Source organism: Pinus tabuliformis, chromosome 8 (assembly GCF_031772625.1).
Source record: "Pinus tabuliformis cultivar Carrire ecotype Pingquan chromosome 8, CPIR1, whole genome shotgun sequence".
Lineage (NCBI taxonomy): Eukaryota > Viridiplantae > Streptophyta > Pinopsida > Pinales > Pinaceae > Pinus > Pinus tabuliformis.
Genome location: NC_142294.1, coordinates 1290222266 through 1290366444, shown reverse-complemented (window position 1 = coordinate 1290366444; position 144179 = coordinate 1290222266). Strand labels below are relative to the sequence as shown.

At 38.6% G+C, this 144179-nt stretch overlaps 1 protein-coding gene across 1 annotated transcript; it reads right to left on the bottom strand.

Moving 5' to 3' along the window:
• Positions 1-37130: 37130 nt before the first annotated feature.
• Positions 37131-123375, bottom strand: LOC149240176 (G-type lectin S-receptor-like serine/threonine-protein kinase At2g19130). The gene is made up of 4 exons (XM_089370092.1): positions 123348-123375; positions 122943-123051; positions 82101-82255; positions 37131-39637 (listed from the first exon to the last, which is right to left on the bottom strand). Exons 1-4 carry the CDS (start codon positions 123373-123375, stop codon positions 37131-37133), a joined length of 2799 nt encoding a protein of 932 aa, XP_089226218.1.
• Between the last annotated feature and the right edge of the window lie 20804 nt (positions 123376-144179).

Sequence of the window (144179 nt, the reverse complement as noted above, 5' to 3'; positions counted from 1 at the left end):
CTCAAAAAATATTATTTTTTCCACATACTTATCACAGGATAGTTACTAATATTCATGTTTTTCACATTTCTCCTAACTAATATTACATCATGTTCGCAATGATAAAGACATTTCTACTTTAAATAATTTAGTTATAAATACATTAAAAAATAGATATTTATTTCACATAATGTAAATAGGAAACAAAAGTACATCACCATGTCTATTTGAAAGTCAAACAAATGCCTCTTAATCACCATCAAAAATTCAGTGTGCTTGATATGTCCCTCTCACACTGACATGATCATATTTATCAAATGCACCGCACAATTAATATTTAAACATATAGTTTTAGCTCGGTGTGTTTGATAACGTTGTTAAAAAGTTATACGTGTGCACTGATGCATAAGTGTGATGCACTGCTATGAAAATTTAAATTTGTGAGCTAACAATGGTGCGTCAAAGGTATTTGTACACCAATTCTGGTGAAGTTGTGTTTTAAAATGCACCGGATCCAGTGCATGACTGTGTTTTGGGTGCAACGATGATTCTTTTTTTCTTTTTTAAATTGAAACTTATGTTTCCATATTAATAAATACATTTTTCATTTAATAAAAAAAATTGTGAATCTTACCAATTATATTATAAAATGCCAACAAGACAAATAAAAAAACAATAATATTAGCAAAATGATGACAACAATAGCATAAATCATGAAATAACACAAGTACATATCACTCTCCATTGTCATCACCCTAATTATCTTCCTCGCTTGGCTTGATAACACTGCTTTTCTAAAAAATATGTTTTGATCTAGGGTCATGTCTTAATATGAACCATTAATCCCTATTCAACACATTTGGGTAAAAAACTCTTGGTTGCAGTGTTTTGGGAAAAAATAATGCTCCCTAGCTTCATGCCACATATTTTTAGGGTTGATAGATATTAGCCCACTATCGCAATCTTCCTTTACATTATTCTGATAAAAAATGTCCCACCACTTTCACCTAAAAATAACACATTGGAATGAAGAGAAGTCCACTTGAATGATCTCTTGTATCTTTCCAACGTAACCTAATGTCCCTTGCATTAGGTTATGATGGTTGTGGCTAGCATTACTAGATTAGTCAAACTCAACTTCCACTCCACAGTCTTGTGTCATACATCCATCATCGACATCTTCTGTGCGAAAATGATGTCGATATGCCTCTGGTTTTTCTCCAAGTATTGTGTGTCCTTCATTAGACAACTAGAGGGTAGAGGCAGTTGGCCTCTAGAACTCCCTATGCATTGGAGCATTGTTGAGAAGATAGTGGGTGGAGGAAGATGAACCTCTGGAGTCCTTGTTTCAACTAGTATATTGGTGTTTATTTACTTGAGCAAGACCACCTCAGACCCTTGGAATCTAGCTCAGCAGTGACAACTGCAAGGAGCTTGGTTGCAGCTTGTCTAGGGTTGGGTGAAGAGTTGAAGTCCAAAACTGAGTTTCCCATCTTCATTATAAATCCAAGATAAGTTCTTTTGTGTGGTTTGCATGTTGAAATGTGAATGATTGATATGTTGATGGTTGCATGACAAGTTTTCTCACTTGTGTTTATCTACTGCATGGTTGGTTAGGATGTGTGAACAAATATAAGTGTTTCATGTCCTTAATGGCCAGACATAAGTATTCATATTGTTTTGTGAGTTGATGCTAACCCTGTTTGAACCTTGCGTGGAGTTTCACTGCTTACATAGGCTAACTGATATATGTCACTTGGTATCGTTGAAGAGTCATTGTAATCCAGCAATGAAGTTATGATTCATGAGCTGACACCATTTATGATGTTTAACATAAGCTTCTTGCAAATAATATGTGCGTGTAAATCACTTCCTTGATAGTAAGTAACATGGAGACCCTTTCATGTTACATTGGCATAATTCTTGTTGTTGTAGGTCTTACATCCATTAACATTGTACAAGGGATTGATTCACAAGCGCGAATGACTTAGTTTATGATTCCTGGATATAGTCTAACAATGCATCTTTGTTAAGAACATGAAAAGCCCATATCTCTAATAGATAAACGTTGACTGCATTTTCCCCTTAAACTCCTATATGGTATAAGATTCAATGTCGAAAAATTAGGTTACAATTTTGGGATAGAATGGTGTGCTAAGTAAGTCATGAACGTACTTTGTTGTGACTATATATATATATATATATATATATATATATATATATATATATATATATATATATATATATATATATATATATATATATATATATATATAGATATAGATATAGATATAGATATATCTATATATATATATATATATATATATATATATATATATATATCTGTGTGTGTGTGTGTGTGTGTGTGTGTGTGTGTGTGTGTGTGTGTGTGAAACAAATATAAGTGTTTCATGTCCTTAATGGACAGACATAAGTATTCATATTGTTTTGTGAGTTGATGCTAACCCTATTTGAACCTTGCATGGAGTTTCACTGCTTACATAGGCTAACTGATATATGTCACTTGGTATCGTTGAAGAGTCATTGTAATCCAGCAATGAAGTTATGATTCATGAGCTGACACCATTTATGATGTTTAACATAAGCTTCTTGCAAATAATATGTGCGTGTAAATCACTTCCTTGATAGTAAGTAACATGGAGACCCTTTCATGTTACATTGGCATAATTCTTGTTGTTGTAGGTCTTACATCCACTAACATTGTACAAGGGATTGATTCACAAGCACGAATGACTTAGTCTATGATTCCTGGATATAGTCTAACAATGCATCTTTGTTAAGAACATGAAAAGCCCATATCTCTAATAGATAAACGTTGACTACATTTTCCCCTTAAACTCCTATATGATATATGATTCAATGTCTACACTCAATAAGAAAAATTAGGTTACATTTTTGGGATAGAATGGTGTTCTAAGTAAGTCATGAACGTACTTTGTTGTGACTATATATATATATATATATATATATATATATATATATATATATATATATATATATATATATATATATATATATATATATATATATATATATATATAGATATAGATATAGATATAGATATAGATATCTATATCTATATCTATATCTATATCTATATATATATATATATATATATATATATATATAGTAAAGACTTAAAGGCACAAAGAAAAGGATCTACAAATATTTGAACCAATAATATGACAAATATTACCATAAGAACCAATTTTATTAATGAATAATGGTTAGATAGAGGATGTATGTTGACATGGTTTACATCTGTAGAGGTTATGCACATATACAACTTATATTAAATGCTAGATTATGCACCAACATGTTAGCTATGTGTTGATGTTGAGGGAAATTCCCCCTTGCGACCATATAGACTCTTAGTCATGCATAAGAGGTGTCTCAGCCTTGCATTTTCAGTAGTATCCATTCTTTCCTCAAGGGCCCTCATGATGAGCGTTGCAATCCCATGCCAATAGCCAAATGCCCTGGAAACCCTTGACAAGTGTTATAGAGTTGATTTTAGGCTTGATTTGGAGCATGGAACCCCTGGTGTGTGGCTGGAGAAGTGAAATCCCTTCAGTAGTTCGCTTCATGTCCTTAAAAAAGGGTGGTCGAAAGGTTTCCAATGCCATCATGTGTTGAATTTCCTATCCTTAATCGAGGAATATCTTAAGGTTGGGAACTCGTTGGAGTGGAATTCACCCAAGCTCATGAGGGGTAACATCATGGGATGATTTAGATTGACATTGGTAGAGTGTCAATGAATTAAAGCAGCTCTAGAGGTCTATCAGACCTTTAAGACACAGCCGTAGTCGAGAAGACTAGCTTGAGGAAGCTTGTGCAATGATGGAGCTCATCTCCAGGGAGATTACAGAGATATTTGTCCAAGACATTTCATGAGGGAGAGTCAAAGCTCCTTGACCGAGCTATAAGAGGAAGCTAAGGAAAAAGGAGTCATCATGATGCAAAGGAGAGAAGCCCAAACCTTATGGAAAAGGTTGGATGACCTTATTCCCTTCGTTGATCAGAACCATAGGTGGGGAAGGATTCTTATTGGAGGGGGCAAATTCTCCTTTCATGTGATTGGTCAAGAGAAGAAAAATGTGGCTGGAGAAGTATCGGGCGGGTTGAATCCCAGAAACTTAATTTAACTAAATCACTAGGAATCTTGTCATTTGATAGACCTGGGACTGTCATTAGATAGATCTCGTAACAGAAATGTGATACTAGTAGCCCAGATGTTAAAACCCTGGAATATTGTAACCTATTGTAAAGAGGAGACCCAGGACTTAAAGAGTAGGGATGATGCAGAAGATGATGTGTGCCTAGCGATGTTTCTATTAGTGGGTGGGTTTGCCCACAACTCACATAAGCCTAGGTGCATAGCCCATAACATATCTAAACACACAGGATTTGGGCTTCGGGGAACCAAGATGATGCCATCCCAGTGGTAGAACCCTGACGGGTACACTTGGTGGTTTCAAATGGGGCACAAGTTGTGTGCATCTGGAAGGAACAAAACGGTGGAGCCCACCTAGCTATGATAGCCCAGAGGTAATCATTCGCGTGATTAAAAGGGCCACACTAAGTGTTAGGATGTAAGTTACCATGCTACAAAAGAAAGCACGTGTTAATGAAAACACACCGATCAGACCCCACACGACACATCAACCTTCAAGATTCACCCTCGAGGATTGAAAAAGGAAAGTAAATCGAGAGCGTCGGAAGATGGGCACCAGGACATGGGGCGGCATTATGGTGGGCCTTAATATGGTAACCTTATTAGGCCGTGGGGACCTGGAAGCAATTTCTCACACTGTTGATTGTGCAAATCGATGGTAGAGATCTACTCTGGGGGAACACCAACAAAACCTCTAACCGCTCAAGAGTGGTGTCGAATCGGTTGCTTTGATTAACAAAAGGTAATTGATGCAAAATTAAGGGGTTGAAGGACTTTTCTCTCTCTCCCAGCAGGATACATGGTAGTGTTTGCTTAGCTCCTAGGAGATGATAATGGTAGGTAACATTAACATGACCTCATCCCATTGGCCTGAGCCCATAATAGATCGACACTACTCTAGAAGGAGTTGTCGAGTGGACTAAGCATCTGATGATATGGGATACCATTGGCTTGGCCCTGAAAGAATACCCTGATGGAGGTAAGTAGGAACAATTAAGGTATGCGTTGAGAGATGAAGCACCAAAACACAAAGGACTAATAGTCAGCCTTGTGACAAAGTTGTAGCCAATGAAGGTAAGGTCGGGTGGTCCCCACGGGACACATCGACCCGACGGTATGGACTCGACGGGTGTGAATGAGGCCTAAGCTTATTGCGTAGAGATAGAGGGATATGGGATAAGTTCTATCCCTCGGTCACTTCATGTAGGAGTAAACCAGGGGTGCAAGGGAGTAAGAAGCGGATCGGTAACTTGGTGTTTAGGATCCAACCTTTGGTCACTTCGAGGAGAAACAAGGCCAGTGATTTTGAACCCGTCATGAGGGGAACTCAACCCTTGAAGGGCTTAAACAGGCTAATCTCTACAGGATCATCCAATGGTCACTCAGTGATCAAGAGGAACTACTGGGATTGATCTTGATGGTGGAAGGAGGTATCAATTCGAAGGCAGTTGCAAAAGGAGGAGGGAATATTTTTGTTTACCTTATTCCTTTACCTAGAAGAAAGGGTTGGGTATGTTACAAGTATTTTCTACATGGGGAAAACAAAACCATTTCATAAGTAGCCCATTCCCTCGTCATCAATTTCCTAAAATGGTTTCTTAATTGGAAGCTTTCTATATTAGCAAGTAGTAGGTGTTGGTAAATTCTACATGACTGAATCTTGTGCTCTTCAATTCCATGTATTTTTCGATTTAAATTTCCCTTGTAATTTTTAGTTGGATTTTCCATGATTTTTTAACCATGTCATCCCATCCAAAATTATATTTTCCTAATTTTATTTTTCAAATGAAATGAGTAAAATCCACTTCCGCTTAGAATAACGAAATTTTCAACTCACACCAGTTTCTGGCACGTGTTATATTTGGTCATGTTTACTCCTTTAAAGGTTGGAAGGACTTCAAAAAGCTTCCTTGCCTGGCTTTTTGCGGGAGAAAAAAACTTTCCATATCGCCATATCTAGAACAATTGTGTGCTTCCTATCTGGTTTACATTTATTAAAAAAAGAGTATTTGTGCCCTCTTATATAAATGTGTCTTTTGAATACCAACGGATCACCTCACAAGTACAATGGAAAGATTCAAAAAAAACCTGCATCACGATTTGGCATAAACAAGATATATGTTTTGAAAAAAACCCTTGAAGTCTTTCAACTTGGATGAGGTTAGATGTTGTTCAGCTTCAATGTTATCAAATTTACCTGTTGAAACAACGATAGGTAATAACGTGCCCCTCTTCAGTATATATTAGCACCTGGAATTCCACCCAACACGTTGAATGCAACAGGAAAAATTGAATGAATATATTGAATGAAGTCCTTACCTTCATGCTTATTCAATGCAAAAACAAGCAACCTGGGCATACATGAAGTAAAAATTTATTGTGTGGAGACTATGGAAGTCCACCCAATGCACTGAACCCAGCAGGGAAAATTGAATGAAGACATTGAAGGAAGCCCTTGCCTCCATGCCAATTCAATGCAATTCAATGCAGAAACAGACGGGAAACCTAGGCATACATGAAGTGAAAATTTATTATGGGGAGGCTATGAGGTACAGGGAATGTTGATAGTCTAGGTGGCAGTCCTAGATGGCAATTTCTAATTGGTGCGAGGACGACGAAAATATAGCTCTCAGATTGGCTCGCGTGAATAGTGTTTTCCCATCTCAATCTCGTAAAGAAAACACCCATTAACATACATATAGTTATAAAGTTTATTTTTTATATTATATATAGGTGTAGCCTAACTTACAGATGAAATAGACTTCTTCAACGGAATCAGGTAAAACAATTTCAAGAAAGAATGTGATTTTTTTGCTTAAAATGTATTTTTGAATGCATAAATGGATTGATGATCCTATAAACCCATTGGGGAACTTGAGTTTTAAATATTAAACAACTTAAACTCAATTTCTTAAAAATATTTACCACATTTTAGTTTAAATTAACTAGAAAAAATGTTGTGAAAATGGTCATTTCGTTTACAAGTTAGACTATATATATGTGAAAATGGTCATGTATGTGAAAATGGTCATGTATGTGAAAATGGTCGTTTCGTCTATATATATAAACCCATTGGGAACTTGAGTTTTAAATATTAAACAACTTAAACTCAATTTCTTAAAAATATTTACCACATTTTAGTTTAAATTAACTAGAAAAAATGTTGTGAAAATGGTCATTTCGTTTACAAGTTATACTATATATATGTGAAAATGGTCATGTATGTGAAAATGGTCATGTATGTGAAAATGGTCGTTTCGTCTATATATATATATATATATATGCATACATACATGTATATATATATTGTTTATATATATATTTATAAACAATGTTATATTATTTTGCTATATATATATATATATATATATATATATATATATATATATAGATATGTATATATATACATATATATATATATATATATATATATATATATATATATATACATGTATATATATATATATATATACATGTATATATATATATACATATATATATATACATATATATACATATATATATATATATATAGATATAGCAAAATAATATAACATTGTTTATAAATAAAATTCATTTAATTATGCTGAAGTAGTTTTCTCTATGGGATTTCTATGTCTAAAAATTGTTCATGCAAGCCAATACGAGCGACCCATTTTTGTCCTCCTTCGACAAGTAAAAGATGTACACGTGGAAAGGGTTTTGCAATGGTCATCATTTGGTTGATTGTGGATGGCGAGAAGTTCCATGGTTCATCATATTCATTGTCAGTCTCATGGACCTCGCACTCCTTGGGCTATATGTGATCCTACTCTTTCACTATGGTTTCTTGCACTTTAGTAGTATTGGCTTGAGGACAAGAAATATGAAGGGAAGGTCAAGGGTGAGTAGATGTTGGTTGTCTTGATGGGTACTTAGGCGGATGAAAGTGTTTTCAAAGGCATGGCACTCAAATGCAACAATGGTGCACTTCATGTCAAGGTACAACAAGTGAACCATGTGCGACTCCATGATGCAGATCGATGAACGTTGGTATCTTAGAGGAAAATAGGAATAGATTTTGTAGTAACAGTGCCCAACAACCAATTTCTAGGGATAGGGTAGTCAAAATCCACTACAGCTAGTTGGGTGAACATGAATGTGGCAACCTACCTTATAGACACCAACTTCAAAGGAATACGTGTGGGCAGCGAGGTTCTTACTGCTATTCAAAACGCCGCCTTAGTTTTGGTGTCTACCATGAAGTTCTTGCATTATGGTCTAGTGGCATCCAATCTGGTGGGGGAGGCCAAGGTTTCCATTCCTCATTATTCTAACATCATCTTGGATTCCTTCCCACCCTCTCAGGCCTTCTTCAATGGGAGATTTAAGTCGATTCTTATGCCCATGTTGTATTTTCTATAGAAAACTAATTATTTTCTCATGCTCAATGTCTATCCCTATTACATGTACATCCAAAGAAATGGAGTGGTGGGATTCGACTATGCCCTCTTTTGGCCCCTCCCTACTAACAAAGAGGTAGTGGATTCCATGCAATGATACATTACACCAATGTTTTTTAATGCCATGATTAATGTTGCATACTTCACCATGGCTGACTTGAATTTCACAAGCATTCCAGTGGTGGTGTTTGAGATAGGATGGGCCTCAAAGTGTGTCCAGAGTGAACCTGTTGCCATAGATTACAATGTTGACACTTACAAAAATAATAAAGTTAGGCATGTCCTCAACAACATAGGAACTTCCAGGCATCCTAACATTCTAGTCAATGCATAAATTTATGAATTATTCAATGAGGATCTAAGATCAAGTCCTATTTTTGAGCAGAATTAGGGAATCTATATGCTGATAAATATCTAATGTACACACTACATTTGATAGATCTTGGTACAATTATTGCTAATGACATTGCCATTTAGACTTATTGCATATAAGTGGAAAAGGCTAACCCTAAACTTCTCCAAGTTTCTTTGGATTGGGCATGTGGTCCTGTCCAACTTGACTTCTCTTCCTTGTTGTAGGTTCAACCCTACTATGATCTTGATAATTTTCAACAAGATGCATCCTATGCCTTTGATAGATACTACCATAAGACAAGCATGTCAGTCAGACCTTGTGACTTTAACGTTGTGGCTACCATTACCACTACTGACCTAAGTAAGTTGCCTTTTCCAATCTGTTGATGGTGTTGGACCCGCCAACATTCAAGGGATCTACCTGATATGAAGTCCCAACTAGACCTCAAACAATTTGGAGTAGGAGTCCCAGCAGTGATTGGTAGTGTAATGCCTTGACTACGGTAGACCACATATGTAAGTATGATAACTTTGGGTGATAGAAAATGTGTGACCCCGTGGAGAGTCAAGTGTAATGCATGAAGGTTCTAACACATGGAGGGGAAAAGGAAGTGCACCCCTTAGAAGCCTTTAATAGTACGTAGCTTGAAAGGAACAGATGAGTGGAATGACATCACAAGATAAAATGCAGAATAGTCCAAAAATTAAAGTGATGAGTTAATCCAATAACATACATTCAATAGGATCTGTACAATTGCATACAAAGTATTTCCTAAGAAAATGCATAAGTTAAAAAAAATGCATTGCTAAAGAAACCAGTATAGTCCAACCACATTAACAACATATGCATCAAAGCGTGTTGGCTATGATATAATTATTATAAGTGAATGTTCCATCCATACGTACACCATTCAAGACCAGTAGCCCCAATAGTGGAACAATATAGTCAAGAACACCTGCTCCTCCAAAGAAGTATACTCACTCTACGTTGTGGAGAAGCTAAGGCTCTTCACAATACTCCTAAGTCCTTTCTAAGCCTAAGCCTATCCAAAAGCCCATTCTATGAGTTATGAGGTTCGATTTATAACAAATGGTGGGGTGGCCCTTGGCATTCCCATTTGTGACTCTTTGACTACCCTCATGACTCTTCAACTTCTTTACAAATAACTCATTACATAACATGATGAAATTTCACATTCAATTAATGACAATTGGAATTTCACTTACAACGTATTTACAAATAATATTACATTTTCCACATGTAGCCATGTAAGAAAACAATAGGCTAGAGATAACCTAACAAGACAAAACAATATGATTCTGAAGTTTAGGGAAAGTCCAACTCGTCAACCTCTACTTGGTGCTTCTCAGTCACATATTGATGCCAAGCTTGGTACTGCATGGTTTCCGCAAACTATTTGATGGTGTATTTATGAAAGTGGACTTTTGCCTCCATGGCATCTAGGTATATGGCCTTGGAACCTATATCCAACTCATTCATAAGCATGTGCAACATGGTGTTGACCTTGACAGGACTGTCAATGTACTTCTACATGTTGTGTGTGTTCATCTCCAAGTCTTCCTTGGTGGCCTCTCATCTTAGCTACTCCATGTACTCATCGATCTCTAACCGAACTTGGTTATTAGATCTAGCATCGGTGAAGGAACCGGTTGATGGGATCCTGTGATTTCTCACTATGACATCCAAAATACTATACAACTGCATATATGAGGCCTATATGTTGCTGATGAATGGGATGAGCTTCTCGTAGTTCTGGATCAACATACAGACCTTTTCTTTCTCTAGCTCTACCTGTGCCTTCATTTTCTTAACTAAGTCAAGTAGGGCCCCTTTGTACTGCATTTTCCACTCTTGTACATGGGTGATGGTAGCATGTATGTTCTTAAGAATTTGAAAAAACTCTTTGCTCCACTGTTGTAGGCCATTCACATGGACAAAAAATTTATGCACAGTGACAAATACGTCATAGAGCTTCTGCATGGTACTCTCAAGCACTGATACTACAATGAATATCGCTTTCCTCATATCTCCCATTGTGGAAAATATATTCTGTGTTCATGCTTGAAGTTGTTCTGCCTCTTTCCTGGAAGCCTGTGAGTTCTTCTCCATTTGTTCATTCTCGATCATGAGGTACATAACATTTGAGCTTGTTGCTCCTACATAGGCCAAGATGTCTTCGGCAAGGGAAATTGGATGCTTCCTAGTGTCTAACACTATCACCCTTTCCCTGATGAATGCAGGTGATGTGTGATCATCCGAAAATTTATTCCTCTATGCTTGTAAAATCTTCTTATGCAACTAGTTGAATGATAGATTGTCACACATCCATGACCAAATCATCATCAAGGATAAAAATATCTCCTTCCTCACTCAGGACTAGTTCTTACACTAGGGGTGGGAGAGACTGAGATATGACCTTTGGTGCTCTCAGCATAAGGTTAGTATATTCATTATGTGGCTCTTGTTCCATCTCCATGTCTGTTACTTCAATTAGTTACTTATTCTATTGAGCAAGCTCCTTATCCTACATCTATTCACCCTCTTCTTCAATTGTCAGTTTTTCTGACTCATCAACCTGTATAGGTGTTGTTTTCTCCGTCATGGCACCTTACCTTTTTTCCTCTTCCTACTTACGCTTCTCTTCTCTTTCTCTCTTCCTCAACTCTTGTTCTTCTTTCAACTTCTTCTCCATATCCTGCAGTTTCAATTCTATTTCTTGCAATCTCTGCTTTTCTCTCTTCCTTTGCTCTACTCTCTTTATATGTTGCTACCTCTTTTCTTTTGCTGCTAAAGCTATCTTCTCCAAGAGAGGATCTTCCTTCATCTTTCATCTTTTCTCTCCCTCTATTTCCTCAGAAATCTTCCTCTTCCCCTTGTCCTGCACTGGATTGCTGCCTATTTTTGTTGTTGTTGTTGCTTCTGGAGTTGTTGTTGTCTACAGAGAATCCTTCCAAGCTATTACTCTACTGACTGGCTCATGGAGTTTGGAGGCGTTTTAATAGTACCTCAAAGGGTCCTCCTCTGGCCTATGACATGCCCCATGGATCCATGGAAAATACACACTCACATAATCATCCTTGCAAATACTGTGGGGATCATACACATTAAATTATTTGGTGTCAAACTCAAATTTCACTATCTCCTTAGCCTCAACATCTGCATCCTTCAAGCTCTTAACCTCATATAATCTTATCCGCAAAGAAAGAGTGGGTCATGGCACTTTATTCTTCTTATGTAGTCCTACTGACAACCCTGTAGAGAGGTGATATGCCACTTCTTGCATGATCCACTTGTCAGTGGCATACCTTGGTAGAATATGTGGAGGCTTCTCTCCACCAAACGCTCTGATGAAGGTGCCACTTGGTGAGGCATACTAATCTGCACTGTTTACTATTGCCTCCATTTCTTCTTGGGACATGCAAGGTGAATCCTGGTCAAAGATAAGATTACAACAGGATGATAAAATGATTATTTAGCCTTGTGATCACTCCTTAATAGCTACAGTCATAAAGTAACTTGAAATAGATGTTGATGGGAATCGCTTTTGGTGTCCATGTCCATCTCATGCTAGGGAACTTCTACTGGGCATAGATTTCATCCAATAAGTATGCGGACATGTAAAACCTTGCTTGCTCATTCTTGGGTAGATTCCAAACATTAGTAACAAGGATTTTCATCTGATGAGCCAAAGAATATGACTAGTTGAATGGATTCCCATCACTCACTGGTCCAGTATGACTACCCACTCTTTAGGAAAGGTTTTTGTGTTCTCTTGACCATTTATTATGCAGGAAAAGATGACCAAGAATTGATAAGCCTTCCTGATGGGATTTTTCTTGTAAACATGATTGGGTTTTTGTCTAAACTTTGACGACTCTTTCACCTAGCGCTTTACGATATCTCTATTGTTCACAAATCTATGGGTGGCATAGAAAAATGAGTCCGTGTGCTTCACCAACTGGGGTAAATGATACATCTGCTGAAATTTATCTTCCCTGAAGGTGGCAAGCTCTATCCCACTGGCATTGCTCAATATCATAGTATGTTCATCTATGTGTGGGACAATCCAACTAATAATGTTCGCACATGGGAAGACGGGGTACTTGTATGCAACATTGTATATGCCTGACCACTAGATACTAAAATAAACATGTCAGTCCTTTAAGTATTCCTTGAAGTTCTCTGCAAAAGTATCTTTGATTTGCTGCCATGTCAGTGTTGAACCCTTCTCGATGAACAATTGAGTATTTGCATAAACTAGTAGATCAACTGATATTGTCTCAACTGTTTCACCCGTATTTATTTTGGTGGTTTCCTTTGATGTATATCTCTTAGATGCCATGTTAAATTTAACTGCTATAGAAATGCTTAAAAAGTGTTGTACCTGTGGGATAGAGAGGACAATCATGGCAAGAAAATTTCAGCTTAAAACCAAAGCAACTTCAAGACAAGATCAAGCAACAAGCCAGGCTCATGATGGGAAGGATTGCACAATTTTGGTTGACAGAGGTCACTGGCTGACTGTGGGAACTACACATTTCATAGTACCAACAGTCAGATGGGAAGCTTAATGACTGGAACTGCGAAATGCACAATTTAGTATTGGGCCAAGGCCAGGAGAGACTATGCATTGCATAGTCTCAGTGGCCAAGCTAGCAAGCTAGCTCTTAGAACTACATAGTGCATAGTTAGAGCCAGAGTAGGATAGGCTCTACAAAATTCTAGAAGCCAAGGTAGAGGCCTTGAGCTCGCAGATTACATAGTGCATGCAGTGAAGTGTGAGATCCGGGCAAAGGGACCCAGATCTGCCCAAGGGGAATGTGGAAAACAACCAGATTTGAAGGATGGTGTAATTCTGAGTGCATATCTAACTAATTTTTAATGCATGCATGTGAAACAAGTGTAGGAATGAATTAAACTGAAGGAAAACAAAGCATGTGAAGAGAGTCGCTGCAACGACGACCTTTGGTGAAAAAATGGGAAAACACATATGACACTTGGGAAAGGAAATCTAAAACTTGAAACAACACTTCTACAACCTTAAAAAAGTTAAAATGGAAGCCATCATTCAAAGAAAAAAGTGAAACAACACTCTCACAAGCTAAACAATAAAAAGCGACAAAAAAGGTGGCAAATGACTAGAAAAGCAAAGCTCACCCGGAAAAGGGACGATGATTGCACTGAAGGTTCCTTTATCTTCTTGGGAATGCTAGATCTCCAAGATCAAGTGCGAAAATTATCTCTAGTAGCGTCAATTAAATAGATTTGGTCAAATTATGGTTTATGATGCGTATGCCAAAAATCAAGGAAAAAGCGACACCTGATGGAAGTTTCGAAAATAATTCAAGTGACTCCTTCGAGTTGCTAAAAATAGATCCCTATTTTTTATGGATGTTTTTTTTTTCTTTTTTCTTTTTTCCTTTTCCAAGAAAATCTTCCATGTATTTCCCATAAAGATTGCACAGTTCTAGGAAGAACTAGGCAACTCTCTGGCTTGTGCATTGTGCAGTTTTTTAGCACAATGGGTTCTGTGCAATTTCTGGGCTGAGTGGCTATAGGCTACCTCTCATGTCTATGAAATTTCCCAACTCAAGGTTGGCTTCCATCCAATATTTCACATTTCCTAAGCTCAAGGCTCACTGGCAATCAGGACTGCACAATTCCCAAGAGTAAGGGAAGTTGCCCTCAAGAATTGTGCAATTTTGTAAGGCGGTCGAAACTGTTGAAAGACCAAGTCAAGAGATCTTCTTGTGGGTTATAAAATGAACCAAGTGAGAAAACACAAGACAAGATGAAAGAAATAAATCTCAATCGAAGCGAAGTACATGGATCAATGCAAGATAGGTTTTTGTGGTTTATAAGGGAGGCTCCAAAATCAAAGAATGGGTTAAATTTTGGAGGGTGGTTATAGTCGCTACAACATTGGCGACACACTGGTAGAAATATATCTCTCTATATTGGCCTTGTCTCATGCAAAGCTAGTCTAACTCTTCCAAAAGTATTGTTTAGTTCTTCAATTATCGTAACTTCTTCACTTAGCTTGAGTTAAAGATGTAGTCCCTACCATTCTCTTTATCGACAACACACATACCAAGCCAATTAAAACTAAACTGTTTCGATTGAGGATGAGGGGTATATAAATGCATAAGCAAAATATATTGTCAGAGTTTTAGTTTCATCTCTGGTGTTGCTCCGCTGCCAGCAAGCCTAGATAATACCCTAATGGAGTCACTTCAGGAACACAAGCATTGCTCCGCTGCTAGTGAGCCTAGATAGTACATTGGAAGAGTTACTTGCTTCACCTCTCTATGTAGGAAGCCTTTCTCTTCTTTCACCCTTAATTTCATTTTTTTCTTTTTTCATTTTTCAAATCACTATGCATAGGCACTTATTTATTTCATGAGGTGGAAGAGGGATACCGACTTATTGAGAGAAGAAGAGGTTGTTCCTTCAAAAAAGGATATTTGTATATACATCTGACATACTTGTTAAGGTTTTCCCCCTCTCCTTACTCTACTTGACTAAGTTGAAAAGGGTTAACCAAATATATAAAACCGATTAGACTAGGCGGTACTAGTTAAGAGTGCAAGCATCGTGATTTCACCATGACTCTCTCTGAAATGAACGTCTTTTCCATCAAGGTATCATTTACTAGAAGAAATGCAAGATGCACATAAAGAGATGGAATAGATAGATAACCAAGTGTTGATAGTTGTACAAGTTCCTCTTGGGTTTCACCCTGCTTGTCTAAGAAGCCAAACACGGTTTCATGAAAAAACTAACCTACAGGTGAAAAAACAGACAAGAAAAGGAAAGAAGAAAGAAAAAATAAAAACAAAGTAATCAAATAAGGAAACAAACAAGAAAAGAAAATACTACTCCTACTCTCAACCTAAGCATAACATAGGCCAACTCACATAAAGTTATACTTCCAATGTAGTCATCGCCACATTGGTTGGCCCATGTATGCGAGAGCATGATTGACAAGAAATATATACAATAAAACCAACAGACAAGAAAGATGCAAAAATGCAAACCAATACGTTTGAAACTTGAATGCATCCACGTAAAAGTAAAGGCGGACATCACATGAAAGGCACTTTGCGGATATATCATGGTGTCCTATCACATTATGCATGGAAGACAAGCATGTACACACCTTTGAAGTTGAAAAATGAGCAAACATAAAGAAAGAAGAAAACTTTTGTTTCACAATAGTGCTTGCTATGTACGACTCCAAATATTGAGAAATAGGATCTTGTGATTTTGGTGGAGTATGCGAAAATTGTGAAATAAATTGATTTTTAGTGTAAACAACACAGTGATGAGGAGCCAATAATGGTTCAATAGATTTCTGATTAGAAGTGGAACTAACCTCAAGGCTACGAGAACCTGACATAACCATCAACTCAGGTTGAAGTGCCTCGATATCCTGAGGAGTTTCCAATTCATTGGAAGATGGATCATCAAATATTGGTGGCTTAGAAAGATCAATAGTAGGGAAGTCAGAGTCACGATTAGATGAATGGATGAAAAGATCATTATAGCCATGATCAGAAAAATCAAGATGATGGATAGTGACATCCTAATGATCTGGCGAATCGTACAAAGGGGATGAGGAAAAATGAGAAATTTTACCCTCTATGTTTCCAAAAGGTAAGATAAGAGATTGGGAGGATCAGGGAAGAATATTTTTCCTTTTCGCAACCAAATGGAAAATTCGCATCCCACGTGTTCTGCAAATGATCGGAGATAGAAACATACAGAAATGAATTTTCACAAGATGGAACATAAATGGAAGAATCATGTAAGATGTCAGGATAAAGCGAACAAGGTGCGGACAGAAGGCGGTCATCATTCACCATAGATTCTTGTTGAGACTCCCATACATATAAAAAATGATAGCGTAGGTTGGTCGCTCAATGCCAACTTTGTCCAAAACTTGATTCTCACAAAAATCACGTGTGAGATCCAACATAGGCGAACACAACACACAAAAATACGAAGGATTAATAGGACCAAATGACAGAGGCTAAGGAGATAATACCACATGACAACCATCAAGGTTACAGTCAAAATATGCACAGAAATCCTGAGTAGGTGGGGTAGGAGGAGATGGTGATAGATCAATAGGTTGATTCTAAACTTATCCCACCTCTACCTGTGGAGATAGAGTTGTTTGATGAGAAGGCGACGGAGGGTCACCTGGGACAAGAACCTTGTCCATCTCAAATTTGGAAGCTCTAACATCAATGTATGTTGGTATAGGTTCGAAAGATTCTAACTCATGCGGATTCTCAAAAACGTGAACAAGATATTGAAATCTTTCCTCCATAAATTCCTAGTCAACTTCATCTTTAGGAAATTTGTAACATTAGTGAAGAAAATGATCGTGAAAATCTTGAAGAGATTCGCCAAGTGATTTTTGCAATTTTAAATTTTTTTGATTAAGGGTTTTACAATCATAAATAAAGAAAGCATGACATAATTATCTAAATAATGATAAAAAGAGTGTATAGAGGCTGTAAGCAATGTGTGACACCACTACTTTCCGTGCCCTTCGAACGTGAAAGTGAACAACCAACATGCAATGTCATCCGAAGGGACATCATGCCTGTCATAGAAGCTAGCAAAAGCAGTTGTGTGCCTAAACAAGGTTGTTCCATCCTCGCCATTGAACTTATATATGGAAATGTCATCTATAATTCTCTTTGGCACTTCGAAAAAAACAAAGTCAAAGAAACATGTTGGGGTTATGATTTGGACAAAAGTCATGAAATATGTGTAGAAATTCAAAATAGACTTCAAGGGCTCATCCTATCATCTAGCCCTCCTTCTAAAGCCAAAAATTTTGATGGCGTTGGACCCGCCAACATTCATGGGATATTTCCGATATGAAGTCCCAACTAGACCTCAAACCATTTGGAGTAAGAGTCCCAACTGTGGGTGGTAGTGTAATGCCTTAACCATGATAGTGCGTAGAGATAAGTATGATAACTTTGGGTGAGATCAAGTGTGTGACCTTGTGAGGAGTCCAGTGTGATGCATGAAGGTTCTAACACACAAAGGTGAAAATAAAGTGCACCTCTTAGAATCTTGTAATAGTACGCAGCTTGAAAGGAACACACGAGTGAAATGACATCACAAGTTAAAATGTATAATAGTCCACAAATTAAAGTGATGAGTTAAACCAACGACATGCATTCAACATTATTCGTACAATTGCATACAAATTAGTTCAGAAGCAAATTCTTAAGTTAAACAACATACGCTTCTAAAGTAATCAGAATAGTCCAATACATTGACAACATATGCATGAAAGCATGTTGGCTTTGATATTATTATTATAAGTGAAAGTTCCATCCATACATACAACATTGACGACCACTAGCCCCAATAGTGGAACATTATAGTCAAGAACCTCCTCCTTCAAAGAATTATACTCGCTCTACACTATGGAGAACCCAAGTCTCTTCACAATACTCCCAAGCCTTTTCTAAGCCTAAGCCTAGCCAAAAGCTTGGCTCCCAAAAGGCCCGTTCTTTGAGTTATGAAGTTCTATTTATAAAAAAGGGTGGGGTGACCCTTGCCATTCCCCTTTGTGACTCTTAACTACTCTCATGAATCTTCAACTTCTTTACAAGTAACTCATTACATAACATGATGACCTTTCACATTCCACTAATTACACTTAGAATTTCACTTACAACATATTTACAAATAATATTACATTTTCCACATGTACCCATGTAAGACAAAATAGGATAGAGACATCCTAACAAGACAAAACAATATGATTCTGAAGTTTTTGGAAAGACCAACTCAAAAACCTCCACTTGGTGCTTCTCAGTCACATATTGATGCCAAGCCTAGCACTGTATGATGGTGTCCCCAAACTGTTTGATGGTGTCTTTCTGAAAGCAGACTCTTGCCTCCATGGCATTGGGGTATATGGTCTTGGAACCTATATCCAAATCGTTCTGAAACATGTAAAACATGGTGTTGACCTTGACAGGACCACCGATGTACTTTTGCATGTTGCGTGCATTCAACTTGAGGTCTTCCTTGGTGGCCTTTCGTCTTAGTTGCTCCATGTATTCGTCGATCTCTAGCCGAACTTGGTTCTTGGGTCTAGCATTGGTGAGGGAACCAATCGATGGGATCCTATGCTTTCTCACCATGAAATCGAAACTATTGTACAACCATACATATGAGGCATGTATGCTACTGATGAATGGGGTGAGTTGCTCATAGTTTTGGATCAACATCTAGACCTTTTCTTTCTCTAGCTCTGCATGTGACTTCATCTTCTTAACTAAGTCAAGTGGAGCCCCTTTGTATCACATTTTCCACTCTTGTACATGGGTGATGGAAACATTTATGTTCTTGAGAGTTTGAACAAAATATTTTCTCTGTTGTTGTAAGCCATGCACACAAACAACTGCTTTATGCATGGTGACAAATCCATCATATAACTTCTGCATGGTACCCTCAAGTGTTGATACTTCATCGAGTATCACTTTCCTCCTCTACCACATCGCGAAGATTTCATTCTGTGTTGATGATCGAAGTTATTCTGCCTCTTGTCTGGAGGCCTACAAGTTCTTTTCCAATTGTTCATTCTCTGTTGCCATGTAATTAGCATTTGAGCCCGTTGCTCCTACATAGTCCAAGTTGGCTTCGGAAAGGGCCGTTGGATGCTTCTTGGTGTCTGAAACTATCACCCTTTCCTTGATGAATGCAGGTGATGCGTGATCATGCGGAAAGTGCTTCCTCCATGCATGTACAATATTCTTTTTCAACTTATCAAATGATAGATTTTACACATCCATGACCGGATAATCATCAAGGATAACACTATCTCCTTTCTCGCTCAAGACTAGTTCTTACACTAGAGGTGGCGGAGACTAAGAGATGACATCTGGTGCTCTTAGCATAAATTCAGTATATTCATTATGTGGCTCATGTTCCATCTCCATGTATGTTACTTCAATCATTTTCCCAATTTGTTGAGCAAGCTCCAAATCCCACACCTATTCACCCTTTTCCTCAATTGCTGGTTGTTCCAACTCATCAACCTATATAGGCATTGTTTGATTTGTCATTGCGCCTTGCCTTTTTTCCTCTTCCTGCTTCTACATCCCTTCTCTTTCTATCCTCCTAAACTTATGTTCTTCCTTCAACTTATTCTCAATCTCCTACAGTTTCAGTTCTGCTTCCTATAGCCTCTGCTTTTCAGTCTTCCTTCGCTCTGCTCTCTTTATTCATTGCTCCCTCTTTGCTTCCACTGCCAAAGTTTTCTTCTCCAAGAGAGGACATGAATTCATCTTGCAACTTTGCGCTACCTCTAGGTTCTCAGGAATCTTCCTCTTCCCTTGTCCTACACTGGATTTCTACCTATTGTTTTTGTTGTTGTTGCTTTTGGAGTTGTTTCTTCCTATAGAGAAACCTTCCAAGTTGTTGCTATACTAACTGGTTCATGGATTTTGGAGGCATTGTAACAATACCTCCAAGGGTCCTCCTCTGGCCAATGACATGCCCTATGGATCCATGGAAAATACACCCTCGCACAGTGGTCCTTGCAAATACCATGGGGATCATATAGATTAAAGTCTTTGGTGCCAAACTCGAATTTCACTATCTCCTTAGCCTTGGCATCTGCATCCTTCAAGCTCTTAATATCGTATAATCTGATCTGCAAAGGAAGAGTGGGCCATGACACTTTCTTCTTCCTATGCAGTCTTGTTAACAAACCTGTAGAGAGGTGATATGACACTTCTTGCATGATCAACTTGTCAGTGACATACCTTTGTAGAACATGTGGAGGATTCTCTCCACCAAACACTCTGATGAAGGTGCCACCTAGTGAGGCATACCAATTTCCAATGTTTACTATCGCCACCATTGCTTCTCAGAACATGCAAGGTGCATCCTGCTTAAAGATAAGATTGTATAATAGGATAATAAAATGTTCAGTTAGCCTTTCCATCACTCGTTGGTAGATCCAGTCAGAAAGCAACATGGAATAGATGTTGATGGCAGTCTCTTTTGGTGTCCATGTCCAGCTCATTCCAGGGAACTTTTATTGGGCAAAAATTGCATTCAGTAGTGTGCAGACATGTAAAAACTTGCTTGCTCATTCTTTGGAAGATTCTGAATGTTAGTTACATGGTTATTCAATAGATGAGCTAACAAATATGACCAATTGAATCACTTCCCATCACTCACCGACTTTTCTAGTATGACTACCCACCCTTTACGAAAGGTTTCTGTTTTCTCTTGACCATATATTCTGCAGGAAAAGATGATCAAGAATTGATAAGCCTTCCTAAGGGACTTTGTCTTGTAAACATGATTGGGTGTCTATCTAAACTTTGGCGTCTCTTTCACCCAGCACTTGACGATATCTCTCATGTTCACAAAGCTATGGGTGGCAGAGAAAAATGAGTCCATGTGCTTCACTGGCTGTGGTAAATGATACATCTACTGAAATTTATCTTAACTAAAGGTGGAAAGATCTATCCCATTGGCACTACTCAATATCATAGTATGTTCATCTATGTGTGAGACAATCCAGCTGATAATGTCCACACATGGGAAGGGGGGTATCTGCATGAAACCTTGTATAGACCTGACCACTGGATAATAAGATAAACTACCGGTGTTCTAGGTCTTCCTTGAAGTTCTCTACAAAAGTATCTTTGATTTGATTCCATGTCAGTGTTGAACCCTTCTTGATGAACAACTGAGTAGCTGCATAAACTAGTAGATCAACTAATATTTTCTTAACTACTTCCGGAGTACTTCTCTCAACAGTTTCCTTTGATGAATCTCTCTTGGATTCCATGTTAATTGTACCTACTAGAGAGATTCTCAACAACTGTTGTACCTATGGGACAGAGAGGACACTCATGGAAAGCAAATTTCAACTTAAAACCAAAGCAACTTCAAGAAAATATTAAGCAACAAGTCGAGCTCATGATGGGAAGGATTGCACAATTCTAACTAACAGAGGTCGCTGGCTGACCTTGGGAACTGCACATTGTGTAATCCCAACAGTCAGTCAAGAAGCTTGATGATTGAACTACGCAATGCATAGTTTAGTCTTGGGCCAAGGCTAGTAGAGATTGTGCAGTCTCAGTGGCCACGTTGGGAGGTTGTCTCCTAGAATTGCATAGTCTATAGTTAGAGATAGGCTGGGACAGTCTCTACGCAATTCCATAAGCCAAGGTAGAGGCCTTGAGCTCCTAGATTGTGCAATGCATGTAGTTAAGTGTGAGATCTAGGAAAAGGGACCTAGATCTACCCAAGGGGAGTGTGGACAAGCAGATCTGAAGGATGGTGTGATGATGAGTGCATATTTGAATAAATGTTAATGCATATATGTGAAGCAACTGCATGAATCAATTAAACTGAAGGAAAATGAAGCATGTGAAGAGAGTCGATGCAACGATGACCGTTGGTGCAAAAATGGGAAAACACATACGACACTTAGGAAAGTCAATCTAAAACTTGATACAAAACTTCTACAAGAGAAAACAAGTTAAAACACCAGCATTCTTTCAAAGAAACAAGTGAGACAACACCCTCACAAACTAAACGACAATAAGCGATAGAAAAAGTTACAAAAGACTAGAAAAGCAAAACTCACCCAGAAAAGCGACGACAATCACACCAAAGGTTCCTTGATCTCCTTGGGAATGTTAGAGCTCCAAGATTGAGTGTGAAAATTAGATAAAGTAGCGTCAATTAAATAGATTTGGTCAAGTTAGGGTTTATGACACGCATGCCAAAAATCAAGGAAAAAGCGACACTTGGCTGAAGTTTCCAAAATAACTCAAGTGCCTCCTTCAGGTTGCTAAAAAGAGATCCCTGTTTTTTAGGGATGTTTTTTTTATTTTTTCTTTTTCGGGAAAAACTTCCAAGCATTTCCAAGAAAGGCTGCCCAGTTTTGGGAAGAACCAGGCAATTCTCTGGCTCATGCATTGTGTAGTTTCTAAGCACAGTGGGTTCTACGCAATTTCTGGGTTGAGTGGTTCTAGGCTACATCTCATGTTTGTTAAATTTCCTAGCTCAAGGTTTAATTCCATCTAGTACTACACATTTCCTAAGCTTAAGGCTCACTGGCAGTCAGGACTGCACAATTCCCAAGATCAAGGCTAGTTTCCCTCAAGAATTGTGTAGTTCTCTAAGGCAAGCCTAAAACTATGGAAAGACCAAGTCAAGAGATCGGCTTAAGGGTTAGAAAATGAACCAAGTGACCAAACAAAAACCAAGATGAAAGTAATACAGCTCAATCGAATCACAAGTTGATCAGTTCAAGATGAGCTACTGTGGTTTAGAAGGGAGGCTCCAAAATCAAAGCATAGACAAAATTTTGGAGGGTGGTTGTAGCCGCTACAACATAATCCTTGAAAATATAGTGCAAAACCTATTGTTGTTTTGTAGAGAGACATTCTTGGTTAATTCTGCGAGTCATATGCTCCTCTTTGCAGTGAGAGAAGCTAGGTGCTCTCTCAGTGCAAACAAGACTAATTATATATACAAGACTAACAATAAAAACAGACTGATTAGATACACATATTGGATCTTTTAAGTGCAAAGAGGCCTGTATTGATTTTTTTTATTCCTTGGGTTACTTAATAATGGAAGATAGGAAAAATAAAATTGATAATATATATATATATATATATATATATATATATATATATATATATATATATATATATATATATATATACATATACATATATATACACATTTATGCATGGGAATATTTGTACACAATTATTTAATTTTGTTGGGCATTTAATAAATCAAGGGCAAATATAGGTTTATACTCAATTATTTATTTTGATCCACTTGGACACTTAATAGACCCAGGGTTGCTATGAATCTATGTTAATAATTTCATTAGTTGAACATAGGTAGTTTTTAAGTATGCTATGGAGTTATCCAATGAGTTCATTTCTTTAATTTGTTTAACTTTATGTGTAATCATATATCTGAGTTTTTTTTTTTCCATTGAAGCAAATTTCTTTCCATGAATTGTTTATATTTCTTTGACATGATACATATCAAATAGTTTCAAAACAAAACAAACTACCTCTCTGCAAAGTATTTCTTGTGATCTCTTTTCTTTTTCCAACCAAGCCTTCGAGGCAAAAAATCAAAGATTAATTGATATACTCTGTGTATATGTTTTCTTAGTCATGACTCTTGTATTTATCCTGCAAGGCGTGAACTTTTCTGAGATTAAAGTTTATTGAATGTTTTGGTATTGATAATTTTAGGGTCTTTGTGTATTTGAATTTGTCCAATATGGGACACCTTTACTACTTTCATAGTTTTTGTCTTTCATTTCTTTGGTTTCGTAAAATAAGATCTAACATGAATATTAATATTTATTTTACAATTTTATTTAGAATGAAAACTCAGCTTGTTGTTTAGAAAATTTGTTACAATATCGGTGCAAATGAGACTTTGGCCAACGCCACCAACACCACAATTGGAGCCCCTTCGAATTCAACAACCAGCAGTGGAGCAGTGCAACTTGGCATTTCACAAGATAGCCCTATATTTATTGCCCTTCTTCTTTGGAATAAATTATTTTTCCAGTGAAAGATCAATATTGCAATGGATTGGAATGGTTGTTATCCTTAAGACCGACACGGCTAATGGAATTCAATTAAAACCTTATACAAGTGGGTGCGACGTGGATCCTAACTCCATCAACTTAAGGTGTGACAAAATTTCAACTAATGAGAAACCAACTTAGACGAAGAAATTACCATCGACTTAATGGACGAAATTAATATTGACGACCACAGCTACACCACGGGCAGCAGAAGTGTGGGTCCCAGCTCCGACCTTAGCTCCATCGAAGCCTACAATCCCGCCGCCGACGAGTGGTGTCCTGTTGCCGACACTTCAGGAAGGCTTGATGGTTGGAATTTCATTGGGAGTTGTTTCAGCAGCATCAATTGAAGTGGCAAAATGATCAGGGAACTTAGGGAAATTGATTGCAGTTATTTTTCCAAGTTTTCGTGACCGATATCTGTCAATTGTTTTGTTTCAATCCATATGGGAGGAATGCGAGAAGATGCAAACATAAGCATGAAGTTTCCCAGCAATAATTCTTAAGTGTGTCAAAATGCATTCCTTGGGTTAATTCTTTGTTAGCAATGGTTGCATCTTTATAGCGAAAAAATGAGCTGCAGGAAGGAAAAACATTCTAAGAACAATGAGCATTACTAGGAGTTCAAAATATAAAAATTAGTTGGGAATTCCTTTTTTTTCATTATTTAGGAAGACAGTAATTTCAAGGATACATTATGATAAGTTATTGTGAATCCTCGACATTGGGCATTACATTATGATAAGTTGTAGTGAATTCTCGACATTGAGCATGTGAAAAATTCTTTAACCTGTGGAAAAAAACAAAGTTGGTAGAAAGCATTATCACCCACCGCACCACATTATTAACTACAATTTTGTTGTTTAGAAAATTTTCGGCAAAATCACATAACCAATCTTGTGTCGACCTGTTTCGAACCAACCAGTGTGGTTCATCGTCAGGACAAGTTGAAGACCAATCCGGCTTAGCTTGATTAAATAGATGCCAACGGCTAATTTTGACTTAATAATCTTGGTCAAATTAGTTAATTGATATTCCTAGAAATAGCTAAATTGGGTAAAAAAGAAATTCATTTGTTAATTTAAAAATAAATAGATATATTATTATTTACGAAAATTCTTACCCATATCTAATATTTTAATGATAAAGGTCAATCATATTCATTAAAATAATCTATATTTAATGTTCCAATATTATTTAAATGGTAATAATTCTCTATAGTTACAATAGGTAATCTTGTAATAATTAATTAATGGTCCATTGGTAAGATGGATCATTTTTCTTTATTTAAGTATAATGGTCCATTCGAAATTAAAATGATAAGTTGTATAAAATAATATATGTTTATTAAATAATCTAAATCTACCAATAATTTAAATTTTTAAATCATTATTATTCATAGAATCTAGTTACATTAGGTAAATACCATAATACAGGGTTGATAAAGTATAACTAATATTAATAGTATATTATAATTCATCCTTTAAACCTCATGGTTAAATAATCAATATTAATTCAATATTTATTTATTCCAATAAACCTATTAAAGTTAACTAAGCCAATAGGTAAATATATAGTTACTTATAAGGTAAATACCATAATTTAGGGTATAATAATAGTGTAACTAATATTATTGGTAAATCATAATATTTCTATAAGCTTAATGGCTAAATAATTTATATTTATTAATATTCAATATTATTACATATTTATTAATTCCACTAAAAATCTTAAAGTTAACTATATCATTAGGAAATATTATTTATAAGGTTTAAAGTTACACTAGAAATAATTATAAATGTATAAATAATGAATTATGAAAAAATCAAATCCAATTATAATATGCATAGTAGTATCATAAACAGGTTTATGCTAATACAATAATTAGTCCCAAATTTACTTCATAACTAATAAAGATTCAGACAATCCATAATAATAGGACAAACCTGCCAAACGAAAAATAAGGGAGAGAGAAGACAGAAACTCCAAGAACTAACAAAAAAAAAGGAATGGTTATTTGGATGTTACGGAACTTTTGCCGAAAGCCGGGGCATCCCCAAAATTGTCGACACACAGAATCTGGGCCTTGAGGCCGAGGTCCCACACCCTCAAAATCTCCCAAGATTATATAGGTGATCCCTCTATTACGTATGATTGGTTAATTAATGGCCGATTCTTCAAGTTGTCTCAAGGATATGTTGCCGGAACAATTCTCAAATGTACACAACAACAGGCGGACCTATTAAAAAGATGACGCTTAGCGATTGCAAAGGATCCAATAACCATTGCTTCGTAATTCCAAGTTGTCAGCAACATACTATCATTGTTCCAACCAATGAAAACTACAACATTACTACAGATAAAATTTAGAGAACCTCTGCTTGCTGCCCAGATGCAACCACGTTTTCCACCCGGACTACATTGATATGTGGCTCTTCTCACACATAACATGTCCGATCTACTGAACTGATACGGTGCCCACGGACGACACGAACCCCACAGGCACCGGCTACTGAATCATCGAGCCGCCTATTATTTAAAGTGGTTATTTTTTATGCATGTCATAAAAACTGTAAAGCACTAAAATGGTTTGTGACAGACATATACTAAACACTATTTTATAAATTAATCAATAACTTATTTCTGTGATATGTTTTAGATATAAATTGAAAAATACTAGATTAGTAATTAACTTACAGGATGGTTTAGAAAAACAAAAAAAACTAAAAAAAAGAAAATTAAATAAAAAAAGAAAATTTATTTAATGTAAACTAAAATTAATGTTAATATGAACTTATCACCCAAATTATATAGATATATTAAATCTTCTCCATATCTTTTATAAAAATGTAAAAGCGATAACCTTTATCATATTAAAACTTCTCTATGCATGTGTCCAAAAGAATTTTGAAATATGATTGTGATAATATAAAAATGTTAATATAAATTAATTAATTTTTATAAATTTTTATTTTTATTGAATAATAATATTTATGATATTTAATTTTGAATAATAATTTTTGTAATATCTAATCTTCCATTAAATATAAAATTCAAATTTTATAAAAAAATTCGAATTTCAGAAATAAAATTGACACTAAATAAAATGAAATATCAAAACTATCCCATAAAAACATATTATACAATCTGGTCATTGTTTTCTCCACCTATTTCACATGATCTTCATAATTATCATAAATTCATATAACGGTCATCATAATGATTACCGCACACTATATTATATATTATATAATATAATATAATATAATATTATAAAACAATTCAAATTTCAAAAATAAAATTAACAATAAATAAAATGAAATACCAAAACTATCCCATAAAAATATACTATACAATCTGGTCATTGTTTTCCCCACCTCTTTCATATGGTCTTCATAATTATCATAGATTCATATAACGGTCATCATAATGATTACTACCCACTGTGGCATATCACTTTTATATATATATATATATATATATATTACGTTCGGAATTGCGTTGTGTTTGTATGTAGGTGTATCTCTTCTCTTTTCTGTAATGTTCGCAGTTCGAGCTCGAAGAGCTATGCAGTCATTCTAAATTGATAACTATCAAAGTACTCTGTTTGCATGAGAAAGGAGTAATATCATCAAATTCTCTTCAAATAATGGAGTTTTAATGTGTAAGATATATTATTAAAACATTATATATTATTAAAGTCCAAGAGATAATGGAGTTTCAATATGTATGGTATATTATTGAAGTTTAAAGTCAATTGAATTTTGCTTGATATATAAATTTTGATTTATACAATAGGAAAGTAGTCTTTTAGGTTGATATGTACTTTTTTTTATTGAAAGTGGGTATATTAATTATTTTTTTAATTAGAAATTTTAATTCTAGAATTGAGAATACAAGATGCGGTATATTCTAATTATTTTTAAATCAATTAATAGAATTCTCAATAATAACTTTCTTTCTTGCCTGTTTAAATTTAATGTTTAAATTATATTTATTTAATTCGTTAGAAAATATTAAAAAAATTTGTATGAATTGTCTATCACTACATATGATCATTAGAGAAAATGAAATTAAAAAAAAAAAATTATGAAGGTATATTAAAAAATGTTCTTCTCGACTAAGGTGACTTGGATCAAATAAGAAGAAATGATAAACTATTTTTCTTTAACTTGTGAAACGTGACACCTACATTTATAGTTGCATTCAATCTTTGTAAAACGTGGTGCTTGCACTTATGAGACACTTTATTGTTGTCATTTTCCTCCACTTGTGGAACAAAATAATCCCAATTGACTTCTTAAATTCAATAATTCAAATCAAATCACTTTTTGTAAAATGGATAGGAGCCTATGGAAGTTGGTCTACAATAGATGATTGTTTGTGGTATTAGAGTGGGGTCTCATATGACATGATAAGTTAAAGCCTCAAATTTTTGCATCTCCCTCTTTCGTCAAATGTTTGTAGCAAGTGCTAAGGCTCTGGTCAAGGTCAAATATCATCCTATTCTTGTGTTGGCATATTTAGGGCGAAGACACTTGAGAAAAGTAGGTTTAGTTAGCCTGTATGATGAGACGAAGTGTAATTATACATTTTTTTCTTAACAATCTTTTCAGTGTCTTTGATATTAGTCATGGAACCACATACCTCGATAAGGAATGTTTGGGCAAATCATGTAAGCTAGATAGTAGGTCAAGAGATTTAGTCTCAATGAATGAAAGGTGACAGTGTTAAACCCTTACCACCACACAACATGCAAGAACAAATGGACATGGGTTATGAGTGAGAAATTTTGGTATACGATATGATGGCATGCCTTCTTTGCAATTATATAAGTATGAGAAAAAATTGAGGTGCTAAGAGAAACTTATAGTAACATTCCCAAACTTATTTAGTTTTTACATTTTCTCATGAACACACCTATACAACATGTTGCATCTCCAAAATTTCAAATATGATGATGAAATTTATACCAAAGGTACTTTAGTATTTTATTTCAAAGTGCTATAAATTTCGTAGTATAAAATTTCTCTAAGAAAGGTTATAACAAAAATATCAACATGTCTTATCTAAAATTGATTTTTGAATTAGTTACCAACCCTACCCTACAAAAGGTGGTATCTTTGAAAGTAAAATTAATATGTACTTGAAAATTTCACCACATGTATCTTTATATATCTCCTTAGTTTCACAAAAAAATAGATATTTGAAGTTTTTCAAGAAAAAAATTATAGTAAAATTACCAAGATTATGAATTGGGAAGTGATTTCAAGATTAGTAACAAACCCTAACTTCCTAAGGTATCATTATCCAAATTTTCTTCCTATGGCTAAGAGTTATACTCTATAGATCAACCCAAAATTTGTATAGATAAAAGGATGTACAATTCAATAGATTCCCTACATCTGGACTTTATTAATATTTGATACATTCAAAGAAGAGAGGCGTGACTTGCATACCTTTACCTATAAAGTGTATTATAGATCCTAGTTGATGTAGTTGCTAAGAATCCCACTCCAGTTGATAGATATCTTGTCCTTACTATTCCCAACTATACATTATAGATATTGCAACCAAAGAACTTATATGTACACTACTACCAAATATATATGAAACTAAATCACTAGGTCTAAGTTATATTTTCTCAGGAATCCAAATCCAATAAAATGCATTCAAATGGTAACAAATGTTATGAGACATATACTAAATGTGACATTTTGGAAATTAGAATGCAATACAATGGTTACCTTAGATGAGATCTATCCCCTCTCGTACCTTGGACTTGGATCCTCCTTATGTTATAATTCATAGTTTGGCTAACTTGGACATCCAAAAAGACTCCCTTTAGAATTTCACTAGCATTTGCCTAGATATTTCTCTCTGTGTCCTCTTCTCATTTAGGAATGGTTTCCTCATGCAAGCTTCTCAAGTATAAGGGAGGTTGTATTTGGATACATAGAGCCAAGAGAAGTTAAACTTAGGCATCAATTATGAACATTTATTTTGGACTTCCATGGATCTTTTGTCCACATATGACTCTTGGATTTCAACTTATTTGTCTTTACAATGACTACAACATTACATTATAACTTCCACATCATCACATGATGCAAAAATGACAAGTCACTATCTTTGATCACTGGGACTAATAGTGACTGATGACATGGACTTTCTTCAGTAGTAACATGGCTGCCACCTATGTCTTCATTATTCATGCAACTTTTGATCATTGATGTCTGCACCCTTGAAAGGGTCTTTGATCTTGGAGTCTTTAGGGTGCTTCGATCATCAAAATTTCAAGGTGTTCTTTTTTCTTTAATTATTCCTTTGTCTGTCTTTTTTACCTGATCATCCTCATGCATGCCTACCATGATGTTCCTGAAATACTTGTTTCTGCAATCAGTCCTTACAAGCAACCATCAACCTGAAAATGTCCTATTCTAACATGTTCATGTAGATTTTCGGTTGATGCCTTAACATTGCGCTTTTGAAAGAGAAACGAGAGATTCTTGGCACAAGGGCGCACCTCTAAAGGATGAAAGGCTAAGAGGTAGAGGCTTCAGGGCTTTGACATGCGCTCATTGATTCAAGAGAAAGAGAAAATATAGGCAAAGCACATGACGCGAGTCCAAAGGAAAAAGGGGAAGGAATTGGGCTTCCCAAGTGCGTTTTGCACATAAGGGTGAGAGGGAGGGCATAGGGAGCACTCTTGAAGGCTGAAGGAGGAAGGCTTTGTTCCTTCGAGGTGTGCCCATCCGCTCAAGAGGCACAGGAGGGAGCATGGTGCAAGTCTGAATGATGGAGGGTGGAGTTTTGTGCCTTCATAGTGTGGTCATGCTCTCAAAGGAACATGAGGGTGCATGACACATTGTGGAAGGCTGAAGGGTTGAGCTTAAGGCATTTAGGGAATTCTCATGAGCTCAATGAGGGTGCACTTCTTCAACCCAAAGGAGTGCACTCAAAGAAAGACTAGGTTTCTTGAAGGGTGTAGTTGAGAACAAGGAAGGAGAAAGGGCTTAAGGAGTACTCTTTGTGCTCTTGGAGGGTGCATGGAGCACTTCCCAAAAATGAAGGATTCCTGATCAAGGTTTCAGAGTGTGCTCATGTGATCTTGGCCTCAATGGGTTTTCTTTGAAACCACAAATTTTCTAAGTCTAGAAGATAGGAAAAGGGGTGAACATGATATGTTTTAGACATAAAACCATGTGTGACACATACCAACTCATCAAGAAAACTTAGACAAGCTTGAACAATGATAAGTATACATCAAAATTCCACTTTGCATGCACTCCCCAAGTACAACAGGTGAAGTGTGTGTGACTGTGACCAAACAGTGTCATTTTACAACAACAAATATGTTACGACCCTGAAATGCACATAAGATGTTCTAATTAGTGCGATGACACTTGAGAACATTCAAGAAATGTTCAAACACATAGGAAAACATGAAACAACGCTTGACAATGAAGGAGATGCTTGACACGTCGATAAAGTACACTCCAAAGTTTGAATGTAGTGAAATTTTGGAGGGTGTTGTAGCAACGACAATAGGAGGATACATGAAGCTCTTTGAAGAAATAGACTTTGCAGAAAAGTAGGTTTGGGTGTTGTTTTAATTTTTTTACTAAATATAGATGATTGCGGGTAGAACAATTGTGTTCTTTAAGGCATTGAGTGAGTGTAAATTTTGTTTCTGGATTGGAGGATGTTTGTTTGGGAGGATAGAAATTGAATAAGAATTTAATTTTCCTGTGAAGTTGATTTTGGAAGGATAAAAGTTGCAGATAATGGAGCAGGTTGAAATGCTCTTAAATGGGAGAATATATACGGAGGAATGCATAATGAAAATACGGAGGCGAATTGTAGAGGACTATCAAAAGAATAAGGTCTTGAAGAGAATATTGACAAGTATTTATGATTTATGTTGACCCTGGCCATAAGTATTTGTGTTTGACAGGAACCCAACATCAAGATGAAATTTCTGAAGCAAGGATACTGAAGGAGAAGATAGAAGTGAGCTGATGAAATTGCAGAAGCCTGAAAAATTTGAAAGATGAGTATATGTGCTTTAGGAGAAGAAAAGGTTCTCCTACAGAGAACTAGAAGAGAACAACTTCCAAAAGAAAAGTTTGGGTAGAAGTTTCCAAAGGTAATTCCATAGTGAGTGTGGGTAGAATTGCCAAGAGAAAGAGAAGAGAAGGATACCATGATGAGAACTTGTTACTGTGGCAAGTGGAAAACTTGCTACATGATGGAGAAGGCTTGTTGCAGCTCACAGGTGGACAAAGAGAGTTCATACGAAGGAAAGGTAAATATGACTATTAATGGTCATGTGATAGGTTCACAGGAAAGTCGCAATCAGAGAAGAAAGAATGCTAAAGCGACTGAAATAAAGGAGATGAGTGATGAGGAATTCGAGAAGGGGATGGTTGAATTAAGGGAAGAACTCATTCATGTGAAGCAATTGTGATAGAAATGCCATGAATATCAGAGGTATGGTTGGACAATGAAGCAAAATACTGTGAGATGGCCTCCACTAGAAAAATATTTGAGGTAAGAATATATGAGAAGATGAAGGAAGAACTCATAGCAGTTTAGTATAATTTAATTGGTTATGGACAAGGCTTGTACATTAATGAAGAATAATCCAAAGATGTGGAAGAGAGATTTATTGAGAGTATGATTAACTATTGGATTAGTTGAGATCACCATGAGGGTGTGCTACTAAACACGTTAAATGAGGCTAAGGAGCCTTGTGTTTTTTAAAATAATGATTTTTGTGTGATTACAGGTAATGAAAAACACTCAATTGACATGTGTATACAGATTGATGAAGACATGAAGATGTTGGAGGAGATGGATGAGATTGAGGAATTCATGCTTAAGCATGTGTTTGCAGATGACAACGATGGACAATTATTAGAAGCTACCATGGAAGATGATGATGGTGCTAAATTTATTTAAGAAGATGATGATATGGAAGATAGAGTAAGGAAGAGAAATTTAATGACAAATAAATTAGAGTTTAAGACTAGCATCATAAATGTTAGTGATCTCGTAGAAGACCGTAGAGTTTTAGAGGATTGGTTGGACAATCTAAAACCAAGAGACGAATAAAGTGCAAAAGTGACAAGTTTCGGTAGTTTGAAGAAAAATGAGGTGAAGGTGCAGTAACAACCAATGAGGAATATTAATAGAAAAGTTCACCAAGAAAGCAATAGAGATTTGTAGAGTATGTATCAACCAAAGGACCATCTAAACATAGAGATTGAAGAAATGAGGAAGCTAATGATGAAGGTGTCTTAGAGGAGGCATATTGCAGAAAGAAGGAAGGTTAAAAACATATTGCATTTGGCTAAACAAGTCTACATCAGCAAAGAAGGTGGACACCTACAACATAAGATTCGAAAATCTGGAAGAGGAAATGAGACAACAACAAAAGCATAAAAGTAACAAAAAAGAGCAAAAGACCAGCTGTAACATAAATTTTGGGATCCAAGAGGATTTTTATTAACATATGAAGGCACATGGTCAGGTGGCCATGAAATTTTTTTGCCTTGGGAGAATGATGCAAGATCATCTTACCTCCAAGTAAAAACACATTTTGACTAGAGATAAGGGTCTTTCAATTAGCAAGGAAGTTGATTCCATAGTTAATTATTTTGTTGTATTTTCCTATGTTTTCATGCATATAAGTGATGAATATATTAAACAGGAGAAGTATTGAGAATATTTTAGAGAGTTCGAGAGGTTTGAGGGTAAGTTAGATCTCTTGGTGGATATGTGGATCAAGAGGATCTAGAAATAGGAATAGTTGAGGATTTTATGTATAATTATGTAATCAAAGGATGTAATGTGTAAGTATAAGTGTGGAGAGATTTAGAGTATAGGAGTGAGGAAAAGTAGGGCCACAAGACAGAGAAGGGATGAACTAATGTAAATTAGGCCAAGGAAGGGCCTTTTGTAAATTGTATGTATAATGATATAAGTGAACATTCTGTCGAGTAGTTGGAATCTGTATAAATCGAGCCTTATCTATTATATGCATTGTTATTCCCTATAGTCATCAAGCATTGATTTTGATTACATATTTGGGTGAGATTTAAGCTCTAGGGGAGAGAATTTTGAGAACGGGCATTAGAATTTGTGATGAGGAATGAGATCTTTTTAAATGGGAAAAACCATTCCCTTTAAAATAAGGATGATCACAGTTGTTTATCATTGATTCACAGAATGGTCAATGATCTAGAATCAAAAAAGAATTAAAGAGGAGTGCAAGTCCATGACAAAGATGTGATTGAGACAATAAACCTATGACAAGACCAATTATTGGAAATATTAGAGTGCCACAACAGAAGCAGTGGAATCCAATATCCAGAAGAGGAAGAGATAAGAAGTGTGAGACTTAAGTGGAGCTGGCAGACGAAAGAGTGGGAGTCTGTAGTAGAATCCGAGCGCAAAATGTAATGGAGAGGAGAAAAAGAATTAGTTTTGTTAGGACTTTTTTGAGAGTACTTTAATTAATGAAGGTCGAGGAGACAAAACTGAGTTCTATCAAAAAAATATCGTCAATTGGCGGCACCGAGATGACATGTCCTTAGAGTTCTCCTTCGAAAGATAAAGAGAAGAACATACAAAGAAACAACCAAGCTGACTAGGCATCGAGTCGACGTGTGAAGATTGGCCAATACGAAGAGGACAGAGGTGACGTGGAAACCTTTTGCATGGAACAAGCAAAGTGGGCCACAATTACTGTTGACTCATCCCTGAGGAAAAAGGCGTGCACACATTTAGAAAAGGACTGGGGATGATAGCTCACAAGAGCTGGGATCAATAGTGAAAGGAAATGTTTCCATTTCCCTGAATTTGTCTCACGAAAGAGGAAACCTGTGCACACTTTTAGAGATGACTGAGCTTAAGAGGACTAGGCAAACATGGCGTTTGGGCCAAGTTGAGTATGGGAAGGTGAGAAAAAAGCAAGGGAAGTGGAGTTGGGGCCTATATATCTATTTACATCATATCTTTTCACCAAAGGAATAGTTGAGCACATAGTTGAGGAAGGTCAGGGTGGCATAGATCCGGCTCACGTGGAAAGGCGAAAACAAACGTCCAATGAAAAATAAAGAGAGAAACGACAAGTGGGCCATGGGTATGTGGCATAATTTCTTAACTATCCCAAAAGGTTTAATGTTGTGCATATAAGGAAGCCAGAGAACCGAGGTCATAGACCTTGGTCGCTTATGAGTTAATCGAGGCATCAAAGGTTTGTTTGTTGCGGGAAATCGTTGGGAATAATTCCAAAGGAGCTACAAGAAAGGTAAGGCCTTTAAAGTTGTAATTTTTCCTCATGTGCTTGTTATATTGGAGAGTTTTTTCTATGGTTTTTCTATGGTTTGGGTTGTACATATTATATGGAAAGCTTTGGCTTTGGGGTTATACCCAAAACTCTTGAATTCAATGGTTTTTGTGGAAATCCTCCACCCTTGAGGATCCTCCCACTTAATTTCAAACGAGGATTAAACAGGGATTTATCTTCTTAAATTGGGATTAAGGAAGTGCCTTTTGACCAAAAGATTGACATTGTGGGTTTTAGGCTCACTTAATTGGTACAACATATTTTTAGCTCACCATCATTATTACCCATCAAAATTTATACAACTCCATGCCCCTTAGTTGTAAATTTATTTTTCCATTTCATATATTAAATTGCAAATTTTATGAAAGCATAATTACCACTTAAGTGACATGGACTACTCTTCCATGTAACACTTATTTACATATTAAAAATCTCTAAATACCAATGAATCTCTATGGTTAATAATATTGTTACATATTATTTTAACATAGATATATATTTAACTTATGGATATATATTTAACTTATGAACTAATTATTTTTATCATTAATAATAATTATTATCTTAAGTAAAATTATAATTTAGTTAACTATTATGTTTTTTTAACTTCACATGTAATAAAATATTTTGATACTTACTGTGAATTAATATCAATAGATTTTTTGAATAAAAAACAAATATTATAAATTATAAATATATATATATAATTTTAAATTTCCAAAAATATGGAATGTATTTTTTTTCATTAAAAATATATATACTATTATATTAAAACAATTTTAAAAAGTGCATGATTAAAATATAATATTATTTTCTAATATGCTAGAAATAAATAAATTCAAATCCATAAAAAAATAACTAAAGTATTAATGAAATACAAATTAAATCGCCACAATTATATAGCTTAATCCATAAAATAACTAAATTATTAATGAAATACAAATTAAATCGCCACAATCATATAGCTTTTTGTATCTGCAAATTGTTATGCAACAATGATATACTAACGCAGCGTTGAATTCATTTTATCCAGAAGGTCACTAGGGTTTTCGTGACTCGTCCATCATAAAAGGATCTTTATGGTTGAGAATGATTCTATACTGCAAGTAAACAGACAATACTCTGTGAAGGTTCTACAGCGGATTCTAGGAATTATCGCTGTTGCGTGCATGTACTGCATGTGCAGAAGTATCTTTGTCCCAGAAGAAAAGCACCAGACTGTCGGGTTTTAATGCAAATGTTTGTAGAGAGAGGGGAATCGGTGGGAGAGGGGGCACGTCTACAATACCTTCCAATATTTGCAGCACTTCACTCATCGATGGCCTCGCATGTTCATCGTCCTGGATGCACCATCCCGCAACGATGGCGGCCCTTTTGACCTCCTCTAAGTCTGCATCGTTCATCAATTTCTTGTCCAGCACCTCCATTGCGTTTCCGCCATTGATTTGAGTTGCAGCCCACGCAGGAAAGTACACCTGATCGCTGGATTCTGAATCCACTTCCATGTTTCTTCGGCCTGCAATTATTTCGAGCAATGTCATGCCGAAGCTGTAGACGTCGGCCTTTACGGTGATTGGTAGGCCGGAGAGCCACTCTGGGGCCAAGTACCCTCTGGTTCCTCTAACTGTGGTCAGCACCCTACTATGCTCTCTGCCCAGAAGCTTCGCCAGCCCGAAATCGGCCACCTTGGGGCAGAACATAGAGTCCAGAAGGATGTTTTCCGGCTTGATGTCGCAGTGGATGATGCAGTCCCTGCACTCCTCATGCAAGTACACGATTGCCCGGGCAGTGCCCACGGCAATGCTAAAACGCGTTTTCCAGTCCAGCACCTTCTTCTCAATCTCATCGTCATCGCTCTGGCTTTTCTGGAGTAAGGAGTTGAGGGAGCCATTGGGCATGTATTCATAGACCAACAGTCTTCTGGAGCCCTGGGTGCAAAATCCTCGCAGCCTAACCAAATTTACATGCTGTATAATTCCGATGGTGCTCACCTCCATGCGGAATTGCTTCTCCCCTTGGTTCACACACTCCAACTTCTTAACAGCCACGACAGAACCGTCCGGTAGAGTCCCCTTGAAGACCGAGCCGAAACCTCCACCTCCAATACGCTCAGAAAAATTCTTCGTTGCAATCTGCAGATCTCTGTAAGTGAATGCAGCAAGTGCAGCCGGCGCATATTCTGTTGCAGGCAAACCAGGGCGCCTACAACACCAGAGAAATAGCAGCAGTATGGCTAGAATCGCACCCAGTCCGCCCACCACGCCACCCACTACGCCGGCCAGAGTCACTTTCTTGTCGGCATTATAGAGTCCTGTCAAATCCGAGGCATCTAAGCGTAAAAAGAGAGATATCCCATTGGAGGTATCGTAGATATCTAGCAATTCACCAAACCACATTACACACGTCTGCGAAGTGCCGTTAGCAACGAAGGAGTATGCAGTGCACGAACAATTGCTGAGACAGGCCGCTTGGCACTGCATTTCCCCTCTATATGGAACCCCTTCAGGGGGCGTAGATTTGCCACTCAACTCTACAAATCCATCGGTGATGGTCTCGTTTCTGGCGTGGATGCATCGTAATGGCGTTTTCCGAACACATCCGCTCGACCACTGTTGAGACTCCCAAGCATGACTGTTTTTAGGGACAAAGCCGGTCACGCAGCTGCAGGACTGGAGATTGTAATTGTTACATGAGCCATAAGCGCCGCACAGGGCATACATCTTGCACTGATCCTTGGGCTGTGCCCAGAGCATGCTCCATTTGTTATTTCCCAACATAATGTACACTCGAAGTTGTCCCTCCTCTTCCACGACAAAACGTGTCAGATAGGACGTGAACTTGGGTTTCACAGAAATAGTGAAATATTTGTACGAACCGTTATCGAAAAAGTTGAAATCGTAGATGTAATTATGCGTCATCTCCGGAATTTCGCTGAAGATGTGGCCATTCCAGACACCGCTTTCCCAGCACTTGATTCGATTCTTCCACAACAAAACGTATTGGTCGGATCCTTTTGGATCCATCTGAATGGAGAAGCGCCCAGGTCTCGGATCCCAAGGGCTCCGCCACGACGTCACAGCCTGGCTCATACTAACCTTCATCCCTGGTAACCACGTATTTCCCGGATGGTCGAAGCTCTGCCAGATGATATCAGCGCTATTCTTCGAACTCAGAACAACCAAGTTACCAGAATCCATTATCATAGCAGAAGAAGGTTTTCTCATGTTTCCTTTCGTGGACCACAGGATTGATCCCCCATAAGACAGGAGGAGACTACCGTCCATTGTGAGATTGAAAACAGCTGAGTTGTTCTGCAGTGGTTGCTCGCTGTTGGCCACCCAAACAAGTGTCTGTGGTGAGGCAGTGGCATACCAAATACCCACATACCAATTTTTAACATTGTTGTTGTTGTTGATGAGATTGAAGAATCCCAAAGTAAACTTCCCGCCCTTGGAAACGCGGGTCTCATTGCCCTTCAAAGAGGCCCCTAACACAATGTTGTTTGAAGCGGCGTCACCCTGTTTTATGTGAAGTAGCAAAACGAAGAAGAGAAAAAAACAGGACAGAACCCGCGAGTCTGGGTGTTGCTGTATCATGCAAATTGTAGTAGCCATTATGAAATCAATTAGCTGCTCTGCTGCGACAGCATACACTGAAACAGAACAAGCCACTAGTATTGTGAATCTAATAATCTGTCCAATTTGAACAAATGGATAGGGTGAATGTTAGAGGCTATTCAATTCAAACGAGTCAGTCAATACCGTATATTGGAGTAGGCCTTCAATTGTCAAGTGACCAACTGAAAAAAACAAGCCACTCGTATTGTGCGTTAACTTAATCCCGAACTAGAATCCTGTAATCTGCCCAATTTGAACAAATGGATAGGGTGAATGTTAGAGGCTATTCAATTCGAACGAGTCAATACGGTATATTGGAGTAGGCCTTCAATTGTCAAGTGACGGGTAATTAAATACACTAATACAGTCTATAACTCGCCTAGAATTGTGAAGTGACCGGTAATTAAATGGACTAATAAAGTTAAACGAGTCAATACGTTATAAGAGTCGCCTGCAAAATTTAAACGAGTCAATACGCTATAAGAGTCGCCTGCAAAATTTAAACGAGTCAAATACGCTATAAGAGTCGCCTGCAAAATTTAAACGAGTCAAATACGCTATAAGAGTCCCCTGCAAAATTTAAACGAGTCAAATACGCTATAAGTGTCGCCTGCAATTGTCAGTAACTGATAATTAAATCTACTAAAAAATTTGAACGAGTCTATACGGTATATGCGTCCCCTGCGATTGTCAAGTTATTAATAATTAAATCGACAAATAACTGCCGTAGTTTACCTGTTATATTGAAATGTCTCAGAAAATTTTCAGAATAGCCACCCAAAAAAAAACATTTAAACAAAAATGCTGAAAATACGTTTATATTAGTAAAACTTAATTATTAATTATTTATAGCAATCAAATTAATTATTAATTATTTATAGCAATTAAATTAATTATTATTAATTCCTTATAGAAGTCATGTAGTAATTATTATTTACTTATAGCAGAAATTAAAAAAATCGTATTTTAAATAATAATAAAAACTAATATAATATTAATAATTATTTCGTTCGTAGAAACCCTAGGCGCCCTTTTTAAAAATGACTCTGACCAATTCAAAAAAACAAATTTAAATTTTTGTAAGAAGAACTTAAATTTAAATTAATAATTCCTTAATATTACTTCAGAAATTAATATCAAATCCTTAATACTAATTCTAGAATTAATATGAACTTGTCCCTGCATTAGGAATTTCAACAAGCTTTGATGACGGGAATTGGAGAGTTTTGACGGCATTGCCCCAGGTCGGGCAATTCCTCTGTCAAATTCCATGCCTTCATGGAAGCAATGAGCGCAGAAGAATGAATCAGAAGAAGGAATTTTGCCAACAAAATTTAAACTAAAAACTCCCAAATATATAATATTCAAACAAACGTTATGGGAGGGGAAATAAAATGTTAACCAACCTTTGATGATGTTTGAAGAAGGCAAACAAAATATTGAGCTTATTACACCGAAGGTGTTTTATTATGAGGTTTTACCTCACAACATTGTTCCTAGATTCGTCGTCCGGCACGTCTGATCATAATTGCCTCGTCATCACGACATGTGTGGAAACCACAAATCTGTTTGAATGACTACGCCGCTTTTGACCACGTCTTTAGTGTCACATTGTCGGTGTCATCAGGCCATGTCAGTCTCACTTCGAGTATCCCGATGGTCATTTCTTCCGACGATACCGTCGGATATCACCTTGGCATCCACTCCCCCAAAACAAGCGCTTGTGACCTGTTTCCATCGCGTCCCGTGCTATGCGTTGCCACCGAGAATCTTCGATTCCGCCGCGAGAATTTTACGGAGGCATTGTTTACAGAACAAGGCTGCCTAGTGGAGTCATATGAGCACATTCATCATTTTGTTGAAAAACTATGAAGAAACGGGACAAGAAATGCAAAGAAAACACTATGGTACAGACCTGCAATCCATCATGGCCATCGTAGATGCCAAAAAAGTGCAGCGCAAGAATGCTCTTCGTATTGCTTTCATTTTATTGTGGAATTAAAAGTTGTGATAATTGAAACAACGTCCTCCATTTCTCTTCTGCTTCCAGAAATCGACACAAAAGCATGTTCTAGAAAAATATTATCAACACCTACACTACAACCATGAGTTCTCTTGGTGGCCTCTTCTTTGATTCCTACTGATCTAAGTTCTTCCTTACAGCTTCGCTTCTCTCGTTAACATAAACCTTTTCTTCATTTCGAGATGGTAAGGCTTCATTTGTGGATGGATCCAACCTGAATTTAGCCTTGAACATTTAGCTCTTGATGGCATTCACGCAATCCCTGGAAGAATCACGACCCAAAACCTTAAATTTAAGTCTTTTCTGTGACATTTGAGTGGGCTCATTAAATCAGTTATAGTTTTTTTGATGGTTACCTGGTTGATCCTACCAGTAGTCATATGGTTGTCTCAAAGATTAAGTCATGCATGTCTAAGTATGAACTAATTCACACTGTGAAACTGCGGATGGCTCATTAAATCAGTTATAGTTTTTTTTTTTATGGTTACCTGTGATGAAATTGAATTTTCGATTCTCCCTTTAAACTCAGAAACTGCGCTTTCAAACCAGGCTTGAAAGAAAGGCTCTTTGGAGAAACTAGCGGCCAGACACCAAGGGTTTTATTGTTTATTCAAGAGGAGGCATATGTTGGAAAACATTAATTCCAACCACCATCTATTAGAACATTAATCACAACGGCGCCAACAATGTCACCCACTGTTCCCACATCATCAAGTTTAATGTGAGTCGAGAGGTTTAATGTGAGTCTGAAGGAGTTGGTAAGACATCAGTTCAAGTTGACGAAGATCCTTATTGATTCTCTTGTGTATTTATAAATAACGATATTTAATAATGAAACAATAATCTCTTTTCATAGAGTCTTCAATGTTTTTGTCACAGTATGAGAGCCCAGGGTTTTGGCTGTGGTTGCTGTTTGAGGAAGAGAGAGAGTTGTGGGCTATGAGGTGGTTGTGTGTAAGAATGGAGCTAGCGACAGCCTGAATAGCTAGTTAATCCTTGTGTGCATGCAGTGTGGTTGTCGGAGCCACTACAAATCAAAGTGTGGAGAAAACATGTTGTTGTGCGTAGAGCAGTGTGAGGGAGTTGGCAGTGATCGTAGAGCGCTGAGCCACTCGTGGAGCTGGCCAGAATGCGAGCATACTCTTTGGCGCTCTAATATGTTGGAGAGTTGCAAAGCTGAGCAGATTATTATGCCCGTTATGGCTATTGTGAGTTCGTTGTGCCGTTAATAGACACTGCCAAGTGTCTTAAGGTTGTGAGGAATCAGTTGTGTGAAGAGCTAAGTGCATTGCTATTCTCTGTTGGAATATTAATTCCAACTGCAGGCGTTGTGGACAGCGATGGTAAAACCGTGAAACAGCAGTTAATGCACCCAAAACCGCTCCTCCAAACCACCTGCATTTTGGACCGTTTTTGCGGTGAGAGCAGTTTCCGTACAGTCCGATCCAATTATTCTCAGTCACGTGGTCCTCTGTATACTTCAACAGAACTGACATTTCGGAGCCTAAAGTTCAGCATAAAAATGCCTCCCAAAATCCTCCACCGCCGTCCGATTTGCTTGATCTTCTTACGCCGTCCATCAACCAAAGTAGCATGCGAGCCAGCGTTAAATATCATGCGTGGAGTAAAATCAAACTTCTGTTTTGACAGCCATGCTAAGAATTTAATGACTTCACAGGGGTTGGTAAATGGTTGATGAGGTTTTTAATTTTAATATTTTTTTATATAGCAGAAATATGGGCAGTTTTTGTGCGTTGACCATTTTGTTTTTCACATGTGAATTACAATGAAATGAACGCACATGTTGTGTGTTAAAAAAACAGGGGGCAGCGTAGGTTTATAAATTGTATGTCGTAAAATGCACTGCAGTGTATTGTGTTAAAAAGAAGGGAACGATAAAAAGAAGGGAACGAGAACGAAGACTGAAAAACGATACAAGCAGCATAAAGCACAGCAGTGCGTAGTGTGAAGGAAGGAGGGCAATACGCAGACCATGGAATTTGCAACCATAGCAGAGTGTGGTTGAATATAAATGGAGAGAACCCGGCACCGAATAAAAATAGGTTTTTGCACAGCAGTGCATAAAGGAAGAACAGGGGAGCGCATATGTCTTGTGAATGTTTTATGAGTTGACCATTCTGAAATGAAGCCACTTAGCACACGCACGGGTGAATAAAAAAAGGGAACGAAGATTGAAGTGAAGTTTTGCTGCAGCAAAGAACCTGTGTTGATTTTTGTGAAGAGATTTGAAGTTTGCACAGCAGTGCATAAAGACAAACAAAGGGGAAGCGCATATGTGCGATGGATTTTTTTTGACCAGCGTGAATCAAGGTAAATATTGCACAGCAGTGCATAAGTGAAGAAGCACGGGAGTTTTGTTTGGTGAATGATTTTGTATTTTATAAAACTCACAGCAGTGAACAGAGGTTGAAATGTAATTTTTGTTGGTTGCCCAAATGAAGGGAAAGAAGCAAGAGCGTATGGTGTGAGTAAAGTTTTTTTTGTGAATGTAATGTAAAATTTTCCTGCATATGTAAATTTATTTTACAGCAGTATGTGTAAAAATAGTTTTACACCAGTGAATGTAAAAGGGGTTTTACAACAGTAAATGAAAATGGGTTTTTACACACCAGCAGTGTAAATTCTCAAGAGGAGACAGAGTAAATATTTTGTTGGTTGAATGTATTTTTGGTAAATCCCTCTGAGTAAAAGAGGATGAATATGTATCAGGCATTTATGTTTAATGAATAGAAATCATTTTCTGGGTATGTAATACTCTGTTCTCATACAAATTTTTTAAAGCTTCCCTGTGCAAAAAGGAAAAGAAAAATAACATTGCCTTTTTTTTTGTTTTTGGGATTTTACCAAAAAAATCCCCAACATTCTCGAACTTTATAAATTGAACATTAGTGACTGAGCAATGTTAAAAGGGGAAGTGATGTGATAAGAATAGTAGATCCCCTTGAGTTGGAAGCGCTTGTGACTATTAAGTAGACGTTGTTGTGTGGAAACATAGTCGAAAGTGTGGGAACGTTATGGAGTTGTGTGCTCTCTATGACTTAACACTTGGCGCGAGTGAGCTGCTTGGAGAAGAGCCGAGTGTGGTGTGGAGGAAGTGTTATGTGTTGTTTTGTGAAGTGAGACAGTGTGTCGTGCTGTTGGGCACTGCATTACAAGCTAGGAAGAGGTGTGGAGAAGCAACGATGAGGAGCAGCAAGCATAGGCTTTGAAGTCAGAGAAGCCTTGCGTCGTTTTGCTATCTAGTGGAGCCATTAGAAGAGGCGTAAAGGAGGAGAGGAACTACCTGGAGAAGCAGCCAGCGTAGAGTGTGAGAAGTAGAGTGTTGTTGGTTAAGGGAGTAATGTTGGAGCACTGTTGGAATCATGAGAAGCAAGTTTGTGTGTTTAAGGAGAGGCAAGTGAGCCATATATTGGAGCATCATGTGGTTAGTTGTCACCAAAAAGTGATAAAACGTTTTTCGAACAAGTGAAAGCGTGTGGAACAAGTCATGGGTCAGCAAAGGAGGTTCAAAAAGTCTTGAAGAGCATTGAAAAAAAATCAAATGGAAGAAGCCGCTGGAAAATATGAAATATTTCCAAGAGGAATCCATACTTGAGTATCAAAATGCAATTCTAGATTAGCGAAAAAAGTTTGAAGAGACAGATGTAATATTGAAGCGATTAATGCCAATTTTGCCATCGTTCTCGGGTAAAAAATTTAAGCTTTGGGCAATGATAATGGAAAGATTACTTGGTTAAGTAGATTTATGCCAATTTGTTGAAGAAACATCCATAAATCCCCAAGATAAGTGTAGAAGTGTAGTAGCATTACTTCTCATTATATCAAACTCTAGATGAAAACATTTTGTCTAATATTTTGCATGAATTTGGTGAAATATATAATGCAAAAATATTTTGGGATGTTCTTGAAATGAAGTATAGTATGGATCTGAGTGAGAAAGCTGAAGTTGATGAAGGTGTTGTTGCTAAAGGTGATTATATTGAAAGCATCATAACTAGGATTAAGGATGAAAATATGTTTGTAGATGATAATAGAGTAGCATGTGATATTAAGTAATCTCCCTGCGTGATGCAGAGACTTATGAAGTCAAATTTGATGAGAATAATGTATCTCATGAAGAGTGGTTTAATATGATGCATGAAGAGAATCTTATTGATGAACTGTTGTTTGGTGAGAAGAGTTGCCTACTTCCATAAACAAATCAAATGCAGGACAACATGTTTGCAGCAACAAAATTGACTAAAGAGGTTGAAGACATGAATCAACCAACTATGTCAGCAAAGAAAAATGAAGGAAGCGAAGCTCTCTTCAAAGAGCACGATGACAAGAATCAGTATGGCTCCTTTTATGAATCTAATGTCGTTTTTGAGTGTTCATATATTGACAATCAATAAAAAGCAACAAAACTTGAAGAAATTGCAAGCATTAAGGACAAGTATAAGTCTCAAGAACCTGCAGCGATGTTGAATACAAAGAATGTTATCCCGCAATCAAGAAAGGAGAACCTCCATCACTATCTTATGACAAGAAAGGTGAAGATGAAACTGCACCAGTAAATGAACAAGCATTGACCCTTTAGCAAGAAGGAAAAAATGAAATGTTTTGTTGTAAGCCTAGCTGAGACTTAGACTAGCAGGCAAGTTAAAGTTTAGGTCATCGTGATTAAGGGGAGGTGTTAGAACATTAATCATGATGGCGCCAATGGTGCCACCCACAGTTCCCAGGTCATCAAGTTTAATGTGAGTCGAAAAGTTTAATGTAAGCATGCAGGAGTCAGTAAGACATTAGTTCAAGTTGGCGGAGATCATTATTAATTCTCCTTGTTGGGTGCGGGATCCCCCAAGGGAAGTTTTGGGGCTTAAAACCCATATTTTGACCAAATTTGATGTAAAGACTCCGCATTTTGTGGGCACAGAGTGCGAATATTGTAAATGAGTCATAGGGTTGTTCACCCTCAATTTTGTAATGTAATGTCGACTTTAGAAATCTACTCATGTTCCGCAGACAATGGGATTGTATAAATAGAGCGAGGCTCTAAGTTGCAAGTAAGTTAGATAAAAGAAAGAAATAGATAGAGAATTAAGTATTATCTAAGTGTAGAGTCGAGTATTTGGATCGTAGAGTAGGAGAAGGCTCTACAACTGAGTGTGCAGAGGCCTAGTAGTCCGTAGCTGAGTGTGCGGACCTCTGCAGCTGAGTGCACAGGGCGAGTCGAGTCTGTAACCGTTGGAGAAGTAATAAAAAGAAGTTTTACATCATTTCTCTGTATTTTTGTCCTGTTTTGTGCATTGAATGTATTGGATATAAATTGTATTTCTATTGTTTATATGATGCGCGAACTTATATGAATGTGTTGATAAAGTGAATATAAGATAAAGTATTTGTTTACGCGAAGATAAATAACTGTTATAAGAAGATAAGTAAGATACGTGGTGTAACTTGGGGAAGTAGCGCAGATCGATGCTAGGGTAGCGTGAAATCACCTCAGCCCCTGGTCAAGACTCCGCAAAGACGATTATAATAGATCGCAAAGGTCTCGTAGGTCAGGACAACGTGCGAAGTAACCTGTGCAAGGGTATTCATAGTTGGACTAAACTGACCCCTTAGACATCTCAAGGGTGTGGAAACTTGGTTCTAGCACCCCCCCATACTGCTTCGGGTGAGACCTCAGTCCGAGCTCCATGTGATGTTGCCAAAAGGGCCAGTAGTACAGGGATTTGTTTGGCTAATTAACTCCAAACCTAGGTTAAGCCCCCTCAAGCTAACAAATGGTTCTGTTGCCAGAACCAGAATCTGCATAGAGATGTCTGATGTCATATCATTGAAATCTAACTAAGAAGGAAATTGAAGGTTGGTTGGACAGGAGAATTCACGAGTTCGCAGCGCAGGAGAATAGGAATCCACGACTATCAAAGGAAGAGTGGTTAGACTGCTACCTGTACATAGAGATATACAAAATATTCTTCGCATCTTTCCCTATTGAGTTGTACGAGTGGATCGCAAGTTAGCAGATAGCTAAGGAAGGTGGAAACTCAACAATCGTATTGTGTGGACCCTAGAATTGGTGTGCAAATTGGAAGCATCAGAGGATAAGTTCATGCGCACTATTAATCATTGGCTCGATCGAATTATAGGAGGATTCATTACCGAGTTCACGTAGATACTTCAGTTAGCTATAGCAAGGCAGAGCGATGCTTTCTCAAAGGACCGCGAGGTAAGTATGTAAAGTCTCTGAATACTTGGATTAAAATGTTATTGTGTGAAAAGAGGGTTATGCAATTACCTTGATTTCCGGAGCTACGCGAAGTGGAAAAACCTACAGAAACGAAGGAAGTAAGGGACCAGAGAATAACCCTTTCATTTCACCTCCACGAGGGGACGAGGAAGAGCTCGCAAAGGTCTCGCCACAAAGTGCGATCCATTTGATAAGGCAAAGGATTCCACGCATACCACCCTCACCCACACCACCACTAGTTTCACTGTCTTCACCTCCATCTTCACCTGTACCACCTTTACCACCACCGCAAGTCAATATGGCAAGATGATAAGGTTGCCTGTGTTCAAGGGAGTAGGAAATGAAGATTCGAACCAATTTTGGTTCATGATAAGAGCCATATGGGAAGCCCATGGAGTTACAGATGACAATATAAAGAAAGAGACATAGGTTAGCACCCTGCAGGACCGCACATTGACCTGGTATATTAAGCATTCTAATGACAATTTGAATGCGAGGATCGCGGATATCCAAACTACAGTAAATAAGGAATTTAGCAGGCTGAAGTCAGAAGCACAGTTGATCATGGGATTCAAAGAGATCACAATGCTACCAGGCGAGACTCCTTGGGAGTTGGATCAGAGGCTGAAGTGCATAATTCGCGAAGCTAATATCACTTTAACGGATGGACAACATCGCGAATGGTTTGTAGCATCATTAACGCCACATTTGAGGAACGCGTTATCGCAACAGAGGGTAACAACTCAGGTAGAGGCCTTGGAGATCGCAATGAGGCTGCATGAGACCCTAATACAGGATCCTAACTTGGGAGTTTAGTAGATCCACGCGCAGTTGAAAAACTTATGCCTTGAAATGTAAAGTCTGAAACATGACAGGACAACTTGACTAGAAGTGCGTGAAGAGGTATGGTGCGTTAAATGTAAAGGTTAGGGTCATGACAAGGACCACTACCTGATGTTCATGAATTACCTCACGGGAGGAGGACCGATGCCACTAAGGCTGGAAGCACAAGCGGGACCTAGTGCGACGCCTACTTTGTGGTGCATTATTTGTCAAATAGGAGGGAAACACGCTACAAGCAACTGCCATTTGTTACAAAAGTATACACAAAATTCGCAACAATTTTTCTGTAACTTTTGTAGGTCAGTAGGACACGATGAGCGCACTTGTAGAAGCTATGAGTTAATGATGGATAGAACTCCCACCTACAAAGTTCAGGCTGAATCGCGACCCTTAGACCCGAGTGCAAGGATGACACGAACAAGATTTCAGGGACGCAGACGAAGCCGAGGTGGAGGAGGACCTGGAAGAGGTCGCGGACAGCTAATATGCTACAATTGTAGTGGGTCGGGACATTATGCTCGCAATTGTACGAATCCAAAGCACCCATCATGTCTGTATTGTACTTTGTTTGATCATGAGATGGAGTATTTTTCTACGCTGATAGCTAGGATACGTGACAAGGGAGCGCTACCACCTTCCCCGAATCAGAACCTGCAGATGATGAGATTTGAGCCGCGGGAGGAAGATCCGAATGTGAATATTGTGCTCTGAAGTGGAATTACGATGGGATATGATAAAGGAAAACAACCCGAAGATAGCACCTTGGTTTGCAAAGCTCCGGCAAACGAAGCAGAGTTTGATTTGGAGCGCGCTAAGGAAACCTTCATGGAAGCTAAGAAGAGCTTCGATGATGCCTCTACTTCAGGAAGAAAAGATAGACCAGAGTCAGAAATGGACCCATTTATGCTTATGACATTCCTGGAAACATGCATGAAGCTACTACGTGACAATAAGGCTGTAAAGGGACTACAAGAACTCATTAATAGATTTGTTGGGATTGCGGCAGGAGAAATGCACATAATTCGAAAGATTGGAAAGCATAAGAGAAGGATGGGGAGAGAAATGAGGCTAACCATGCAGATTGGAGAATATGAGATGGACCAAGTAATTCTGGACTTAGGATTAGACATGAACGTTCTTCCGAAGCAAACATGGGAGCGCATGGGGAGACCCACACTACAATGGTCCCCTATTGAACCGTGAATGGTGAACCAACAGAAGGTAATACCCCTGGGGCGATTGTAGGGAATCACCGTGGATATTGAGGGAGTGAGTGCACTAGCAATCTTTGAGGTGATAGAGATTGTTGATGACAACGATCCCTACCCTGCGCTCTTAGGAATTGATTGGGCCACTGACATGAACAGGGTGATTAATCTGAAGAAGCACAAGATGACTTTTGAGAAGAAGTCTCTGCGCATAGTTATACACTTAGACCTTGCTGAGGGATCGCACTACACCGAGCCGGTACGCGAATATGAAAGCGACGATGATTTGGACTGCATCTACAAGATAACTGCGCGAGAGCAAGACTAGGTAAATCCCACTGTGGATGGACGAATATCAGGGGAGTGTGAAAGCTCCTACACTTCAGATTCTGATGAAGAGATAGAACAATGGCAGAATCAGTTACACGAGGTAACCACGCTTAATTGTAACATGATGACAAGGTCAATGCACTGCGTAACAACAGAAGTGAGAGATCTCCCTACTTATGATAGATTAGGTGAGGTAGATACTTTCTTGGACAAATTCGAAAGGAAGGTGTTAGAAAAGCAACGTTTACAGGCCTTGAATTGGGTACTGCGCGCTACGCCTGCAAGGTGGTGGGGTATGCACAGAGGAAGCTTTGAAGACTGGCATGCATGTAGAAAAACGTTGCACACACGGTTTGGGAAACCTATAGTTCGATTGGCAGATAAATACAATGGACGGGATGGTCCACGCGCGCATCTGTCCAGGTGGGTACAGGCATATGGTAAATAACCTACACGGATACACATGAACTGCGCATTGGGAAATATGGTCAATAAGCATGTGTTGGGGGGGAAAATGTGCAAACAATTCCTCAAATTGGAATGATAGGCTGTGGAGAGAACGAGCATGCAGAAGGTTATCCACACGGAAGCATTTAACGAAGTGTGTGAAGCACTGAAAAAGGTATGTAATGCATAGCGAAGTGATTGGGGCCTGTGCGTACCAACAATCTTATGGGCTTATAGGGCAACGTGCAATAAACTGATGGAACAAACGCCTTCTAGGCTGACCTATGGAGTGAACGTTGTAATGCCAATGGAGTATATCATGCCTAGTCCGCGCGTAGCCGCGCCCCCAGATATGACAGTTCGTAGAGCCTTGGAAGAAGGGATCATGCAGTTGGAAGAGCTCGAAGAGGAACGCTTGGGACCTAATGGAGAGATCCAATAGGGTAATCTTAGGAACCAAGAACTCATGAATGAAAGGGTTTGGTTGAGGGAGAAAAGTGTCATGGTGGAAGTAGAAGTCGAGAAGCTTGAGGGAGGAATATAGAAGGACTTTCTTGATAAGAAAATCATGGTGATAAAACAGGAGGCACATGATTCCATTGACAAATTTAGGAGCTACTGCCAAGAGTTGATCAGTGTGATGCCTTGGATCGGGCCGTATGTTACTAAAGGGATCACTGATGGTGGTGCGATGTATATGGTAAAGTGTGCAATGCAGATAGTAGAGTTAAAAGGCAGACTTTTCTCAGGAAAAGTGATTGACGGTCAGTTGAAGCCGTATATAGGTGGCATAGCCACCTGACTAGCCATAGGAAGCACAATCTTATTGCCCCAGGCAATTGAAAGGAGGTACGGGACTATAAACCACTATGCTCGGTACCTACGCGATGTCAGGGCTGTGCACAGGAGCGAAGTGTAACAAGGTCCATGATAGCACAAGGGTAGCTGTGCTATCACACGGGTCGGCTAGAAAGTGACCGTTATAATCACTATTCATAATGTGATGCTTGGTTTGAGACCAAATGGAGCTGGCAGTAGGCATTTAAGGCAGGATTTATGGGTTAGATTTGGGAAAATCTGCTGCCAAGGGAGAATTAATGAACCAGATTTGGGGGGAATGGTCAATTTCGAATTCAAAAGGTGCTATAAATTGCAAAGGGATGCCCAACAAACAAAACTTGGTTATTTGAGAATTGAGCTATTGCACTCCCAGAGATCTATGAACCCATATTTGTTTGATTTTTTGAAGTTGAAGGCGTTGTTTGAGCACTTACCTAAGCCATTGAGAGATTTGTGGAACAATAGTAAGACCACACTAGAGGAAGCCATGGAGAGTGGCGAAATGGCTGTTGAAGAAGCCGTGCAAGCCATGACAATAAGAGATGCCCCTAAGAGCACTGAGATAGTCGCATAAATCCCTAAATCACTGCGCACACCGAGACCCAAGAAATATAAGCAACCCATGGTTTTGGTGTGCGTGTCCCCTAGAAACCCACTGTGAACTAAACTGACCATGGAAGAAAAGGGGAAAACAGTTACTGTGAAAATCAATGAGGAGGAGGAAGACCTTGAGGAAATCCTTGTTGAAGAGGAGGAAGATGAAGACATGGAGGTGGAAACCGAGGGCGCGGACCCTCTAACCAGGTTGCCCGTGTATGTTCCTCCGTGGAAGGGAAAGGCAAGAGTGCCCAAGGACCTAGATGAGAGAAAGAGCTCTTTGTAGACTCCGTTGCTACCTGACAATATTGTTTTTTAAGGAGCGCACTTGGGACAAGTGCCGAGTCTAAAGTTTGAAGACTGGGATCTCGCAGAGCACAAGAAGTTCCCACACTTGGAAACCTCCCAGCTCATGAGGCCAAAGAAAAACATTGCGGCGGGAGTTGTAAAGTTGGAGCTGCATAAGTGGTTGCACAGAATTGAGAAAGTAGGGTTGTTAAACCTACTCTGGGTGCGCATTACGATCGTGCCCTAGTAACTATATTTGTCATCAGACAACTACTCTGCCTGGTGCATGATGGGTGTTTATGGTTGGAGGAGCCCATCCCCATCGTGGACCACCTGATTCATAGAATTACCCGACTCCCTTGTAAGGGGGAGGACCCCGCAGATATTTCGGAGGGTAAGAGCAACGACTTGGCCATCTCGGAGGCCATGAAGGCAAAATTCAAGCTAGAGAAAAAGAAGAGAGGGTACACGATCTCTATTATCAACAACAAGTCAGTTAAAGTTGCCACCCAGATACCGGCTGTCAAGGTTATGTGGAAGTGTTGCACGGATGAGGTGCCCACGCCGGTGATAGCACTTCCCGCGCAATGCATGGATGGGGTCCATTTTAACTGGTCCGAGTACTTGTGCAAGGAGTTCCTTGAGAATTTCCATGAGGCAGAAGAATAGGGGAACACCTTCCACTATGCATGGCTTCTGTTGTCCATAGTGCTGGTGGCTTGGGAATTGCCTAAGGCCAACTAGTTACCCACAATTGCGTGGGATCTTCCGGAGGTAGCAAAGTACGCTTTGCTGTGGACCACTAAAGATGCGCAGAGGATCTAAGACAATAAGATATTTTGGGTGTTCATGGAGATAAACATCAAAACGGGGATTAACCGCAAGCCGTGGTTATCTCTCGCTATCTACAATAGCCTACAAAGCTTTGCGGAGTTCAAGGCAGACTTCCACTACGTGTATGTGTTAAGTTATGGTATGTTCTATGCTTATAACAATTTACTTCTTTTTATTATTATATTCCATCGATTAGCAATCACATGTACATAAAGTAAAGTGCAGATAGAACATTAAACGATCGACAGAAAACAAGCCAAGACAAGAGACACAAGATGTGGCGGCTAGCCAGGGACAAACCCCACAATGTGTGGGGAAACCCTTTGATCAAATCTTCTTTTATCTTCAATAATTCAACAGAGAGAAATAGTACAATAAATCTGATTCATATCAGCAGTAGCAAACCCTAGATCAGTAGCATCAGCATTAGCGGCTTCATTATCAAACTAGGGCAGACCATATCTCACAAACTGACAATCGGATTGACTTCATTCCACCACCAAACGTTTCGGCTTCTAGAGGAGGTTCAGATGAACCTATAGCGCAGTTCAGATGAGGAGATCTTCTAGGCCACGCAAGTCAATCTTTACTTCTGCAGTTGCAGCTTCAGTTTCAGCAGTTTCCGGCTTCAAACTAGGGTAGTCGATATCTTGCAAACCGTTCGTCGGATTGACTTCATTCCACCACCAAAAGTTGCGGCTTTCAAAGGAGGTTCAGATGAACCTACAACGCAGTTCCAAAGAGGAGATCTTCTAGGCCACGAAAGTCAATATTTACTTCTGCAGTTGCAGCTTCAGTTTCAGCAGTTTTCGGCTTCAAACTAGGGCAGTCGATATCTTGCAAACCGTTCGTCAGATTGACTTCATTCCACCACCAAAAGTTGTGGCTTTCAAAGGAGGTTCAGATGAACCTACAACGTAGTTCCAAAGAGGAGATCTTCTAGGCCACACAAGTCAATCTTTACTTCTGCAGTTGCAGCTTCAAATTCAACAACTTTCGGCTTCACATGTGTGAGAGAGAGAGACCCATTTCAGCACAGTAGAGAAGAGACTCATATCTGCGCAGTAGAGAGAGAGAGATGTGATGAGATGAGTGAGTCCAAATGAGGAAAGGTCCTCTTATATTTATACACAACGTTGGTGGGTGAATAGATGCGACTGTCGGGCTTCTGAGCCTACATGAGTTGTAGGTCGGCTTGATAATAACTCCATAATCAAAATAAATTCATATCTCCATGAATACTTATCGGAATTGGATGATATTTATATCAATCCTACACCTCTCGACGAGAGGAATCTAATAAAAATATTATTAGCCATGAATAAGATGAGCCACATGAAGTTTTGCCCTGGTTTCCAATTTTAACACTCCCTCTCAACCATGGAGAACTTCATCTGCAATCTGTCTATCGGTCGTTACTATTCATCCACCAAATGCACTGCCTTGTACAGCCTGACCCTTGCCCTGCACTGATCTGTACTGTTTTGTTCTGTTCTGCTCTGCTCTTGCATTGTTCTGTTCTACTCTGCTTTTGTCCGAATTATGAAGAAGAAGAAATGATCGAGGATGTATCATACTGACTCAAAGTCAGTCTCAGAGTATGTACCACTGGTCCCAGACCAGTCTCAACCAACCGAAAGTCAGCGTCATAGTGAGTACAACTCCAATGGTCCCAGAATAATATCATCCTCCACTGACTCAAAGTTAGTCTCAGAGTATATACCACTGATCCCAGACCAGTCTCAAACGACCCGAAGTCAGCGTCATAGTATGGTACAACTCCTACCACTGGTCCCAGACTAGTATCATTGATTCTAGATCAATGGAGGTCATCCTAGTGTAGGGAGTATGGTAGTTACAACTATGCATCCATCGATACTACTATGGTCCCTAACTTCATTTCCCTGCTCATTGATCAGATGAGAGGTACTTCCCATGAGTCCCAGACTGCATGGGTAGGATGCCTCGACAGGAGAACTAATCAATCCTGTCCTCACAGGAGAACACATCAATCCTGCTACAATTGCCATGGAGAACACATCAATCCAGGCCTCACAGGAGAACACATCAATCCTGCTACAATTGCCATGGAGAACACATCAATCCAAGCCGCCATGGAGAACACATCAATCCAGGCCTCACAGGAGAACACATCAATCCTGCTACAATCGCCATGGAGAACACATCAATCCAGGCCTCACAGGAGAACTAATCATCCTGCTACACAGGAGAGCGAATCATCCTGTTCCACAAGAGAGAGAATCATCTTGTCCCACAAGAGAGCGAATCATCTTGTTCCAGTGTGCACCACCAGGGGAGGGTGAGTCACCCTGTGGTCGTATGTTGCTCCAGTAATAACCGCAAGCCCTCAGAGCTCCCAGAGCTCAATGTATGCAACATGCAAGACCCTTGTACAAGGGTTTCTTATCGACTCCAAGTCGTTTGGGAAAATCACAGATTAGATCTTTCCTCAGGGCTTTGACAAGGTGTATCAACTTGTACATCATCTTAATGTGATGGAGCCTCCTTGCTCATCAACTTACCATATCCAAGATGATGTCTATCTGCTGGAGCAATCGACGAATACGGGATTCCTCAATAATCGAATCTCACCTCTGGTTGCTATAGAGAATCACAGTGGTATCCAATGTAAATCCAAACAGCTCTCTGAAGAGCTTTTGCAACCAGACTACCTCACACGAGGTTATGCTAGCAACAATATATCCTGCTTTGGCGGTGCTCAAAGCCACCGACTTCTTCTTCCTGCTCATCCAGGATATCGAAGCAGATCCCAAGGTGAAACAGCACCCGGAAGTGCTCTTACGGTCCACCACACTGCCTGCCCAATCAACATCAGTATATCCAAGTAGTCTCACATCTCCGGCAGTGTATCTTAATCCATGAGAGATTGTGTCCTGAAGACATCTCAGAAGATTCCTGGCATCAATCCAGTGAGGCTCAACCAAATATGAGCTCACAATGCTAACTGCAAAAAATATGTTCGGACGGAGGTTCACCAAGAACATCAATGCGAATGAGTTTATGAAACTCAGAGGCATTTCCCAAATCTGGTCCGACATCACTACCATATAACTTCTAAAAGTTAAGATCCTCGAGGTAGTCACAGGCTTGCAGTCCATCATACCAAATCTTTCCAATATCTTTACCACATATTTCCCTTGAGATAGGAAAATTTCCCTTGGCTTCTGCCATACTTCAAGTCCTAGGAAGTAGTGCATCAGTCCTAGCTCTTTCATTTCAAATTCGGAGGCCAGCTCCCTCTTACATTTGTGAATGAGAGGGCTGCACCTGTTAGAAAGAGGTCATCCACATACAACACCAGTATGAGAGGCTTGTCATCTTCAACCTTAAAGTAAAGGTTAGGATCGGCTTCACTCCTAGTGAATCCCAGCTTCATCAAGTAGCTATCGATCCTCTCATACCATGCTCGGGGTGCTTGCTTCAGCCCATAGAGAGCTTTCTTCAACCTGCATACATGAGATTTTCGATCATAAATCTCAAATCCTTCGGGTTGCTCCACGTAGACCTCTTCTTTGATCGAGCCATGCAAGAACGCAGTCTTGACATCCATCTGATGTAGGTTCCATCCTTGTGAAGCGGCAAGGGCTATGATCGAGCGGATGGTCGTATATCTGGCAACAGGTGCAAATATCTCATCATAGTCTATACCTTCCTTTTGGGAGAAACCTCGAGCAACAAAACGAGCCTTATACTTTTCCGTGCTTCCATCTGCTGCATGCTTTATCTTGTAAAGCCATTTGGAAGTAACAACAGTCTTGTCCTGGGGCCTGGGAACTACTTCTCAAACATCATTCTTTATGATAGACTCATATTCTTCGGTCATAGCATCCTTCCATACTTGATGCTTGACGACATCTGAGAATGACGAAGTCTCATTTTGTATGATCGTGCTCATGATGGTCAGGTATCCTTGATACCTATTAAGTTTCTTACTTTGATGGAAGGTTCCTCAAGGTGTAGCATGTCCTTCAACATCATCAAGTAACCCCTTAAGTCATGAAGGCCTCTTCCTAGAAGAGGAAGGCTCATATGGAGGAGGATCAATCGGATCCATGGGTTCTTCTACATCAGGCATTGATTCATCATCCTTTTCTTTTGGTTCCCTGGTGTCGGCTTCTTGAGAGCTCCTCAAAGTCGGAAGATTGTTCACCTTGCTGAGAGCCATATCTTCGTCAAAGGTGACATCATGACTAATTATGACTTCCCTTTGACCGGCTACATAGATTCTATAGCCTTTAGTATTTTCACCATAGCCCACGAAAATTCCCTTCTTTCCAGATGCTCCCACTTTATTTCTTTTCTCTTTCGACACATGAAAGTATACAGGGCTTCCAAAAATTTTAAAATGAGAAACATCAGGTTTCTTACCGGTGAATTTTTCTTCAGGAGTCTTGGAACCCAATGCTTGATGTGGGCATCAATTTTGTACATATACGACGGTGATTGTAGTTTCAACCCATAGAAACATCAGAAGTCTTTGATCATGTAGCATGGCCCAGACAGCTTCCATCATCATGCGGTTCTTCCTTCCCACCACACCATTATGCTCAGGAGTATTTGGTGTAGTAGTCTCCCTCTTAATGCCAACCTCAGGTATGCCTGAGTGAACCAATTGTAATATATGAGAGGTCTTGCTTTGGCTTGAGGGGAATGGTCCCCTTTTGAGCTTTCCTTCAGCACATCCTGGACATACACCTTCATTCTCTATTTAGAATTCAGGTATCCCTATCACCATTTGTCTTACACCGAGTATAGCTTTATAATGAAGGTGGGAAAACCTCCGATGCCAAAGTTCGGACTGAAGAGATGTGTCATAAGACATGACACCTAGCAGACTTCCATTGACCTGATATAATGGATCAACACTAAACCCAAGAGTAAAGGCATCTTTAACATTATTTTTCCATATACATACCTTGCCATCGCTGAAGGTTACCTTGAAGCCTTTGTCTTCTGTTCCTGAGATGGACACTAGGTTCTTTTTGAGGTCAAGTGCATTTAATACATCCTGGAATTTCTGGCCTTCTTGAATGCTTGTCCTCTTCCTTGATTCCCAGCTCTCCTCTTACCTTTGCTGTTGAATTTGTCATTCCTTTGATTGCCATCAGAGGGATTTTGATCATCGTCCTAGAGTGAGTCCTTTCTATCAGGGCACTCCCTTGCATAGTGACTTGCTTTATCGCAAATGTAACATCGTCATTTTCTTCTAGCCTTAGGTCCAGACTTTCCTTTTGATTTAGTCTCGGAATTATTTCTTTTCTTTGCATGAAAAGAAAAGGCAGCAGGAGGACCTTTAGGCATGGGCATTTCTTACACTTCTTCCCTTGTTTCTTCTTGAATGCATCTAGCCATTAATTCCTCGAAACCAGGAATTACATTATAGTTCAAAAGAGTAGTCCTGAACACATACCATTCAGATGGTAATCCTTCAAGAGTTGTGGGTGCCATTTCTCTGTCAGTAATAGTTTCCCCAATAGATAGGAGATCGTTCTTGATCTCGGTGATTCTTAAGAAGTATGCTTGCATACTTTCATCTTTACCCTTCTTGATTTCCCTAAGCTTATTTCTAAAAAACAAAACTTGATTTGCATCATTAACTTTAAATAAACTCACCAGTCTGTCGTAGATTTCCTTGGAGGTGTCTAGATCAGAGATGTAGGCCACCAAGCGCTTGTCGATAGAGTCCCGGATGATCTTCTTTGTTTTGACTTCTCCATTTTTCTATTTGTTCCAGGCAACAGCAGATGCATTTGATGAAGGCTCAACAATATTGCCTCTTACATGGTCCAACACTCCTTGATCTTCAAGGGTTAGATCAATAGACATCTTTCATCCGTGATAGTCAGCTTTCTCACGGAGCTTGTCTTCGGCAGGAAAGAGTGTTGAGGACCCCATAGTTCTTTTAGGATAACCTTGGCAATCTTCTCTTCAATGATTGCTCTTACTCTTGCTCGGGCTTTGTCTTCACCTCAGCTCTGATACCATGTTAAGTTATGGTATGTTCTATGCTTATAACATTTTACTTCTTTTTCTTATTATATTCCACCGATTAGCAATCACATGTACATAAAGTAAAGTGCAGATAGAACATTAAACGATCGACAGAAAACAAGCCAAGACAAGAGACACAAGATGTGGCGGCTAGCCAGGGACAAACCCCATAATGTGTGGGGAAATCCTTTGATCAAATCTTCTTTTATCTTCAATAATTCAGTAGAGAGAAATAGTACAATAAATCTGATTCATATCAGCAGTAGCAAACCCTAGATCAGTAGCATCAGCATTAGCGGCTTCATTATCAAACTAGGGCAGACCATATCTCACAAACCGACAGTCGGATTGACTTCATTCCACCAAAAAAAGTTTTGGCTTCCAGAGGAGGTTCAGATGAACCTACAGTGCAGTTCATATGAGGAGATCTTCTAGGCCACGCAAGTCAATCTTTACTTCTGCAGTTGCAGCTTCAGTTTCAGCAGTTTCCAGCTTCAAACTAGGGTAGTCGATATCTTGCAAACCGTTCGTCGGATTGACTTCATTCCACCACCAAAAGTTGCAGCTTTCAAAGGAGGTTCAGATGAACCTATAGCGCAGTTCCAAAGAGGAGATATTCTAGGCCACGCAAGTCAATCTTTACTTCTGCAGTTGCAGCTTCAGTTTCAGCAGTTTTCGGCTTCAAACTAGGGCAGTCGATATCTTGCAAACCGTTCGTCGGATTGACTTCATTCCACCACCAAAAGTTGCGGCTTTCAAAGGAGGTTCAAATGAACCTACAATGCAGTTCCAAAGAGGAGATATTCTAGGCCACACAATTCAATCTTTACTTCTGCAGTTGCAGCTTCAAATTCAACAGCTTCCGGCTTCACATGTGTGAGAGAGAGAGACCCATTTCAATGCAGTAGAGAAAAGACTCATATCTGCGCAGTAGAGAGAGAGAGAGATGTGATGAGATGAGTGAGTCCAAATGAGGAAAATTCCTCTTATATTTATACACAACGTTGGTGGGTGAATAGATGCGACTGTTGGGCTTCTGAGCCTACATGAGTTGTAGGTCGGCTTGATAATAATTCCATAATCAAAATAAATTCATATCTCCATGAATACTTATCGGAATTGGATGATCTTTATATCAATCCTACACCTCTCGACGAGAGGAATCTAATAAAAATATTATTAGCCATGAATAAGATGACCCACATGAAGTTTTGCCCTGGTTGCCAATTTTAACAGTATGTCAAGGCACGCAAGGACCCTGTGAAGAAGTGGAATGAACTCTTGTACAATGTCATATTCTTCGTACTTGAGTTGTGGTCGACATAGTGGCGCGCATCAACCATCTCCGTGTTGGAAACGGAAAATTCTGCTGCACAACGGAAGAAGGAGGAGGCAAAACTGTGGATGGCACAGTTGGCAGAGAAAAGAAGAAAAGAGTCAGCAGCAGCAAAGGTACAGGAGGCGCGGGACGCCGCGAAGGCAGTAGCAAAAAAACAGGAAGCAACAGCCGAGTAGCAATAGGCAGTCGAGAAAGAGCGCGAAGGCCATAAGTCACCCTTGCCTATGGAAGAGCCCGAGATAAGGGAAGGTGACATGGACCCAGAAACAAAATCTACACAGTTGAAGCACTAGCACTTGAGAGAGTAGGTGGGGCCGCGAAAGAAGTCGAAAGATTCTAAGACTTCTTTTGACCCAATCACCCTCACAAAAGGAGATATCCATTATATAGGGGAGACAGTGCATGGTGTCACCATAGAGGCCCTCCAGCAGTTTGCGAAGGAGAATAAGATTGTGTTGGGGGCCCTCTGGGTAGAGATACACGAGTTGCAGGTGTGCACTACTTAGGTTAGTACTCTCTCGACCAGCCTTGCGGTAGGAAAAACCGCGGCTGAGGAAATGCTGTGCGCCCACATGACCAACACCATAGTGCTGCCAGAGGGGGCACTGGTTATAGAGAACGAGGCCAATAGGCCTTCGGTCAGTGCGTTGAAGGGAGTAGAGATCAACATGGTTGTGGTCCCTTCAGAAACACTCTATGTCCTACAGGACGGAGTGACTGGAGAGCTGCGAGCTAGGGAGGGTTGCGCACTATAGGTGTTGAGTGAGCAGAAAATTAATATGGAACAAGTGAGCCTGCAGCGCGACGAGGTAGTGGCACAGAATCGGTAGATGGTGTAGGTGATTGAGGAGGCCTGTCAGATGGTCCCTGAGTTGGTCATCCCAACACGGGCATGCATATAGAGATTAGCAGTAGGGGTGCGCAAAGCACGAGAAGAGATGGCTATGGTTCAACTGGAGCTGAACCTTTAGACATCAGAGCTATGGTTGAAGGAACAACCTTCAACTTCTCCAGAGGTGAGGGAACATCACACCAATGCCATTACATCGAGGATGGAGGAGATCAGTACTGCAGTGAAGGACTGCACCAAAATGTTGGAAGAGTCGTTCGAGGTCCTCACCACTCTACAGAAGGACTCAAACATACAATGCTTAGAAACAGAAGTGTGTGAGTTGCAGCAATAGTATGATGATATAAAAGGGATCGTGCAAATGGTGGCCCTTACACAGAGGCTCACGCAGATGGAACAGGAAAAAGCGCTTAAGGAGAACGTAGATGTGGTGCGACACAAAGAAGCGGTTTTGAAGGTGTGCGTCCAACCTTGGATTGATGAGGCATTCGTCATTACAACTTCGATCGAAGCCAACCTCGCACAGATGCAGGGAACACAGGAGTATATGTAAGGAATAGCTCAGATACCGTAGTCTCTAAATAATGCATGCATGAGGTACAACAGGCAGCTGCTCAATGCGTTGTTGACCTTGCAGCGGTTTGAGCAGAGTTGGGAGGTCTCCGCGCAAAGATCTCTTCATCGACAGAGTGACTCGAGGGCGAGTCACGATGTTTGTGTTGGGAGCCTATTGGGCGTGGGATCCCCCAAGGGAAGTTTTTGGGTTTAAAGCCCATATTTTGACCAAATCCGATGTAAAGACTCCGCGTTTTGTGGGCGCGGAGTGCGAAGATTGTAAATGAGTCATAGGGTTGTCCACCCTCATTTTTGTAATGTAATGTCGGCTTTAGAAACCTACCTATGGTCCGCAAACCATGGGATTGTATAAATAGAGCAAATCTCTAAGTTGTAAATAAGCTAGAGAAAAGAAAGAAATAGATAGAGAATAAGTCTTATCTAAGTGTAGAGTTGAGTCTTTGGGTCGTAGAGTAGGAGAAGGCTCTGTAGCTGAGTGCGTAGAGGCCTAGTAGTCCGCAACTAAATGTGTGGACCCTTGCAGCTGAGCGCGTAGGGCGAGTCGAGTCTACAACCGTTGGAGAAGTAATAAAGAGAATTTTTACATCATTTCTTTGTATCTTTTTCCTATTTTGTGCATTGAATGTATCGGTTATAAATTGCATTTCTATTGTTTATATGATGCGCGAACTTATATGAATGTGTTGATAAAGTGAATATAAGATAAACTATCTGTTTACATGAAGATAACTAACTGTTATAAGAAGATAAGTAAGATATGCGGTGTAACTTGGGGAAGTAGCGCAGATCGCGACTAGGGCTGCATGAAGATGATTATAATAGATCGCGAAGGTCTCACAAGTTAGGACAGTGCACAAAGTAACCTACATGAAGGTATTCACAGTTGGACTAAACCAACCCATTTGCACCCCCAACACAAACATCGTGACTCGCCCTTGAGTCACTCTGTCAGTGCGGGATCCCCCAAGGCAAGTTTTGGGGATTAAAGCCCAAATTTTGACAAAATCCGATGTAAAGACTCCGCGTTTTGTGAGCATGGAGCGCAAGCTTGTAAATGAGTCATAAGGTTGTTTGCCCTCATTTTTGTAATGTAATGTCGGATTTAGAGATCTACCCATGGTCCGCGGACCATGGGATTTTATAAATAGAGTGAGGCTCTAAGTTGTAAAAAAACGTAAGAGAGAAGAAAGCAATAGATGGAGAATTAAGTCTTATCTAAGTGTAGAGTCGAGTCTTTGGATCGTAGAGTAGGAGAAGGCTCTGCAAATGAGTGTGTAGAGGCCTAGTAGTCTACAGCTGAGTGCACGGACCACTGCAGCTGAGTGTGCAGGGTGAGTCAAGTCTGTAACCATTGGAGAAGTAATAAAGAGAAGTTTTACATCATTTCTGTGTATCCTTTTCCTGTTTTGTGCATTGAACGTATCAGATATAAATTGCATTTTTGTTGTTTATATGATGTGTGAACTTATATGAATGTGTTGATAAAGTGAATATAAGATAAAGTATCTGTTTACGTGAAGATAACTAACTGTTATAAGAAGATAAGTAAGATATGTTGTGTAACTTGGGGAAGTAGCGCAAATCGCTGCCCTATCAGCTCAGCCCCTAGTTAGGGCTGCGTCAAGATGATTATAAATGATCGCGAAGGTCTCGCAGGTCAGGATAGCGCACGAAGTAACCTGCGCAAAGGTATTCACAGTTGAACTAAACCAACCCCTTAGACATGTAAAGCGTGCGGAAACTGGTTCCAGCATCTCCCCCATACTGCTCCAGGTGAGACCTCAGTCCGCGCTCCACAGGCTATTACCAAAAGGGCCACTAGTACAGGGATTTGTTTGGCTAATTAACTTCGAACCTGGGTCAGGCCCCTTTAAGTCAACAAGGCCCTGTTGGGCGCGAGATCCAGTAAGGGAAGTTTTGGGGCTTAAAGCCCATATTTTGACCAAATTCGATGTAAAAACTCCGCGTTTTGTGGGCGCGGAGCGTGAAGATCGTAAATGAGTCATAGGGTTGTCCGCCCTCATTTTTGTAATGTAATGTTGGCTTTAGAAATCTACCCATGGTCCGCGGACCATGGGATTGTATAAATAGAGCAAGGCTCTAAGTTGTAAATAAGTCAGAGAAAAGAAAGCAACATATAAAGAATTAAGTCTTATCTAAGTGTAGAGTCGAGTATTTGGGTCGTACAGTAGCAGAAGGCTCTGCAGCTGAGTGCGTAGAGGCCTAGTAGTCCGCAACTGAGTGCGTGGACCCCTGCAGCTGAGTGTGTAAGGCGAGTCGAGTTTGTAACCGTTGGAGAAGTAATAAAGAGAAGTTTTACATCATTTCTGTGTATCTTTTTCCTATTTTGTGCATTAAATGTATCAGATATAAATTGCATTTCTATTGTTTAGATGATGCGTGAACTTATATGAATGTGTTGATAAAGTGAATATAAGATAAAGTATTTGTTTATGCAAAGGTAACTAATTGTTATAAGAAGATAAGTAAGATAAGCGGTGTAACTTGGGGAAGTAGCGCAAATCACTGCTAGGGCAGCTCGGGATCACCACAGCCCCTGGTTAGGGTTGCACGAAGATGATATTATAACAGATCGTGAAGGTCTCGTAGGTCAGGACAACGCACGAGGTAACCTGCGCGAAGGTATTCATAGTTGGACTAAACCAACCCCTCAGACATCTCAAGGGTGCACAAACTTGGTTCCAGCATCCCCCCATACTGCTCCGGGTGAGACCTTATTCCACGCTCCGCATGCTATTGCTGAAAGGGCCAGTAGTACAGGGATTTGTTTGGTTAATTAACTCTCAACCTGGATCAGACCCCTTCAAGCCAATAAGGGCTTGTTAGGCATGAGATCCCCTAAGGGAAGTTTTGGGGCTTAAAGCCCATATTTTGACCAAATTCGATGTAAAGACTCCGCATTTTGTGGGCACAGAGCGCAGAGATTGTAAATGACTCATAGGGTTGTCCACCTTCATTTTTGTAATGTAATGTCAGCTTTAGAAATCTAACCATGGTCCGCGAACCATGGGATTGTATAAATAGAGTGTGGCTCTAAGTTGTAAATAAGTTAGAGAAAAGAAAGCAATAGATAGAGAATTAAGTCTTATCTAAGTGTAGAGTCGAGTCTTTGGGTTGTACAGTAGCAGAAGGCTCTGCAGTTGAGTGCGCAGAGGCCTAGTAGTCTGCAACTGAGTGCGCGGATCCCTGCAACTGAGTGCGCAGAGTGAGTCGAGTCTGTAACCATAGGAGAAGTAATAAAGAGAAGTTTTACATCATTTATGTGTATCTTTTTCTTGTTTTGCGCATTGAATGTATCAGATATAAATTGCATTTCTATTGTTTATATGATGTGTGAACTTATATGAATGTGTTAAAAAGTACATACAATTTAATTTAGAAGCCTTCTAAAACACCATAATTAGAGTATTTAAGGTATAGCTAATTTTGGAGTTATTCATCACCTTTACTCAAAAAAAAAAGTGATATAAAGGCATATAAAAAGGCTATTTCAGAAAGACAAAAAAAGTCTACTTCATTTTTTAAAAGTGAAAAACGTATACAATGTTAAATTAATATAAAACCTCTAAAATACCAAAATTAGAGCATTTAAGGCATAGTAATTTTTTTTTTTTTTTTATTAAAAAAAAAAAAAAAAGTGATATAAAGGCATATAAAAAGGCCATTTAAGAAAGATTGAAAAATGAATACTTCCAGTAAAAAATACCTTGAAACAAAATTTAAGGTGAAGAGCTGGGCTTTTGAGCAGGACATAACTTGAAGAGTTAATAAAATTAAAAACCAGTTTCTGAAGAGCTGGGCTTTTGAGCAGCCCATAACTTGAAACGTTAATAAAATTAAAACCAGTTTCTGAAGAGCTGGGCTTTTGAGCAGGACATAACTTGAAAAGTTAATAAAATTAAAACCAGTTTCTGATGGGCGGGGAAGAAGGGGAAAAGGGCGGGGAAGAAGGGGAAGCAAAGTAAAAAGAAAAGGTCAGTGAAGGTATAAGGAAGGTTGAAGGTCGAAGAGCCGGATAAAGTGAATATAAGATAAAGTATCTATTTTTGCAAAGGTAACTAACTGTTATAAGAATATAAGTAAGATACACGGTGTAACTTGGGGAAGTAGCGCAGATCGTTGCTAGGGCAGCGTGAAATCACCTCAGCCCCTGGTTAGGGCTCCGCGAAGATGATTATAACAGATTACGAAGGTCTTGCAGGTCAGGACAGTGCGTGAAGTAATCCGCACGAAGGTATTCACGGTTTGACTAAACTGACCCCTCAAACATATCAAAGGTGTGGAAACTTGCTTCCAGCATCCCCCCATACTACTTCGGGCGAGACCTCAGTCCACGCTCCGCGGGCTGTTGCTAAAAGGGCCAATAGTACAAGGATTTGTTTGGCTAATTAACTCTGAACTTGGGTCAAGCCCCCTCAAGCCAACACTCCTACGTATGTATCTATAAATAACAATGTTTAGTAATGAAATAATAAGCTCTTTTCATAGAGTCTTCAATGTTTCTGTCAGCATATAGTTAGATAGAGGGTTGAGGCAAATGTCTTTTTCCATTATAGATACATTTATCTTTTGTGTAAAAAGTGGACATGTTGATATTTTGTGTAACAGATGGACGCATTACCATATCATGCGACATATGGATGATTTTTCGGGTTATGTAGTGATAGGGAAACAAAAAGGGATTGAAAAAAAAACACAGAAAACCCCAAAACATTAATTAACAATAAGTCATATTAATTAAACCAATCATTTTATTTAGCATAAGTATACACGTATAGCTCCAATATCCTTAAAGTAATCTATGTGTCTTTTACCATCCTAGATACATTTCTCTTTTATGTAAAAAGTGGACGCGTTGATATTTTTTGAAATAGATGGACACATTGCTATATCATGAGACATATGGATGATTTTTCGGGTATGTAGGGATAGCGAAACAAAACAAAGATTGAAAAAAAAACCAAAAGAACCCAAAATGTTAATTAAAAAACAAAACAAAACAATAAGATATTCTAGGTGTTCATGGAGATAAACATCAGAATGGGGATTAACCACAAGCCGCGGTTATCTCTCACTGTCTACAATAGCCTACAAAGCTTCACAGAGTTCAAGGCAGACTTCCACCACGTGTATGTCAAGGCATGCAAGGACCTCGTGAAGAAGTCGAATGAACTCTTGTACCTGGCCACGGACGATGTCATATTCTCCGTACTTGAGTTCTGGTTGCCATAGTGGCGCGCACCAACCATCTCCGTGTTGGAAACGGAAAATTCTGCTGCACAACGGAAGAAGGACGAGGCAAAAATGTGGATGGCACAGTTGGCAGAGAAAAGAAGAAAAGAGTCAACAGCAACAAAGGCACAGGAGGCGCGAGACGCCACGAAGGCAGTAGCAGAACAACAGAAAGCAACAGCCGAGCAGCAATAGGCAGTAGAGAAGGAGCGCGAAGGCCATAAGTCACCCTCACTTGAGGAAGAGCCCGAGACAAAGGAAGGTGACACAGACCCAAAAAAAACATCTACACAGTTGAAGCGCCAGTTCTTGAGAGAGTAGGTGGGGCTGCGAAAGAAGTTGAAAGATTCTAAGACTTCTTTTGACCCAATCACCCTCACAGAAGGAGATCTCCATGATATAGGGGAGACGATGCATGACGTAACCATAGAGGCCCTCCAGCAGTTTGTGAAGGAGAATCAGATTGTGTTGGGGGCCCTCCGGGCAGAGATACAGGAGTTGTAGGTGTGCACTCCTTACGCTGGTACTCTCTCGACTAGCCTTGCGGTAGGAACAACTGCGGTTGAGGAAATGCTGTGCGCCCGCATGACCAACACCATAGTGTTGCCAGAGGGGGCACTGGTTATAGAGAATGAGGCCAACAGGCCTACGGTCAGTGTGTTGAAGGGAGTAGCGATCACATGGCTGTGGTCCCTTCGGAGACACTCTATGTCCTGCAGGATAGAGTGACTACAAAGTTGCGAGCTATGGAGGGTCACGCACTACAGGTGTTGACTGAGAAGAAAATTAATATGGAACAAGTGAGCCTACAGTGCGACGAGGTAGTCGCACACAACCAGTAGATGGTGCAGGTGATTGAGGAGGCCTGTCAGATGGTCCATGAGTTGGTCATCCCAACAAAGGTGCACATACAAAGGTTAGCAGTAGGGGTGCACGAAGCACGAGAAGAGATGGCTATGCTTCAACTGGAGCTAAACCTTTAGATATCAGAGCTGTGGTTGAAGGCACAACCTTCAACTTCTCCAGAGGTGAGGGAACATCACGCCAAAGCCATTACATCGAGGATGTAGAAGATCAATAGTGCAGTGAAGAACTACACCAAAATGTTGGAAGAGTCGTTCGAGGTCCTCACCACTCTACAGGAGGACCCTAACATACAACACTTAGAAACAGAAGTGCGTGAGTTGCAGCAATAGTATGATGATATAAAAGGGAACATGCAGATGGTGGCCCTTACACAGAGGCTCACGTGAATGGAATAGGAAAAAGTGCTTAAGGAGCAGGTAGATGTGGTGTGACACAAAGAAGAGGTTTTGAAGGTGTGCGGCCAACCTTGGATTGATGAGGCATTCGTCATTACAATTTTGATCGATGCCAAGCTCGCACAGATGCAGGGAACGCAGGAGTAGATGTAAGGAATAACTCATATACCGTAGTCTCTAAATAACGCGTGCATGAGGCTGCTCAGTGCGTTGTTGACCTTGCAGCAGTCTGAGCAGAGTTGGGAGGTTTCTGCGCGAAGATCTCTTCATCAACAGAGTGACTCGAGGGAAAGTCATGATGTTTGTGTTGGGATCCTGTTGGGCATGGGATCCCCCAAGGGAAGTTTTTGGGCTTAAAGCCCATATTTTGACCAAATCCGATGTAAAGACTCCACGTTTTGTGGGTGCGGAGCGCGAAGATTGTAAGTGAGTCATAGGGTTTTCCGCCCTCATTTTTGTAATGTAATGTCAGCTTTAGAAATATACCCATGGTTCGCAGACCATGGGATTGTATAAATAGAGCAAAGCTCTAAGTTGTATATAAGTTAGAGACAAGAAAGCAATAGATAGAGAATTAAGTCTTATCTAAGTGTAGAGTCGAGTCTTTGGGTCGTAGAGTAGGAGAAGGCTCTGCAGCTGAGTGCGTAGAGGCCTAGTAGTTCGCAACTAAATGCGTGGACCCCTGCAGCTGAGTGCGTAGGGCGAGTTGAGTCTATAACCATTGGAGAAGTAATAAAGAGAATTTTTACATCATTTATGTGTATCTTTTTCCTATTTTGTGCATTGAATGTATCAAATATAAATTGCATTTCTATTGTTTATATGATGCACGAACTTATATGAATGTGTTGATAAAGTGAATATAAGATAAAGTATCTGTTTACACGAAGATAACTAATTGTTATAAGAAGATAAATAAGATAAATAAGATATGCGGTGTAACTTGGGGAAGTAGCGCAGATCACGACTAAGGCTGCGTGAAGATGATTATAATAGATTGCGAAGGTCTCGCAGGTTAGGACAGTCCGCAAAGTAACCTGTGTGATGGTATTCACAGTTGGACTAAACCGACCCCTTTGCACCCCCAACACAAACATCGTGACTCACCCTCGAGTCACTCTGTCAGTGCGGGATCCCCCAAGGCAAGTTTTGGGGATTAAAGCCCAGATTTTGACAAAATCCGATGTAAAGACTCTGCGTTTTGTGAGCGTGGAGTGCGAGCTTATAAATGAGTCATAAGGTTGTCCGCCCTCATTTTTGTAATGTAATGTCGGATTTAGAAATCTGCCCATGGTCTGTGGACCATGGGATTGTATAAATAGAGCGAGGCTCTAAGTTTTCAAAAAAACGTAAGAGAGAAGAAAGCAATAGATGGAGAATTAAGTCTTATCTAAGTGTAGAGTCGAGTCTTTGGATCATAGAGTAGGAGAAGGCTCTGCAAGTAAGTGTGCAGAGGCCTAGTAGTCCACAACTGAGTGCACGGACCCCTGCAGCTGAGTGTGTAGGGTGAGTCGAGTCTGTAACTGTTGGAGAAGTAATAAAGAGAAGTTTTACATCATTTCTGTGTATCCTTTTCCTATTTTGTGTATTGAATGTATCAGATATAAATTGAATTTCTGTTGTTTATATGATGCATGAACTTATATGAATATGTTGATAAAGTGAATATAAGATAAAGTATTTGTTTACGTGAAGATAACTAACTGTTATAAGAAGATAAGTAAGATACGTTGTGTAACTTGGGGAAGTAGCGCAAATTTCTGCCCTCACCTCAGCCCCTAGTTAGGGATGCGTGAAGACAATTATAAATGATTGCGAAGGTCTCGTAGGTTAGGACGCATGTGAAGTAACTTGCGCGAAGGTATTCACATTTGAACTAAACCGACCCCTTAGACATCTAAAGCGTGCGGAAACTTGGTTCCAACATCACCCCATACTGCTTCGGGTGAGACCTCAGTCCGCACTCTGCAAACTATTACCGAAAGGGCCACTAGTACAGGGATTTGTTTGGCTAATTAACTTCGAACCTGGGTCAGACCCCTTCAAGTCAACAAGGCCCTGTTGGGCGCAAGAACCCATAAGGGAAGTTTTGGGGCTTAAAGCCCATATTTTGACCAAATTAAATGTAAAGACTCCTCGTTTTGTGGGTGCGGAGCGTGAAGATTGTAAATGAGTCATAGGGTTGTCCGCCCTCATTTTTGTAATGTAATGTTGGCTTTAGAAATCCGCGGACCATGGGATTGTATAAATAGAGTGAGGCTCTAAGTTGTAGATAAGTTAGAGAAAAGAAAGCAATAGATAGAGAATTAAGTCTTATCTAAGTGTAGAGTCAAGTCTTTGGGTTGTACAGTATCAGAAGGCTCTGTAGCTGAGTGCGCAGAGGCCTAGTCGTCCGCAACTGAGTGCGTGGACCCCCGCAGCTGAGTGTGTAGGGCGATTCGAGTTTGTAACTGTTGGAGAAGTAATAAAGAGAAGTCTTACATCATTTCTCTGTATCTTTTTCCTGTTTTGTGCATTGAATGTATCAGATATAAAATTGCATTTCTATTGTTTATATGATGTGCGAACCTACATGAATGTGTTGATAAAGTGAATATAAGATAAAGTATCTATTTATGCAAAGGTAACTAATTGTTATAAGAAGATAAGTAAGATACGCGGTGTAACTTGGGGAAGTAGCGCAGATCGTTGCTAGGGCAGCGCGAAATCATGTCAGCCCCTAGTTAGGGCTCCGCAAAGATGATTATAACAGATCGTGAAGGTTTCGCATGTGAAGGCAGCGCGTGAAGTAACCTGCACGAAGGTATTCACAGTTTGACTAAACCGACCCCTCAGACATCTCAAGAGTGCAGAAACTTGGTTCCAGCATCCCCCCATACTGCTTCGGGCAAGACCTCAGTGCACGCTCTGCAGGCTGTTGCCGAAAGGGACAATAGTATAGGTATTTGTTTGGCTAATTAACTATGAACTTGGGTGAAGCCCCCTCAAGCCAACAATCCTGCGTATGTATCTATAAATAACAATGTTTAGTAATGAAATAATAAGCTCTTTTCATACAGTTTTCTGTTAACATAGAGTTAGATAGAGGGTTGAGGCAGATGTCTTTTTCCATCGTAAATACATTTCTCTTTTATGTAAAAAGTGGACATGTTGATATTTTGTGCAAGAGATGGACACATTACCATATCATGTGACATATGGATGATTTTTCGGGTTATGTAGTGACAGGGAAACAAAAAAAATTGAAAAAAAAAACACAAAAAACCCCAAAACTTTAATTAACAATAAGTCATATTAATTAAACCAATCATTTTATTTAGCATAAGTATACACGTATAGCTCAATATCCTTAAAGTAATCTATGTGTCTTTTACCATCCTAGATACATTTCTCTTTTATGTAAAAGGTGGACGCGTTGATATTTTTGTAACAGATGGACACATTGCTATATCATGAGACATATGGATGATTTTTCGGGTATGTAGGCATAGGGAACAAAGCAAAGATCGAAAAAAAAAAAAAACCAAAATGTTAATTAACAGTAAATCATATTAATTAAATGAGTCGTTTTATTTAGCATAAGTATACACGTGTAGCTCCAATATCCTTAAAGTAATCTATGTCAATCAACTTTTTTTTGATGACCCCAATTTATATTCCTTCAGGAAGTTTCTTGGATTACAAGATTCAACCGAGTTTAATTAGTTTCCCATCGCCAAAGGTTATGACCACAAAAGTTTTTGATATCGAGATATCATAGCATAATTAAGCTGACTAGAAACAACAAAACTGATTATGTGTTGGATAAAACGAAGCAAAGCAAGTCGATGGCGATGATAATCAAATATTACCATATAAAAGGAAACCAACGCATGACTTACATTTGGTGACAATTGTTAGCTCCATTAAGTTTTACACAATTGCTGCCTAAAATTATGGAATTTAAACTGCAGTCTTTCCTTAACTTGTGGAAACCAACTGCAGTAGTTTCCTTAAGTTAAGGAAATCAACTACAGCTAATAAATTTATTGTTAGGAGTTACTAAAGTGGTCCATTACTCCCATCTGGGGTTCTCTGCCTTGATCTGTGGGACATCTGACACATAGCTGTCAGAAGCTTGATGGAAGCTTAGCTATAAATTCATCTGTTTGGTCCCCAAGCTTGCATCTCAATCCCCTTCAGTTTTACACCATCTAGCTGAGATAGCAGAGCTTGGAAGTGCCTTCAGATCATTTGTCTTCTTTCCCTTTTGCTTGTGCAGCTGGAGCGCGGTGTTTCAGAAGGAAATTGCATCAACAGTTTCACCAATGGCTGGAGGTAACTCGTATCCCTGGGCATTAAGATTAAGTGATTCTTTTCAGTTCTTTCCGCATGTAGAATTGCTGTTTAAGTTTTCTAACAACAATTATATGCAATCGACACATGACATGTTCAAACCAATCTTATCTGACTCAAGCGTCATTGTATTTCGGGCCAGATGGATTACGTATTATGTAGAAGGTTCATCAACCATCTGTGTTTAAATCTGAGGGTATTCTATCTTAAGAGAAGGATTCCACGTGCTTTTCTCTGGCTTCTAGGCAAAGGCATCGGCTAACTCCTTTGACCGAGTGATTAGTCGCAACAAAAACAACCATGCTATAAGAGTGGGTCGATTCTTCCAGCAGAGCATGTTGCGCTAAACAAAGCCACTTATTTGTTTCAACATTTTTTTATAACATGAATATTTAGAGTTAACAATATTCCGCATCTTTTCATTTAAATTTTAGTATATTTCCCAAGGTTAAAAAGTCCCTACCTTAGAGATGCAGAATTTCGTGAAGAATATAATTGATGTCCACTATGTCGACGGACATACTGCTCAAAAATCGAAAAATTCATCTGTCCTTATTGTCCTAACATCAATAATAGTTCGGGTTGATGTCATTACTGTGGCATTTGGGGCTCCTGTTTCTTGAAGTGAAAGCAATGACGACCCTCATGGCGGAAAAACATTCTTAATTCAGTAAGGTCACTTTGTAGTCAGACGTGATTTCCCAAACGTTGTTTTTCGTCATTGGATACATACGCTGCCTACGAGAGGGTGACGCTTGATAATTTGATCAATTTGGTAACGAAAGAAACATTTTTATTTAATTCGTAAATGAATTTTAAAAAAGTGTGAATCGCAATCTAATATATATAATAATGTGTTATCAATGGTGAGAATGACAAGTTAATATACATAATGAGTTATCAATATTTGGTTATATTATAATTATAATTATATATATATATATATATATATATATATATATTTATTGGTTACAATTTATTTTTATGTGGCTTATGGTCACTATGTCTACGAAAATAATCATGGGCTAATCTCTGAATGATCACTTTAAATACCGTAGGCTTATTTAACTAGCTTAATCCCAAGAGTGTTGAGGAGAATTGACCCATGACCTTTTATTAGTGAGGTGTTTATAGAATGTGACTGACCATTTCAAGTAACCCATGGGGCTTATTGGTTACAATTTGCTAAGGCTTAATGAATTTTATTATGAATGCTTTTATTCTTAACTTATTAAACCATCAATTGCACCACATGTTGCAAAGGAAATGCCATAAGGAAACAACAAAGAGTAGCATAGAAGAAAAAAGAAAAAATTCTGCAATTTTATGATCTCACAGTTTCTTATCCATTCCACTCTCCTCATCACTATAGACATAAAAATCCTTCATATTGTGAAGGGTCACCTAGCTGCAAGAGATGGCCCAACATCAAATGTCAAGATTTTGGTAAGTCTGTTATGTGAAACATAAGCAATAAAAGCTTCTCTCACTCAGCAATTGCAATTGAAATGCATATAAAGGCATCATAGACTTCTGCAATAGACGAATAAACCCTAAAATCCACACACTACGCGGTAACATACTAACAAATATTGTATAAAAAATATGAGTCATATATGTACACATTGGATTCGCTCAAGAATTCTTTGTACTTCGCTCTATCATATGCATAACTGTTGACTATTATTTGTGTACTTTCAATGCTCTCCACACAAAGCACAACAAAACTAAATCATTGTATGAACTTATGCTACTTCGAACTTCATGAGCTATTAGCTCTCTACACATAAGTTCTATCATTTGAAGCAAACTATGCCTCTGTCTCTATAAAGCATTCCAAATAAAACATGAAATGCAATATAATTTCAATTATGCAATAATTAGTATAAGACAAAACTACCTTTTTATCTTAGCCTTCTAACCAAAGCATGGTGGAAGAAGTTAAGAAAGCCTTATTGGTGAAATATGTAACACATTGAATTCATGATAGAAAGAAAATCCCAACTCAAAACACTCATCATGCTTCCACTAGGCTAGCCCTGCAGTTTATTTTTTTATTACTAAACTAATATTTCAATATTGAAGTCTGAAGTGGCATTATTTGTAATTATAATTCAACATCATTGGAAAAAAAAATTTGCAGACCACAGACATCTCTATTCAGTTGAGCATAGAATGTATTATAAATAAATGATATTAAAACAACTGGATTTGATAATCAATTTATGTTATATGACAAAAAGTTTCAATATCACTCTTCAATTTGACCACCAATTTTTGGTTTAAGATAAAAATAAGGTTTTGTCTTGGGGAATCTGGTCTCTTCTTTTCCATATAGAATGTTGTTTAAGGGCTTTGAAATCTCTTCTTTCTTCTCCTATATCGAAGGTTGCATGCACTACAATTTATGCAGACTTGCAAGTTGCAACAAAGTTCTTCTTGTTTATTGCAATTTAGGTTCCTTTGTCATAGTGGCTACAATCAGTTGTTCGATAACCCCATAACTCCCTTGATATATTTTAGAACAAATACCTTACTCAATGTTTCCTTTTCGTGAAGCTCCCAATCAACATGAGAACCCAACCACTGCTCTGATTTAGATTTAACAGTGGGACAGAAACATTTTGCCATGCTATGGAAGTCTCCATCAACTAAGAAGTCATGAAGAGTATACTATAACACATATCTCTCCATAAGTTGTAAAGTAACTACTAGAATCTAACAACTAGTTTTAATGAGCTCTTCTATAGTGATTGCTTCTCCTAGAAATGGAGAGACTCTAGCTTTCTGTCTCAATTGGTCGTGCCTTGATCTTGTCGTAGGTCCGAGTCTATAAGTTCACAATCTCTCTAGTTCTGATTCTATCTCTACAACTCTTCTCATTTTTGCAGACTAGAGCTCCTCTTTCGTGCATCTAGTCAGTAGTTAGTAGTTCCAAATTCAAAATCTATTCCATGTCCTTAATCTAATAACTCTAGCTCTATCAGTGTTGTAATTCCACTATATATATTTTCTATAAGCATAGAACCTATCTATAGTTTTTACTTTTAGTTCAATTCTCTAACCTTCTGAGTTTCAATATCCCTTTCCCTATCTCTTACTGTAGTGGCAAAACTAGATTCCTCCCATTTATATACGAGCTTGCATGGAGAAGTTTCACTTGTCATTGTAACAAAACAATAAATCTCTATGTTTAGACCAGTCATAGTAGTACCTTTGGTGATTGGTCTTGGATTTTGATTATGCTGTTTAAATATGGGCATATTCTCACTTGAACAATTTTGATGCCTCTTGTCAAGAGATCAATAAGGTATTTCGCATTATAAAAAGGAATCAGTCACTTAATTAGTACAGGAAAGAGTTGCAGAGTGATCAAGCATGTACTAAGAAAAAATTATTGAACCGAAGACATCCTTGTAAATGAGCACCTCTATTTAGTGATTGCAAACATTATGCACATAATAGTAAAATTCATATTTTATCACCTAATAGTATTGATTCTTCACCTACTTATTTCTATCCTCACCAAATGACATTTGAAGAGAATAAAATTAACTTGAATTAAATACCCTTACATAATAGTTTTCCAAAGAGTTGAAAAGATTAATTTTGATTGGTTAAGTTCTTTGGAAAACATTAATTTTGATTGGTTAAGTTCTTCTGGGATGGACTATGAAAAAATGGGTAGTTGGTTGGCCTCATTCAAACCCCATATCGTTATTCTTGCAGCTCAGGCATGCATTGCAGGAATGAATATCATTAGTAGAATTGCTTTGGAAAATGGAATGAACCATTTTGTCTATGTAGGTTACACCAAAGTTGTTGCAACAATGGTGATTTTTCCTTTTGCTTATTTTCTAGAAAGGTATAGTATATGATAGATAGTTTTTAACAATTGGAAAATATTGTCTGAACTGGAACAAAACACACTGATGATTTCTGATCTATTAAAAGTTTGAAATTATTTTTTTTTCATGTTTTTGCAAAAACAAGCATCCTGCAATGACCACCCCAAATATTTCCAGATATTTTTGGTTGCACTTTGTGGGTAAGTGCATAATCAAATGGCATTTTCATTGTCATTTTCTTTTATTTTTTCGGTTGGATTGATCTATAAGAATTGGCTGGCTTGAATTATTGTTTACATAATACTTAGTAACATAGTTATCATCGATTAAACTTAGACTTTCATTATTATTAAACTAATAATTGTAATATTATTAGACTAATGAGGTATTGAATATTTCCAACCATATTATTGTAGGATTATAGTATTTAAGAATTTTTACTTTGGTGGTCTCATAGACACTTCCACCATATTTTCTTATGCAATCTCAAACATACTGAATATTGTTGTAACTACCCAGTAGATCGAATCTGCAACATATTATTGTAATAACAATGGCTGAAGTCGATGATAAATGAAAATCACTTTGAAATAGAATTTGGTATGTTTCATTACACATTTCATAAATAGTAATGCTATTCAACATGAACATGATCCTTCTATTTTTACATTGCAATTTTATAGATACAGAAGGTTCATTATACAATATATTCAAAACATGAACTGACATGAACCAATCAAAGCCAAAAGAAATTTAAGCGTGTAATTCCTTTTATATTTTTGTCCTAAGAGTCGATCTTTAGGTATTGTTGTCCATTCACAATAACTTCTTGTTCATAATTTCCATAGTTTAGCAGATACAACTTGCCTTCCCAATAGTAGCACACCCATGAGACAGAGGCAGAAGGTGTGGTTAGTCCCCACTAATTGAAATGGGAGCCCATATGGGACCCATATGCAACGAATATTTCCTTTTCCCACCAACACTACCATGACCCCCATAATAGTAGTTGTTGTTAATGCAGGTTCATTCTACCATTCCAGGAAAGACTACTCGATTAGTCCCATTGCCTTAGTTCGGCCTATAGCCTTTCTTAGCCCATGCATGAAGAGCTCCATCCATGTCAATAATCCTTTTGACACTATCTGATCTTATCCGTTTAGTTGTTAAGCTTTAGTTCCCCATGGCCTCTAAACAAGGTTGTTTTGTCTTGCCCTTATTTCCTTAGCTGAAGTCTGGTAAGCTTGCATGGAGAAGTTTCACTTGTCATTGTAACAAAACAATAAATCTCTATGTTTAGACTAGTCATAGTAGTACCTTTAGTGATTGGTCTTGGATTATGATTATGTTGTTTAAATATGGGCATATTCTCACTTGAACAATTTTGATGATTTCTGTCGAGAGATCAACAAGGTCCTTCGCATTATAAAAAGGAAGCAATCACATAATTAGTATAGGAAAGAGATGCAAAGTGATCAAGCATGTACTAAGAAAAAATATTGAAATGAAGACATCCTTGTAAGATGAGCACCTCTATTTATAGTGTTGTTATTGCAAACATTATGCACAAAACAACCTAATAGTCTTGATTCTTCACCTACTTATTCTATCCTCACCAAATGACATTTGAAGAGAATGAAATTAACTTTAATTAAATCCCCTTACATAATAGTTTTCCAAAGAGTTGAAAAGGTTAATTTTGATTGGTTAAGTTCTTTGGAAAATGTTAATTTTGATTGGTTAACTTCTTCTGGGCTGGACTACGAAAAAATGGGTAGTTATTTGGCCTCATTCAACCCCATATCGCTATTCTTGCAGCTCAGGCATGCGTTACAGGAATGAATATCATTACAATTTTTTTTTTGGAAAATGGAATGAACCATTTTGTCTATGTATCTTACATAGAAGTTGTTGCAACAATGGTGATCAGTCCTTTTGCTTATTTTCTAGAAAGGTATAGTATATGATAGATAGTTTTTAACAGTTGGAAATTCTGGTCTGAACTGGAACAAAACATGTTAATGATTTCTAGTATATTAAACATTCGAAATTATTCTATTTTCATGTTTTTACAGAAACAAACATCTTGCAATGACCTGCCCCAAATTTTTCTAGATATCTTTGGTTGCACTTTGTGGGTAAGTACATAATCAAATGGAATTTTCATTATCATCTTCTTTTATTTTTCGGTTGGATTGATATATAAGATTTGGCTTGGCTTGAATTATTGTTTACATAATACTTAGTAACACAATTATGATCAATTAAACTTAGAGTTTAATTATTATTAAACTAATCATTGTAATATTATTATAGTAATGAGGTACTCAATATTTCCCAATAGCACTACCATGACCCCCTATAAGAGTAATTGTTGTTAGTGCAAGTTCATTCTACCATTCCAGGAAAGACTACTTCATTAGTCCCATTGCCTTAATTCGGCCTATAGCCTTTCTTAACGCATGCATGAAGATCTCCAGCCATGTCAATAAGCCTTTTGAGACTATCTAATCTTATTAGTTCAATTGTCAAGCTTTAGTTCCCGTTATTGCCTTAGTTGAAGCCTAGTAAGCTTGCATGGAGAAGTTTCACTTGTCAATGTAACAAAACAATAAATCTTAATGTTTAGACCAGTCATAGTAGTACCTTTGGTGATTGGTCTTGGATTGTGATTATGTTGTTTAAATATGGGCATATTATCACTTGAACAGTTTTTTTGCACCATGTCGAGAGATCAACAAGGTATTTCGCATTATAAAAAGGAATTAGTCACATAATTAGTACAGGAAAGAGTTGTAGAGTGATCAAGCATGTACTAAGCAAAATTATTGAACCAAAGACATCCTTGTAAGATAAGCACCTCTATTTACTGTGAAAAAATGGGTAGTTGGTTGGCCTCATTCAAACCCCATATCGCTATTCTTGTAGCCCAGGCATGCATTGCAGGAATGAATATCATTACCATAATTTATCTGGAAAATGGAATGAACCATTTTGTTTATGTAGCTTACATAGAAGCTATTGCAACAATTGTGATCACATGGGGTATGTAGATTACCTAAACCACCCAAGTATTTCTGAAATCCCAAGAAAGAAATATGTTTTCTCATCGATCTAGGGTTTCTGTAATCTAGTAATCTTCTATGTTTTGCAAATCCCATTAAGGCAATCTCTCGAACAAAAATAGTGAAAGGGTTTGACCAGTAATCATATGTCCTTGCTAGAGGAATGACACCAGTTCTGAACTAGGGAAGTGCGGTCTCCTGTGGGATTAGCCCAAGGTTACCTAATATTTTAGGAGAAATGGCTCCAACTAAAATCAGCATTGCGTATCGACCATTCATGATTTCTCCATAAGAGAGCCAACCTGGTTCGACAAAACCTCCAGGTCCTTCAGGATCCATCAAGCCTAACAAATCAAATCCAAAGTCACCAGGAAACCTGTAATTACCCAAATATATTCAAATAATTAGAATAATAGACACCATTCTAAATATATTAATGTCGCATGAATGACCAGCCTAAGGAGATGTTTGCAGTAACAGGTGAGTGTATTCGTCTTTGATATTTTTTTTCCTCACTATAATTTTGGAAAGGAAATCACAGTTTAAGGTAGCATTGGATCTGGAAGAGGCATACCTTTAGATCTTCCACAAGACAGAGGACCTCTATAAATGCAAAGTCTATATCTCCCATTCAGAGAAAGTCTACAACAAGTTTCCAAACATTTTAAAAAACACTACTTTCATGCGTTCTCCTTCTAGAAGTTAAATTTCTCAGTGCTAGTGTCAAAAGTATTTGGTATTCAATTTTTCTTTCATGGATCCAATAGGTCTACTTTTCCATTCTTCCCTGCAAATGCGAGTAGCATCATCCTTTGGGGCTCTCAAAACACTCCTACAGAGGCACTCTTTTCAAATGTTTTCAGTCCAATGCCCCTATCATTATTTGATCTCTTTCCAAGTTCTCTATGTAGGTCGTTGAGTGCCATCCATAATTGACTCAATACTCTCTCCTGGAGAGCGCTCTAACATCTGCCAAAGGGTTCACTATAAAATCGCCAAGCATGCATTTATGCCTTCTATTCTCCATGATATCTTTTGTTCATCCAAAGTTACTCAAAGAAATTTCAAATTGTAATTCCTTCTATATTTTTGGCCTAGGAGTCAATCTTTAGGTACTGTTGTCCATTCATGATAAATTCTTGTTCATAATTACCATAGTTCAGCATATACAACTTGCCTTCCCAATAGTAGCACACCCATGAGACAGAGGTAGAAGGTGTGGTTAGTACCCACTAATTGAAATGGAAACCCATATGGAACCCTATATGCAACGAATATTGCCTTTTCCTAACAACACTACCATGACCCCCTATAATAGGAGTTGTTGTTAGTGTAGGTTCATTCTACCATTCTAGGAAAGACTACTCTTTTAGTCCCATTGCCTTAGTTCAACCTATAGCCTTTCTTAGCGCATGCATGAAGAGCTCCATCCATGTCAATAAGCATTTTGAAACTATCCGATATTATCCGCTCAGTTGTTGAGCTTTAGTTCCTCATGGCATCTAAACATGGTTGTTTTGTCTTGCCCTTATTGCCTTAGCTGAAGTTTAGTAAGCTTGCATGGAGAAGTTTCGCTTGTCATTATAACAAAAAAACGAATCTCTATGTTTAGACCAGTCATAGTAGTACCTTTGGTGATTGGTCTTGGATTGTGATTATGTTGTTTAAATATGGACATATTCTCACTTGAACAATTTTGATGCATCCTATCGAGAGATGTGACAAGGTATTTCGTATTATAGAAAGGAATCAGTCACATAATTAGTACAGGAAAGAGTTGCAAAGTGATCAAGCATGTACTAAGCAAAATTATTGAACCAAAGACATCCTTGTAAGATAAGCACCTATATTTACTGTGAAAAAATGGGTAGTTGGTTCGCCTCATTCAAACCCCATATCGCTATTCTTGCAGCCCAGGCATGCAATGCAAGAATGAATATCATTACCAGAATTTCTCTCGGAAATGGAATGAACCATTTTGTCTATGTAGCTTACACAGAAGCTATTGCAACAATCGTGATCACCTGGGGTATGCAGATTACCTGAACCACCCAAGTATTTCTGAAATCCCAAGAAATAAATATTGTTTTCCCATCGATCTAGTGTTTCTGTAATCTAGTATTCTTCTATGTTTTGAAAATCCCATTAAGGCAATCTCTCGAACAAAAACAGTGAAAGGGTCAGACCAGTAATCATATGCCCCTACTAGAGGAATGACACTAGTTCTGAACCAGGGAAGTGCGGTCTCCTATGGGATTAGCCCAAGGTTACCTAATATTTTGGGAGAAATGGCTCCAAATGCAAGCAGCATTGCGTATCGACCATTCGTGATTTCTCCATAAGTGATCCAACCTGGTTCAACAAAACCTCCAGGTCCTTCAGGATCCTTGAAGCCCAACAAATCAAATCCAAAGTCACCAGGAAGCCTGTAATTACCCAAATATATTCAAATAATTAGAAAAAGAATCACCATTCTAAATATATTAATGTTGCATGAATGACCAGCCTAAGGAGATGTTTACAGTAATAGGTGGGCATATTCGTCTTTGATATTTTTTTCCTCACTAGAATTTTGGAAAGGAAAATATAGGTTAAGGGAGCATTGGCTCTGGAAGAGGCATAACTTTAGATCTTCTGCAGGACAAAGGACCTCTATAAATGCGAAGTCTATATCTCCCATTCAGAGAAAGTCTACAACAAGTTTCCAAACACTTCAGAAAATGCTACTTTCATGCCTTGTCCTTCTAGAAGTTAAATTTCTCAGTGCTAGTGTCGAAAGTATTTGGTCTTCAATTTTTCTTTCATGGATCCAATAGGTCTGTTTTTCCATTCTTCCTTGCAAATGGGAGTAGCATCATCCTTTGAGGCTCTCCAAACACTCCCTGCAGAGGCACTCTTTCCAAACGTTTTCAGTCCAGTGCCCCTATCATTATTTGATCTCTTTCCAAGTTCTCTATATAGGTCGTTGAGTGCCATCCATAATTGACTCAATAATCTCTCCTAGAGAGTGCTCTAACATTTGCCAAAGCATTCACTATAAAACCGCCAGGCATCCCCTAATTTCTTCTATTTTCCATGATAGTTGTTGCTCATACAAATTTACTATACATGAAATATTAGATGTTGCAAGCATAAGAAAGTGGACAGAGGAAGAAGATAAAACCTCAAATAACAACTTCTAAAACACTACTAGAAACAGAAAACACTAATAGACATAGGGCGAAGATAAACCCTCAGATAATGTGTTTTTTTAAAACAACTAGATAGGGGAAGAAGATAAAACCTCCGATAATCGATTCCTGGGAATTTATGCTCAAGAGTTTTGGGTTTGGAATTTATATCCATCGATAATCTACTACTGACATGCGAAGGTGTGGTATTGTCTGACTTTGTAGCCACAACTGAGAGAAAGGAACAAGCGCTTGGACTTGTTGATTTTGTTCTTTGTCACAATGGTGGCGGACTCTACACTGAACAAAGCAAATCCGGAGCTCTTGAAGTCCTTGTTCCACAAAAGAAAACTTAAAGAAAGGAACATGCCCTTGATTTTGTTCTTTGTCGCAAAAATTTAAATTCCTGCAAAATAAACATCCACTAAGCACATATTTAAAAGGATGGAGACCATCAACGACATATTGAAAACCTTACTGACAAAGTAAGAAACCTTAAAGAAAAAGGATTTAACTCACAGACATCATCAATCACAAATAAAACCCAAAACTCTACGTGATGTTATCATTGACTAGTCTTTGCCTCGTAAGGAACCTCGCAATAGGGAGCGTGAGCGCTATGGTTATGGGAACTTGCACGGAAAACAATGCTTTGTTATACAACCAACACCAAGGCTCCTCCACAATTTTAAAATTTAACAGTTTTCAAGCTTCCCTATCATGGGTTTTTTTCTCTCTGCATTACTTCATGAGATGCCCCTGAATATTCACCAGGAACCTCCTTGGAGTGATTGTAATGAACCCAAGCCTACCTTCCAATTACACCTATAACTACCTTAACTACCTTCAGCGTAATACCTATGTTGTGATTCGATGAGGGAAAATACTTTAATCGTCTAACACACAGTATGAACGACGCTTAAAAGTACACAGTGTCACCCAGGAGAGTTGATTTTAGAGGGGAACGCTTTACAATGTAAGGATAGATGGTAGAGATGTTGATTTAATGGTTTATGATGATTTTTATGTATATATTTTTAATTTTATTAATATGGTTTTTCTAAGCTTTATTGTACATAATGTATACCTTTTAAAATCATTGTTGTTTAACATAATTAGCACAATTTTGTATATTGACATAAAAAAAATTAATGATATTCATTGGACTAATGTATATGATGATCAATAATATATAACAAATCTAGATCACTCTTAGCTCTAGAACTACTAAATACTTACAGGGATCACATCGATTGAGGTGCAAACTTCTTTTCCGCTAAAGTAGAAATTTGTTCTTTGTAATAGAATTTTCTCAATTTTTTTTCAAATAACCATTATTTAACATTTATTCTACTAGAAATAATATTTTTTATATTTAATGATTTAGTTTTCTAATATGAGCTTCCCAAATCTTCTATTCTTTGGGTGTATCTTCACATTTTTAAGAATAATCACTAATATAATTTATATTAAATGCATATATAGAATGCATAAAATTGACTAGATTTGTAACAATATTTATTAATATATTACAAAACTGTTTAAATACAATTTAAATAATATATTATAATTAATTATTTTAACTTTTAATTTAAAAAAAATTATTAAACTTTTTTAATGAAAAGAAATTATTAAAGTTGAACTAATTGAAAATATGTTATAAAAGAGTAATAAAATTATAACTTTTCTGAAAATACTCATAAAAATTGCACGGCTTCATTCCTTACATTTCCCAAAGTGGAAAAGCGCGGGAGTAAAGTAAATGTAAATGTTCACTCGCCTCAGAGATTATTGGGTCCACGGAAATAAGGAAATAAGGTGTAAAATTTTATAGCTGTTTAACGAGGCTATAATTTGGCTGGATTCTGAATTTTTAATTGGAATTTGGAGAATTTTATTTACAAAAATTTGATTGCAAGAGTGTTTATATTAAATTTTTTTTATGACAGACAATTATACCAAAATTTCTATTATTTTCCGGACTAAATTATTACCGGAAAACCTTTAAGCTCTTCTATTTTATCATAAAAGATTCGAATATTTTTTTATAAAAAACCAAAGGATTTTTCATCATGATCTCCTGTTTTTGAGATGAAACCACATTCGTAAAAGAAATGAAAACATGTGAAATAACGGAGTCAGGCAAAAGCCTTTGGTGCAATCACATGGCTTTTCAAAGGCATGCAAAAGTCCTATGTAAAGGCAAAGAAGGGAGATGGTCAATTCATAAGCGGATTCTAAAGTTTATCTTACGCCATATGTTGCAGATGGCACAAGGGGAGATTATTAATTCATATGATATTATTTCATAATCGAAATAAACTAATTTCCAATTTTAATTAAGTTGTATTTTTTTCTCGGGTAATTTTTATTAACAGGAAAATTACATGTTGTAAATGCTATAAGTATATGCAGAAGAATGACCGTGGTCATCTGAGAACAGTTGTACTATAAAAACCTATACAAAAAACCCAGTGTAGGGTGTGATGATAGTACCTGATCATATACAATATTATTTACATTCAAAATTTCACCCATGGTGATAACTGTTCTATAGACAAAAATTAATAACAGAAAATAGATAAATTAGGGTTTGTCAACCCTCTGCAGTGCCTGATCCATGTATGGTCTATGATAATATTGATAGATCTGTTTAGGTGTGTCCTCCTTGATCAACCATTCCCCTCTAGGATGATTAGTTTCCGCTTTTGAGAGGTGTCTGTGGGATCATTGCGCTCCCTGTAGTTATGAGCACATGAAACATGATCAAAATGTGTTTTTAATAACAAAATATCATCCAATATGGTTCTAAGTGTATATGCATGACATGTAGAAATGCATTTGAACCAATTAATAACAATCTTGGAGTCCCCATAAACTTGTAAGTGTCTGCAGTTTTTGTTTAAAGCAAAATATAAGAGATGGCGGAGTGTAAGGAGCTCTGCGAAGTTATTTGTGCCATCTACCAACCCCAAACAGATGTGAAAATAATGTGACTTAGATATATGGAGAATAATGCCACCGCCACAACCTTGTTCCTGTGCTGATTTGTCAAAATAGGCCCAAGGGTGCTCTTTGTCTATGACTTCCGGGGAAATGTTCTGAATCTTGACAACCTGTTCATCAATTGGAATTTCCATGTAGCTCTTACAAATCTTGGGAACAATAAGAGGCCAGACTATCAGCTTCCCACGGAATATATTTTTGTTCCGACTCATCCATATATGCCAGCATACCATTAGTGGAAGGTTTCAGGATCTTGGGTCTGGTGCTTCAGCCCACCACCGGTTCTAGGCTTTTAGTATATCCTTGCCAGCCCATGTAAGTGTTATGTTTAGAGTATGTAACACCTGCGTCTAGACCTGTTGTGTTGTAGGACAAGGGAGGAAGAGATGGTGGGCTGATTCCTCCTCCTCACAACATAATACACACCATGTAGGTCCCTGCCAAGCCCATTTTTTGAGGTTTGTTCCAGTCGGGGTTTTGTCCATAATGATGTTCCGTATCAATAGACGAGTACGCGGCGAGACTTTTAGCTTCCATATGCTGCTCCACCAGCTATCCAATGAATCGGGCTTATGGCTAACATGGATAATAGGATATCCATCCTTTGGATTATAGTTTCCCTTCTATGCAAGCCCCCAAATTAGTTCATCATCCTCGTCCCTTAATCTCACATGGGATTCAATTAATGCCACCAAAAAACACCTCCACTCCATATGCCATTGATCTGGTATATCCAAGGCCTCCCCTGATAACCACACTTGCTGATATATAGTGGTGTTGTGTAGGTCCCCGATCTGTGCGATGTTTGCCACTCCATTATGGTTTAGGAAAACAAGCAAGCCAGGAGGGAGATGGTATGAGTTGTCGCAGCCAATCCATGGATCAATCCCAATGCGGACAAGCATACCGTTGCTGATCCGCCAAGTAAGACCCTTTCTTATATTGGGAAGGGTATTTATAATAGCCCTCCAAATCACCAATATTCTTTCTTGTTCCAAGCAGGTAACCTTAACTAGTCCATGACTGAGTGTGGCCAAATGTATTTATAGGTAACCACCTCCGACCAAAGGCTCTTATCCTTCAGAAGCAACCATCCTAATTTGGTCGCTAGTGCTTGTGCAAAGGTAGAGAGGTTTTTGAGGCCCCAACCGCCCCATTTTTTGGGAGTTGCAATTCTACTCCATTTGACCCACGCATAGGGTTTTCCATCCTTGTGACCCTTCCATAAGAAGTGATAGCGGATATGCTGGATCCTTTGTAGAATTCCTTGGGGGATCCAGGCCAGAGACATCCAAAAGACCAATGTTTCTTCTAGAACCGATTTAATGAGCACCAATCTACTAGATCTGGATAGTAGACGATGGCTCCAGATGTTTAATCTTCTTTCCACCTTTGCAATCAACCATGTCCAATCTGCAATTTTGTATCCATTTGCTTTTATCCTGAACCCCAAGTACTTCAATCCCTCCCCTATAATCAGGTTTTGGAAGGGGAAGTGTTGGAGTGTATGATTAGTCTCCTGTTGAGTACAAATTGAGAAAGATATAGCGGATTTGGCCTCATTAATTTCCTTCCTAGTTGCATCACAAAAAAGATTCAGTGCTTCAGAGAATGTGTTGTCATCCTGTATGCCTCCATCTAAGAATATGAGAATGTCGTCCACAAAGAGCAGGTGTGATAGAGTGCATTGTTCCATAATCTTGAGATTCTTGAGTCTCCCAGCTCTTTTTTCTGACGCAATCAGCCTACTTAAGTATTCCATCACAATAAGAAAAAGCAGTGGAGAGAGAGAGGACACCCCTGTGTGATTCCTTGCTTTTCCTGAAAAGAATGGGAGACTGATTCGTTGATTAATATTCCAAATGATACAGATGTAATGCAACACATCATCCATCTGATAAAGACCAGTGGAAAGCCCAAGTGAGTAAGGATCATCCTTAAGAATAACCAGCTAACCCTGTCAAAGGCCTTTGAGAGGTCAATCTTGAGCATTAACCCTTTAATCTTATTTTGTTTGATGGAGTGTAAAGCCTCTTGTGCCGTGCCGATGGCCTCATGGATTTGTCGATTTTGAAGGAAGGCAAACTGCTCTGAGGAGATGTTCTCTGATAGGATCAGCTTGATGTGGTTAGCAATAATCTTCGCAATAATTTTGTATAGACATTTACACAGGGATATAGGCTTGAAGTCATTGAAGGATAGTGGGGAGTCCATCTTGGGAATGAGGGCTATATAGGTGGAATTTTAGGTGAAACATTCTGCCTGATGAACGACATTCATCGATCACATTGAATAGATCCGATCCAATAATGTCAAAGAAATTAAGATAGAATTCCAGAGACCAACCATCCAACCCTGGACTTTTGTCTTTCTTAAACCACTTCAGGGTTCCCTCTAGTTCCCCCGTAATAACAGGTCTGATGAGATCCTCCACAAAGTCAGGTTCCACAAATCTGTGGAAATGCCCAACAATGCGAATGATATCAGCTAGTGGTGTGCCGGTGGGGATTTGAACAACTGCTTGAAGTGAGAGTTACCTAGTCATACTAGCTGGTTATATTTTTTAGCAATCAGTTCCTGTTCCGTGGGCATCTACAAGATAGTGTTGCTGGCTTTCCTTCCATTTGCAAATTTATGCAAGAATTTAGTATTGCCATGCCCTTCTTGTAACCAAATTACCCTGCTTCTGAGTCTCCAAGTTTCTTCCCGGTCCAACAGTATCTTTGATCTCTGGGCTTCCAAACCCACAAGGTGTAGTTGTGCTGCTATAGAGATGAACCCTCTTCCTTGTTCATCCGTTAGAGTGGCCAGTTGATTTTCAATGTCAACAAGGGTATTTTCCTCCCTGACCTTTTTCCTTTTGGCCCAATCTATGGATAATCACTTAAGTTTGAACAGATTACTACAAAATCCTTCGATCTTCCTTTGGACAGTTGTTAAGGGATGGGCCTCCCAAACTTCCAAAACCAACCTGAGATATTCCAGATCCTTTAACCAAGTCGAATTGAACTTAAAAGGAGCCCTAAGTTTGTTGAAGGAGACAACCACTTCCAAGTAAATAGGGGAATGATCTAATATTCCTCTAGTGCCCACCCATTGTCTCTAATTTTTTAGGGAGGTAAGCAGATCTTCATGAATGAGGTACCTGTCATGTCTCCTCCCTAGAGCAGCAACTCCAGTCCTTTTGTTGTGCCAGGTTGGCATCTTCTTCTTCATAGGGACATCAATAAGACCATGTTGCTCCAAGAGGGCTCCCAGTTGTTCTGAGAGTGGATCTAGTTGCGAATGGTGTCCCCAAGACTCTTCATGTCCAATGGAAAAGTTTAGATCTTCCCCTATAATAGTGGATTGATTTATCAGGGGGTTTTCTAGGAGCTGCTGCCAGAAATCCAATCTATTGTGATTGGGAGCATAAATGTTCGCAATACGAATATTTCTACCCAATTCAGCAGAAAAAATATCCATTCCCAGGAAATCCCGACCTCCCCAAGCCGATGTAACTTTATGTATTGAGGATTTATCCCAAGAGCTAGCCCCCTCGGATTTCCTAGCTGTGTCTAAGGCTTGAAAGTGTCACCCTAGCAAGATAGATAGAAGGGTCCTAACAATCTGCTCAGAGCTACCTAAGGTTTCTTGAAGAAAAATAATGTCACAAGGCTCACAGCTCAAGAGCCTCTTAAGGGCTAATTTTTTAGAGGGACTAGCTAAACCCCTACAGTTGTAGGAGAGCCACTTCATTGGGGAACAATGCCAAGGGAGTCCGGTGCTCTAAGTACCCTTTCAATGGTGTTTTGTCTACCCTGGGCAACATCATCCCCAACAATCTTAATGGATTTGGACATCTTGGAAGGCCTCCCCCAGGTGGGTTTATGCTCAACAGTAGAGGGTGTGATACCGAGTCCAAGCAATTCAGGGTTTGCCTGGCGGCGGTAACAAAGATTGTAGGAGTGTGAGCCCGAACCAGATGGGGAAATGGGATGCTAATATTAGGCTAGCTTACAAATATACTCAAAAGTTCACAAGTCTCAAAACTAATATAATAATATTAATAAGCATGAAATCCATTACAATAATATTTATCTAAGAAATTATAGCTCATCATGTTACTAGTAGGGATTTGAACCTGCATGGAGAAGATAACAACCATTCTACCCAAACACCGGACATAACCTCCATAGACATTTTTCAAAGACATATATGAATGAATTAATATTTATTTATTTGATTTAATCACATTGATGTAATGGGTAATTAACAACTTCTTTTCTCATCTCTAATGATTGTGGCTTAAGCACTACTATAGATCAGGGTAGTTTAAGACGAAATTAAATTTTAGTCTTAAAGTTATCTTCATTTAAAGATCATTGTCTTAATTAGAAAAAAAGGAAAAATCAGATGGCGGGATGTTGAATTTTTCTATCGTTGTTAACGGGAAAAGTGTCTATTCAGAATGACCCTATCCCACTGAGGTGTGACAGTGACCTCAGAAACAAACAGGGAAAACTACTCTTGTATTCTCCTTTATGAACTATAAATGAAGAGGAATAGGATGAACCAACCTGTGTCTTGCGCTAGTCCTTTGATCCAATCTCTCTCCTCTTTGACGGCTTCCAGCTACCTGCTCCCTTACTTGCCCAGCTTCACCAAGTTCTTGTAAGATCACAGAAGAGAGAAACTACACAAAGACATGGATTTATGTTCATAAATAGCTTAGGATCAGATTTAAGCTAAACATACAAATATAACAAACATCAATGATATACAAGCATGCAGGAGAAACTCAAATAGTTTTATTGATAAAACAAGAAGATCCAGGAGGAGTTACAACCGATGATTCCTGATCCAGGATCAACCTCCCAGCATAGAATCCCCTCTTCACCTCCAAAAAAGCATAAATCACCCAATACTCTGATATCTATCTCAAAACCAACAACAATTCTCTGCAATGTACAAAATTCCAGCCTCTGGATCTCTTGGTAAGGGATCCATATATAGATGTATGCAAAGAGGATGAGTCAGCTCATGAATTGATTAGTGGCCTCTCTCTGTTAGTTCTTGCTTCCACTTGGAGAGTGAGAGCCTCTTACTCATCACTGGTCGAATTCAGTGAGGCAAGTGTCATTGGAGAAGATCCTGGAAGCTTCCATTGTCTCTCCACCTCGTAGAATGACTATGCCACTTGTCATTTCCCGCTCAACGCACCCTGGTAGTGCACTCAAGTGCGTTGCAACGCACCTAGCCAGTGTATTTGGGTGCTTTGCAACGCAGCTAGCTAGTGGAGCAGCTGAAATGATCCTGATTTGACTAGTTCTGAGCAGTTTCTGGTGGAGAACTTCTGGGAGAAGCTGTAATTTGTTGACCTTGTTTCTTTAGGAGCTGGAACAACACCTTTAGGGACTTAGGATCCCTTGGTTTATGGACATTTCATGCTTAGATCTGTAAGGCACAAAAATGTCTATAACAGTTGCCCCCTAAAGTATGAGGCTGTTTATCGGGTGAAATGCTTTATTAGGAGGATCCGAAGTTCTTTCAATGCTGGGAGGAGACCCGTAATAAGATACAATACAATACATTATCTTCACATTGTTTTCATGATCTAGCTGAGGCGGGCATTCCCATGCTCAGCTTTATAAATTCATTTTCATGTACATAGGACAGACAATCGTCTGATGGTAGACTAATGATTCTGATGAAGTCATCATCCTTTTGGTAGGATGATTATCTGTGCTGTAATGCTGTACATTTCAATGTCTTCATTTTTCCTGAATATATATCGCAACCCGGATGGATAAAACTAGATCCGGGGTCTTCAATCTCATTCGATATTCACTCGAAGTACAAGTCGATCCATGTGAGAAATGTTTTGAATTCGAACATGGAAATACATCGCTTGATTAGCAGTCAATGATGTAAACTGTTAACAAGCGCGAGAGGAATCACCGATAATGATAATGACCCTCAAGGTACTGCAGTACAATTCACGTGGTGTGAATAAAGGACTTGGCGTCGAACACCATTTAAAATCTTTCGGTCGAAGGTCATTGATGTATACCTGCCGCCGGAAGTGAGAAACTTGCCATTGAGGCATGCAAGCTTCAAAGTACTGAAGGGGTTGTTCCTAGATCAACTTCTTGGATAATGAGTTGATGTCGACAAGAAGCGATCCATCAAAGGAGGGCCTTAATGAATCCCACATCAATGACACAGAATGGAGCAAATGATTTTGATGGAGGTGAAAACGATCTGGTGATATATGGTTCAGGGTGGCGGTCATGAAAGAATGAAGTATAATGTATGGTAGTGGATGGGACACGGGTGACTTCTCTGGATGACTTCTCTTGAACATGTCGGCGACACTTATGTGATGGATTGGTAGCATTTACCCCAAATGTGGATGGTATGGCGTGACCATGGTGATGTGACTGGTGAATGAAACAACCCAACCCGACTCAGGCACGGAGTGGAAGTGTCATGTTCAAGAGCGACTTGCTACCAATAAAGTTTCTTTGAGTTTTCTTCCCAATTTTTCCCCAGTCATTGCTGACCAGTACCTCTTTATTTTTGTCAAGCTTGAGGAGGATAACATATTCTTGTTCTATAATCTGCCCTTCGGGAAACCCATCGCTATGTTTTAACGAGCCTAGTGATAGTGAAACTCGTTCTCGCCTAAAGACAAGTTTGTCGCTATTAATCTTTTTAACGAGTCTAACGACAAAGATAACTCGGTCCTTTTCATTTTTAGAGAGTCTGAAAAGGTACGTAAAGGTAACTCCAAAATTCCTTTTTCGTCATCTAATCCCTTAAGTCCGAAAAAGTATAAAACAATACAGAAGGGATGAATTTTTGATCGCTTTAACGAGCCGAACAAAACAAGCGCTCGATCTTTTTGTGCAATAATCCCTCAGGTCCAAAAAGATTAAAATCTAGAGGAGGGATAGCACTTCCCGTCGCTTTAACGAGCTAGAAGGCCAGAACTCGACAATCTTTTCATATTTTACGAGTCAGAAAAGAGCTTAAAGAAGACTCGTCTTTTGAGGAACGAGTGATAAAACGGGTAGCAGCTGATTCCAGGTAAGGTTTGGAATTTTCCAATCACGGCATTGTTACAAGGATGTCTAGTGAAATCACTCTTCGCAGCTGTTCCTCAAAATGGGTAAAAAATCAAATGGAGGTGAATGATCGGCCAATGGAAAAGTGGAGGTGACGGTGCAAACACGACCAAGGCTTTAATGGCTGAAAATGCTTCATTCACGGTGGTTATTTACAGGGGGATAGTTCATTTTTTAACGAGCTTAAACGCGGGCGGAAACATTTGCTCGGTCTTATGTTTATTTTTTAACGAGCTTGAACTATGCACTAAAACTGCTCGATTAATCCAGTCATATGATAAGAATGTCTCATATAAAAGCGGCAATCTTTCGAGTGTTGCCTCACATCCTTTCTTCATGCAAGTTAGGAAACGACTAATCCTACGAGTTTAAAGGGTTAGAGGTCCTATAAATTTAAAAAATAAATAGTCGCTCTTCGCTTGCATTCCAAAAGGTTTGCATGCCCCCAGGTATAAAACAGAGTTTCAAGGTTACCTCTCAATTTGTAGACAAAACATTTGTTCTATCAGGAGAGGCCTACCTCTTACAGGTTACCCAAAGATTGTTCTATTTACGGTGTAAACAAAACACCTCTTCGGCGATTTTGCTCGAAATAAACAAAGGTGAGTGACGATGCCCGCCAACTCACATAACTTTGACAAGAGAATCTTATTCTAGAATAACCCCTCTTTCACTGACGGACGGGGTACAGACTAGTCATATTCTCCCACGGAAACCTACTCTATACCCGAAGTTTTCCTGCCGAAGCAGACCAGGATGCATGCCCCCTGGGTTTCAGTCATATCCCTCCAAATTACTCGCGCTCATCGGGAGGACGGACTGGGGGTTGAGACATTTCTTGCGTGAAGAGACCATTTAGGGACGGTATATGACTATTTGCTATGCGTGATCCGGGAAATGAAAGCTGGTCCACGAGCTTGACCACTCTTCCTTCGTGCGGAAAACACATTACTCTAAAGAGTGAGGAGACAATGGCTCCCATGCAATAAATATAGTCTCGTCCAAGGAGTAGGTTATAATCCAAGGGTCCTTGAACTACCATGACGTTCATGCGAGCTGTCTTCCCTCTCAATGTTATGGGCACATCGAAGGATCCCTAAAGGTCGACTGGTTCCTTTATCAAAGCTTGTCAGATTTCTCATCTCAGGCAAAAGCGATGGCGAACTAAGCGCTTTCCAAGCAGTAGAGGAAAGGATACTCACAGAAGCCCCCTCATCTATGATGGTACCAGCCATGACCATTCTATATATTTGAACGATAATTTGGAATGGTATGCTTGCTGGTAGGCGGGGTCTGCCTAGTTGATTGCAGTCGAAGGAGACAACTAGGTTGCTTGGAGGTGGGACCGAGTAGACGGCCGGGTATGGCTCTGACGAACTTCCTTCCTGCAGTAAAGGAACGGGTAGATTGCCCCCATGTTTGTCGAAGTCTGTGTTGATGAAGAGAATTTGGACGGTGTCATCCTTGTTCTCTTCAGTGACTGTATCATCCGAAGATAGAACCTCTGAAGGCAAGACCGGGTCAACTGCCGCCTCGACCTTTTGAATTTCGTCTGGTATGGATTCAGTTGGTTTATCTTCAATGATAGGCGCTTCAGCCGACCACCTGAGCGAGCCAGATGGGTTCTCAACTAGTGACGGACTCGGCAAGAGTTTTTTATATCCAGGAGGGAGTCGTAACGGTGAAACCGGACGATCATCCAAAACTCTTTTAGCTTCGTCTAAGAAGGGACAATGGTGGAGGGCATGGTTGCCTTCACACAGTTTACAGGGAAATCTAGCTTTCCCTTTTTGTCCTGGGGCTTCACTTTCACTAGTTGACGGTGTGCTTTCAACATGATCACCAGAGGTTGATGACACCGGATTGTGCAAACGAGGAGACCAGTCCCTTAGTATCCGGGGGATGCAAGGACAATCTCTGTGAAAGTGGTCTCCTTTGCAAATGACACATGGCGATTTAGGCCTGGTCGGTGCTGTGTGTGGATTTTCGTTAGACGACACTCGTTTTCCCCCATTCGCCTTTGGCTCCTTCTTCTTTTTCTATTTCTTCTTCTTTTCCTTCTTCTCCTTAGGAACTTGGCTTTTAGCTTTACCAGTCCCGTCAAGCGAAGAGGAAGGAGGAGAGGAAGAATTAGAGGAAGTAGAAGGCTGGTGGGTAACTCTGGACTCGTCTAATTGTTGATTCAATTGTTCAGGAATAGTGGTGTTCTGAACGACATTGGTTGAGAAGAGCCATACTGGCAAGCCAATTGTCAGTCCTGGAAGCGACAATGTGGCCATATGGGGTGCACCAACATCTCCCCAAGAGGAGAAGGGACTAGGATTTCCACCAAGGGGAATTCCTTGGTTGGTAGGCTCCATTTTCTCAACCCAAAGATCAACGTAGGAAAAGGGGATGAATATTTCGCTTAAAATAAATTTTAACACTCTTTGACACAACTTGTTTTTTCAGTTTTAAAGAGTCGAGAAAAAACAAAAGATGACTCTAGTCTCCTTCGATTTTTAATGAGCCTGAAGTGACAAGTGCTCAGATGGACCTTTTCCGTTAAGGAGTCTGAAAAGGAACGAAAGGGACTGCTCTGGAGGTCTAGGTAGAGGGAGTACCAAACCAATCGCAAAACTGCAGAATACTTTTTACGGTACGACAGTCAATCTTCCCGAATGCTGTGTTCGGTGCATTTCGATCAGTAGGGCGGCCGACATGGCTTCCTATGGATAAAGGTTTAATGCCTATAGGGGTCTCCCAATATATACTTGACGGTACGTGGGAGCACAAGTCCGTACTGGCACTTATCGTCTCAAAGTGGAGGAATCACCCAACCATCAGTGAGGACAACAGTTACCAGGCTTTACGACGCCGGAATACGTCTCTAGCCTAGACCTCTAGATGTTGTGCGTTAAGTTACAAAGCATTGTTAAGTTCATTCAATTTATTTTAGGTTGATCTTTCTTATGAAGTTTTCCTTTTGGGTTCACCACGAGATGTAGATGTAATTCCTAAAATGCAATCTAAAGATGATAAGCAAGCTTTTATCTCTTTTCAGCAATGAAAATCCTAGCTACAAGGGGAAAAGAAAGACACAATCTTTTCTCAAAGAGCAAAGAGCACACTGTAAATGCACTTTTCCTAAATCAATCCAAACATACTGTCAATATGAAAATGCACATGTGCATGTATTTTTTTTTCACTTTCTTAATATTGATGCCTAAAAAGAAAGTTGTTGTACAAATTTGAATTCGTTTTCAAGTGAAAAACACAAACAAGCTTCTTTTCGAAATCAAAAGGTAGAGACGATTACGACACTTTATGATTTTGAAGTAAACACTTGTTTTGACACTCGAAATTCACAAATTCAAGCCAAAGGCAAAAGTAAAAGCATAATCAACTGTCAACAGCAAATAAACTTTCTCCTAAGATCAAAATTGACACTTATGACAGATCTAAATCAAAGGACGACAGTATGGCTATTCTACTTTTGCAATGGGAAACTGTAAATGACGCAACAAACACACAGAAACAAATACAGTTTCTTTTATACAACTGAGGCGGAATTAAGGTAAAGAAAAGGGGATTTTAAACAGACACACACACTAATCACAGGCTGCAAAAATCAGAGGCAAAACTGGAAAAAATGAGCAAAGAACCTCAGTTGCACAGGGCTAAGCTGATCAACGCACCTGGTACACAGAGAAACTGGATTGCAACGCAGGTTGCCCTCTCGGGAACTGCGCTGAAATGCAGGAACTCTTCACAGCACCTGCGCTGGGGCAGAAACGAGAATTCTATCCGGGTTCTGGGTCACGGTTTGCAGTTTAATCTATGGTTTTTGGCCGAGTAAAAGCAATCATTAATGCACAATCAGAGGGTTGATTTAAAAGAGGTTTAAGAGCTATCACAAAGGGTAATCAGATCATTTGTGAACCAACTGTTCAAATCATAAACAGATCCAGTGAATGGATTGAAGCATCAGATGTCTACTTTGCATTTGTTAATGGCAAATGCAGTTCGATTCGCTACTTCTAAGTTTATGAAACAAACAACAAGAGAAACACAAACAAACTAACTAGACACGATCCCCAGTATGGTCGCCATTTTGTTAACGGGAAAAGTGTCTATTCAGAACGACCCTATCCCACTGAGGTGTGATAGTGACCTCAGAAACAAACAGGGAAAAATACTCTTGTATTCTCCTTTATGAACTATAAACAAAGAGGAATAGGATGAACCAACCTGTGTCTTGCGCTAGTCCTTTGATCCAATCTCTCTCCTCTTTGACAGCTTCCAGCTACCTGCTCCCTTACTTGCCCAGCTTCACCAAGTTCCTGTAAGATCACATAAGAGAGAAACTACACAAAGACATGGATTTATGTTCATAAATAGCTTAGGATCATATTTAAGCTAAACATACAAATATAACAAACATCAATGATATACAAGCATGTAGGAGAAACTCAAATAGTTTTATTGATAAAACAAGAAGATCCAGGAGGAGTTACAACCGATGATTCCTGATCCAGCATCAACCTCCCAGCATAGAATCCCCTCTTCACCTCCAACAAAGCATAAATCACCCAATACTCTGATATCTATCTGAAAACCAACAACAATTCTCTGCAATGTACAAAATTCCAGCCTCTGGATCTCTTGGTAAGGGATCCATATATAGATGTATGCAAAGAGGATGAGTCAGCTCATGAATTGATTAGTGGCCTCTCTCTGTCAGTTCTTGCTTCCACTTGGAGAGTGAGAGCCTCTTACTCATCACTGGTCGAATTCAGTGAGGCAAGTTTCATTGGAGAAGATCCTGGAAGCTTCCATTGTCTCTCCACCTCGTGGAATGACTCTGCCACTTGTCATTTCCCGCTCAACGCACCCTAGTAGTGCATTCAAGTGCGTTGCAACGCACCTAGCCAGTGTATTTGGGTGCTTTGCAACGCAACTAGCTAGTGGAGCAGCTGAAATGATCCTGATTTGACTAGTTTTGAGCAGTTTTTGGTGGAGAAATTCTGGGAGAAGCTGTAATTTGTTGACCTTGTTTCTTTAGGAGCTGGAACAACACCTTTAGGGACTTAGGATCCCTTGGTTTATGGACATTTCATGCTTAGAGCTGTTAGGCACAAAAATGTCTATAACAACCGTGTTGAAATTTCAGGGCATAAAAGGATTTGTTACACCATGCGTTGCTTGTTTTCCTTCCTTTCACGAGGCTCCATGGTCTCCTTCCTTTCACAAAGCCGTTGGAAATCTTTATCTTCCAAATTGTGACTGATACCCAACAATAAAGACCCTATGGTATCCCTTCCATCTTTGATCCATACCCATACCTAAATCAATAGACAACATCATAGTCTATAGCAGCATGGTAGTAGTAAAGGTAGCTACTAGCAAAGACAGGGGCAACAACAATGACTGGTAGAGATAGGGGTAGTGACGACGACCAATAGAGACAAGGGTAGCCACATCTAGCATACCCAAATAAAGAATACCCATGGGAAAGGAAAAGTCTAGATTGTGGGGAATCCCTCACCCATTTTGGGGCGAGCCCGCTTGCTTATCCCTTTCACTCTTGAAATTATTACTTCAAAGCCCCCTTTTTCACAGGGAATGATGGCTTTTCTGAGTTGTTTGGAAGCTTGAATCTAGTTTAAAAAAACATAATTTGAGGATTTGGCATATTTGGATCTTGTCGACTGGCTCCCTTTGTCATGGGGAATGAAGGGTTTTCTTGAGTTTTTTGGAATCTTGAATATGGTTTAAAAACCCCAATTTTAGGGTTCGGTAGATCTGGATCTCATTGACAGCAGATTTAGGGTTGGAGTGTTGCTCTGTGAAGAGTGGCCAAGTGATCATGAGAACACCCATCCTCATCGTCTCTAGCACAACATTCCATCTATAGTGGGAGAGAAAGTCAACAGTGGCAAGATTTTCCAAAATCCTTAAAGAATGGTTAAGGGTATGTTCAATATGTATTCAGTTCTCTGAGGAAATATTCATTGCTAGGAAAATCTACTTGGTGATTGCATCTATTTGGTTCACTCATATTTCATTGGTATTTGATGGCATATAAGGATATTTTCTTTGTATACCCTCTAGAAGATCCAATGTAGGTATTTTTTTATAATGACGTGAATTATTTGCGTGCTTTCTGTACTATGTGGAAGAATGATGTACATAGACAATTGTTGGCTAAATGTTCTTTGCTGAGAAAGAATTCCAAGTCTTTCCATGAAGGAGCAATGTTTTGATTTTATTTTCAGTTTAGTAGCATTGATAAGGAGGACATAAAATCCATTATTAATGGCCTTCTTCTTTGCTTTTTGATTTGCTGATGAACGTATTTTCTATGTATAATAATTTTTTCAAAAAAAGAAATGTTGAAAACAACTTTCCGAAGAAGACGTGCATAAAATTTACTTGTCAAAGAATAAATTTCTAAGCTCCTTTAGTTAATATGAATAAAGTCAACAATTTACTTCTTCAATTCTAAACATACCTTCACATTAGATAGGGACCCCACACTTCAAATCTAGACTATTATATTTCTTCACAACTAATCATAATATATATGTTAGTTACCTAGTTCTTAATCATTTAATGTGAATTGGGAGAAAGTACAACAATATCTCCCTAGTTTTGACAAGGTGAAGTTGTTCAACTAAAAAAACCAGATATGGAACCCCAACATATTTTAATGAATCTATAATTAAATTTATTTCAAATTTTGATTCTAAAACAAGAGATGATCCTAGAGACTAGGTAGGTTTAAAGGACATTAAAAAGTATATATAAACAAAAATATTATCGAATCTTTTTGCAAAAAAAAAAAAAAAAAATCCATTTCGATAAGCTATGCAAGAGACATTGTAATCCATAATAGTAACATAGAATCCTTGAAATCAAGAGGTTTTGATTTCATATATTGTTATTAGTGGTTAAACAAAAGAGGGATGGAAGCAGGAAAGCAATTATGTTTGATATTGTTAGCTTGAAAGAAAATCAAACTTGATTTCATCTAGTTGAATTTAAAGAAAAAAGACCGAGATTCAAAATGAGGAACACGATGAGTGTGGGAAGTGCAACAAATGAATGTAACTTAATTTTTGAAGGAGACGAGTATTAGGACATGGTTCGGAAAAGAGAAAATTTTACTAATTTGTGTTTCGAAATTGCCTTTCCAACATCTACACTCTTCCAATTCCTTACAAAAATGAGTATTCAATATGGCACAAACTTCATTAATCAAACATCATGTGAAGCTATTAACTTGAGTATTGGAAATTTTACCAGATTTTTCAAAGCCTTCCAAGTGCCCTTTAGCCTTTGATTTGTCAAAGTTTTCCAAGTGCACTTTAGCCATTTCACAATTTGTTATTGGTGCTATGGGGTAGCGTACAAACTTAGGAATAATTGATAAAGCTAATTGGAAAAAGGATTTATAGAATTATGTCTTTCTAACATGTTGTATTATGCCTTGTTATTTCTATAATTCCATTAACCATGGCTAACCTAAATTGTTAAAGCTCATGTTTGACTTTCATTGTCTTTCCCTTAGAAATCTTGATTGTCTAATTGTTGATAAGTGTAGCGTGAATTTGACTTTGCCTTAGTAAAATTGAGAAAATTTGAATTTCCACATCAGCAAACAACTTGGAGGTAGTTAACTGAGGTGACATGGCTCTTGTCACTCAGTTAGCTCAGTCAATTCGAGTTAGAGGGCTTGGATTTCAATTATGCATGTGTGATTTCTAATTTGTAGTAATTCGATTTAGTTATTTCCATTTGTGTTGAGTTAAACTAGTTCTAACTGTTGATAGAACTAACTGGAGGTTAGTTGTGTAGTGGGACAATAGTCTAACTAAGTGATCATCCAGTTAACTGATTAATCAACCAAAAATAGCTAGTGCATGCAAAGAATTTGGGTTCTCCAGTTGTGGTGGAGATTCCAAGGTAGTGTAACATCAGTTGCAGACTAGTCTTGAGTGTACAGGTGTTGCATGTAGTTAGAGATCCCACCTTGGTAATTACACAATCAGTTGGAGGAAAATTCCTAAAAAACAGGGTCCTAATTCCTCATGATTTGGGCAAGGAAATAGGGGCTCAAGATGAGGCAGAAATTGAGTAACTCTGGGTCAACGCTTCTCATTGAGCAGAGAGAAAGGTTATTCACTTGCAGGTTGAGCTCAGAGCGAGAAAGCAATTGTAATACATTCTATTTTCATCAGAATAATGCAAGAAGGCTTAAGGGTTTTTTATTAGTTGGTTTCCCCTAGACAAATATGTGTAATTGTGTATGTGATAGATGCATGTTTGCGAATGTTCTTCTAAATTGTGAATTAATTTTCACATAATAATAGAGTAGAATTGTGTCGTTTGATTTAGACTAAATTTATTGAGTAGTTGAAATTCTATCACCATATTTATACATGGCATTAGAGCATAATTCACATTAGAACAAGAATATCAAAGTTCTTTCTTAGGAGGTTCAAATTTGCAACTTCAGTGTAGTAGGATTTCTTCAGAGTTGGGAGAATGACCATCAATGGACTAAGACTAGAGCATGCCTTGCAAGGCAGCTAAAATTTCATTTCCTGGAAGGATCACATGAAGGCAATGCTTGATGAAAATGGATTGCTAGAATATGTCAAGACCAGCATTCCACAACCAGGATCAACTGATTCCCAGAACCTAGCCCAATGGAAGAAAGATGTAGCAAAGGTGAGGAGAATAAACTTGGAGGGAGTGTGAGGCCACTTTGTCTCAAATGTCCATGGAAAATAAAATCCTTTCACAATGTGGAAGGCGCTGGAAGAGCTATTAGGGACTGGTCGTGACCATAGGAAACTATCCCTCAAAGACAAACTTTGAAACATCAAGATTCAGAAGAATGATACTATTCCGCAATATCTCACCAAGTTTACACAAGTTCAGATTGAGCTTGGAGGGGTTGGTGCCAATGTTGCAGAATATGACCTAGTGAGCCTAACTCTTCTAGGACTTCCCAAAAGCTATCATAACTACCAAGACTCAGTGAATGGGAGGGAGAAATTACTGAATTGGGAACACTTATGGTCTAATTTGGTACAAGAAGAAATCAGGCCAAATACCAGAGATGGAACTTCATCCAAGGGAGAGAATGAAGAAAATTTTGCATTGGTTGGAAAGGGAAATAAGGAAAAAGGGAAGAAATCTCAAACCAGACCATATTCTAGCCAAGGGGGCAAGAAGAAAGACTTTTAAAAAATAAGATGCTTCAATTGTCATGAATTCAGGTATTATGCTACAAATTCTGCACAAAAATTATGGCAGGAAGAACTTAGGTGGAGCAACAGGTGAAGCATTGGCTTCACAGTTTGAACTAGAATTCACCCTTATCTAATGCATGGCGAGCATTGTGATGGGGAGTGTGTGGTAGTTGGACTCAGGTGCCTCATTCCACATGACAGGGTGTAGATATTTTTTCAGTGACGTGGAGGAGAAATATATCTAGATGCATATTGAGCTTTGGGATGACAAAAGGTACAATGCTACCAGGATTGGTACAATAACCTTTAAGAGGGAGTCAAGATCCCCTCTTCGCCTCAAAGATGTCATGTTTGCTCTAGGCCTAAAGAGGAACCCCATCTTTGTAGAAATTTTGGAAGACCGCGACCAGTGAAGCAGATTGGGGTTAATGTGAAGAACTTGTATAAAATTGATGTGGAAGATTATGCTGCATTAATCAGTAAGGCAGAGAAATTGCAAGGTCACGATGTCAGTGAGCTCTGGCACAGGAGATTGGGAAATTTGCATCATCATGCCTTAAAAATTATGCAACAAATAACCACTGGCCTCCGTAAAGGATCACTTGAGCAGCAAGATGTCTGCAAGGGTTTTACCTTGGGAAGTATGTGAAATCCACATTCCATAATCAAGACAAAAAAGCACATGTATTTTTGGAGAGATTCCAATATGATGCTTGTGGACCCTTCTCGATAGACTCCACTGCCAGACATAAGTACTATGTTATTTTTATTGATGATTTCTGAAGTGTTGGATCTTCCTCATGTAGAAGAAGGATGAGAAATTCTCAAAGTTTGTAGAATTCAAGGCAGTAGTTGAGATAGAGACCAACAAGAAGGTGAAGGCTCTCAGGAGCAACAATGGAGGTGAGTGTGTTTCAAATGACTTCAAGAACTTGTGTTCCAAAGAAGGAATTTGAAGAGAACATATAGCTCCCCACAAGCCATAGCAAAATTGGGTAGCTGAGAGGAAGAACCAAAGCATTGTGGGAGTTGCGAGAGCTATGCTACATGACCAAGGCCTGCCATTGCATTTGTGGGTAGAGGCATCTAACACAACAATCTACTTACAGAACCAGAGTCCTCATCGAATTATTGATATGATTACACCAGAGGAGGATTTCTCAGTGAGAAAGTTGGATGTGTTTCATTTCATAATTTTTGGAACCGATGTTTACTTCCATGTCTCTAAAGATTCGAGGAAGAAACTTGAGTTGAAAACTCAATTGTGAGTTTTTGTGGGTTACATTGAAACTCCATACAACTACCGAGTGTACTTACCTTCACTCAGAATGATAGTTGTATGAAAGGATGTAAATTTTGATGAGCAAAAAGCAATTAGATGCTCTCTTGAGAGGGAGCTTCAGATCCAACCAGAAGAGGATCTCTTAGCTCCCAAGGAGGAACCTTAGGAATTTGTGGAACAAATACAAATGGAGGATTAGTGAGAAAGTATAGTGGATACATCCACTCAAGAAGAACCATTCGGAGAAAGTAGAAAATGAACCAATGAAGTAGATAGATTGGTGTAGGATGTGAGGGAGAATGTGGGAGCTCCTTCAAATTTGCACAGGAAAAGGAGGTCACCTGAGAGGTACACTAGCTACATGGATCTAATTACTGAGATTGTAGAGACTGAGCCATCCTATTTTGAGGAATAAGTTGAGCAACTAGTTTGGGTTGATGTAATGGTGGAAGAATATGAATCCATCATGAAGAACAATTTATGGGAAGTGGTCCCAAGAATGACAGATAAATTAGTTGTGGGTTCAAGATGGATCTTCAAGGTTAAGCATGTAGCAAACGAAAGCATAGAGAAGTATAAGGTCAAATTTGTGTCTAAAGTATTCTCTCAAGTTGAGGTAATTGACTATGAGGAAACCTTTGCTCCTGTAGCAAGGTATATGTCCATTAGATCAATTCTTGCACTTGTTGCACATATGGGGTGGAAGATTCACTAGATGGATGTGAAACAACATTTCTCAATGGTGTTATTGAGGAGGAAGTGTACTTAGAGAAACCAAAAGGTTTTGAGACATTTGATTAGGAGTATCATGTGTGTAGACTCTGGTGAGCATTGTACGATCTCAAACAGGAACCTTGAGCTTGGTACACTTGGATCGAAAGTTATCTCACTGGACCTGGCTTCACCAAAAGTGAAGCGGATGTGAACCTCTATCATATTTTAGTAGAAGCTAAATTGTTTATCATTGTTTTATATTTTGATGATTTAATATTGACAGGTGATGCGCAACTGATCATCTCTTGCAAGGAATGTTGAAAATAACAACAAGAAATGTTAAAAATAACATCTAGAAATTCTAATTTAATTTGCTCTAGAATTAAATTGTAATTATTTTCTCATAGAAACTTGTAATAGTTAACTAAGTTAAGTTGACTTAGTTAACTTAGCAATTTCGAGTTGCAAGTCTATCTGAAGTCATGTAAGTGTGATCACTAAGTTTTAGGGGTCCAGATTAAATTTATTTGAGTTGTAATTAGATAACTCATTTTGACTAAGTTATAGACAGTCAAACTAGTTCTAACTATTTGTGGAACTAGTAGAGGTCTAGTAGTGAGTTTGTGCATTGATGCATCCTCGGTGCTACTCGAGGTAACTGGAGATTCACTCAAGAGAAAGTCATGCATGTACGTTCAAAGAAAGACCCAGTTGAGACTACAGTGCAGGGACAATGTACTATCAGTTGTATGATTTTCCGAGTTGTACAAATCATGCATGCAATCAATTATGGACCTAAGTTTGGATTGCGCAGTTTTGGAAGAAGGATTTCCCAATTAAATATGGGTTGATCCTCTTACGAGTTATGCAAAGAAATAGGGGCTTGGAGAGAAGCAGAATATGCTAAGGTTTGGCTTGAGATAGCTTGTGAGCAGAGAGTTGATTATACTTGTGCGGGGATTGTTCTAGTGAGAACAAGCATTATATTTTCATCTTGGATTTCTGATTAAGCAATATAGATAGTCGAGGTTTTTAGCAGTTACTTCTCCCAGAGAAATATTGTGTTATGTGCCATAATGTTCTTCCTCTTGTTGATTATTGTTTTCATCAATCATTGGCTTCCGCTGAAGAGTAGAGTAGATTATTGTCTTGTGTTTTAGTACATTACATGAGCTCTTGAATCTATAGAAAAATCTACATGGTATCGGAGTTGAAGGCAATATAATAGAGGAGTTTTCAAGTTTGGGGTTACAGGTGAAATTCAAATTTACAGTTCACATTTTAGGGACAGAAAATGGCTCTCCATGGTTTGGGACTCGAGTATGCCTTAGATGGCAACTCGAATTACATAGCCCGGAAGGACATGATGGAGGCAGTACTGGAAGATAATGGCCTCAAGGAATTCATTGATCAAGGCATTCCTAAGCCTCCAACATCAGATCCCAAAGATCTGGATGAATGGAAGAAGTGTGTGGCAAGGGCGAGGCAAATTATCCTTGAGGGAGTTGGAGACCACATTTCCTTGAGTCTCCATGGTAAGGAAACTTCGTATTCTATTTGGAAAGCATTAACAGACCTGTCTCAAAACAAAAGTGACCATAGAAAGTTGGCACTGAAGGACAAACTTCGAAAAATCAATATGGAGGTGGGCAACTCAATTCCAAATTTCTTTACCAAGTTCACCCATTCTCGAGATGAGCTTGGAAGTGTTGGAATCACTGTTTTCGAGGATGATATGGTGAGCCTAGTTGTTCTAGGACTTCCCAAGAGTTGACATAGTTATTAGGACTCTCTCAATGGTAGGGAGAAGTTTCTAGTTTGGGAACGAATGTAGTTGGATTTGGTACAAGAGGAGTTTCGATGGAACAACAAAGATGGGACCTCTTCCAAAGAAGTGGAAAGGGACTTTTCCTTAACAAGTAAGGAAAATAAGGCCAAGGGAAAGAAGTGCCAAGGTGAGGTGGGTGAAAAGAAGATGGACAAGTCAAAATTCAAGTGTTTTCACTGTCACAAGCACGAGCACTATGCCACGAATTGCCCACAAAAGAAATCAAGTAAGAAGGAGCCTGCAATAGCTGCAGAGGTGAAGCTCTAGTTTCACAATTCGAACTTGATTTCACTCTCATTTCATGCATGGATAGAACTAGGATGGGAGGCGTGTGGTATCTTGACAACGATGCCTCGTTCCATATGACGGGGAACATAGATATATTGAGTGATTTTAAGCAAAAATACCTCAAGCAGAGCATAGAGTTTGGAGATTACGAGAGGTATAGAGCTATTGGGATTGGTATAGGTACCTTTCATAGGAATTGGAACAGGTACCGAGTGGAGGCATCCACTCATGCAAAGACCTCCAGTAGGGGAATTTCGAGCCAGGTGGGCAAAGGGAGCACATGCAGCCATACCTCTAGGTGAGAGGTGGGGTGATGTGAAGTGATAGTCCAAGAGGGATCAAATTGGGCAAGGTCCATTGAGAGGTTTTATCTAATGAATCATAACTTGCTATGAGAGCCCAAAATACATAGTAGCAGGAGGAATCAATAGCAGTTGATGCAGTGAGAGAACAAAGTGACAAAAGCTAGAGTAGTCAGATACTAAAGAGCATAGGGAAGAGTTGACAACATTGCATAAAGGCAAAGTCAGAAGAAGTGCAGAGTTTTCAGTCGACATAGACAATAAAAATCAGATACTTTGGTGAAAAATGCATCATACTGATTCAGGTTGGATTTTTTTTTAGTTTTAGGAGTTATTGTAGCAACAACACTAGAGATGTCAGTTTTGGAGCTTGATTATCTTCTGTATTCAAAGGTCTCAGCTGGATGTATACCACAGGAAGACTGTACACCCCTCCACGCGGGGGGGGGGGGGGGTGCGGGGGGCCGATCTCCCTAGGCTGGGGGGTCTGGGGGCCAACGGTCCCCCGGCGGGGGTTCGAGGGCAGTGCCCTCGAAGCTAAAAATAGATGTAAAATTTCCTTGTAAAAGTCTAGTAATTTCTAGTCAATCTGGGTCGTTCATTAGGCGGATGATATGATGGTAGAAGTTATGTTTAATCTAGGGTTTTTTGCCCTAGAAGGCAACCCCTCACTATATATGAGGGAATTGTATTGTGTCTATGTAGATCTGTATTCTGAGTGAGGAAGAGAGAGGCGATTGAGAGCGAGGAGCGTGTTACAACGAATTTGCTGTAGGTTGTATCTCTTTAGTTTGTTGGATAATATAAAAAGAAGGAGTGGCTGTTTCTCTATGGATGTAGCCCAAACTGGGTGAACCACGTATATCTGTGTCTCTCTTGTTTTATGCGTTTTCTGTGTTTATATTTCTGCAATATTTTATGTGTTCCATTTCTCTGTAATATATAATTTTCTAACAACTGGTATCAGAGCCGAAGGTCTATTTGGTTGATAAACTCGCAGGAGAGAAGGGTTCTTGGTTCGAGTGGGAGCAATGGCGGAAGATGGTAGGTTTAGGGTCGAAAAATTCAATGGCCAAAACTACTAGCTGTGGAAGATGCAGATGGAAGATTATTTGTATTAGAGAGATTTGTACCTACCATTGAGCGGAAAGAAAAAGAAGCCGATGAGTATGATAGACACAGAATGGGATATTCTCGACAGAAAGGCACTTGGAACAATACGGCTGTGCCTAGCGGCATCGGTAGCGTTTAATATTTCAAAGGAAAGGACAATAGAAAGTTTAATGTCGGCATTGGCCAAACTATATGAAAAACCCTTGACCTCAAATAACGTATTTCTTATGAAGCGTTTATTTAATATGAAGATGTCAGAAGGTGGATCTGTTGCAGACCATTTAAATGATTTTAATATAGTTACAAGTCAGTTAAGTTCTGTAGGGGTAAATTTTGATGATGAAGTTAGGGCCCTGTTATTTCTGTGCTCATTGCTAGAAAGTTTGAATGTCTTAGTTATGGCCATTAGTAACTCTATCTCTGGATCTAGTACTTTAAAGTTTGATGATGTTGTTGGCGCAATCCTTAGCGAGGAAATGTGATGGAAAAGCTCCGGTGAGACATCAGGCAATGCTTTGACTGTAGAGACTAGGGGAAGAAAAATGGAAGGAGGAAAGAGCCCAGGATATCGCAGTAAGTCAAGAAAAGGCAGATCCAAGTCCAGATCAGGGATAGTGTGCTGGAAATGCGGGAAGAAAGGACATCTGAAGAAATATTGCAAGTCTCATAAGGGAAAAGAAGGAGACGCACAACAAGAAACTAACCATGAAGCGAATGTAACAGGTGATGTGTTGCAAGATGCTTTGATTCTTTCATTAGAAAATATTATTGATGCCTGGGTGGTAGATTTAGGGGCCTCATTCCATGCCACACCTGATAAGAAAAATTTTCATGATTATGTTTAAGGAGATTTTGGACAGGTTCAATTGGATGATGATAAACCTTGTAAAATCGTTGGGATGGGTACAATTTTCATAAAACAACAAAATGGAAATCAATGGCTATTGAAGGAGGTAAGGCATGTTCCAAATCTGAAGAAAAATTTGATTTCAATAGGGCAGTTGGTAGGTGAAGGTTGTGTAAGTACTTTCACAGATAAAACCTGGAAGGTCACTAAAGGATCCTTCGTAATAGCGAAAGGAGTAAAGGTTGGTACATTGTATTTATGCAATGGTATTTCTAATTCTGTTAATTCTTTAACCTCTACAAGAGAAGATACGACATTGTGGCATCATAGGCTCGGGAACATGATTCAGAAGGGGATGCAGATTCTTCACTCAAGAAATTTGTTGCCAGGTTTGAAGCATGTTGATTTAAAATCTGTGAAAATTGTGTTTATGGAAAATAGAAGAGAGTCAGATTCCTTAGAGTTGGGAAAGAAAAGAAGAGCAAAAAATTAGAGCTTGTGCATATAGATGTATGGGGACCTGCTCAGGTATCATCTCTTGGTGGCTCTCGTTATTATGTTACTTTTATTGATGATGCAACCAGAAAAACCTGGATTTATTGTATTCGAAATAAATCTGATGTATTTGATACTTTCAAGAAATGGAAAGCCTTGGTTGAAAATGAGATAGGGAAAAGGTTGAAGTGTCTCAGATTAGATAATGGAGGTGAATATTGGAGCAAAGAGTTTGATAGGTACTTTTCAGAGAATGGAATTCGCAGAGAGAAGACAGTTCCAGGAACACCACAAGAAAATGGTGTGTCAAAAAGGATGAACAAGACAATCATGGAGCGTGCAAGGTGCATGAGATTGCATGCAGGATTGCCTTTACAATTTTGGGTGGAAGCTGTAGACACTGATGTTTATCTAATAAATAGAGGGCCTTCAAGTTCCTTGGATGGTGGTATTCCAAAGGATGCATGGACAGGTAAAAAGGTAAACTACTCATTTTTAAAGACTTTTGGTTGTGAAGCCTTTGTCCACATTAATAAAGAAAATAGAACAAAGCTTGAGGAAAAATCAAAGAAATGTACCTTTATTGGATATGGTGTTAACGATTTTGGTTATCGCTTATATGATTATGAAAATCACAAAATCATTAGGAGCAGAGATGTAATATTCAATGAAAAGGTCTTGTATAAGAATCAGTTGTAGGAAAAGAAATAGGAAAAAGAAAACAGAGAATACACAGTGCTTGAAGATATCATAGGAAAAGTGATGGTGCCGGAAAATCATAATGATCAACAGCTAGAACAACAACCACAACAGCAACAAGCACCTCAAACACCTGAAAGTGGTGTTAGAAGATCTACCAGGATAAGTAGACCCCTTGAACGATACTCTCCTTCATTATATTATGTATTGTTGACTAATTCTGGTGATCCAGAATGTTATGAAGAAGCAGTGTAGGTAGAAACTAGGAAGAAGTGGGAGCAAGCCATGAAAGAAGAGATGGACTCCTTAGCACATAACCAGACTTGGGACTTAGTCAGGTTTATTGCAGGTAAAACAACATTGCAAAATAAATGGGTTTACAAGTCGAAGGAAGAAGATGGAGGTAGAAAAAGGTATAAAACTAGACTTGTGGTGAAAGGGTTTGCATAGAAAAACGGTATAGACTTTGATGAGATATTTTCTCCTGTTGTGAAAATGACTTCAATCAGAACTATTCTAAGTCTAGTAGTAGCTGAAGATTTGCATCTTGAGCAATTAGATGTAAAGACAACCTTTCTCCATCGGGATTTGGAGGAATAGATATATATGCAGCAACCACAAGGATATGAGGTAAAAGGGAAGGAGAAACTAGTGTGCAGGTTGAAGAAGAGCTTGTATGGCTTAAAACGCGCTCCAGGGCAGTGGTATCTAAAATTTGACAAGTTTATGTCTGAACAAGGTTATACTAGATGTCACTCTCACCATTGTGTTTATCTCAAAAGGCAAAATGATGGTAGCTATATTATATTATTATTGTATGTAGATAACATGCTTGTTGCAGGTTCTAACATGCAGGAAATAAATGTGCTCAAAAGGAAATTGGCAAACTCATTTGTAATGAAGGATTTGGGTGCTGCAAAACAAATCCTTGGTATGAGAATAACTAGAGATAGGAAGAATCACAAATTAACATTGTCTCAAAGTGAGTACATAGAAAAGTTGTTGAAAAGGTTTAATATGTAGAACACAAAACCAGTTAGTATACCTTTGGCTAGCCATTTCAAATTAAGTAAGGAGGCGTTTCCTAAGACTCATGAAGAAATGGCTCATATGTCTAAAGTTCCATATGCATCAACAATTGGAAGCTTAATGTATGCAATGGTCTACACAAGGCCTAATATTGCACATGCAGTGGGAGTTGTAAGCAGGTACATGAACAATCCAGGAAAAGAACATTGGATGGCGGTGAAGTGGATTCTCAGGTATTTGAGAGGTACCACAAATCAAGCATTATGATTTGGTGGTTCAAACATTGCTCTACAGGGATATGTTGATGAAGATATGGTAGGTGACAGAGATAATAGGAGGAGCACTACAGGATATGTATTTACTGTAGGTGGAATAGCTGTTAGTTGGGTTTCAAAAATCCAAAGTGTTGTTGAACTTTCAACAACAGAAGCAGAGTATGTTGCTGCTACAGAGGCTAGTAAAGAAATGATTTGGTTACAAAGGTTTCTGGATGAATTGGGTAAGAAGCAGGAGTTGGGCAGGTTATACAGTGACAGCCAGAGTGCCATACATCTCGCAAAGAACTCTACATTTCATTCCAAGACTAATCATATACAGCTCAAGTACCATTTCATATGGTCAGCATTGGAAGATGGACAGTTGAAGCTAGAAAAGATACACACTAGCCAGAATCCTGCAGATATGTTAAGAAAAGTTGTAATCAGGGAGAAACTGAGAATCTGATCAGTTTCAATTGGTCTTCAAGTATGATGAAGAAGATGAGAAATAGTTAAGTCCAAAGTGGAGTCATTTTCTAGAAAATGAAGAAGCAGTGGAGTTGCTATAATCAGTCTCCAAGTGGGAGATTGTTGGCTGTGGAGCCTGATTATCTTCTGTATTCAAAGGTCTCAACCGGATGTATACCCTAGGAAGACTGTACACCCCTCCACGCGGGGGGGTGCGGGGGGGACTTGTCCCCCTCGCGGGGGTTCGAGGGGGCTGACCCCCCCCCCCGGCTGGGGGGTCCGAGGGCCAGCGGTCCCCCGAAGCTAAAAATAGATGTAAAGTTGCCTTGTAAAAGTCTAGTAATTTCTAGTCAATTTCGGCCGTTCATTAGGAGGATGATCTGACAGTAGAAGTTATGTTTAACCTAGGTTTTTTTCCCTAGAAGGAAACCCCTCACTATATATGAGGGAGTTGTATTGCATCTATGTAGATCTGTATTCTGAGTGAGGAAGAGAGAGGAGATTGAGAGAGAAGATGGTGTTACAGCGGATCTGTTGTAGGTTGTATCTCTTCAGTTTGCTGGATAATATAAAAAGAAGGACTGGTTGTTTCTCCGTGGACGTAGCCGAAACTGGGTGAACCACATATATCTGTGTCTCTCTTGTTTTAGCATTTTCTGTGTTTATATTTATGCAATATTTTATGTGTTCCATTGCTCTGTAATATATAATTTTCTAACAAGAGAGAAGTATTGCATGCAGAACATTCCAAAGGTTCAGGATCAGGATAGAGTTGAATTCCTTTCTTTTTGAGAGGGGTGTGGAAAATAGCAACAAGAAATGTTAAAAATAACATCTAGAAATTCCAATTTAATTTTTACTTGAATTAAATTGTGAATTAAATTGTAATTCTTTTCTCATAGAAACTTGTAATAGTTAACTAATGTAAGTTGACATAGTTAAATTAGTAATTTTGAGTTGGAAGCCTATCTAAAATAATGTAAGTGTGATCCCTAAATTTTAGGGGTCTAGATTGGGTTTATTTGAGTTGAAATTAAATAACTCAGTTTGATTGAGTTATAAACAGTTAAACTAGTTCTAACTATTTGTGGAACTAGTACAGGTCTACTAGTGAGTTGGTGCATCCTCAATAATACTCCAGCTAAATGGAGATTCACTCAAGAGAAACTCATGAATGTCAGTTTAGAGAAAGACCTAGTTGAGAATAGAGTGCATGGACAATGTACCATCAATTTTATGATTTTCCGAGTTGTACAGATCATGCATGCAATTAGTTATGGACCTAAGTTTGGATTGCGCAATTTTGGAAGAAGGATTTTCAAATTAAATATGGGATGATCCTCTTCGGAATTGTGTAAGGAAATAGGGGCTTGAAGAGCAGCAGAATAGGCTAAGGTTTCACTTCAACTAGCTTGTGAGTAGAGAGTTGATTATACTTGGGCGGGGATTGTTCTAGTGAGAACAAGCATTGTATTTTCATCTTTTATTTATAATTAATGTAATATAGATAATCGGGGTTTTGAGAAATTACTTTCCCCAAAGAAATATTGTGTTATGTGCCATTGATGTTCTTCCTCTTGCTGATTATTGTTTTCATCGATCATTGGCTTTTGCTAAAGAGTAGAGTAGATTCTTGTCTTATGTTTTAGTACATTACATGAGATGTTGAAACTACAAGAAAATATACAAGGAGGACCTAGCAAGGGAGTTTGATATGAAAGACATGGGTCTCATGCACTACTTCCTCAGGCTAGAAGTATGGCAAGGTTACAGGGAATTGTTTGTGTCTCAAGGCAGGTATGCCACTGATATACTACAAAAATTTCACATGGAGAGTTGTAATCCCATGGAGACACCTCTAGCGACAAACTGGAGGAAGGAGAATGCCACTTTAGGTGAAGAGGTTGATGCTAGCATTTATCAAAAACTAGTGGGTTCACTGATTTATCTTGTGAACACACGACTATGAAATCAACTAGCTGAGCCAAGCTATGGTTAGTCCGACCAAATTGTATTGGAAGGCAGCAAAACATGCCTTATGGTACCTCAGAGGCACTACCCAGTATGGATTATGGCACAAACAGGAAAAGGGAGTGAAGTTGTGTGGCTTCATAGGTGTAGATTGGGCAGGGAGTCCATCCGACCAAAAGAGTAAATCAGGTGGAATTCTTAGTGTTGGGTTTGCAACAATTTCCTTGTACAACAGGAAGAAGAGGTTCTTGGTTCTCAACTCAGCAAAAGTTGAATACATGGTTGCAAGTGAAGCAACATGTGAGGTGATCTAGATGAGAAAGATACTTGTGGGACTATTTGTTCAGGAGATGGACCCAACCATGATCTAGGGTGATAATCAGAGTTACATTAAGCTCTTTGAGAATATAGTATTTCACGATTGATCCAAGCATATAGATATCTTGTATCATCATTTAAGGGACTATGTGTAGAGGAGGATAATGTTGCTACAATACATTCTGATAAAGGAAAAAGATGTTGACATCTTGAAAAAGGCTTTGTCAAGAGGGAAGTTTGAATTCCACAGGTGCATGATAGCAGTGGTTGAAAATCATTTTCTTGCTAAGTGGGAGCGTTGAGAAGTGTAGCAAGAAAGTATCAATTTGACTTTGCCTTGGTCAAATTGAGAAAATTCAAAATTCCACATCAACATACAAATTGGAGGTAGTTAACGGAGGTGACATAACTCTTGTCACTCATCTAGCTCAGTAAATTCAAGTTAGAGGGCTTGGAGTTCATTTATGCATGTGTGATTGCTAGTTTGTAGCATATCGGTTTAGTTATTGCTAGTTGTATTCAATTAAACTAGTTCTAACTATTGATAGAACTAGTTGGAGGTTAGTTGTGTAGTGGGACAACAATCTAACTCAGTGATCATCTAGTTAACTAATCAATCAACCAAAAATAACTAGTGCATGTAGAGAATTTGAGTTCCCCAACTATGGTGGAGATTTCAAGGCTATGTAACATCAGTTGTAGACTAGACTTGAGTGTACAGGTGTTGCATGAATTCATAGATCCAACCTTGGGAATTGTGCAATCAATTGACGGAAAAATCCTAAAAAATAGGGGCCTAATTCCTCAAGATTTGAACAAGGAAATAGGAGCTTAAGCTAAGGAAAAAATTTACTAAGTCAAGGTCAGAGCTTCTCATTGAGAAGAGAGAAAGGTTATTCAATTGTAGGTTGAGCTTAGAGAAAGAAATAAATTGTAATACATTATCTATTCATTTGATTAATCTATGTACTTATGTATGTGATTGATGCATGTTTGCAAATGTTCTAAATTGTGAACTAATTTTTGTAGAACAGTAGAGTAGAATTGTGTCTCTTGATTTAGATTAAATTTCTTGAGTAGTTGTAATTCTATCACCATATTTCTACACTAATTAATATATTAACCATGTAATTCATCTTTGTGCACTCAACTAGTTTGGCAATATGTCTTATGTAATGATACATAATTTCTATGAATACTTGTTTTATATGAAATTATTTCCCATTTTCATTTCTATGGTTTTGTTTGTAGCAAAAAATAGCAAAAGTATTAGTAGTGGTGTTAGTAGCAGCCAATGCATTCCTTTTTTTGTGTCTCCACCTTAAAAATCTCAACATTAAGGAGATAGGAATAAGTTCACATTGATAAAGAGGAGTAATTTTGCCAAAGGGGCTGGTGTATTTAGGTAGTTGGAGATTAGGACAAATCAACTAATATCTCAGAGTTATCCTCAATGCCTTACTTGTTGCTAGAGATTTAATTGTAATCCTTAGTGGATATTAAGGGTTGTTAAGGATTTTGTGCAAAATTTAGATTTCCCCTTTTTCATCACTTTCATCAGTTTTCTCTGGTTTGGATTTCTTTCCACTTGGTGTTTTGGAGGGCCTTGTTCTTTATCCCTATCTTTGATACATACACTTTTATCATCTCCATCAAGAAATCTTCCTGTAGCAAAATTTTAGCCTTCGATTAATGTGGAGCCAAATAGGTTTCTTGACTATTACTTGTATACTCCGGTGACGACTTTACGAAGTGTTTGAACCCCAAGTTCTAGTCACGAAACCTCTAGTTGTTGATTGTCTCAAAGTATTGAGACATGGATAATGATATGGAATATTGGGAATAACAATAACACAAATCCATGTAAACCTTTACCCATAGGTAATTTAAATCCATATCAAGGAGTAAGACAGAGAATTGAATAGTATCAATTACCGACCAACATGGGATAAACCAAAACGTATGATTTTTATTTATTTTTATGTTTGTATGTTTGGATCCAAATTAAGAAATTATAGTTATTTAGTCAAATATAAACCCAAACTTATAAGTAATCCTAGTTCAAGGGTTGATTCAATAAAGTTTTCATCAATGTAATGTACAAGGATGGATGAATAAGGAAAGGAAAATTCAAGAACAATCCAACCCATAGTGGTCTAACCTATTTTTCCCTTAGGCATCTTTATCCTTTTCATGATTATGTTTCTTTGGTTGTTGGGCTATTGACTCAGAAATATTTTTGAGTAATAAGAGTTGAATACTTTATGATCAAAAGTTTAGAAAAATACGTCAATTTGGTTGTAATGTTGGAAAATAGCTTGATTGTGTGATGCACACAAAATAATTCATGACTTCAATTTATGTAGCTTGCACTACAATTTATTTATAACTTGCAAAACATTAAAGAAAAATGAGTCATATCATTAAATACTTGTCGTGGGCTCTTCAAATTATGTACTTTGTTGGAAGCTAATTTATCTTTTCTTCCAATTTAAGAACAACTAAGATGTATTTCAAGCATACATCTGAAACTACATCTTCCTTATAATGAGTTATGTATAGATAAAACATTCCATAAAAAAATTATCTCAACATTTCATTTCCTCCAGTTTTCCCCAAACATTGGCGAAACAGTCACATCTATAACTAACTGAAAGTTTATTTATGTCTCAGTCATTGGAGATGTAACATGAAGAGGTATACTGATTTGGGATGAGCTTGTGACTAATTGAACTTCAAAAACACCAGCCAAAGAAGAGACTTCACTTGTGTTTGAGAATATGAAATGTATTGCATTCACATTTATTATGATAGATACCTTTCATCCTTCTATGAATATCATACGGTTTTAAGATCAAGTAGTGGTTATATGCTATGTAAATTTGATAAATCCTTGATGCACATACAATCCTTATGCAGACATGGGAGTGCTAGTTGGAAGAGGGGGAATGTATGGAAATGTATTTTAGAATCAAGGCTCCATTGTGCTTCATAAAGGAAGATTCTAGTATTCTTATCTTTTCATTTTATTTTACTCTGCATATTATTGAAATGGATGAGGTTGTGAGAAATTTAGTCTATAACGTGGCAGCTTGAACATTCAAGCTTGCTATATTATTGTGATTGATAGTAGAAGACCTTGTTTTTGCCTATACAAAGTAGAAGAGACCATTGGTAATACTCTTGTTTTTTGTTCTAAATATTTTGTTGTAGATGTTATGGATTATTCGTTATCATAACATTAATGTACTTTCCATAGTTTGGAATAGGTTAGTACTTTTTTCAATAAATGTGAAACTATACAACAATATGTTGCTAATGTGCCTTATTGACCATGCTTATTTTTCCACTACATTTGGAGAGGGTCATGTTGCTGGTTTCTTCTTTGCTAGATTTGTTATAGATCAATCCTTAATTTGAATGTTCTTGGTTCCATAATAATTCAATTTACTTGTGTGTTAGTGGTGTTCCATGCTCCACTTCTTTCTGGAGGAAAAACTCTATTTGAAGACACATTTCATGTTTCAACTCGCTCTTTGGACGAAAAATAATATTGAAGACTTGGTTCTCAGCCTGATTATCATGAAGTTTGATAACTATTATTACAAGTTGTTTTCTTGGATTGATTGATATCTTGGCTTCATTGGTTGAAACCACAGGTTTTTTTTGCTTACCTTTATAGGCATTAACTTGGAATGGATTTCCATCTTTAATGAACGTATATTTATTCAATCATTTCATGTGTATGGAATTTCTAACCCACAAAAGTTTTGCAAAAGGATACCTTGAAGAAATATAATGTGACTACATCACATCTTACTTTATCAATGAAATAAAATGATACGCCAAATTTGAACATAATTATCTTGCAGAACCATTGCAATGAACAATATTCTGGATGTTTGTCGATATTAAATCCCAAATTTTTCACTAGCGCCTATGAGATCATAATATTCTTACTTTATTGGGAAAAATGTTGTGACCTTCTTCAAAATTTTCATTTTAATATGGATTTAGAACAATTGCTCTCTCTTAGCACTGAGTTTTTCAAACTTATCCTCATTAGTTGGTGGTTTCTTCATGCTCATACAAGCCATCTTCACAACTGGATTGGAGTCACATTTTGATTATTGTCCCTAAATATTGGTGATATATTTTCTTGATGCATTCTCTTGATTTTTAGGATGAAATTTCAAGAATTTAGTCTTACAATTCTCATATATACCACAATTTTTGAAATGATTCTCACTTCTATCCTTCAACTTAGTAACACTGGAAGTTTTCCCTAGACTGCTCATGTCATTTTGTTGTTGGGTGCATTCCTTTTGTGTTTCCCATTACTCCATCTTGTGCTGGTTTCCTGTCCCTACCATCAATAAAAATGGTCTTCTTATAGAGATCATCATTTTTCTTTACCTCGAAGAAGGCTAGTTCCTTTTTTACGTAGCCACATAAGCCTCCTCGGTGTTTCATCACTACGTGTCGGTCTCCTAGATTATTGTTTAACATAGTGGTATGTTTCTTAGTCTTGGAAATTTTGTTTATCACTTTGGTGAAGTGTTTACATTTAATCTGATGTTCCTCTTGATAGTGTTGATGGGATAAAACTTATTTTTCAACAGTGTTTTGAACTCATCCCAAGAAGCCAATGGGGCTTTATTTTTCTATTTTGGGGATTGCATATAGCTCTCCAACTATTCTAATGCATGAACAATCATTTTTATCCTAGAAAAGTATGGTTTTTCCTCATCCTTTTATCCTTGGACACTGAAATATACCTCCATTTACCAAACTAATCATTTTAGGTATCTTGAAAGCATATCTTTCTTTTCATCATTTTGTGATGATGTCATCCTTTGTTATGAGAATGAATATTCATTTTTACCTATACTTAAATTTTTCGTTATGACCTACCATTTGTTTACAACATGGAGGCAACTTGGAGACGCACCAAGAAAGGTCACCATGTATATAATTTGAATAGATTTATTACATTTAAACTTGTCCATTTCTCATTTTCCATGTTATTGTTTCTGAAAAATAGGCTTGAGGGGTGAGATTAAACCCCCTATTTAATTTCCCCCTACAAATGTACATGTATCTTGTCTTCAATATGGGTACCACTTGTCTTCAATATGGGCACCATTCTACAATGAGTGCCAATGTACAAGGGATAGATTCTAAAATTTACATTTAAATGAAAATTTGATTAATGGTATTCTAGATATTCCACTACTCTTTTAGATATTGATATGTCATTTACATCTATGCATTTTCTTATACCTCTCCTTGAATATGTTATTTTTTTTATAATTGAGGATGTTTTAACACATTTGTATTCAATTTCCAGGGTCTGATTCTAGTGCTTCCTTGAAACAATGGTGATTGTTTCCTATGGTGAATACAATGGAATGTATTTCCTAGCCAAAAATAAATTTTCTTTTACAACTATATGACCATCCCCACTCATTATATTATATTTTTTTCTTACTATTGTTATACCATCTAGCTTGTACTAGTACTAATATGATTTTTTATATTGTTGTACCATCTAGCTTGTACCAATACTAATATGATTTTTTATATTTGTATAGAGGCATCATATGTTTTTATGGTTTTTTATATTTGTATGCAGGGCGCAGCATGGTGACTGGCACCTAAAAATCATATGTTTTATTTTATTTTATTTCTATGCATACAACATACATGCAACATATGCTTTTATGATTAATTTGTTATGTATCTTGGCTAGAGTGTATTAATTTGGATACAAGGTACCATTATATATATGTTGAGTGTCGTGTGTTGCCATTTTTAAAAGAATGGATTGTTGGACAATTTCGAGTACACATAAGTGTATTTGGATGTTGGGCATGGCCCAACTTGGTCTAAGTTTTGGGTAAAGGACCCCGCAAAAGGAGCAGATCACATAGATCTGGGGAAGATATATTCATCACATGGTATTTTAGGGCTTTGGGGATGGGACAATGCCCTTATTTTGTAACGAGTATCAGGGATTAGTCCTTGTTTTGTGGATCCATGGTATGTGGACCATGGTTTTTGTAAAAATGAAATGTATTTAAAGATATGTATTACTTTGTAATCGAATGATGCCATATCATGTCATGTCATATCATCATAAGTGAATTGAATCTATGTATTTGCATTTATAATTTTGGGGAAGGCTCCACAGCTGAGTGCGCGGAGGCCTGGAAGAATCTACAACTGAGTGCACAGATCACCTGTAGTTGGGTGCACAGGCCAAAGATTTATATGTACTGAAGATTTATATTACTGGAGAAGAAGTTTTGGTGAAGAACTATATATCTTTCTATGTTCAGTATTTGTTGTTGTTAGTATCATTATGTATGTTTTACACTAAATTATGTGAAGAACTATAAGATATACTGTTATCTGTTAGAGTTTATGGGTTTAATGTAATTATGTTAACTTAATCATCTACGTGAATTTCTTATGCATGCGAAGTTATAAGATCAATATAGAATAGAATTAAATACATGTGCCACTGTGCCGATATCCCTTCGGTTGCAAAAGCCTGGTTATATAGTCTCCTATAACTGCTTCAGGTGAGATTGCGATCAACTTGTAGGTCATTGCCGAAAGGGCCAGTAGTTGAGGGTTTTCTTGATGCGCACAACACTCTGAACCTGGGTCAAGCCCCCTAAGATCAACAAATGGTTCCATTGCTGGGACTGGGATCTGCTTAAGGGATATGTTTTACCATCCATCGAAGAAACAACTCCAGGAGTGGGTCGAATAGAAAGAAAGAGAATTTTCAGAAAAATAGAACAAAAACCTGTGTTTATCAACTGAAGCTTAGTTGCAAAGATATATCTTTGAAGATCAATATGAGATTTTTTTTGGTTTGTTCCACATTGAATTGCTTTAGTGGATGTCTAAGTTAGTTGAGCATAAGACTTGTTTCAAAGGTGAAGAACCTAAGGAGTGGAACCTTCATTTGATACGACGGTTCAAGAGAATCAATAACAATATCTCAAGGGTTATTGATTTCTGGATCGATAGAATTTTGGGAGGATTTATCATTGATTTCATGATTGACGAGATCATGCCCTATAGAGAAGCTGAAAGAATATTCTTCAAAGCCCCATGTGATAATTTATTAAATTCTCTGAAGCTCTAGATTAAGATGTTATTGTGTGAAAAGGGGGTTTTGCGGATGCAATCAGATTAATGTTTGGGCAAAGAAGAAATAAGTTGGAACCAGGAGCTACATGAAGTGGAAAGTGATATAGAACAGAGCCAAAGAACTATATTGAGACTGACTATAGCCCTCTGTTAGGACCTAAGAGTGAAGAAGAAAGAAGTAACCATACAACCCCGCAATATTCCCCTCTCCATCTTGAAGGCACGTCGAAGTCAAGAATTGAGAAGAATTAGGGTGTCTTTGGGATTCTCCATCCATCCACCCCCCCCCACACCCCATCTCGCTCCCCATAGTTCCCCTAAACCTCCACCCCCTCACCCCCCACCTAGGCCCCTGAGAAGAAGAATGGATGATGACATTAAGCTACCTATCTTTAAAGGACTGATATCAGAGTACCCTAACCAGTTTTGGTTCGTAGTTGATGTAGTATGTACAATGAGACAAATTAATAATGATGATGTAAAGAAGGCACAACTCGTCATGTTGCTACGGGAGAGACGCTGACATGGTCTATGAAATACTCTGTGAGTAATACAAATGCTACATTTGATGAAATTAAGAACACATTGGTAGCAGAGTTCAAGAAGCCAAAGTCATAGTCACAGTGCATCACATAGATGAAACAAATTAAACAGGTAGTGACTGAATCTGTGTGGGAGTTGGATCAATGATTCAAGGTGTTGATGGGTCAAGTGAGATTTGAGATACCCCCACAGCAGCATAAACAATGGTTCATAGCCGCGGTACTACCACATATTAGGTTACCATTGATGTAGCAGAAGATTGCGACGCAAGCTGAAGCATTGGAGATTGCAATGAATCTAGAAGCTTCACCGGTTAGAGATACTCACGTAGTAGTACAACAGATAAAAAATCAGCTAGCTACGTTGACCCTGGAATTGCATAATCTGAAGAAGGGTAAAGAAGTTAGACCAGACAGAACAGAAGTGTGTTGTACACAATCCAAAGAAGAAGGTCATTATAAGGACCAATGCCCTGTGTTCAAAGATTATATTGCAAGTGGAGCGCCTAATCCAATAAACTTGTGTCTATGGTGCGAGATCTATAGAATGCGAGGTCAACATCGCTTTGAATATCGCTACGTGTTACAGAAATAGATACATACCTTGAAGCAGTTGTTTTGTAACTTCTGTAGATCAGTAGGCCATGATGAGAAAAATTACCAAAGTTATGACTTAATGATGGAGCGCACTACTCATAGTTATAGACTACATGCTGAATGACATACACACAAGGAGCAAGGCCGACACGCTGGTCCAAGAGGATTTCAAGGACGAGTATGGGGATGAGGAGGAGGAGTTGGTCAAGGACGTTTCTAGACTATATGTTATAACTGTGGACAGGTGGGACACTTCGCAAGAGATTTTCAGAACCCCATGAAAACCTACAATTACTATAAGTATTTTGATCATGTGATAGAAGAATGCTTTGTCCTTATTGTAAAGATTCAGGAGAAAAGAAACCAGCATCTTGCAACAAATGTCTAAATGATGACTGCTGAGCCAAGAGAAGATCAACCATGCAATGGGAATAATAAGGCCGAAGGGAAAAAGAATGCTGAAGCTACGTGGATAAGGAAAACCACTGAAAAAGCTCCTGCATTTGATATCCTAAAGGAAAATCTTGCATTAATGGAGGTGAGGTGAAGTTTTATGGATGATGGGACCTCAACCTATATCGCGTAGTAGACTCAGAATGATAATTGCGAGATAGTACCTGTTGCGACACAGGATGTAGATTTGAATATCTTGAAGTCTTTTCTACATACCTGCATGAAGCTATTAAGGAATCAGAAGGTTGTGGAGGAATTACAAGAGCTAATAGAATCTTGTTCTTATAAGGACGTACCGCAGAGAAAGATGCATGCAGTAAATAATCTGCATAGACACAAGAAGAGAATGGGAAAAAAATGAGTCTTACAACGCAAATTGTAGAATATGACATGTATCAGGTTATCTTGGATCTGGGATCTGATGCCAATGTCTTGCTGAGGAAAACTTGGGAATCGACGGGTAAGCTGAAGCTGCAACAGTCCGTTATCAAGCTAAATATGGAAAATCAACAAAAAATCTTACTCCTAGGAAGGTTATGTAATGCCACAGTTGACATTGACAGAGTGCACACTACCATTGACTTAGAAGATATTGAGATAGTAGATGATAGTAATTCTTACCCAGCGTTTCTTGGATTGGATTGGGCATTTGCTAACATGTCTATAATTAATCTAAAGAAAGGAAAATGATATTCGAGAGAGATAATATGAGGGTTATTGTTCCATTGGATCCATCGGAAGGACCAAGGTATACAAAGCCTGTTAAAGAAGAATATAACATGGATGATGTTGATAATATCTATCAGATCACAACAAAGGAAGAAGAATGGATCAATCCTGCTACAGATGGAAAGCTGACTTGGGAGAATGATAGTTCCTACACCTCAGATTCAGAAGAGGAATTGGAGAACTAGCAAAATAGATTGCATGAAGTGTCTAGAAGGTGATGTGCAAGGATCACTAAAGTAGTGCGCTACATGACAACTGAGGTATGTGATTTACCTTTCTATGATGGTTTGGGTGATGTAAATACTTTCTTTAAAGATTATGAAAGATAGGTACCAAAATGTCAGAGACTGTTAGCTACTCCTGCTAGATGGTGGAGTACTCATAAGAAGAATATAGGAGATTGGAAAAAATGTAGGAGGTTGATGTGGGTAAGATTTGGACAAGTAGAAACAAAGTTCACAAACAAGTATGATGTCCAGAATGATCCTAGAGACCACATACAACTCTATATGGTAGCTTGGGGATAAATTCTGTGAAAAGAATGGGTGCATGGCTTCATCTATACCTTAGAGACAATCCCTTAGAATTGGTATCTGGAAACCGAGCTTCAACATGGTACTGCTAGTTGGGTGGATGGATTTTTGATGACATTAATATTTGAGGATGACTATCCACATATAGATGCATCTCTGGATATAGTTAAGAAAAAGATTTTTGAAAATGAATTTCCGGTTATTTGGCAACCTGATTGGGCTACACAGGTACGAAATGTGATAGAATGTTATAATCTCACTGCAGAAGAGGACGAAGATCCTCGCAACGTTGATATCAAAGAGTTAAAGGGACATTGTGAAGTAAATGGACCCGAGATAGAGATGCCTGATATAACGAAGCGATTGCAAATAAGGAAGGTAAATATAGGGATCAAAGCTCATGCAGGAGTCATGGGTGGGCATTATGCAGGAAAAGCCAATGTGTAGAATATTTTGAGAGTCGGGTTATGGTGGACTACAATGCATAAGGATGCAAAAGAATTTTGTCAAGCATGTGATGTATGTCAAAGGACATGAAAGCCATCTAGAAGAGATGAAATGGCACTAGTATTGTAGGTGAATTTGCAAGCTTTTGATAAATGGGCAATTGACTTTGTTGGACCTATCAACCCGTCGGGGAAAAGGACTGGTGCAAGATATATCATCATCGCGACTGATTTTTTGACAAGGTGGGCTGAGGTGAAACTGGTGAAGTATTGCAGCGCAAAAACCGTTGCGGAGTTCATTTTCAAATATATATTGGCTAGATTTGGTTGTCCGATGATCTTGATGAGCGACCAAGGTACACATTTTTTGAATAAGACGATTGAAGAACTAACTGAGGAATTTCAGGTTCACTATCAGAAGAGCACTCCCTATCATCCTCAGGAAAATGAGATAGTGGAAGATTTCAATAAGATAATGGAGAATGCATTGACGAAGGTGTGAAACATAAACAAAGATGACTGGGACTTGAGGATTCCAGCGGTATTGTGGGTATACATAACAACATGAAAGAAATTGACTAAGAAGGAACCTTCCAGGTTGGTATGTGGACAAGAACTAGTTATGCCTATGGAATAAATTGTGCCAAGTTTGAGAATTGCAGCTGCCACAAATATGGTAGACCCCGACATGATGAAGGAAATAATGTCGCATATACTAGCTTTGGAAGAAGATAGATTCATAGCAGGATTCCATCAAGCGGTGAAAAAAGAAAGGGAGAAAGGTTGGCAAGACATGCATATAAAAAAGAAGATATTTTGAGAAGGGGGTCTTGTATTATTATATGACAGTAAGTTCGTGAAGTTCTTGGGAAAATTCAAAACACATTGGTTGGGGCCATATATCGTCAATAAAATTTCAGATGGGGGTGTTTTTTAACTCGCAAACTTGAATGGTCAGTTGATTCCAGGGCGAGTGAATGGTAGTAGATTGAAGATATACAGGGACGACTATGTCCCTAGAGCTTCACACTAAAAAGTGAAGGGGAGGAAGTTTTAGTGCCACCTGTAGTTGAAAGTGGGCACAGAACTATAAACTACTCTCCAGGAAGGTACTTCGCTAAGGGAATATTACTGCGCGACACTCAGGAGTATGACGAAGTCCAAAGGAGCTATGATGAAGAAGAGGTGGCTATGCCAAAGGGGAAATCTGATGAAGTTAGCTGTAAATAGGATAGTTGGAAGGAAAAAGGGCACCGTTAAAAGGAAATTTCCATTCAGGGGTGCAGGAGAAAATAATTTATGAAGCACAACTAACTGTATCTAGCCCATACTTGCATTAAATGAGACAAATATAAGCCAATCATGAGCCTAGGAATTCAAAATTGTTATAAAAACTGCATCCTGTGCCACATTTTAAACTATTGCCTAAAGAGATTAGAAATTGTGCCTAAGTGAAGAAGCATCTGAGAGGAGTTGGGAAGAATTGGTTGGGATATTTATAAAGAAAGGGATAACTGGTATCATGGAGTCACAAGCAGGAAAGATCACAAGGGTGAATGTACCCATGTTGCCGACGCGCTTAAGGTCACCAAGAAAGGTGCCTGTACAACTGCAAGCATAGGCACAACCACAATTGCAGCCACAAAAGACGAAGGAGAAGAGACTGGCTAAGGTATCTGCAACAAAATTAAGAACATCACTGTGAAAGAAGATGCATAAGGAAGTGAGGATGAAGAACACAAAAGATAAAGGAAAAAATCCCATGCAAAAAGGAAAGAAACCGATGCAACAAGAGGGACCACAACAAGTCCATGACAGTGAGGAAGAAGCCTGGTTTCATCGAAACGAGACATAGGATGTGGAGATTCCTTATGTGCTCCCATCATACATGCCATCAAGAAAGCCAAGCGCAAGTCTATTAGGGAGCCAATGGAAGGAAAATTTGCTACTAGTATGCCACTATTTCCAGAGGAGGTGCCTTTTGACGAAGAAGTTTTGGGGAAGACCTCCCCACTAAAAAATGGAAGATTAAGATTTCAATGACAGAATAAAATACCCGCAGTTTGAGCCCAATAGGCACCTATAGAAATGTTGGCATTATGATTCAGGTGTTGTCCTTGATGGCAACCCATTCAGGTGGTAGATCACTATTCTTGATGATCAGCTCTCTATTTTTAAGAAGGACGCAGGCAATCTGTTCAGAAAGTGCGTCCCCGCAGGTATACCATGCAGAACCCGCGTCCAGGGATGCAGGCCAGCCGATCAGGGGGTGCGTCCACCCAGTGCACACATTTCAAGACAGAGAAAAGCACGTGGGGGTTTCTTGTGTGGTATCTAGCCGACGGTTTTGTGTTTCTATGGTGTCGGCTCGTGGTATTGTTCCATGTTTTGGGGAGGAGCTTGCCTATATAAAGCAAAGGAGTTCATTTGGATTGGAATCATCTTTGGTTGAATATATTTTGGTGAGATCTAGTCCAGATCTATGAGGGCGAATCTTCTAATGGACTGTGATCTCTATGGCGCATGATCAGATCTGCAGATCTGACTGTTTGGGCTAGTTCTGAAGTCTTCATATCTTTTATATCTGAAGGGACGCAGGTTCAGTGAAGGGAAAGTGCGCCGAGACGCAGTACAGTAAGGGCTCAGGTGCGTCTCTGAAGCGAAAGACGCGGCGCGATAGTATTATTGGATGCGTCTCTGAAGCAAAAGACGCGGCGCGATAGTATTGTTGGGTGCGCCGGTACGCAGAGCAGTTTAAAGGAACAGTGCGTCGGCACGCAGAGCAGCAGAAGGTAAACTGCGTCCAGTCGCAGGCCACAGAAAAGAAAATTGCGTCCCTGTCTTAAGATGATCTGTTGACTGTATTTTTTGTTCATAAGGTGTTCTGGGTTAGTTCTGTGATTACTGATCTGATAACTGTAGTGGACTGTAACTGGTGTATACTTGTTGAATTTGATTCTTCATGAAAAGAAGTAGGGGGTTGTAGCTCCCTTCCAGGAGAAACTGGAAAACGAGAGAAAGTTGTAGCTCTCTGCAGGTTGCAGCCTGCGTAAAGGTAAAGGACTGCACCAGTACAAAATCATTGTAAAAGAATTTCTAAATTGAAAGAAGATAGAGACATATTGCAGCAGGTGGTTTTCTCCCACATTGGGTTTCCACCTTACATCTTGTGTTCTTTGGTGTGACTGTCTATTTTCTTTGTTCATGCTCATTATTTTATGGTACTGATATGCAAGAATAATTCAAAAGATCAAATAAGGAAGATTTGTTAAATTGCTAGATAATACTGATTCACCCCCCCTCTCAGTATTATTTCCAACAATTGGTATCAGAGCAGGTCCTTCAGAAAAGCTTGATCGCTTGAAGGTAGATCGTTCATCATGAGCAACTACGAGAGAGAAGCATCAATCAGGCCACCGGTTTTTGATGGGACAAACTTCAATTATTGGAAGGTAAGAGTTACTGCATATCTTCAATCTCTTGGTACAGAAGTTTGCGACATTGTAGAAACAGGCTATGCTTTTCCTTCAGCTACTCCTACAGATCCAGCTGAGAAAAAGAAGTATGAAACAAATGCAAAAGCAGTCAGTACTCTATTAGGAAGTATATCTCAAACAGAATTCATGAAGGTAATGCACTTCAAATCAGCAAAAGAAATATGGGACAAAATGATCACGAGCTATGAAGGAGATGAACAGGTAAAACAAGCTAAACTTCAAACTCTCAGGATTCAATATGAGACTCTCAAGATGTATAATGATGAAAGTGTGGCTAATTATTTTCTTCGGGTAGATGAGATTGTTAATTGTATGAAAAATTTGGGTGAAGAAATAAAAGAGTCTATAGTAGTTCAAAAGATTCTAAGATCATTATCCTCCAAGTTTGAATCTAAAGTATCTGCAATAGAAGAAAAAGAAAATCTCCGTGTTCTCACTATGTCTCAGCTACATGGAATTCTAACTGCTTATGAAATGAGAAAGGGAGGTCCATCAGACAGAAGGGAGGCTGCTTTTAAGGCATCAGGCAAAGAAGATCACTATGAAGCAAGCCATGTTCCAGAAGAAGAGGAAGAAGAATCAAATTTTGTCAGAAATCTTCAAAGAGGTTCTGGAAGGTTCAGAGGTAAGCTACCTTTCAAATGCTTTGCTTGTGGAAGAGTAGGTCGTTATGCTGCAAAATGTCCTTATAAGGATAAAGGAAAGGAACCAGCTAGATGGAACAAGAAACAAAGTGCAAATAAGAAAAGCTACTACACCCATGAAGATAGTGATGGCTTATCAAACAGTGATGAAGATGAACAAGGTAATAAATATAGGTTGTTAATGGCATTTGAAGATGATGATTATGAGGATGCTGTAGATGTGGATAACCTTTATGATGAAATTACTAGACTCAAGAGATGTATAGAAGAAAAGAACATGATCATTGATACTCTACAATTTCAAATTGATGAAAAGGAAAAACATCTTGAAAAATTAGAAGGTGAAATTGTTGGTCTTAGAAAAGAAATTGAGAAAACAAAAGCTATTAATCTCAAGTTTGTCAAAGGATCTGAAACTTTGGATGAGATTATCAGTGTGCAGCGGTCTCCACTAAATAAGACAGGTCTGGGATATAATGGAGAAACTTCTCAAGCATCCACTTCAAAAAGTTTTCTTGATGCAGCAAGAAGAAATGAGCAAAAGCACAATGAAGATCATCAGGTAAAGCAGGGACAAACTTCAAACAGAAACTATCAGGGGCAATCCAGCTTAAGGGTGAACAAAAGCCACAACCAACCACAGGTAAAATCTTCCCAGTTTGGTTCAAGAATAGATGAAAATAGAAATTACAATCAGTTGGCTGGTAGATTCAATAACCGCAGAAGCTTCTTCAATGGACAATGCTTTTCTTGCCATAACTTTGGTCACAAAGCAGCTCAATGTGTTGCGTATAAAACAATCATGACTAGGGAAGCTCAAAAACAAAGAAGTATGACAGGGATTACAAAAAGGACCTATAACAACTTTTCGGCTCTTGAAAATGAAGTTGAATGTTCTATTTGCAATAATTTTGGTCATGAAGACTTTGAATGCAGAAGCAGGTTTCAGGAAAGAAAGGAACAAGAGCGGAAAAAGGAACAAGCCTCAGGCACCAAAACATGGAGAATAAAGGAACCTCAAACAGAAAGATGTGGGATAGCATTTTATGCAGAAGGACAGGAAAATCTATGGTACATTGACAGTGGATGTTCGAAGCATATGACAGGTGATAAAGAAAAACTTGAGTCTTATTCTATTTTAGAAAAGGGAAAGAAAGTCTCTTTTGGAAATGATACTCCTGCAACTATAAAAGGAAAAGGTATTGCTCCTTTAAAAGAAGATGTTAAGGCTGGAAATGTTTTGTATGTTGATGGATTGAAGCATAATCTACTAAGTGTCAGCCAGATGTGTGATCAAAGAACCGAGGTTATATTCAGATCAAATGGATGTCTTGTTCATGATCTTGATACAGGTAAAACAATTCTCAAAGGGAAAAGAACTCCAAATAATCTATACATATTTGAAGAAGGACAACAACAATGCTATCTAAGCAAGGATGAAGAGCACTGGTTATGGCATCGAAGGTTGGGACATCTAAGCTTCTCACAAATAAGGAAAGCATGCAAATATCAGGCAGTTCGCGATCTTCCAGATATCAAAATTCCTGACAACACCATATGCAGATCATGTCAGTTTGGAAAACAAACCATGACTAACTTTCCAGAGAAAGAAGGATCAGCTAGCATGCCTCTTGAGCTAGTACATACAGATGTATGTGGACCATTCAGGAAAAGAACACCTAGAGGAGAGGAATACTTGATATTATTTATTGACGATTTCTCCAGGTTTGTTTGGTTAGGACTTATGAAGCACAAAGATGAAGCATTCGAAAAATTCAAATCCTTCAAAGCCTTGGTTGAAAATGAATCAGGTCACAAAATTAAGTGCCTCAGATCCGACAGAGGTGGGGAATTTACTTCAAATGAATTTTTCGATTTCTGTGATGAACATGGGATAAGGAGAGAATTCTCTACAGCTAGAACTCCTCAGCAAAATGGAGTTGTTGAAAGAATGAACAGAACAATCCAACAAATGGCTCGTGCTATGCTTGATGAATCAGGAACTCCCGCAACTTTCTGGGGTGAAGCTGCACATGCTGCGGTTATTATTCTCAACAAGACAAATGTCCGGGTGAACAACACTCAAACTCCTCATGAGCTCTGGAGTGGTAAAACTCCTTCGGTAAAGCACTTCAAAATCTTTGGGAGCAAATGCTATATCAAGAATACTGAGGAGCAGCTTGGCAAACTTGATCCTAGAGCAGATGAAGGCATTCTTCTTGGCTATTCTCCACATAGCAAAGCATACAAATGCTACAATAAAAGACTTGGCAGAATTGTTGACAGCATTGATGTAGTGGTTGATGAGAAGGGATACATTCCTAGGCAAATACATCGTGAAGACATCGAAGAAGATGAAAGCTACCCTCAAAGACAGAATGATGAAGAAGAAGAACCTCAAGAAGAATCTCAAGAAGAACCTCACGAAGACGCAGAAGAACAAACAAGAATAGAAGAAAAGACTCCATCCAGATATGTTCAGAAGAACCATCCAGAATCTCAGATCATGGGACAGAAAGAAGCAGGTATACAAACTAGAAGAACAGTTGCAGAAGCTTCAAGCTATTTGGCATTACTCTCCTCTACTGAACCACAAAATGTGAAAGAGGCATGCAAAGATGAATGTTGGGTAAAAGCAATGGATGAAGAACTTGAGCAAATCGAAAAGAACAACACTTGGGAGCTGGTTCCTAGACCAAAGGATAAGAATGTTATTGGAACAAAATGGGTCTTCAAAAATAAATTGAATGAAAATGGAGAAGTAATTAGAAACAAAGCCAGACTTGTTTGTAAAGGGTATGCGCAGCAAGAAGGAATAGACTTTGAAGAAACCTTTGCTCCTGTTGCAAGACTTGAGGCCATCTGAATGTTCCTTGCTCTCTCAAGTTTTCAGAACTTCAAAGTATTTCAAATGGATGTGAAATCAGCCTTTCTGAATGGAGACTTGGATGAAGAAGTATACATTGAACAGCCAGATGGGTTCATTCTTGGAAATAATCCAAATCTTGTATGCCGATTAAAAAAGGCTCTCTATGGTCTCAAACAAGCTCCAAGGGCTTGGTACTACCGGTTGGACAAATATCTTCATCAACAAGGTTTTTCAAAAGGTTCAGCAGATAGCAATCTGTATATAAAAGTTGAAAATGACAAATTGCTAATACTTGTTGTGTATGTAGATGACATTATTTTTGGCAGCAATGAAGAAGCTATGAGTCAAAGCTTTGCCTCGGTCATGCAGAAAGAATTTGAAATGTCCTTACTAGGAGAACTGACATACTTCCTTGGTTTGCAAATCCAACAAAAGGAAGGAGGAATCCTTTTATCTCAAACCAAGTATCTCAAGCAGATTTTGAAGAAATATGGCATGGAAGATGCAAAACCAGTATGTACACCCATGGTCACAGGATGTAGTCTCAGTACAAATGATGAATCTGCAGCAGTACATCAACCAACCTACAGATCTATGATTGGAAGTTTACTATATTTGACAGGTACCCGACCAGACATCATGCATGCAGTTGGAATAGTTGGAAGATTTCAGGCAAATCCGAAGGAGACTCATCTTCAAGCAGTGAAGAGAATTTTCAAATATCTTCAAGGGACTCAAAATTATGGCTTATGGTATCCTAGAGATACAGATCTCACTCTTCATGCTTATACAGATGCAGATTGGGCCGGAAGCGTGGATGACAGGAAAAGCACAAGTGGTGGTGCGTTCTTTATGGGTTCCAGACTGGTATCTTGGTTCAGCAAGAAACAGAGTTCAATTGCCTTGTCTACAGCTAAAGCGGAATATGTTGCTGCTGCATCTTGTTGCACCCAACTCCTTTGGATGATGCAGACTTTGCAGGATTATCAAATCACTTGTACACCTCCAATCCCTATCTTATGTGACAACACAAGTGCAATCAGCATCTCAAAGAATCCGGTTATGCATTCAAAAACCAAGCACATACCAATCAAGTACCATTTTCTCCGGGAACAAGTACTTGAACAGAAGGTCAAGTTGGAGTATGTTCCTTCTAAGGAACAAGTTGCTGATATTTTCACCAAACCGTTGCCCAGGGACACTTTTGAATACCTCAGGCAAAAGCTGGGGATTGTTGATGCATCATCTTATTGCTGAACCTCTTCTTACTGGTGATATAGGCTCAGGGGGAGCACATAATGCATTGTTGGCATTATGAAGAAGGAGATCTTGGAAATAGCTGCAATATGTCTCTATCTCTTTCATGGTGGATTTCTGGTTATTTGCAGATCTGGAGGAGCATGAGCGTAGGGGGAGCATACCCTTTGCCCTTGATGTCAAAGGGGGAGAATGAAGCTGAAGATCATGAGGTTGCCATCAAGTCCAAAGGGGGAGATTGTTGGCATTATGATTCAGGTGTTGTCCTTGATGGCAACCCATTCAGGTGGTAGATCACTATTCTTGATGATCAGCTCTCTATTTTTAAGAAGGACGCAGGCAATCTGTTCAGAAAGTGCGTCCCCGCAGGTATACCATGCAGAACCGCGTCCAGGGACGCAGGCCAGCCGATCAGGGGGTGCGTCCACCCAGTGCACACATTTCAAGACAGAGAAAAGCACGTGGGGGTTTCTTGTGTGGTATCTAGCCGACGTTTTTGTGTTTCTATGGTGTCGGCTCGTGGTATTGTTCCATGTTTTGGGGAGGAGCTTGCCTATATAAAGCAAAGGAGTTCATTTGGATTGGAATCATCTTTGGTTGAATATCTTTTGGTGAGATCTAGTCCAGATCTATGAGGGCGAATCTTCTAATGGACTGTGATCTCTATGGCGCATGATCAGATCTGCAGATCTGACTGTTTGGGCTAGTTCTGAAGTCTTCATATCTTTTATATCTGAAGGGACGCAGGTTCAGTGAAGGGAAAGTGCGCCGAGACGCAGTACAGTAAGGGCTCAGGTGCGTCTCTGAAGCGAAAGACGCGGCGCGATAGTATTATTGGATGCGTCTCTAAAGCAAAAGACGCGACGCGATAGTATTGTTGGGTGCGCCGGTACGCAGAGCAGTTTAAAGGAACAGTGCGTCGACACGCAGAGTAGCAGAAGGTAAACTGCGTCCAGTCGCAGGCCACAGAAAAGAAAATTGCGTCCCTGTCTTAAGATGATCTGTTGACTGTATTTTTCTGTTCATAAGGTGTTCTGGGTTAGTTCTGTGATTACTGATCTGATAACTGTAGTGGACTGTAACTGGTGTATACTTGTTGAATTTGATTCTTCATGAAAAGAAGTAGGGGGTTGTAGCTCCCTTCCAGGAGAAACTGGAAAATGAGAGAAAGTTGTAGCTCTCTGCAGGTTGCAGCCTGCGTACTGGTAAAGGACTGCACCAGTACAAAATCATTGTAAAAGAATTTCTAAATTGAAAGAAGATAGAGACATATTGCAGCAGGTGGTTTTCTCCCACATTGGGTTTCCACCTTACATCTTGTGTTCTTTGGTGTGACTGTCTATTTTCTTTGTTCATGCTCATTATTTTATGGTACTGATATGCAAGAATAATTCAAAAGATCAAATAAGGAAGATTTGTTAAATTGCTAGATAATACTGATTCACCCCCCCTCTCAGTATTATTTCCAACAAGAAAGTCTACTACCTAGACAACAGAGTTATATGATTAGAACCACAACAATGGGTTGCGGGAGTGTGGAGAGCAGGAATTTTGAACATGTTGAATGTGCCACACTTCGGTCGAAGCCCATTTAGTACAATATGTGTGCAAAAACTCCTCACACTGGTGTATGGTGATTGAATTTGACTAGGGACGAAGATCCCGATTGATGAGATTCCCATCAGAAGAATAACAATGCTGCCATATCAAGGAAAGGACCATGCAGATGAATTCATGGGTAAAAGAAAAGACAAGGAGATGACCCAGATGATGAAAGAAAATTTCTAATTAGTATAGAAATCCCACGTATATGCTATAAAATCTATTGAGGATCAGGTTGTGTGCTTCACCACACATATATTAGCGGGGAAGATCATGAGAAAGTGTAGGGCCAATGAGGTTCCTACAACAATAGTGTCATTAGATAAACAGTGAGAGAAAGGAGTCCAGTTACACTGGGCTTCTTGCTTATGTAAATAGTTTTTTGTAGATTGCAGGGAAGCATAACAAGAAGGAAAGAACTTCCACTTTGCCTGGCTACTAATTCATATTGTTCTTGTTTCATGGAAGGAGTCATAATATTCTCAATTTCTAATCGTTGAGGTAGATGTGTGAAAAGCAGCGAGGTATGCTTTGCTATGGTAGACAAAGGGACCTCAACGCAACATTGAAAGGCATATCTGATATGGTGGAAGATTGTGGAAATCTACTCAACGACATGATGAAGATTTAGACCTCATTGCAGGAGGATCCAAAATTCCTGAAGATTGAGGAGGAACTGCAGGCCAAGCAGAAGCGGCACGATGAGATCCTGGCAGCTGTGAAGACCTTACTAGTCTTGCAAAGGCTTGCCAACATTACTGAAGGAAAGAACCTCCAGGCGCAAATAGATGATCTTTGGAGGAAAGCACAAATCTTGTAGGAGAGGACTTATCATGGAAGAAGGAAGCCCTACAACTTTCACAGGCAATGGACAAGAGGCTAAAGGAATTGAAGAGATGGGAAGTGGAAATACTACAAAAGGTTGTTGTACCTACTAGAGAAGCTTTGCTGAAGGAGGTGCACCAGGAAGAAAAATTGATGGAAGAAATTATCTAAAAGTACAACGCAGTGTACAATGGGATTGCAACAAAGATCAAGGGTGCCGAAGCTGAGTGACTCGGGACAAGTCACGAGTGAGTGTTGGGCATGGCCCAACTTGGTCCAAGTTTTGGGTAAAATACCCTGTAGAAGAAGGAGCGAACCACGTGGAGCTGGCGAAGATATATTCATCGCACGATCTTTTAGGGATGTGGGGATGGGACAAAGCCCTTATTTTGAAACAGGTATTAGGTATTAGTCCTTCTTTTATGGATCCATGGTATGTGGGCCATGGTTTTTGTAAAGATGAAATGTATTTCAGGAGATGTAATAATTTGTAATAGAATCATGTCATATCATCATAAGTGAATTGAATCTTTATATTCACATTTGTAATTTTGGGGAAGGCTCCGCAGCTGAGTGTGCAGAGGCTTGGAAGAGTCTGCAGCCGAATGCATAGATAACTTGCAGCTAGGTATGCAAGTCGAAGATGTATATGTACTAAAGATTTATATTAATAGAGAAGAAGTTTTGGCGAAGAACTGTATATATTTCTGTGTTCAGTCTTTGTTGTTGTTAGTATCGTTATGTATGTTTTTCACAGAATTGTGCGAAGAACTGTAAGATATACTATTATTTGTTAGAGTTTATGGGTTTAATGTAATTCTGTTTATTTAATCATCTGCACGAAGTTCTTATGCATGCAAAGTTATAAGATCAATATAGAGTAGAAGTAAATACACGGTGCCAGTATGGGGATATCCATGCGGTTGCAGAAGCCTAGTTCTACAACCTCCCATAACTGCTTCAGGTGAGACTGTGATCTACTTGCAGGTCGTTTCCAAAAGGGCCAATAGTTGAGGGTTTAATTGGTGCGCATCACACTTTGAACCTTGGTCAAGCCCCCTCAAACAAACATTAGACATGCACTAACTTTGTTTATGATTTAGTTTTTGAATAATATTGTATTATATTCAATATTTAGTTTTTTTGATGATGATTAATTGAACCATTAGATAATAAAAATAAATATTTAAAAGGTTGATGCATTGGACATGTTTGGAGGATTTTTTTCTTTATTATGGAACGGATCTTTCAGCAAATAGAATTTTGTATCTATGCTGATTTAACAGAATTACCATCTCACAATAAACAATTTGAAATTTATCTTTATATGTGCTACATTATCCTTGGACCTATTGAATATAATTGATAATGGTATGGCAACTACAAAATAGTAAGTATTCTTGTTTTGTATTTGGGCATAGGTTCATTAACCAATCAACCTTTAAATTCATTGATCATATAGAACAATACTCTACTACTCCAACAAGCTATCTTAGCTCTGAAGAGAGTTTGATAATCGTAACTTGCCAAAAGTTATGTGGTAATGTAAGTTAATGATGGAACATCACTCTACTGCTCCAACAAAATAGCTCAGCTCCAAAGAGAGTTTGATAATGGTAACTTTTCAAATGCTATGTGGTAATGTAAGTTAATGATTTATTTTGTTGGGGGGGGGGGGGGTTGTGGTCTATATTTTAATAAAATTGTACATCTGATATTCTTGTATTGAACATGATAAATAATGAGTAAAATAGAAAATTATTGGCAAAATTGAAATATTTTTTATTTGTTCTTACTATAACATGCTTAAATCCATTTGAATTTAAAAAAAGTAGTATTAATGATGTTTGAATTAGTTAGAATTAAGTTTGAATGGTAAAGAAGAGTTAGATTTTAAATATGATTCCTTAACTGCATTATCCAATTTTATAGCTAAGTCGTATAGTTCTAATGGAAAGATTCGAATTTTCTAATAGTTCATTAGAAAATATAACAATATATAACATAACATAACAATATAACATAATAGTAACATATAACATAGAAATATAAGAAATATAATCTGGCAAAGCTTAATCAACCATATATATATAATGAAATATATATATATATATATATATATATATATATATATATATATATATATATATATATATATATATATATATATATACATATATATATATATATATATATATATATATATATACATATATATATATATATATATATATATATATATATATATATATATATATATATATAATGTGCAAGTCTTTGTTTCCTTAAATTTAAGACAACAAAATACATAGGCTATAAATTTATGGTCCAATAGGGTAACTATCAAGCAAAAAATAACTAGATTTAGTATAATTTCATTTGTTCCATTCACATGAAATGTATTAGTGGAAAACTTGTGATGAAGTAAAATTATAAGCGCGGACACAAACAAATTCCTCTAGCCCGATAATGGGTCTAGCCACAATTGATACATTCTATGGAAGATTTTCTTAGGTTAGAACCAATTAAGAGGGACTACCTCTTAGTACGCTTATCCCGTTTGATGATGTCCTTGCTTGCTCACTCTAGCTATCTCTCGCTTCCTTCTTCGAACACCTGAAACAAGTAAACAACAACAAACAAAAACCGTGATAATAGACAAATTGTAATTCAACCTACTTAAAAAGTCAAGAAACATTAAGCCATGAATATGTAAGATGACAAATCATGTAGGAAATCAATCGATAGTTGCATATATATATTGAATCAAGAAGATATTACAACCATTGTCTTGACATTGTTGTTCTCCTCTGATAAGACTAGGCTCCCACACACTTCTTCTAGCATTCCATGATGGCCTCAACAACAATAATTTTAAGGCTCTTCCCTTTAGGCTTCACTCCAAACCAAATCACACTTCTCCCTCACACAACTAGAGAGCTACAACTATGAATAACTTGTTGTTTACTCCAAACTTAATTAGCACTAGCACACCAACCTTAACACTTCAACACTAGCTTGTGCTTGGGAATAAGGGAGGTTTATATAGCATGAATGGATGGAAGATGGATCCTCTTCTCATGGGATCAAGTCTTATCCCTTGAGGTATTTCCATCATTATAGGGGAAAGGTGCCCAAATTGACATCCTCGACCCCATCTGACCAAACCATTTATTAGACTTATGTTATGAAGATTCTAGAGCTGGAAGCTTCGGCTCTATATTTAAAAAAAATTCCATAAGAGGATCGGAATGACTGGAAAAAATATCAGTCGCTCTGGTCGACACAAGGGACAGTGCTAATCCCTGCATATCGACGTGAGGAAGACAAGGGCCATTAGCGTCGGTCTTGTAAACTGGGCAAAACAAAAGTTTTAGGGGAAATGGCGCAAAAGGGAATTGATTTTCTAATGAAGAGGGACACAATGGGAGTTTCTTCATGAAGGGAAAGCATGTAGGGTTCACTGTAGAGGTCCTCCAAGATCAAGGAATAGGGAGTACAGGGACAGTGACAAAATGTTGTGTAATAGATGCCCCCTAAAGCGTGAAGGCTAAACTAGAGTGAGGGATGAAATGCTTTATAAATCGGTGTGGGGAACCATAGTCTGCCATCGGAAAACCTACAGGAAAGTACATATACATATACATAACTGAGAACTCTGTCAAATGATACATGAATCATGGCATGGACACAACCATCCAAAGAATGATCATGTAAATGGATCCATGTATGGGCGCAGAGATCCGTCAAAGAGGATCATAATGAAATCAAGGTATGATCGAAGCCATCCATCTGAAAGAGACATGTATATCAACATAACCATGTCACATCACTTCGCAACCTGGACTTGTGTGAGTTGAGTCTAGGATCTTGCGCTCCAACATGACCCGATCAAAGTACAAATTTTAACATGCGAATAAATGTGTTGACGTAGAACATGCTAGAAAGTTGCTTGATTACCAGTCAATGATGTAAACTGTTAACAAGCGCGAGAGAAACTACCAATAATGACAATGGTCCTGAAGGTACTAGCAGCACATTCAACAAAATGTGAATAGAGGAACTGAAGTCGAACACCCGTGAAATCACTCAATCGAAAGCCAATGATGTGGACTTGTTGTCAAGTGCGAAAAACTTGCCATTAGGTCATGCAAGCTCTAACGTACTGGAAGGGAGTCTCTCGGTCAACTTCTCGGATAATGAGCTGAATTCGACGAGAAATGACTGTGTCGAAGGAGGGCCATAATGTTTCCCACATCATCGACACGAGAAAAAGGGTGCAAAATGGTTTTGGATGATACAAAGAATCGAAGGTAAGTGTAACTATAGAAGGGCATCTCTTGAACATATCGGCGACACGAATGGAAGTTTGGTAGATTTTGGATCCATAGGATCGGTAATCATGATGACGTGGCAGAGATCAGATGGAAGAAAGAAATGAATGGCCCAACCCAGGAAAGTCAACGATACAAAGGAGAATATCCTAAACTGACACGAAGCAAAAAGTGTCATGTTCAAGAATGGGCTGCCGACACAACTGATTGAATTTCCAAATTTTCCCCCACCATTTCTGGCAGGTACCCTAATTATTTTTTAATCCCACTCTTGAAGGGGATAGCATATGCTTGCACTGTAAGTTCATCCTTCGGACGAATCTGACCTAGTAAGTTTAACGAGCCCTAGGAAGGAGAAGCTCATGTTCTTCATGACGATGAATCTAATGTCGTTTAATATTTTAACAAGTCTGACAAAAGTGAAAATCGGTATCGTTTTGATGTTTAGAGAGTTTGAAAAAGACATGTAAAAGGAAACTCCACATGGTCCCTTTTCGTACATTTGTCTCTCTCGAGCCTGAAAAGGTAGAAAACGATACTTGAAAGAACCGCTTGACCATTTCAGTCAAGGAGTACCTTTTTTGTAAATAGTGGCTCCCAGCCTGAAAAAGGGGTAAACTTATACTAGGTGCATGACGTTTCACATCCATTAATGAGTTTGAAATGACAAGGGCTCGACCATATTTTTGCTTTTAAAGGGTCGGAAAAGAGCTTGAAAGCGGACCCCCCCCATTTTATTCTCTTTTACGCATCAAAAGGGAGAAATATTCAGTAATCTTTTCATATGAGCTTAATGAGTCGAGAAGAGAGCTAAAACGTGACTCGTCATCATTTTCGAACATCCATCACCTGTCGCTGCGCAAAAAGGTAAAGTGTATTATCCAGTTCTTGAGGCAAAATCGGTTAAAATATTTACAAAAACCTGATCTTTTCATGAAAGAATGAATAAAAAAGAGAAAAGTAAATATATTTTTACCATTTACCATTTACCTTGTTGTGAAGACTTTTACTCACTTTTTCCCTAATTGTTCCGAAGAAGATTGCAGGAGATCTGGGAGGTCATTTGTCGAGCCGCCAGTTACAGGTAAGAGCCAAAATCTTGAGCTCCATTTTCATGTCTTTTATTCCTATTTTTAACCATTTTTTGGTTTTTTGAGGGAGGTTTTGCAAAAATATTTTTGCCCTCGGTCGATTTGAGTTTTGGGCATGGAATCGTGCCAACCGAGGGTGATTAACAAAGCCTGTCACGTCGTCGGGACAACTATTTTTAAAACAGGAACATCAGTGCCGTGAATAGGAAAATACCCTATTTCCTCACAAAATCACCATTAAAACTTGATATTTATGGGCCGAGCATGGTCGTTGACTCAAATTATTGGCTTTTGCAAGAAAAAATCACTGAAAATGGTGGACTGGAAAGAATGGGAACATGAGGATGTGGACACCCAGGCACTGAATGATCCAAATTGCCTGGGCCCTGGAAGCTTTGAGGGCCTGTGGGTTCCTCAAATTATTTCTCACACCAGGGATTTGGGCCCAACTAGAGTTGCTTTGGTACCTGATTAGTCTTTGGGACATAAATCGGGAAATATTTGTCATTGGTGACCAGGAGCTAGAGTTGGAAACTTCAGATGTATATTTCGTCACTAGATTGTCCCAAATAGGGGAACTAGTCAACTTGTATGGGTTTTCATGATCGAAGCATATCCTCATTGCTTGTTGAACACTGCCTTGAGGCCCTGGAATCTAAGAGTGGGGAGATTGAGATTTCCACTGTTCAGGATTTGACACTAAGAGTGCTTCTATTGACCATCAACAGAGTGGTGGGGTCCCAAGCTTTACACGAGACCAACAAGTCGAAGTTCCTGTATGCTATCGACTATACAACACCTACAATATTCCACTGGGTAGAGGCCATGAAGGTCAACATAAAGTGCCAGCTAACCAAAGCTAAGGTGGGGAATTTGAAGCAATTTTGCTTCAGATATGTGCTCGTGACCTTTTTCTTGGAATGGGTGCCACTATTCCAGTATCTACTGATTGAGGTGGATCCTCCCATGCCACACGATCCGCGGATGGCCCGCTAGAGTTGTTTTATGCCCAGGATCATTGGGGGTTAGCACATGTCATACAAACCTGCATTCTTTTCATGGCTACGATGACAGAATATCATCATGGAGGACTAGCCATACAGTGGCACCAACTTCCGTGGAGATCCGAAGATGCCCTTACCAGATGGAGAGGATTTTGACAACGAAGGTAAAAAGTCAATTTTTTAATTTTTTAATTGTTTTTGGTATATATGTGCTTATAACATTTCTCTTGTTAATGTAGGCGTTGGAACAGAGTGGTCTGTTGGGACATCCCCAATAGCTAGGCGCATCCTCCACCCAATTGATGTTATCACTCCTTATTAGGATGGGAGTGACAACGAGGAGGAGATCCCGAGGAACCTTGAGGGGTTGACTTTTGGTATCCCGGAGTATGCTCGGGAAAGAGACATTCCTCGCCAGTAGCAAAGACACACGGTACGAGTCTCGGGTCGGATCCGCCGATTGCTAACTTGTGTTGCACGAGATATATCATGCTACCACGATCACCATGTTGATTAGTTCCTAGGTCCAACACTTACATTTTTTGAGGCTTGCATGCCACGGATATATGAGGCCTACGAACCATCGATGTTATTTTGTACACATATTATTTTTTGGGGTTTTGATGTATCAAACATTATCACCATATATATATATATATATATATATATATATATATATATACTATATATATATATATATATATATATATATATATATATCGCTTACTATGATACAAATGGTTTGTTTTATCTTTTCACATGTTTGGTAAATGTCTATCCAACACATAATTAGCTAATGCATATGTCAATGTATTCATGCGCCTAGGAATATGATGATATGTAATGTAATCAAAATGTCTTTCCAGTAGATGAATACAAAGATACATTCTCAATGTTTGATGGTTTCTGATGGAATATTTCCTGTTGAGTTGAAGGACTACAAGTTGTGAATCCAGGTTGACAACCAACTCTCTAATGTCAAGGGCAATGGCTTCTGACAACAGTTCAATGACCGCACTGTATTCAACAATGTTGTTAGTTGTACGACCTTAGTAAACAGATACCTTGAAGGTCAATCAACTCACTATTAGGGTCATAAATATCCCATGCCGCAGATGATAGGTTACAGGTACTACGACAAGCACCATCAACGAAACTGATGTGAGGAGTCACAGACATCTGCAAAGCAAGAAAAGCATAGTAAACAAGAAATTTGTTTGAAAACCAACACACCAAACCACACTGCACAAAAATGAATGGCACACTAATGTACACAAGTAACCATGCAATATGACCTAAGCATAGTACTTCTTGAGGCAAAGCTTGTTTCAAGGCTTATCCAGAGGATTTCCTTCATAATCAATAAGCTCATAGGATCCTTTTTGCAAAACACATTTCACAATGTAGGGCCCATGAGTGAAGGAATCTCGCATTCGATCGACAATGTTGCTTCTAGACCATAGACTAGCTGGAATGGTGTGAAACCAGTTGTGTCTTTGGTCGAGGTTCGGTAAGCCCACAGAGCTGAAAAGAGCATGAGATGCCAATTTGACTTGTGCATCCCAATAGTACGCTAAAGCATTGTAACCAAAACCTTGTTCATGACTTCAACTTGGCCATTGACCTGAGGGTAATATGGGGTCTAGCCATCGTGGTGCAAGCCTAATGCGGATGTCAGCTTGGCCATCATGTAATCTCTGAAATGGGAGCCATGGTCTATGAAAATGGCTTAAGGTACACCAAACCTAGAAATAACATGGTTGAAAAGGAATTGAGCCACCGTCTTACTGTCTCCAGAGTATGTAGGTGTCACTTCGGCCCATTTGGTGAAATAATCCACAACGACGATAATATAGCCATGCTACCCAGTCGAACGAGGGTTACATGTCATATAATCGATGCCCCATTTGGCAAAAGGACCAACGGTAAGGATGGGGTGTAGGTGAGTGGGTCGGGCATGCATCTTGTGTTGGTAAATTTGGCATTCATGGCACTTGCGAACAACAAGGATGGATTCCTTAAAAATAGATGGCTAGAAATAACCAGCGCGAAGGATATTTTGAGTAGTAGTGTAACCAAACATATGACCACCACATGCCCTGGAGTGGCAATCATTGAGAATTCTTTTAGCTTCCTCGATCATAAGGCATTGGCGAAGAACTGAATCGACATCGAAACGGTATAAAGTATCACCATTAATATGGTAGGGTTGGGAGTGATGCCAAATCCTTTGGCAGTCACCATTAGTCAATGCGGACTGAAACATGGACGTGTGGAGATACATGATGATATCACCATACCATGGATCAAGGGTGCTAATCAGGAAGAGAGTCTCATCTGGAAGCTGTTCATCTACACCAGCAGGGAGAGACTTAGAGGGAAGGGAACAAATCAATTCGGTGAAAACGAGTGACTTCTTAGATTTGGCAGTAGTAAATACCAAATCAAATTCTTGCAGGATCACGATCCATTTAGAATATTTTCCCCCCAGCAACTGACAAGTCAGGATATAGGTCATGGGGTTGCATTCAGAAATCATTGTAGTCGTGCACAAAAGGATGTAGTGCTAAAAGCGTTGAACAGCCTGGACGGCAGCCAAAGCCAACTTCTCGACATGTGCAT

What these genes read in the sequence shown, in the direction of transcription:
- LOC149240176 (XM_089370092.1), bottom strand. Translation starts at nt 123,375, where the DNA reads ATGCCCAATCCAATCCAAGAAACGCTGG. An exon ending in TCCAATCCAAGAAACGCTGG is followed by an intron (nt 123,052 to 123,347) that starts GTAAGAATTACT and finishes GTGTCTATGCAG; the next exon opens with ATTATTTACTGCATGCATCT. An exon ending in TCCTTAATAGCTTCATGCAG is followed by an intron (nt 82,256 to 122,942) that starts GTATGTAGAAAA and finishes GGGTAATTACAG; the next exon opens with GCTTCCTGGTGACTTTGGAT.